Source organism: Taurulus bubalis (assembly GCF_910589615.1).
Source record: "Taurulus bubalis genome assembly, chromosome: 2".
In the NCBI taxonomy this organism is placed as follows: Eukaryota; Metazoa; Chordata; class Actinopteri; order Perciformes; family Cottidae; genus Taurulus; species Taurulus bubalis.
In genome coordinates this window covers 6,635,941-6,780,119 of record NC_136590.1, presented here as the reverse complement: position 1 = coordinate 6,780,119, position 144,179 = coordinate 6,635,941, and the positions used below count along the sequence as shown (strand labels likewise).

Genomic DNA, 144,179 nt, shown 5'->3' with positions numbered 1-144,179 from the left:
TTAAGTTGTCAAAGGGCAATATTAATGGCTTTTGGTTAATCGTGTCCTTTTTGAATGCTGGGAAAAAGAACTGTTGTTGACTCACTCCAGTCAACTGCGAGCCGGGGTTTGTCCTTGTTGCCGGTGTTTTTCTTGGTGGGCGACGTCTTTGGTTCGGCCCCGAGATTTCCAAAGGGCAGCGCCATCAAGGAGGCCTTGCGACCGGCCTTGTGACCGGCCTTGTGACTGGCCTTGTGACCGGCCTTGCGACCGGCCTTGTGACCTCAAGGAGGCCTTGAAACCGCAAGGAGGCCTTGCGACCGGCCTTGTGACCACAAGGAGGCCTTGCGACCGGCCTTGTGACCACAAGGAGGCCTTGCGACCGGCCTTGCAACCTCAAGGAGGCCTTGAAACCACAAGGAGGCCTTGCGACCTCAAGGAGACCAAGCGACCTCAAGGAGGCCTTGAAACCACAAGGAGGCCTTGAAACCACAAGGAGGCCTTGCGACCTCAAGGAGGCCTTGAAACCACAAGGAGGCCTTGCGACCTCAAGGAGACCAAGCGACCTCAAGGAGGCCTTGAAACCACAAGGAGGCCTTGCGACCACAAGGAGGCCTTGCGACCTCAAGTAGGCCTTGCGACCTCAAGTAGGCCGTGCGACCACAAGGAGGCATTGCTACCAGCCTTGCGACCTCAAGTAGGCCTTGCAGGACCGAAGGGGTTAGGGGGACAAGTATAAAGAAGTTGGAGAAGCGACGGGATGAATAGAGAGGAAAGTATGAACAAAGTTTCTGTTGTATTTGTCTCATACAGTAGAGGGGAATGAAATATTTGAAAAATTACATTTTAAAAGCTCAACCATGTGTCTAAACATAAAGCCCTGACTACTCTGGATAATCCACAGACTTCCCCGTGGACAGGAACTGCTTTCTGCTGAAGACCCTTTAGTCCTCATGAGAACTGTTGACAGCTATGTCTGTGGATTATCCGCAGCCCAACCCGTCGTTGTTTCTGGAGAAACACGCTGTTCTTCTTTCTTGTGGATTTCTTCCTTCTGTGTTTTTTTCTCCTTGTGTGATTTGTGCGAACTGACCTTTTTTATAAACCCCGGTAAACATTTGCAGAACCACTTTATCTCCGGTCTCATCAATGCCTGTCAGGCGCTGATGAGTTTTGAATGGTGAGACCTTGGAGAGACCTTGAACAAAACACTCATTTCATAGCAGGCTTCCTCCCTCACTTCATTCCTCTCCCAAACCGCCTTCTCTCCCACTTCATACCCGCGGTCTATAAAAGGGAGCAGAAAGACTGAATCATAGCGCTGCTGGTTTTGGAGCCTGAGGTTCAGATAAACAGTCAAACAATAGCCTGGCCCAGAAAGTTGTCACCAGAGATAAACATAGTGGGAGAGTGAGATATCCTTCCACTCTGTGTGTGTGTGTGTGTGTGTGTGTGTGTGTGTGTGTGTGTGTGCTTATATGTGTGTGTTTGCTTCATGGTTGAAGGGATGGGCCGCTGTGGTTTACAGAGTGTCTCCATCTGGAAGCACTCAAGTTTTGGTCTGCCGTTTTATTTGGGGATGTGTAGGTTGTGTAAAGAGTCTCATAACACAAAGAGGCAGGCGCACACACACACACACAGTTATACACACACAAAAAGCCACGCGTACGCACAGAGACGTACTGTACACGCGGACCGATTTTGTTTCCTTTTGTCGTCTGGAGAACCGACAGGCGGACAGCGTGATCGAACGGAGCAACTCTGCTCTTAAAATAGAACGTCTGAAAAGAGTCGGGAGGGCCGCGGGAGGCGAGACATCTGCAGATAAGAGACAGGAAAAGAGGGAGGGAGTCGGAGCGGCTGTCCCGCTGTTCCGGCTCCCTCCCTCTTTCACCCCTCAGAGCTCAGGGGGAGGCCCGTTATGTTAGCAGAGGGCTCGACTGATGAGAGCTTGGAGATGGATCATTTGCGTGTGTGTGTGTGTGTGTGTGTGTAAGGGACTTTGTGTGACTGTGATTTCTGTCTACTGGTATGTTGGAAGGAAGTAGTCTGGGTCAGGAGGGTTTGGCAGTAATTTTGTAATGTGGTCATCCAAGTCATCATCCGGAAAATGCATTTCAGTCACTTACACACACACACATACACACACGCATGCATTTCCATGTCTTTATCTGCATGTAAACTGCTTTTGTAGCGATTAAAATGTTGAGATAGTCTTTGGATTGCCGCTGAAACACGGCGCCGTGCTGTAATCAGCTGAACCAACAGTGGCAGACTTGAACTGTGGAAACAAAAAAAGAAGGAATGCCAAGAATCCACAAGCGTATGCTCCATGAAATCTTCATGGATTTTGATTTCATCTCCATGAAATCCTTGTGCGCTCTCCATCCAGACTGTCTTCATGAGCTTCCTTATAGCAGAGAGGATCATTTCAGAACAGCCCTTTTTAGGAATTGATGTACTTCATCTGATTACAGTGAACATAATGATGGATTATGAGTTTGTTGCATGCTTACGAACTCAAACGGGCTCACGCTGTATTCTACTACGAGGAAGTATTTTCACATTGATTCTGTGGAGGTTGGTCAAAAGTAATTAATGTAAAAAAAAAATCATCCTGAAGCTGGTTTCATAACTCATGTCTGACTATATTTTTTAAGCATAGACTGAATATAGGAAATAGTTAGTCACCATGACTTCATCCATTGGTTTTTGGGCTATGGTTTTGAAGCCTCGACCATCTTGTTTTTTGGCCCCCTTTGGGACCAGAAGTGACACAAGAGGGTAAAGCAACCAATCACTGAACAATACATTTTTAAATGTTTTTTTTTCGTGAACTAAAAACAAACACACCGTGAAAGCGTTGAAGTTCTAAGACGTAAAAGTGGACAGTTCCCGGGCCGGTTATCCACGTGGTAGCAACCTGTCAATCACAAGGTAGCCCCGCCCTTCAAGCATACCCTGCTTTATGGTCTCTAAAATGGACCATAATTAACAAAACGAACATGCTGTATTGAAGAAAACTTGAAACTAGCAGTCAAGTATTCAATGTTTATAAAACACGTGAGAATCACGGCCATTTTCGATACTTCCAAACGATTGTTCTTATTTTTGAGTCGCCCCCTGGTGGCCAGGTTTAAGGCACTTCCGCATCGGCTTCACTCTTCGCTGTCTGGTTTCAGGACTGAAGGACATCCGCTTCCCCAATCAGACTCATCGCTATTCGTGAATGCTCACATCACTGTAGACACCCGGCGACACGTAACGTACCGTCGCATCCACTCGTACGCTGCCGACTCACCGATGTTCCTCACACACACACACACACACATGCGCTCAGGGAGAGAGTAATCCTACAATGGCCGTGCAGCTGTAATAACTTTACTGACAGTAATAGCTGATCTCGCTCCCCGTGCAGCGGGGTTAAATCTGAGGCTTAAAGTAACACAATGGCTCTCCGCAGAACCCCTTAAACCTTGAGCTGCCGTCTTACACAAAACACACAGACGCCTCACTTTCCCTCACAGCGCACCGCCACAGTCCATTAAATGGGTGTTAATGCTACTTTCCCCTCACCTAGCACATTAGCATTTTTTCCCCCTCGTCGCCGGCTCTCGTGGACTTTGGTTCCGCTCTGTCTCCGTCTGTCCACATGATCAGAGGCCCTGACCTTTCCACGAGGCGCGTAATTTATACATTTAGTTGTCTCTTTCTTGTTTCAGTCATCTGTAGGTGACAGACGAGAGATGTTCCATTTAAGCACCAGGACCTCCACACACCCGCTAATAACATATGCCCCCCTCCCACCCAACATGATTAATTCTGTTAAATGCACAGTGACGATTAGAAGCTTCACATCGGACAGCTTGCAATTTATTGTAATTGTTATGGACATTATTAGTGTGACTGGCCCATTACAATTATTATCATTGTTATTATTTTTGATTAGCCTTGTGAAGGGAGCCCCAGTGGGCGACTATTGATCTACGCTTTGTGTCGGCGACCATGTTTCACAGTGGGAAGACATTTCCCGCGACACGGGGTCTTATTCCATTACTGTTTTGTCCTTGGCAGACATAATTACTCCCTTTTTTTTCTCAGCCTCCCCCTTTTCTCTTTCTTCATTGTGCTCCTGCACCTTACACCTTGGAATACAGGGACTCGGCTAACCGTGTTGTAAAAGCTTTCTCTTTCTTTTGTGTGTGGGAGCCCGGGCGCCCTGTGTAAGCATAATTGGACAGTGAGTTTGGTTTAATTGTGGACTTAAAATCGTAGGAGGATTCGTTTTGCTTTGGAGTCCTGATTTTTTTTCTTTTCATTTAGCTGGATCGATGAGAACTTCCGCATGCTGAGAGTTTAAAACTGTGAAAGTAGCTTTGTAACGTCTCCTTCTAATCCACAAGCATGGACACACGTGGACAAAGCGGTCCTTAAAAGAATGATTCGACATGAGTTGGATGAGAAGACCGTGCTCATGTCTGTCCGCCAAATATGATTTGAATGAGGAAACCCATTTGTGGTTTTACGAGGAGTTGCGTTTGAAAAAAACATCTTCATAGGTTTTGGATATTGTAATATGACATAAGTGTTGTGTTGTCCTGGTTTTAAAACATTCACATTAATGTAAAATAGATATTAGAGATGAATGTGAATTATGAGCTGCCTAACATCGAACACTAGCTCTAAGCAGTTTATAATACATCATGACAAGAATACAAATATTATTATTTTATAAAGAAAATAACCCTCTATAAATCACTTTAACAAAGTAAAAAGATAACATTTATAATTTTGGATGGTTTACAGACTTCAGAGGACTTCAGACGGTGGCAAAAACAAAAAGTCTGGAGCCTTGTTGACCAGCTGCTATAATCTGTGCTGCTCTCTGCCCGGCTCTGGATTCATATTCATCATACAGGCACCAGAGTGGTAAACAAAATAGGTTGATGGGTGAACTGACACTTTAAATCCTTTTAAATGTTAGTCAAACCAGATCCATCATTACCGATTATCAATGTTCTCATGCAACTCTCGGCATGAAAGTGTAACTATCCCTTTATTGCCTCCGCTTACAAAAGGCAGTCTGGCCTCGTCTTTTAAGTTATAGTTAAAAGTAATTTACATGGAGCCTCTGTGCCCCCACTCAATCAAACACCTACCCCTCCCGCCCACTCCGAGGCTCGGAGGCTGAAGGAGGATTTCTGATGTATCTCCAAGAAATAAATTGCCAAACCTAGATTTGGCATTGGCGAGGCTTTTTGATTTAAAAAGGGATGACTTGTGATCTCAGACTTTAGGCATTTCATAAAGATAATACACATGCAGATTGATTTTCAGGGAAATGGTAAACTAGATGTTTTTCAAGTCAAGAAATAAGGACGAGAGGTTTGCAATAACATTAAAGCATCCTTTGAGTTTTACATAATAGCGGATGCTCATTACAAAGAACAGCAAAAAGCCTGCATTTTCTATCCAGCCACCTGCGCAAAACCTCTCACCTCCAAAACCCCGGTACCCTTTTTCTTTCTCTCCGAGGCCTCGCTCCTCGTCTTCACATCTCTGCTACGGATAAAGCGTTGCCGTCTTTGACATGCAAAGCGCGGCGTTAAAAGAGCACACAAGGGGGTGTGGATCGAGAGAAGGTCCGCTCCAAATGAAGAGCCCCCTGCAGCCGTGGGAGTTTCAACTTTCTCAGAGCGTCGGACGAGTTTGACCTTTCCTGCTTCCTGTCGAATTCATCGCGTCTATTGAGGGTTGACCGGCTGAGGCGAGATCAAAATCTCCTCCGCACCTAACTCCGTTGGAACTTAGTTAACATGGCGGAGCTAAGGAAAACAATGATTTTCTGAGGTGAGGAAGTGTGCGAGACCGGAGCGGTGAGCGATGGAGGAGGGAGGCGGTGGAGGCAGTGGACAGTGTGTTTATTTTTGAACAGTGATCCCTTTGATCTGCCAAAACATAAATATTGATCTTCCTCCCAGTCCCAGTCCAGAGGAGATCACGGAGGCCAATAACATCTTTGAACTCCGAGCAGTGCCGGCCCGGCCCTCCAGTGGGCCTCGGGCAAAACCACATTTCTTTTTTTTTTTACATTTGTGTGAAGTGATGCACTCTGCCTTGGACTATTATATAGTAATACATTTCATGTCTGGAATAAGATTATGCATCTGTCTAAGGCATATTTCCATTTTCCCAAAAGCATTAAAGTGCTGATATTTCTCATTTCACAAATTGAAATGGGAGGGCTATATTTTCTCTTTTTTTTCTTTTCATTGTTGCATTGTTCATCTTTTTCAAGCCTCTTATCAACTATAGAGGGGCATTACCATCTGCCATCTGTCCGAGATTCATACTCCATGGACTGTACACTTTATTACCCAAGATGAGTGATTAGTTTGAAATCAACTTCTTTTTTTTGTGGTATACCGGTGTTGTACAACGCCGTGTTTTGCTGGGTTTACTGGGCTGAACCGGTTTGCATGATCCGGTGTCCAGTAAAGAAAACTCTTCACCAGTCGACAGGTGGCTGTGGTCTCCAGTAAGAAAATCCAAGATGGTGGTGCAGTTTATGATGTAGATGCAGAAGCCAGACAAAGGAGATATGTATAAATTGATCCTGGTCTTCACCCACACTTCTTGTCAATGTTTCAAGTTTGCAAGAAAATAAACATCTGCTCTCAAGAGCAGTCGTATCAACATCTGGAGGAAGGCCGGACAAGTACTTGAGCATGGAGATGCTCCACAGAACAGACCCTCGTTGTGTGTAGAGGGTCTTTGCTCTGATAGTGTTGGCCCCTCTCATCTGTTACACCATTCCTACGTGTTTATCAACCCCTCGCATCGCTTCACTTTCTTTCCTCAGCTTCTGCTGCTCCATATTCACGGCTGTCACATCTTTCTTCAAAGTAAAAAAAAAAAAAGAAGCCAAACAGCCTCGTTTTCATTTCAACTTTTCACATGGCCCCGGGCTGCACTTCAGATATGCCAGCAAATACCCAAACACACAAGGAGGCTTTTGGGTCTCTGATTCCCCTTTGGTCCTCGCTTTATCAGACAAATGAGTTTTCTGTGTTTTCCACAACAATTGATTTAGAGGCTCGTCGGTGCTGTGCACTGTTGGACTTGACTTGAATCTACCCGGGTCAGCAGGAGCTGGAAGACCAGCAACATGTCCTCTGGCCTCCTCTCAAAGAGTTCTTTGTATATTAATCAAAGTTAAAAAGCACAATTTTGGTTTGCAGCTACACTGAAATTGTTTTCAAGAACCAGGAAACATAATATCCTCTGTGATAGCATTCAGAGGACTCGTGGATTATAGTACATCACTGGATTAGGGCCATCTCCCTCCACGGCAGCTGTTTTACTATGGAGGCTCACAGAGATTAGAGGAGAAACCGCATGCTCTGTTACAAACACATTGGCACAAGATGTAATCTCATCAAGCGATTACAATCTGCGTTCTTTCTTGATGCGAACTGAAAGAGGAGAACAAAGAGCCGGGAAACCGAGGGAAATTGTTGAAGAGAAAATCCTGAAAAGGCACAATCTGTTTGTTGTGTGCTTTTGGATTTGAGGGCCGGACTGCTGTTTTTCTTGCCTTTTTTAATTAAAATGACAGCGCACAACGGCTCCACTACAAACATGCCCACTGTGTGTGTCTGTTGCTGCCCTGCGCTATCCTGCCACAGCTTCAAGGACAAGGAAAGAGAACACCAGTAAAAGCACCAGTTCACCCACAGATATGCTCTCACTCAACCCTGGTGGCATAGAGACATTCACATAGATGTCTATGGACACATTTTGAAACACCTCTGAAACTTTCCGCTGCCATCGACGTACTGCATGTTTGGGTGTGTTGCAGATTGACCCCTACCTTTCCAAGCGTGTTGGAGAACTACAATAGTTAGGGATATGTATCTTAAAAACTGTATTGCTACTAGGAGCTACTCTTAACAACACTGTGTTGTATCACATGACTAAATCATTTATTTTTAAAACATCTCAATTCAGAACAGGATTATCATTTATATTTAATATGACTGCGGACAGAGCCGATTGAATTAGGTTTCACTTTTGTTTACATGTCTATGCTTGTTGAACAGATGTATTGATAAAATATTGGCTTTTTTTTTTTTTTACACACAAATATTTGATTGCATCTCCAGTAACGAGCGTCAACTGGAATCTCCTTCACTTCACCACAGCCAGTGAACCATTCCTGCCAATTAATCCCTGTGAATGTTACACACCGTCCCGCTAATCTGCAGTCCAGTACAATTTATTTGATAGAAAAAGATAGCACTGTAATTTAAAAAAGTAGTCAATGTAGTCAATCAAATACACACAAAAAAAAACAAATTCAATGATAGCAAAACTTAATTCTCTAAAAGTTTAACTACGTCTATTGCAAACTAAAGGTTTGGAGGTCAAATCAAAATAGATTGAAATCTGAAAAAAAAAAAAAAAAAAAGATTAACAATGTTGCTCTCTGTGCAACTATGTTGCCTTAATGAGCGTCTGGGGGATTGGATAGGAAGACAATTATATGGCCAATTTTCTCATATTATTTTAGTAGAAACATCGGCTTTAAATGTATCTTGTCAGCAGTTATCAGCCCCATCAATTTGGGTAAGAATTGGCCTGCTACACCCACTAGTGTTATCGACTTTCACTCGGAAGACCGCTGTCCGTGTCCAGTGTGCAACCAAAAGTCATAATCATACTTATTCTAACTTTATTTTATTACACCAAAAATAACATACACGCAGCTCGATGCCTCTCTCTCTCTCTCTCTCTCTCTCTCTCTCTCTCTCTCTCTCTCTCTCTCTCTCTCTCTCTCTCTCTCTCTCTCTGTAATTGCGCAGGTCATCCTGCCTTCCTTAATGACAATCATATGTTTACTGAAACACACACACACACACACACCATCTCTTAAACACACAAACATGTGCACAGACAGAGCGTATATATTCCCCACCATCCACTACTAATTAGGAGCTAATTATCTAGGCAAGTGTAAACAATCTCAGCAGATGGCAAAAAGCGCGGCATTAGCACTAATGACCTTGAGCAGTGTGAGGCCGTGGGCTTCCATTCAGGAGCAGCCTCTCTCGTTATGATATGCTGCACTATCATTAAGTGCCACACACTAATACACACACATTGCCAACCAAGGTTACTATTGAACCAATTGTCATTAAGCCAAATGTTCTTTTGTTCTATTATATGTAGAAGGTTTCACTTAACAGTGTTTTCAGTTTGCAAGTCGATGGAGTCATTGATTAAAAAAATGCTGAAATTAGCATCATCTTTCAGCGATGGTCCCCACAAACATATTCACTCTGTGGTTTTTGCTTGTATTTAATGAATTCATATCAGGCTTTTCTGTATTTTCAGGCTGATTAGTACTTTTGAGCGTTGTTGATATTTTTTATATGTATACTACTGTTAACCACTGTGTTTTTTATCCCATTATGCATATACAATGTGCAACTGTTGTGTTAATGTTCCTCCTTTATAATTGAGTTCACCTTTTCTAATACTGCTTATTTTAAAAGATAAAAACAACTCTATTGATCCCGTAGTCGCACATCATCGATGAGTGTTTGCAATACACAACACGCACGGTTTTATACTGCATCTGCATCCACAAGCAAGGTTGGTGACCGGAATAAAAGAATGAAAGTAGTTATTGTTTTATTCCCCTCTGTTTCTAACCCTCCTCCCACAGAATTGTAGCACTTGTGCAAAAGTATTTCTTTGACAATAAAGCGTTTGTCTCCTTAGATCCACCCACTCTTGCCTAGGTTAGTAGAAAAAAAAAGACTAAAACATTTAAGACAGATCAACAGAAAGAACAAAGTGATCGAGTGAAAGAGGCAGAGCACAAAAAAAGCAGAAAGCATTTATAGGACATGAAGGTTAAAGGCAAGCAGCTTTTGGTTTCTTGCTTTTGAAGGACCTCGGCCCTTTATCTCACCACACCTGCCCGCCCAGCTTGGCAAAGGCCATTCTGCCCTTTTACTTACAATGACAACCGCCTCCTTTCCGATGCTCCCTAGCATTGTGTCTGGCTCTGATCTGCATGATAAAAGAAGCCTGATGCAGCAGCTATAAGAATAGGACAGGTCGGGCTAATTGCAGCGAGGACGCTAGCCGGCTTTTCTCGCTGTTAGACAGGTAGAGGGCACGGGGAGAAAGAACGCTGGTCCTGAAGAGAGTTTTAGTTCGGAGCTGAGTGACTTGAATCATAGAAATAATTTGCAATCTGTTACAGACAGAGCCTGAGCACTTACCACAGGAACACGTTGGGAAGAAATCAGGAATTAATGGCGAAGAAGTAGTTCCATAATAAATGAACGTATTAAATCCAGTTTATGGCAACTTTGCACCTGTGTTCATCGTTTTGGCCGTCGTTAGCAACGGTAATGATGTGATGACATGATTCGCCTAATAATTGGCGAAGACTGCATCACTCAAAGACTAGAAGGAGAGAAACATGAAGCAGAATCTAATTAAAATGTTTACCCAAAGTGTTTAATATATGCACAACTTATTGGTTCCTATTTGCTATCACTGCAGTTTTTAATGCAGTCTTTTCAGTTGTGTATATATTTTATATATATATATAACCAAGCTTGAGCAGAGTGATACAATACTTCGACATGAATATAGTATTATCTTCTCAAACAGTAAAAATATATAAGCTCTAATATTATATATGCAGCACAATATATATTTCTTTTACAAAATAGTGCCGATACTTCAGCTTAAGCTCAAGGACTCAGAGATCCATGTTGCTCTTACTCCTCAACGAAACCCTTTTTTCCCCCTGCTGTCCTGCTGTAGCGGCATTGTGCTCCGACCCAGATACCGATAACGGCCGTCATTCACGGCAGCCGGAGAGCGATGTGCCATTGTGATGCCACGGTGAATACATGTTGGGCCACGCCTGAGCTATAGGACGGCATTAGGCGGGAAACGAAATGGAGTGCGCTTTGTCAGTGGCATGCAGCGGAGATTGTGAGAATGAATGCAGTGGCGCTGGATAGGGAGAGTGTGTTGGTGTGTGTATGTGTGTTGGGGAAAGAAAGGGAGTGTTGGAATACTATCTAGAATGTGTGCTTTTGTGCAACATATATATATATATACCTCTCCGTGTGAGAGGAGGTAAGAAGACAGCTCATAAGACGTCAATCACAAGTGCCTCACCTGTCACGCCGCTGCTGAGGGATGGCTTTGACCTTCAGCAGTGACAATGAAGAAAGGCAGCACAATTAGACTAGCTTCTGCATCTCTCGCCGCTCAGAGACGCCAGGCCACACCCACCTCCTTTCAATACCCAGAGTTCAATGTCGCCCGTATCGCGGCGTGTTGTTGAAGATAGGGTGCAACCAGACGGGGACATGTCACCCACCTGCGAACATAGATGTGGGAAGGAAAGGGGACAGGAGGGTTTATGAGGGTGGAGTGCATTGGTTGCAAATAGCCATATATGGTCATTTTCCTCACAAAGTATGTCAACGAGTGCCCTATGAAGGCTTTTAAGTGGCATCTAATTAGCTTTTACACTTGTTAGCGATGCCACTGCATGGATAAGCGTTTACCCGTCTCACTGTGAACATTTTGACTCGTCATAGCGAGGGAAAGCACAGGTTTCATCTTAAGAACGAAAGAGCAAAGCGAGGGGAAAAGGAGAGGATAGCAGTGGAGAGAGACGGTAAAAGAAAAGCAAACAAGCGGAAGGACGCCTTAAGAGCTTGGGCGACGGGTCACTTATGAAAGGTAATGGAGAGCGAGTTTAGGAGGATGGGTAAAGGACAGGTGAAAGCCCGGCGAGGGTGTGATCTCCTCGCAGACAGTGATGAGCGCCAGCCCTCTGATGGATGGGCCCACCCCCGGCCCCTCTTTGCGGTGTCATTAGGCACGGAGGCTTGCAGCGGCCTTCGCCCCATTCATCACCGGGCCGCCGCGCTGGCTGACGCCATCAGGAATAAAGTTCCACCGGTGTGTATTCTGGAGCTGTGCGGAGGGAGGATTTCCATCTATAAGCCATAACCTCCTGCGACGGCCTTGAGTATATTTTCACTCCGGCAATCTGTGCCAACAGGACGGTGATTAATTGAAATCCCAACATAGTTGTGATCTACTCACCTGTGTGTTGGTGTTTCAGTGAAAATAAGCATTCAAACTCAAACTTTCAGTTGGATTTTTTTTAAGGTTTCCACAGATATCTCCACACATCAGGATTCAGCGCTTCCCGCTCTCATATATGGTGTCTCCATATACTCCATGATACCCAAACTGGCCTCCAGCATCGACTTTATCTCAGCTATTTTACTCCAGAATGAATTGGATACCACTACATTGCACAGATACAGAGCAAAAGGGCAAACTCATTTTCTCCGTGCAGTGCAGCTCAACTGGTCCAACGGCAGCTTCATACGGAGCTGTAAATGCACACACATGCCTCGGATGACATTCCATTTTTTTTTTTTACATTTTCCTTCAAGTGATGGGCATTAACCCTCCAAGGACGGCTTGGTAATGCTTTGGCTTTTGCAAGCTTACGGCAGATTAGGATCCTGACAAATCATACATTGTTGTTTTTTTCCCATGACTAAATATAATGCCTGCAGCAATATTCATGAGGAGCATACAAAATGAAAAGCACAGAATTCGTTGTTTCAAGAGAAAGCAATGTGGTTTAAAAAAAAAAAAAAAAGGCTTCATGAGTGCAATGATAGCAATTTAAGCATTCAGGAAATAGCGGCAGGTATGTCCACCCAGCTGTATGCATTTCAGCTCAGGTCAGCACTTTGCCAGATTGGCAGGCCTGGTGTGTATGAATGAGGTCTCCACATGACGGCTGGGACATTATGCAGTGTGATGGGAAATGGGTGCTGAAAACTGGAGTGCATCTTCCATAAATCGAATGGAAAAAAACTGCTTTTTTTTTCTTCATTAAGTGGCGGACGAGAGTGGCGGACGAGAGTGGCGGACGAGAGTGGCCCGCTACGAGCGGCGGAGTGGCTGAGTGTGTGTTTTTAGTGTCCACTTTTAGACAGATGCTCATCAAACAATGGCCGACACGGTTACGGAGGAGGGCGGGCATACCTGTCAATCACAGCGCCGCCAATGCACTTCCATTTGAGGGAGCTGTCATTCACCTGAGAGGTGCGGTTGTCACGAGAGAGAGAGAGAGAGAGAGAGAGAGAGAGAGAGAAAGTGGTAAAGTGGTAAAGTGGAAGGAGAGGAGCTGCCACGTCTCCAAGACGGTTCCTGGAGTCGGTACCTACAGTGCTTGGAGGTAATTATTTCATAGCTGCAGGTGTGTGTTTGTGTTTGTTTGCCACGCGAACAACGTTTCTCTGTCTTTAAAAAGGAATTGTTTGACTTCTTGAGAAAATACTCGTTGGCTTATTCGCTTTCTTCCTGAGAATAATGGAAACCGATACCGCTTATTGTCGAGAGTGGTATAGATCTCCTCATCTTGGCAAGACAGCAAATGAAGGCGTTGCGTAAAGCATGCAACTAATGCGAGACTGATTTTGTGTTTTGTCAATTAAAGGAGGATCTAACCTGCTATCTGCCAAACAACAACACCTTGATGGTGCCATGCCATCAGCAAACATTTCTGTAACTTGTTAACTTCATTAATTCTTTTGGTGTGGGTTTTGCTCACGACTCTTTTTCATTCATTTGAGCTGGTGATCCTCCAAGGTGTCCACCAACAGAAGCTCCAAGGAAGGAAATAGTTGCCCTTCCTCTAATATAGAGCCACTGTTGTGATATGGCACGACAAAGAGACACTAATAGACGCTCAATAGATGTTGTTGTTGTTGTTTTTTATTGTTTCATTTGTCCTCTCAAAAGCATTTCATATTAGAAGAGAGATTACGGCAGCAGAAACTCAGTTGGGGCAAAACGTACATCGTCTCTTTCGATCCAATTTCTGCTCCCTTGTTGACAGAAAGTATGACAAAAAAAAATGAAAAAGCCAAACCACCACTTCTCAATTTAGGTTTTAAAAGATTTATTTTTCTCTCTACCACAAGCAATCCTTACTGCGTCTGTGTTGAGGAAAATAAATGTTCTAGCTCAACCTCTATTAAATTAAAAACAGCAACAACAACAACAACACTCCAGCCCAAATTCTAAACATGTTCACACCTGGCTGAGCTTTGCGAGAGGCTTGTTGTAGATGAACTCCTGGCTGGAATGAAAAAGTTGTGTTGAAGAAAGTGCAGGTCAGTTTTGACAAAGAAACCCCAAAAACCGCGCTCCTCAAAGTGAAAAGTAATGAATGGAAAACTTATTATCAAGCCGGCAACCTCTGGGATCTCAGTGCAGCTTCGGATACAATGCACCATTTTGTCCTTCCAAGCAATACATTTTGTCAAAATACTGCATTTATGATGTCGCACTGTTTGCGGTTGTGCCAGACTTCAACAAGATTAAATTATTACTCACGGCATGTACATGCCTTCATAGTATTCCATCGGGACTCTTAGTCTGATTCTCCATAAGAAGCATCTCTCCTGGCGACGGCTTGTCCCAAATGTTTCCCACCACCATCAGACCTCATTTTACCAATTCCTTTTCAGACACAAATAAACCAGTCATCCGGTATTTTAATGTTTTCTATTCTTTTAAAAAAAAACTTATTCTTGACCCGGCAAACAGCAGCTGACAACACATCCAACCTGAAGGTCCATTTATCAGCTGCAGTGGGCAGAGTTGACGGTTCGAGCCCCGGCTCCTTCGCTCCACATGCCCTTTGGCACTGAATCCCAAATTGCCCCCAAATGGGCCGGCCGGCAGCGTTTTTGACCGTCAACATTGTTTATTATAATAATAATCATCGCCGCTTTGTTCCCCACAGCAGTGCCCTCTCTCTCTTCCACCTCTCGTCTTTTCTCCATCTCTTTAATCTTCATGAGACTGTTATGTTGAAATAAAATTCAAAAAAGTAATGAAGGCTACTTGTTTGCCACAACAGATGACAGAAGGTCTTGCAGAGTATTGGGATTACTTTGACTGGCACAGCAGCCCCGCCACAAACTACCCAGTCCTAATACCCATCCAATAAGGCTCCTGGCTTAAGAGTCTCTGTGTGCAGTGATGTAAATAAAACCCTTGTTTGCTCCCCTAACCTAAACGTCAGACTTTATTATACAGCTTAGAGTGTTTTTGTACCTCCAGCCCTTTTAATCACTCTGCTCCTCCAGCCCACTTTTCATCCTCCTCCTCTTTTATGCTTTATCCACTTTCCTCCTCATTCTTTATTTTTTTACACAGGAACAATAGCTTATACTGCAGCCTGATCCCGAAATAATACCTCAATTGAAAGCTCATTAATGAAAGATTATGGTTCATCTGAATGGCCACAGCCTGCTTTCACTCCCATGTAGAGTACAAAGACCGCAGCACAAAAGGAGCAAACATTGACCCCTGCAGGAGTACAGGGGACTACAGCAGAGCTTTTCTTCCAGTATTTAAATGCATCACCTTGGCCAGAGGTCATGACCCCTCTACTAATAAGTAAGGGATAAACAACTCTTTTTTTTCCGCGAGAATATATAATGAAAGAAAATGATGAAAAGCGAAACATGGTATCACAGGATGTTGTCCACTTAACTGCTGCTGCATTCTGCATCTCCAAACACATGAATAGGTACACAATGGAAGCAATCAGAGAGGGGAAAGGAGAGCAAGGGGTAAACCAGCCATGATGACTGTGAGAGAACACGGCAGGAGGTCAACGGAAAATGTATAGCAGAAGGGAAAGAAGGAGCTAATTGGCTTGCTGAGCGGTGCAAGCCGCCCCATCCATTCCCTCGGCTTTATTAAGACATGCCCTTCATGAGGTGAGCTCAAAGGGGAGGGAGCAATGATCACATTTACCCTGGGGAGGTGGAGGGGGCGTTTACTCTGTGTGTGTGTGTGTGTGTTGCAAAGGGACAGACGTGGTGGGGGTGGGGCGTCTCCTTGTTTATATGTATATTTCTTCGTGCGAGGATGAGTAAAAAGCGGAGAGCAGAGACGAGGGACGAGACGTTCAGCTGTGAGCGCACACCTGCTGCGTGCATCCCAACATGCCTGGCCGAACACACACACTCTATGTGCCTGATGGACTCTTAAGCACACGTGGAAACAGGCCCACGCAGACACATTACGCTCAATTTAGTGCATTCAGCACTGCACACACACGGACATTAACACAACTAGCTTTTCGATCAGGTGCAATAAGTGCACTGTGCATCTCTCCGGTTAAATAAAAGAATAAGATGAATTGATGATGATGATGATGCATTTTTATTTTTTTAAAGAGTGGTGAGATGCCAATTTGTGTGAAGAAGAGACCAAAGCATGTTCTGAGAGGAGCCGAGGTTTAAAACAGGAATTTATCGACGCATCTTGACTACCTTTTGTCCAACAAAGAGCACCTATGTGGCAATAACAGCGACGGACGAAAAAGCCAATTATAGTACTTTAAAAGCCTTCTAACAAGGCCATGAAGAGTAAATTGTTTCCCGCCGCTCTCCAGAGTGAGCAGGTGTTTGAGTCGGGCGAGATGCCGGATAATGGCCTTTCTCCGTCAAACCGCCTCGGCTATCAGACGCTCTGCATGTGGACATGCACTAATCATATATCATATACATATATATAAGTGCCAGTTGTGCCCCCATTTTTTAATTTTTTAAAAGCTAGTACTTTAAAAAAAAAAACTATTGCATATTATCCAGCACAAGAGGTCTAATAGCTTTTTTTCTGGATCTTTTCAACCGCATCTCACGTCCAACCGTCACCACGTGTGGGCCGCTCGCTCCATGGCAACCGAGCAACCTCCCTCCGATGAAGTGAACTAACAATGCAATTTCGTTGGAAGCACTTGGAAAAATACTAGTCGCTGAAAATTGCCCCGCATCACAAGCACGCTGTTGTTCACCTACGCGACGTTGAGGTTCAACGCCGCAGACACACGGCTGTTGTAGCTCTTTAGTTATACAAATATTCTTTGAACGAGACGATAACGAGTTCCTCTATTTTTAGGTGATTGGTAAGTGGTACATTTTCTCTGGAGGGCTGCATTTTAGTGATTACTTGCTGTTTATGTTGTCGTGGCGTGGCCTCCTGATGAAAAAACCCTTGATGTTAATGTTGTTTTCATTCACTGAGCGCTGTGAAAGAAAGACTGGCAGGTTCCTAGAAGGACATTAGCGGCCGTCATGAACACTTTGAGATGTTTCCTGTGTTCCGAGGTTTATTTTCTGCTCCTTCTCTGATTAGAAAGAAATCTGCAGTTTTAGCTTTTTCTGGCACCCCCCAAAAAAATAAAATAAACACTCGCCATCAAACCACTCCAGTCGTTGCTTCACAAATTGCATTATACCTTACTTTCACCATTGGGAATTCCATCCTTCAAACTTTTACATGTATTTCAGGCAGACACTTCAACTTGTCTCTGTTCCATAAATCCAACGCACCCTTTGTTAAACGAGGCAGCGGCCACTAGTCTCCATCCACCTGCTCGGATGAAGCCGTCTTCCAAGGGGGAATTGCTATTTGGCATCTCGCCACATATTTGTGAGTCCTGTATTTGCACGGATAGCACTATGCTCACACAATAATAAACCAGCTCCACGTGATTTGGCGGAGTGAAATGTAATGAATTGTGGCTCGGGGCGAGGGAGGAATGTGTTATTTTGTGGCTGACACACAAGCAACACTCTCTTCCAGTCCATTCTCAGGTTGAGCTATGAACAGCAGCGCACACATGGGCGGCTGTGAAGTTGAACCGCCATGTTTGGTTCACACCTCGTTCGAATGTGCGTAGTATGTGCTCTACAGAGGAAGTCAACTACAGGAGAAGACTCATCCTTTCTCTTCCGCTACGATTCTCCTGCTGGACCCTGCCCATACATTATTGAGCGCCGACGAACAATGTTCCACGCCGTTAATTTTTCAGCAGGCCAGGGGCGGACTGCAGACACACCCATCCCTGTAATCCGCGGGTCGGTCGGGTCGCTGACGCGTGCCGACTGCGGGTTTGCTCACTTATTTCCTCCGACTGCACTTATTTCCTCATGCGGCGCTCGTGGTATCTGAGCAAGAGCCTTTTAGTCTTTCAGCACATCCTATTATATGCTTCCTCCATTTTAAAATTACCCAATTCCTCAATTCCTGATGTAGAAAATCCCCACTGCCATACATTTGTTTAAAATATTACAGCATGGGCTTTTGAATGGAAAAAGTGGGCCTGAATCCCGCATCAGTGTGATGGCCGTATGATCCCGACACACAAGATGCTTCTGGCCTTCATTGTGTCCCACAATAAAGAAATAGATTTTCCTCCATAAACATAACGGCGTAATAAGCACAGCGTACTGTGCACCACGCTCCTGCACTAAGGAGATTTTTTTCTCTCTGGATCTTGTGGGAAATTAAAGCAGCTCGCTTTTTTAACATGCACACACATTGCTAAGCACAACGGGCCATTACACAGAAACAACCGCATTTCAGAGGCACGTATTGGCATACATTAAATCATATTTTCATTCATTTTTATAGGACATAATCTTACCCACACCTGTGTATTTCAACTTTTTTTTTGTCTTTGTGTTGCTCAGTTTCACAGCATTAGCTGCTCAGCATAGCTTTGCAAGTCATTATCGAGGTGGGGAAAGGATTGCTGCGGGGTAAGTGATAAAAGTAAGCATGCAAGCTGAGAGCTTAGCCTGTCGCGGCTAAAGGTTAGCTCGTAGATTTACGACAGTCCCTCTTTGCCCGGGCTGTTTAAAGAGGAAGACACTTTTTTAATGTTGGAGCAGATCTGATTGATTGATCCCCACACTGGAGGAGGAGAGGGAATGGGGGGCACAGACATGGGAGTGATATCAGTTTTCAAACTTCTGAAGATGAGTGATAATTTCATATCTAAGATCAATGGCTCACAAGCCGTTCAGCTTGTCAACTCTTTAAAAGAAAGTACTTTCAACACCTCATTACATCGCAGGTTGCAGCGATTGAGGGGAAAAAGAAATAACAGAATTTTTTATTTAGTGGATAAAAGTGTCATTTTTCTTTTGTTTTTATCTCGTTAATCAGCTTTGTAAACCTCACACTTTTTCTTCGGATCCCTTGGGGCGACCTGTCGAGAAGCCGCATCCTAGAATGAACAGCATAGAAAGCCCTACACCACACAACAAATCAAATGGAGCTGGGTGTGTATTACAAGCTGACCAGGTCCAGTCATGAACCATAATTAAATATAAACAGAAATATGACAAATTAATAAATGATATTCACGAATGCAATTTAGTTTGGTTGGGTCATCTTCTCCTGTGAGTCACTCTGCTAACCAATGCAGGGGCTCTTTAGACCTGCAGCGCTGGAAGACCAGCTCCACATTAATGGCTGCCAGCACGGCCTCATGGGAAATGTAGTGTTACAGGCGAGAAGGAGGAGGAGGAGGAGAAGGCGTCACTGAGCCATGAATTGAATGAAAGGGGCCAACAGTAATACACAGGAGATGTGCCAAAAGCTGTGTGCCAGGGAAAGATGTATGTCCGCTTGTGCACATGTACATGTGTATGCAAGTTGGCTTATGGATATGTGGCAACAGAATGTATAGTCTGCGTGCCGTGTAGATATGCGTGTGTGTGTGTGTGTGTTTGTACAGATGAGGGCTGGTGGACATCAGCAGCTGGCCTTGGTTTGAGTGTCTCTCAGGGAAAAACACACACACGCCTGCCAAAGCTCCCTCACGGATACACACGGAACATGTACAGTAATGTACTGACATACATACACTGCAACACACACACACACACACACACACAAACTCAGCAAGAGGGCCAGACCAGTGCGCTAAATAAAGACAGACAGTGGAACATATTTTCACACCCAGCGGGGCCATTAGCAGCTCAGTTAGACCACCAGGAAACTTCCATCCTCATCTGCATCAGTACACAAGCATCCGGACACCTGCCATCAGAGAGTGACACGTACGCACACGCACAAATTATGTCGAAATGCATAAACCCCATTCAAGACCCAAACGAGCGCTCACACACATTCATCACACAGTCGGCCGTGCCTATCAAAGCCACTTGGTAAGTTTTTTTTTTTTTTGGGAAGCACCTGTGTTTGTACGTACGTGTGCGGCCCCCGAGGCTGCAGCTGAAATATGTATGCTGTGTCCGGGAGCACCGGACTCCTGGGAGGTTTCTACTTCAGCACCGCAGCCTTCTGGGAACTGGAAAGTAGCCTGTCTGTGTGTGTGTGTGTGTGTGTGTCGACTGCCTGATTTATCTGTGAAAATTCAGCAGTGTGGGCTAAAGCTGAGGGAAAACGTGCCAGCTGTAAAGCAGGTGACATATTGAGAAGAACTCAGGCGCGTTTATGGAAAACAAAAATGTTTTTATGAACATCATGCGAGGACAGTGGACAAAAAAAAAAGTGTTTAAACTGCCGAGATTGTTTCAACACATCGAGCCGCTATTCAGCGTGCATCACCTTGTGTTTCTGTTCACCGTGAAGGAAAATCCTGACACAATCCTAAGTGGAAGGTAGTCGTGGGTCGATTATTACTAAAGTGGCATAAATGTGAAAAGATTCACCCCATGTAGAAATGTCAGGATTCAGACGTGCTTGAATTTCAATGGTTACCTGGTGTGTTATTTTAATCAGTTTCTTTCTTCCAAACTTGTTGTGTGTGGCCTTTTTTTTGAAAAGAAATATATCTTTCCCTCTATAATGCTATGTGATTGACAGTGACAATTAAAAAGGGTTATTTTGACCTTTTTAAGAGCATTTTGAAGGAAATGGGAGAAATGTGCCTTGTTATTTTAGAAATGAATTCTCTGAGTTCTTCTCAATTATGAATTCCCACCCCAGGGCAGGCATTTGTACCTGGCACTGTTCTCATTAATGAGAGCGCCGATTTAATTGACTGTGTGCTGCAGACTGGTCGGTGAGCGTCCTTCTGACACGCTAACCTGCGCCACACACACACACACACACACACACACTCGCGTGCCCCAGCCTTGAGACGACCTGGGCCGCGGCCCCAGGGAGCATCCTCTGGATGAGCCGTGCTGTATGCAAATGAGGGGGCCTCTATCACACAGTAATTGCTTTGTGTGGCACAGGAAGCGCACAGAGGAAGCTCCAGTTGGTTTTGTGTTCGCATTCATTGGCATTTCCTGTCATGGCTGAGACATGACACAGGCAATACACTGTGTTACCGCAGCCTCATTTAGCAGTGGTGCTTGTTTGCAGTATACTCGGCACTTAGGGGTGAAGGCCGTTACTCGTTTATACTCTTCTGGTTATGTCACAAAGAATAATTAAGATAATAATACGAATAATTTGCTTTGAGACTAAATTACCTTGGTTTTTTTTAGAAAAGATAATTGCATTCTCCCATTCACTGTTGTTATTGTTACTAAAGACACTATCACGTAACCCCCAGTTTGAGGTAATTAGCAAATGCAAAGCACTAGACTTGTAAGCACATGTTGATCATTTGTCCAACCTCATTTGAATTTGTTTTATTACATTTTTAATTTCAAATAAAATATTTTTAATTTTTATTTTTTCATGTAATTATTATTATCATTATTATTATAGGTTTTTATGTAATATTTTTTATTATTATATATATATATATTATTTTGTATTAGTAGAAGTAGTATTTTATTAAAGTCATTGTTTTAGTATTTTCGGACTGAACTAGAATACACAATTGATTGATTAATGGAAAAATAATTGACATATTTATCGTGTGAAAAAAACAAAAACATTGTCAACACGTCCCCAGGGGTCTCCTCCTCCTCCTCCTCCTCCTCCTCCTCCTCCTGCATGTGCTGATTCCACAGTTGGATAACAGCGATGAGCTCTCATGGACTTCCTAAAGAGAGGAACTACTGGAGATACTCATCAGTGATCAATGTTTCCTTTGGCCTCACACCTTCCTGCGGATGAGCGAGTGTGTACTGTGTGTGTGTGTGTGTGTGTGTGTGTGTGTGTGTGTGTGTGTGTACACGGGTGATCGCGTTCAGCTTGCACGCCCCTCTCTCACTCTCCCTGCACCGCTGTCTGTCCCTCCCCTCACTCTCCCCTGCCTCTCTCACTCTCTTTTTCTTTTTTTTCCTTTTCTGGCCTCCCCCCCCTCCTCATTCTCTTTTATCTCTCTATCGTAGATAAAAGCAAAGCGCACATCGCCGGGGAATAATTAGTCTCAAATCAGTATTGCACATCTCAATCTCCCTCACAGTTCCTCTGTGCCACACAGTAGTAACCCACAGTGTTGGGAGATGCCCAGGCACTCTCGCTCGAAAGGCACCTCCGAGTCTCTTTTGCATGTTATCTCTATTTTGCATCTATTAGGCCCTCTGTCTGCCACGCTGCTCTCTCATTTATCATCTTTTCTTGCATCACTTAAACCTAAGTTTTCCTTTTTTCTCCCGGTTCGTTGTACATTCTTTTCGTTGCACTGACATAGGTTTCGGTGCGCCGTGTGACTTTCTGATTAGCTCTGTGTGTGTGTGTGTGTGTGTGTGTGTGTGTTCATTCTTCTGACGTGAGGAAGCTTTCTCCGCGCAATATCAAACTTGTGTGAAATCCTCCATGGTAACAGATCAACGCCGTGTGGCACTTTATTCTATGTCTTCTGTCTCTTTGTTTTGAATATTAATTAATGACGGCCAGTCTTAGGGTCAGCACTGTGCTCACAAGTCAGAAACACACGGTGCTGTTCATAAATATGTATCAAGACGTTGCTGCGACGTATGAATATTCATTACTGACACACACAGATATGCTGTGCACTTTAGCACTGCGAGCAACTGCCCTGTTTATCCTGATTCCCTTTGATTCTCTTGATCAAGTCATCTGTATCTTTCATAACGTTTCATAACTTAGTCGTATACAACAGTATAATAAAACAAGTTTTTTTTTTGCAGCCTGTAATTTGTAGTGCTGAGAGGTGTTTTTAATATTGTATTGATAAGATACTAAACCTCACGCTATATAGTAGCCATCACACAAAACTCACACTTCCATAAGTCCCAGTAAAATGACTTGTAAATCATCTACTATCTTCTTTACTTTCATTCTGTATTTTCCTCACCGTTCCTCCTCTTATGAGTCTAACTCCGCTGGATTTGAGGAACAAAATATCAGCGCAATAGATCATTTTGACAGTTTAATTCCAATGCCTGATTATCAGTCAATTCGATGATTATATTATGCAACCATCCAATTAATGTGTTCTATATTTACAATGATCATCAGGTAGGCGCTCCGCTGTTGCGTCATTTATCAAGGGTGAGAGATTAGAGCCCCGAGGGACCCTGGCAGTTTGCGTGCGAGGCCCCTTGATTGAGATGTATAAAATCAGTGTGTGCATGTGTGTGTGTGTGTGTGTGTGTGTGTTGCCGTGTTCAGTGCGTGCGTCGCCCTGTGGAGAGGTTCTCGCCGGTCCTCCTCAATCCGTTCCTTCACACTTCAACAGAGCGCGTTGGGGAAACACAGGAGGAGCGAGAAGACGGAGCGAAGCGGGAGTGGAGGCGAACGAAATGATGAAAGGATTTCACGCCTCCTCCTCCTGCTCCTGTCTGCTCTGTCTAGCTCGGAGGAAAGTGGCGAATGAGTAACCGGCGCACAAGTGCACAGCAGAGGAGTGCTGCTCCTCCACTTGAAGTCCAGATCCCCCCCATCAGGGCCCAATGGAGCCTCGCACGAGATTAGGTAGCCTCAAACGGGACACGTTCGGTAAAGGGCGTTTCCATCTGGCGTGCGGCAGCTCGCTGTTTACACGCCCAGAGATAATCAAATAGAGTTTGCTTAGTCTTAAGTGAGATCCAGGCATCTGACTGTTACAATCTGTCACAGTCCGATAGATGTAAGCATCGACGATTCCTCTTTGTTCTTCCTCGTCAAATGTTTTTCCTGCACTTTGACGACTCGATGTTTGCTCCTCATCTACGCCGAACTTATTAAGATGAAAAATAAGTTGTTCTTCTCTACCTGCCTAATCTATAAAGCTCACACTCGTTCTGAAGTCTGTGTTTGTAAGCTCACATTTGTGCCTCCGGGTTCATGTACGACTTTGGGATTCGGATGCTTTTGAGGTATTTTCCCTTCGCGAGACGTCTCGTTATGAAAAAAATACTTCAAATCCCAACTCTGTCCTCTTTCTTCTTCGCAGATGACGTGCCGCCTTACTTCAAGACGGAGCCGGTGCGTAGCCAGCTGCACCTGGAGCGCAACAGGCTGGTGCTGACGTGCATGGCCGAGGGGAGCTGGCCACTGGAGTTCAAATGGATCCACAACAGCACGGAGCTGACGCGCTTCTCGCTGGAGTACAGGTGAGGACGAGCTGAGTAACTGTGAGGAAAGATGATAGAGAACGCAAGAGGAGAGAGGTGGATTACCGTCAAAGTCGGGTTACAAGCCGCAACTACCTTCGGTCAGTGTCCCCGTTTGCTCCCCTCTGTAGCCAGCTAGCGCTCCGCTAGTTCCCTGCTAACTTCCGCGAACTTCCGCTAGTTCTCCGTTAGCTCCCCGACAACCACTGAAGGTAGCGGGACCAGCCCCGGCTCGACACCCGACTTGGGCAGAGGGGACACGGGCAGTAGCAGCAGCGGGGAGCTAGCAGCAGCGGGGAGCTAGCAGCAGCGCTAGCTAGCTTGCTACAGCGGGGACACTGACCGGAGGTAGGAGCGTCTTGTAACCCGACTTTTACGGTACTGACCGACTGATTGATTGGTCCGATTCATGGGATGGGAAGTGTCGTGTGTTTGGAAAGCTGTACACTGTCATACAACTTGCTAAATTCCTAGCATAACCACGGAATAGCAGCGACTGCTTTCTGGCTTCAGTGTGGCCAGAAACGAAATGACAGGAAATGACAGCGACCAATAAGGTGGCATGTTGTAGATTTGATCTTGACTTCTCCTTTGAGGGTCAAACTAACATCCGCCAGAGCACAATGTTCCCACCTTTTTTCCCTAAAGTACCGTAAAAGTCGGGTTATACACCGCTACTACCTGCGGTCAGTGTCCTGCTGTAGCAAGGTAGGAGCAGCGCTAGCTAGCGCTGCTGCTAGCTCCCCGCTGCTGCTGCTGCTACTGGCCGCTGCCGCTGCTACTGTCCGAGTCCCCTCTGCCCAAGTCGGGTGTAGAGTCGGGGCTGGTCCCTACCTTTGGTGGTTGTCAGGAAACTAGCGGAGAGCTAGCGGAAGTTAGCGCGGAACTAGCATGAGCGCCAGCTGACTACAGCGGGGTGCAAATGGGGACAATGACCGAAGGTAGTAGCGGTGTATAACCCGACTTTTACAGTAGCTGTTTCCCGTACTTACATTTCTTTTCTTTTTTTTAAATAATCAAATTATGATTCAGTACCAATCACGAGGTACTACTTGAGGTCGTATTTTAGCTCAATAAAATTCTGATGAAGAAGGAAAGTATGAAACGTTAGCCCTGATGATTAAGTGCCATTAAGTCTTATATTTAAACATATCAAATGATATTGTTCTAGTGTATGAGTTGGACAAGGAAGATGAAATATCTCCTTTCTTTTTTTTAAACACCGACATAAATCTGTTAAGACAGATTTGTCATTATTATTACCTTTCAACTGAAGGTAAAGTTAAGGCTCACATTTCCAATCCCCTCTCATGCACATTTCTTCCAACCCGGCCAGCTATAGTTTCCTCACAGCGGCCCACGAGATAAAGAAATAGCTCCTTTTAGTTTTGCTTTTTGCCTCCGCCCCTCTCCTTTGGTGTCTCCGTGACCTCCATCACTCTCTCCAGAGAGGCAGCCGCGCAAGCGAAAGGCGGGAATGAGAGTTGGGGCGAGAGATAAACCGTCTTTAATGGTAACTCCAAGATCTGAAATGTGGCGAACATTGCTCTTATCTCCGCGAGCGGTTTGTCTCTGAGCGGTGTTTGTGTCTGTGCGTGTGTGTGCGTGTGTGTGTGTGTGTGCAGACAGCAGTGTAAATGAAGCACCAGAGGATTGAAAGAAAGCTTGTCGACACACACTTTGCTGATCTTAGCCCAACTGTTGTGTTGGCGAACACAACAGGGGATGTGAACGTACAGTACAAGCGACACGGGGCCCAGTCGATGCAGCCGGGTCCTTTCTGCTGACAATCTCTGGGGACGAGAGATAAGACCCGAGCGGAACCAGCGGGATGGGAAGAGCAGGAGTGACACACACACACACACACACACACAGACACACACACACACAACAATTGATCAGGACGGACTGTACTTGAGAATCACGGCGTCTGCTGGAGCCTCGGGGGTCCCTTGGCCGTGTTATTGGCTGAGTGATAGAACGGGTGATTAAACAAACGGTCAACCCGAAAGCGGTGCAGGATTCTGCGTGTGCGTGTGCGTGTGTGTGTGTGTGTGTGTGTGTGTGCTCATGACCAGGTGAAATTAAAGCTTGCAGAAAACGTGAACATTTTCTCCAAAACTGTTCCACTTCAACACGAGGGAAATCTCAAACGGCCCTGAAATCAAATCAAACAGTCGGTCCGTGCTGAACCGACGTCCCATTGGCTTACAGTTTGCATTCATACATTTCTGAATTTTGACAGCTTTTTGCACGGGGAAAAGCAGTGTGTCTGTGTCTGTGTGTGTGTGTGTGTGTGTGTGCATATATGTGTGCGGGTATACAGCCTTTCCTCATTCCTCAAGTCGACCTTTCTCTGAGCCAGGAGAGAGCAAAACAGACCCCCATATTTAATGAGGTTATGGTAGAGGTCCCCAGTGCTGAGTGCTGGTTTAAATATTGACACCATGCGACTTGACCTTGTGTCCTCTGGCAACCGATCAATGCTGCAAGGTGTGTGCGGGCATTACTATTCAATGTGAAGGTGTGTGTGTGTGTGTGTGTGCTGGGCATTAAGTTATCTCACATAACAGCACATATCACACATAATATCCGTGTGCCAGCTAGTCGCATACACACACACACACACACACATACACACGCGCAAACACACACGCACACATGCACACACACACACTTGTAGTCACAACGTTTTGGCAAGCATCCTTGCTTCCTTTGTTCCCGTATAATCATTTAAAAGATAACTCTCCAAATTATAATTCAACTTAATTAAGATTGAAGATTATATCCAATACAATTAAGGATTTTTGAACCCATCAGCCCGTGAATTATCCCACTCATGATGCTTTAGCGGATCGATTGGTCTGTAAACAAAACAGCGTAGCGCCGCGACTTCCATCACATGATCGAAAACCCTACGGGGCGTTTTTTTTACCTGGCGTGCCACCGGTCTTTATGCCGCCAATTAACCCCAAAACTTAATTAAGGGAGTTAATTATTAATCGAACCTCAAGAGTCGTTTTTTTTGTTTGTCAATCGGTTCTTGGCTGAGTTGCTGGAGTGTGGCCTTCGATTCCTTGAGGGGAGAGTAAGCCTTTCCCTAATTTTCATATAGTAATTAGACGGCCAGACTGCAAAAAACAAAAAAAACATCTTACAGGATTCAGCAAACAAACAATCTATTCACCAGTCACTCACGGAAGTAAATGAAATGATGGACATGACGAGACATGACAGTTCCAGCAATACAAGTCTGTGCTGATTGGCTTTCCCTCTCTTTGTGCTCATTCTCCTCTTGTTGTAGGACTGAAAATCAGTTTCCCCCACAGTGCCATCGCAACCAAAAGAGTGCTTTCTCAACCGAATCTGCTTTTCACAATCAAGACAGAAAGAGAGTAAAAAAAACAAGATTAACATTTTGACAGCTAGCATAATAGAGCGTCACTTGAATCGCTCCGGTAATGACTGGTCTCTGTGAAAATGTGACAACGTGCTCAGAAATAGTCCAGTAGAACCGTTTTATTCTCGCCTCGAAACAGCTGCTATACATCTACGTACACGTCGATTAAGTCGCACTCGTTTATTTCCTGAAAATCCACTCCATCGTTCTCTCGCCTCTCTTCACAGTCTTGATCTCTCTTTTCATCCTCACTCTTCATCTGCTCATCCCGTCTGCCTCAGATCGTTCCAGTCGTACGTGAACTACCGCCGAGCATCCGACGTTTCTTTTCCTCTTCTTTTTTACAGATATAATTTCATGGTGGCTCTGAACAAATTAACACAAGTTCAATACAATATTATTCCATGACTGTGGAAAGAGATGAGGGGCTCAGCACGCTAACTAGATGGAGATGAAGGAAAAGCAAGGTAGCTGTAGATGATGACAACATGTTTAATGTGTGTGTGTGTGTGTGTGTGTGTGTGTGTGTGTGGAAAATGATATATTCAGACTTTCATACCATTTCATTTAATGAACAAATGTTCCCAACAGGATTGGGTATTGTTCCATTGTTCTGGTTCGTGTTTTCTTTATAATTTAAGCAACATGAATATGACATCAACAAGAGTTTAATCCATCTTTATTTTCATCTGATTTTGTCCGCCGCAATTTGTCATACATAAACAATGCGAGCCTTTAAAACCAGGCAAGTGGATGATGTCTTCCTTTTCATAGCGCTCTTTACGCATTCTCCATAAATAACTTAAACACACGAGTCAAAACTGTTTGCTCGTTAGCAAGTTGTTAGCGCGCGTGTATGTGTGTGTGTGTGTGTGTGTGTGTGTGTGTGTGTGTTCGGATCAGGGAGGAGGGTTAAGGTGCATGTGTGAGAAATGAAGCGGGATGATGAACAAACAAAGCGCCGAATAAGACCTTGAGAATCAAATCTGCTCTTTGACTCATTTTTATTTTCCATCTTGCATCCCCACACACACACACACACACACACACACACACTGTGTGTTGTTTTCTTAAGTTCGGCAGCATCCAGCACGTCTGACAAATCAATGCATTGCTGTATTGTTCTCACTGCTGCTGCTGTTGCTCACCTCCCAAATGCTTTTTGACGGTTTGTGTGCGTAGAGAAGACATTAAACAGTTTGCCGCGGTGAAAGAAAAAGCCGATTGTCGTCAGTTGCTGTGACGACGACGCACGTCAGGGTGCCACACGAGCTAGTTTGAGAACTCTGTTTTAAGGCCTCACATCCATATGAAGCCGTTTCTCTTCAGCAGCGATGCAACGGAGATAGTTTACCACATCTCTGCCGAATAGCACACTTTTTCTACTAAATATTCATGCTTTCCCCCAATCTGCTCATATTTCTGCTCTTCAGTGCCCTCATATGCAGCTTTGAAGAGCCCTTCCATTGCAAATGAATGGAAATAAAATAAATAATACAACGAGCCACTTCACCGGATGAAATGACAGTATCCTTCGAAGAAAAATAATCATCTACATTCTGATCCGGGGGAAAACTTTAACAGAACGTGATTTACTTTGGTTGCGTCGTCCTTGTTCATGGGTCCGATGAGGTCGGGGATGTTCTTGCTTGAGGAGAACGAGTATAGCAGTAGCATAAAATCACAGGCGGAAAAGTTGCCTGCACTCGAAGCACCTCATGTCAGCGACTGGCAGGGCCGGGAGGGAGCGTCTCTCTCTGGATGACCTTAATGGATTCCCCTCTGTAACTAAAAACATCCATTTTCTGTCTCCCTGGCATTCTCCTCCACAGCCCCCAGACACAATAGCTTTTTCTTACCACTCACTCACTCACTCCTTGTTTTCTGTGGCGGAGTGGAAGGGAGTGAGACTGTCTGAAAGACCGAAAGCGAGAGAGAGGAAGAAAAAAAACAAAAAAAAAACAGGTGGCATTCGTTTGATGATGCATGTTTACTGTATTTGTGAGTGTGTGTGTGTCTTAAAGGTTTTTTTCTAATTGGCCGAAAGCTCAGCCGTTCACATTAAAGCACTTCTCCCCGATTCCACGGACACTTGAGGACGTGCCGTTCGCCAGCGTGTCTCACGCGTGTGCATGTTGTGTAGCCGTGTTGCCCCGTGGACTGTTTGGGTAATCGTGATTGCGCCTGCGTTGACACAGTATGGTCTGATTTTGCATAATGTTGCGCACACTCGGTTGGATACGGCGTGAGCGAAACATACTGGTGAGGTTCCCAAACGTTTAGCGCTGACCTACATTCGGAGTCTGCAGGCTATACTCTCTGATTCCAACAGAGCCACTCCAGAGAGTGTGCAGCCGCCGGTGCTGTATCATGCAGTGATTGTGGAACGACGCATGTGTCACAGAATGGTTGGAGAATCATGCGGCGTCAGAAAGGCCTGAAAGGCTGGGACGGGTATCGGCGAGTAGGCGTTGTACACTGGAGTGCGCATTGTGTTTTTGTTTTTTTATTGTTTATGTATATTTTGTATTATTATTATTTTTTTTTATTTAACAAAGCTTCACTCGTCCAGCTACTTCCAACGTCGGCTCCAGAAAATATAACGACTACTGCGTCCAAAATTTGAATGCTGGAAATAACTGTTGAGTGAGCCCCAAAAAGAATTAAGGACTTTATTTAATTTATTTAGTCACATTATTCAAAAGCTTTCTGTTTTAAATCCAGCCTTTATTTTACTCGAAATAAGAGAAGATAATGTATGTATTATTTATAATTACTCCATTTAAATTGGAAATCTGTAATAATAAATATTGTTTAAATGTTAATTAATTGAACTTTATTTAATTTGACAGTCAGTTGTTGACATACAGACATTGTTAATACAACTGTTGGCTAGTTCAATGGCACAACATCATATAGCACACATGTGATATTCTTGTGATGTTCCGGACCTTTGCATGAGGAAACTCTCTCGAACTGGACCTCGCACCACCTTTTTGTTGAATACCCCTGACCTAGTGGTTCAAACATCAAACTACTTTTGCTGCTGTTGACTGTATATTTTCGAAAAATTCTTCATATTGATGCAGCACCTTCAACATTACTTTTTCAGTACCTAAGCTTGTATAAAACAAACAAATATACCAAACTTTGTCAGACCACGGTGTTCAAATGTCTCACAAACTCCACCTCCCACGACCTTCATCCAAGCAGATGCAGCACGGTATTTGTCACCCACTGACTGTCATGTGTGCCCACGCTTCAATCAACTCGTATAATGTCATATGCATCACATGTGACACCACTCAAATGTCAGAGATGCCTCACTGCTTTCAGTACACAACATTGTCGGCGCAGCTTTATAGAGTAATTAGCTCGTATTTGGGGTGGAGGCTTGCGACCTCTACAGTGAACAAAAATGAAAAAGCCGTCATTTGAATATATTAAAAAAAAGTGTCAAAATGCAGTCTCCATCAGACCGCTGTCACATCTGTTTTATCCTTAGAATAGATAGAACATCTGGATGTGCTCCCTCTGGACCGGTAGACCAATTACCCGCTATTGATTTGCCGAAGCTTAAGCCAGAAGCCCCTATTACCTGTCATGTGTCGTGTGTGATGAGAAGAGAGACGACGCTCATCCTATAGAATTTGAGACGATGATCTCAATATATAAAAATCGATACGCTTTCAAAGGACGTCTCCCCAAGAAAGAGTATGGTCCGATCATTGATTTGCTGCCAGCTGCTCTCAGAGGAACCAGTGAGGAACTGGAAACGCGGCAAGTATTTTACTTGATATTTGACTTTGGATATGCCTACGAGCATATAATCATCCTATCAGAATAAAGGCGCACATCCATCCATCGCGCTCCCCGACAATAAATATGTAATTAGCCTGTCAGAGGGATAAATCTGCCTCTTGCTATCGCTCTTGTTAATACGGTGCTGAACGTACAAGCTGTTCGAGGTCTTAACGGGACGCCGCCGTGCCGCAGGTGAACTCATTAACGGAAGTAAAATGACATAAAAGCGTTGAAAGAGGGTGATGGCCTCGTCGTAAAACTTCAAGCGCTACGATGAGAGTAAAAAAGCAAACAAACATCATCGCGAGTTGTAAAACAGTGGCGGCGTGACGTGGCGGCGCATTGAGAGAGGCGGCCCTCGGGGGGTCAGGTTTTAAATGGTTTAGCGGCGAAATGACAGGAAACGCACTGACGCCCGGATTTATGGTGCGTCCTGATTTACCGCCGTGCATTTAGGGTGTGATTACAATGTGCTCCTGTGTTAGAGGGTTTATTATCTCACTGCGTAACTGGCAATTTAAGTAAAATGTTATTGGAGCTAACCTTGGTCACGGGTTTGCTGTTGTTATGGGAACACTCGCTATAAACTCCGCTGTCGTCGCCTTCAATCAAGGATTATAGTTTTGCCAATCATCCCCTGCTCCATCCCGTCACCTTTCCCTCCCTCCTTCTCCATCCTTCCCTCCATCGCCGCCTTCCTTCCTTCTCCAGCCCACTTCGTATACCGGTCCTCCCTCTTCCATCCATCGAATCATTTCCTCCGAGTGGGGCTAATTAAAGGGGATGTGACGGAGTGCGCTGACCACAGGAACATCAATCAATCTCTGTCCAACGCAGTGACCCCCCCCCCCCCCCCCCCCCGACTCCCCCCAACACGCACAGCTCCGCAAAGGTTAATTGTATTCATTATATAAAGGACAGGGCGAGAGAGGGAGACGGAGCGAGGGAGAGCGCCGCCTAAAGTCACCCTGAAGGTTCTGGCTCCGGGGTGAATTCTCCGCAGGCCCCGGCGAGGTTAAACTTGGAGCACCGGCACCACCTGTCAGCTGTCTCTCTCTTAACGTCTGCTTCCTGTCCGCCCAAACTCTTGACGCGACTGACAGGTTGTTTAATTTTTCACACTATTCCATCATCTATTCCCCTCATATTCCTTCCATCTATGCATAACGCATACTCTTAATTGTATTCATTTAGTTGATGGGACATATGAAAGGAGTCACACATCATTAATACAGCCTCCTGATTAGTTGATTAAGCCTAAACAGACTTTGGGCCAAAACTCATTTAGTCCTTCGGGTCCAACTGACGCTGCTGCTAATGAGATTTGATACCACTTTTTTTTATGGATATTAGCAGCCTTCAAACACACCCAACCATTTGTTATTGCAGCGCCACTTCCCTTCGGTGGCAGCCACTTCAAAAGCGCAGAGGCGGGCACTCGAGACATTTTCATCGAGAATAAAACAGGAGAAACTTTGCTTTTGTTCTGACTTTAATAATCTGGCACCAATTGCCAATGTTCCTTCCCCTGTATTCACTGAGCCTGATATCATGTTAATGTCGGGATATTTCCATTCGGGAAACGGGATCGTCTTTTTGTGTTTCCCGAAACAATTAGCAGTGAGTGACACGTCAATTTTCTGTCGACACAGAAGCTGTGTTTGCTGGCAGCCGGTTGTCTTCACATTTTAACACAGCGATATGCAAAATACGCCGATTCAAGAGGTGTTATTTCTGTTCATTTTGTCTGCTATTTTCCATGAATGGAGCCAGGTAGCAAGCCGGATGTATAGAAGGGTTCTTACGGTCATGGAAAACCTGGAAGAGTCTTGGGATTTTAAAATGGTTATTTCCAGGCCTGGAAAAGTCGTTGAAAAAAATAAAATCCCAAAAGTTTTGGAAAAGTCATGTAAATGTGTTATATTCATGTGTTCATGTCGTTCATTTACGCTGAGTTTGAAATAATGAATATGCTTTTAAAAGAAAGACGCTCAAAATATAAGCAGGCATACATACAGGCATATATATATAAATGTTTATTCTTTTAATCAAACTATTGTCTCTCATTCTTTAGTATTAGTTTAAATACTACATTTTATCACTTTTTCATGTTTACACCGAGATTTCACAAAATGTTTGGTCATGGAAATTGAGTTTAACCTTATGGAAAAGTCAAGGAAATCCATTTGTCAAAATGTGTATGAACCCTGTACAGACTGCCGACATCCCCATTCTTGTACAACGTTCTGATTGGTCGACTGTGTCTCCAGCTGTGAGAAATACAGATGTCATTGAACACAACACAAGACCCACTGTGCTACACCAACATGTGGCTGTGCTCTGAACGCGTCAGCGCTTTTTGCACACTGACATGTGGCCAAAAGTAAAGCTTCCCGACACAGAGACACGTCACATGCAGACCGGTGACGGATGAAAGAAAAGCTCAAATTGAGTGGAGAAAGCAAAATAATTGCACATGCCACCCTACGGGGTTTAATGATGAGTGAGCGTTGGCGCTCTCTGCCGCCATCGTCAAAACACTAAATGAGAGAGTATTTTTTTGGGGGGAGGATTGGTTTCCCAGTTCAGAGACGTGAAGAATCTCCTCCGCGGCACATTGAAGTTGTTCTGGCTGCTCCTAATTGGATGCGAGTTTTTCTTTTAATTTGTCACCCATCTCTATTTGTATGTTTGGTATTAAGTAACTTTACTTTGCAACCCTGAAGGCACGAAGACGCCTGGTACGACTTTGAAGCGGGATTTTATTTTCAAATTCACAAGGACTTTCCAAAACAATATATTCTGCTTCTCTGTGTTGCGTTTCATTTCGCACACTTGTGTGTGTGTGTGTTTGGTTTGCTGATTTTAACGCAGCCTCTTGGAAAGTAGCATTTCATTTCGCTTCTTTTCCCTTAAGCCTTTGGCAGTCTGTGAAAATGTGTCTATTCATGTATATTTAGTCTGAGTACTGTTTGTTAAGGCAACATCCTACACACACTGTAGCACTCTATGCGACTCCCTCGTCCTCAACCAAAGCGTTGTTTCTGTGAACGTGTCCCAACTGTCCTGCAGGCAGCGTGTCCGACTTTTGAATCGCTCTCTTTCGCTTCTATATCACTCACTACAGCTCTTCCCAAACATGTATTAATGCAAATAAAGCCACTTTACTTTAAAAAAACACACATTTTAAACTAATTGCATGTATTTGCAACAAAAAAAAGAAACGCATCCCATCACTGCTGTTGCACTCCGACATCCTGCCTGGCAGTGCGCTTAGCACTCTTGAGCACGTAGCGTGCAGGAATGTGACAGCAAAGTGTTTCACCTCCCGCAAGAAGTATTTATTTTGACAAGGCTGCGCTGTGCTAGAATGACTCAAATTAAACGTGCACAGTTCGCTTTCACGGCTAATTCACACAACTTCTGCATGTTGTGCTGCCGTCGGTCGCTCCACGTGTCTCCGCCATTTATTAGTGATTGCAAGCTGCTGTCGCGATGACGCCTGGCCCTTCGGAGCAGTCTGGGTGCCCCGATCTCCGAAATGAATGACTCGAATGCCTCAAAATAGAGCATCCATTCTGTATCCTGGAGCGCCGTGGAGGTTATCGCTCATAGATATACTCTGATATATACCCAGATACCCAAGAAGACACATGCACACAGTCAAACAAGCATTGATCACTGATGAGCATCTGCAGGTGTCTCTTCCTGAAGCCAGTGGACTGGTCGTTTGTTCATAAGTGATGCTTTCCAACAGCTGTTCCACACACACACTCACACACATAGGACCGTTTTGAATGGCCACTTAAGATCACCCCGGCCTCCTCCGGGCTGCGTCACACTCCAAGAGCTCCGTGTCTTACGTCCGTCTTTGTCGTCTCAATGCAATGAATCGTGTAAATTGGGGAAAGAGTTGGAAAGTCCCTCCTCGAAGGCGGTGCTGTTGTGGTGCGAAAAAGTAGCGGAAGCCGCTGTGTGGGGATTTAAGTTGTTCTCACGAGGGTGTTTCCTGTGTGAGTCTCAGTAGTGTGACATGAGATACGTTTTAATTATAGTTATAATGAAAGGTTTGCGGGCATTTTTTTTTATCATCAGCACTTGCCACTTTTTTCCTTTGGCATCAGCTGTATCTCCAGATGTGGCTCAAGACACCACATACATCAAGTGGGTAGTTAGTCTCCACGGTACAGCAGCGTGGTAAAGTACAGGTTACGCTGCCTCCACATGGCAGGGAGGCGGTACTGCAGCCACAGCTGGACACAAGAAGTCAAGGTCAGAGGGAGAGCGTCAACTGCTGGAGACGCACAGCTTCCACCTTCGTCCCGGGGGATTTGGTGCATGTGTGTGTTTGCAATGTGTTTGTCGTCTGTGTGCGCGTGTGTGTGTGTGTGTGTGTGTCTTTGTGGAGAGCTTTGCTGTGGAAGCTGGGTTAGCCTCTCGAGCATCATTATCATTGGAATAAACAATAGCTAAGCTCCGATGTCCTCTGTGCCCTTGTTCATCTATTAGATGGTCTTACGTTTGTGTGTGTGTGTGTGTGTGTGTGTGTGTGTGTGTCTGCACGCGCACGCGCGCTCTCAGACGCTGGTGTGTGTGTGTTCATGCTTGCAAATATGCAAATATCTGTGTTTGTGTCTTTACATAAGTACCCTTTTAAACTTCTACTTTGGTCTTGATTAGTTTACCAGTTTATTGCAATTTAAATAAATCCTCATCCGTTTCTGGTGTCTGTGCTTATTAAAGGTACCTGATCCCCTCGCTGGACCGCTCCCATGCTGGCTTCTACCGCTGCATCGTGAGGAATCGGGTGGGAGCCCTTCTGCAGAGGCGCACAGAAGTACAGGTGGCCTGTAAGTATCCGCACGGGATGGAGGCGAAACACAGATGAATGGGCCTAATGGACGAATAAAAGGACGGATGATGGATGCGGAGGAAGGGAGAGTGTGTGTGTGTGTGTGTGTGTGTGTGTGTTGACTGCCTGCAGAGTACACAGTATGCCGACACTCTGTTTGGTTGCCTTTGTACCAAGGACTGACTATGGAGGGACAGATGCTGGCTGGGTGAAAGATCTACCTGCATATCATTCGGGGTGTTATCAACCCGGACAGCTGTTCCACTCAGCATTCTCATTAGATTGATATTGTTGCCGTGGTCGTTTAAAAAAACGAAAAAAACTGACCGCCGCTCACTCCGTTCTCTCGCTTTTGTCAACAACATCTGTCATTTCTCGCCCCGAAAATCGGAGCTCCGGCGCGGCCCGCGTTTTCCTGTAAATTCGCGGCTAAATTCGCGGCCGCTCGGCTCCCATGTCTTGTTAACGAGCAATTACGCCACAAAACAAACGCACCGCGGAGGCGTCTGTGGAGCGCTGTCACGAACCGACCTCACCCCGCCGTAGGCGCAGCCCTCCTACGCCCGTCATCCCGCCCTCCCGGGGTGTGCCGGGTCCGTTGGCTTGCCCGTGTTCCGGCGACATCCGAGTAGATGTGACACATCGCTGTACCTGACTGAACAATGCGGCCAACCAGGCGTGCGAGGAGAAAGAGATGGGAGGGAGACAGAGCGGGTCCCACCGGTCCCTTTCTATAAGTATTGGGCTAACATGCTGTTTCTCCAGCTAACCGCTGCCTTCAGCATCTTCTTCTCTCCTCCCGCAGTCGGACTCTTTGTTGCCACCATCACTGTTTCTTTTTGTGTCGTCGCTCTTCCTCCCTCTCTTTTGGAATTTGTCAGTTGTCTGGCCACCACTGCTTTCTATTTATTTCTTGGCTTCCACCCCCACTGCTATTCTGGTTTCTTTATTCCCACCTCTTCCCATTTCCATAATTCCTCTTCCTCCACCTCATCAGTTGCTCACGGAGGGGATACGGACGGCGAGTAAAAAGGAGAATTGAGGACACCTGCAAAAGAAAATGGATGAGATGCACAGGGGATGGAAGAAGGGAGAGGGGAAAAAAAGATGGGAGAGAGAGAGAGAGATGCGGAGATCTCTTTTGCAAACTCTTCCATTGAGGCGGCACAATTGGGATTGCGGAGACACACCTCGGAGAAAGGGAAACACGCCGAGGCATTAGAGTTTACGGAAGGGGAGGAGGACGTCACGTTGCCGAAAACCGCAGATCAAAGTCAGGGGATTTGCACACTTCCCAGATTTTCATTTAAGCTAAGCACCACAGCTCCACCGCAAAGCCAGATTACCTTTTTTATTCTCTTTGAAAGAGAGAGAGAGAGAGTGCGCGCGAGAGCGAAAAATAAGATTGCCATCGATGCACAACCACTCCAACATCCCCGGTTCAAAGCACCCATACCTTGATCCACCACTTTTTTTTCAAAGATATTATTATTTCTAAACTGTGAAAAAAAGTTAATTGAGTGTTTGATGTTACGTTCAAATTATTTTTCTTCATTATTGTTTCCCCTTGAATTCAGTAGGCAAATATACGACCCTTCCCTCGGCTCTCATGGCGCTAAAAAATTAATAAAAAAACTCACGGTATGCAGCTGTCACAAAATGAAAGTCTGCACTTTCTCTTCCAGACAGCGGCGGAGGAAGAAAAGACAAACACTGCTCGTTACTGCTGTCCCATAAAGGTTCACAGTCAGCATCAGCCAATAAGATTGCATCAGAGGATTGCACCGCTGAGATCGAAACAACAGTTGAAGTTATGGGCTGATTGAAGGCAAAATCCATCAAAAAATATCTCGCCCATAGATCTCACTTACGAATGGGCAGACGCGGGAATATTAGCGCGGTATTTTTGTCAGCTTTTAAAGATATAATGAGGCGGGGGAGGAATGAAAGCCCTGTAACAAATGAAATATATTAAGAGATAATAGAATATCTGCAGCGCTGGTCATCTACTATGTTGAGTAATGCACACATTTAGGGCCTGATCAAGATTGATTGCCCTTGATGCATCCACAAGGGAGGATACGGAATATGAATATGAGTCAATTTAGCGTCCCCTCCGTGTCCCTCTGTGAGTCATTACATCTCGGGTTCCTTCTGGCTTTTTTTCTTCTTCTTGATGCACCGCGGAAACCATGGCAACAACACAGCGCTGTCCATCAAAGTGGCTCACTGTTAACATTTCACAACAGGAAGCAGATGGCAAAAAAAAAAAGCTCCGCGGAAACCAAAAGTCAGATTCGAGAAAGAAAAGGGAGATTTGGTGTCTGTGGCTTTGTGCGCCCTTTTCTCACTTTGTTGTCTCCGTCTTTTGTGTGTTTTGTTTTTTTTGTTGTCCTGCAGTTATGGGCAGTTTTGAGGAGGGCGAACGCACCCAGTCAGTCTCTCAGGGAGAGGGCGCCGTCGTCGCGGCGCCGCGCATCCGCAGCTTCCCCCAGCCACAGGTCACCTGGTTCAGAGACGGCCGCAAGATTCCACCCAGCAGTCGCATGTAAGTCCTTTTTCCTTTCTGTATTCATGCACTTGTTTTCTTTGTTCCTTGTTCGGGGGGGAGGGCTTTTCCTTCGATGTGCGTTTGATCCTGTAAACACTTCTTTGAGCCCCGTTTGTTCCCTTTGAGTGCTTTAGTTTGAGAGCGTCTGTTCCTACCTGCCCTTCGTCATTCATCTCGCTACATGTTGTGCTAAGGGAGGGTTTGAACTCACCCTGCGAGACGACAAGACCAAAGGCGCTTTGCTCCTCGTTTTCTTATTTGCAGGAGAAAACCTAAACATATCACTTTTATTTATTCCAGTCTTCATTTTAGTCTCACAATTGGAGGCCGTGTGTTTCTGAGGTCACCTATCTGTATCCGCCAGCCGGCAGCACCACGGGCCGATGACAGCTTAAGATGGGATTGTTGGTTTGCCTTCCCCATTCTATTCGCTTCAAAAGGAAAGGTGTAAATGGAGAGAGGCGGATTGGGGAAAGAGGCGTCCTCTCTTTCCGATTCGCTGCTCGGACGACGATTGGAGCGGTGGACAATTGTCGTCCTTCAGTTCTGATCCTGGACGCTCCAATCTTAGACTCGTGAAAAATGAATGAATGCACATTGATGTATCAGGCTTATATGTTGTTAAAAGAGCCCTCCACCGATTAAGCCTCGCACACCTATAACATTGTCGGACTCATAATGAGGCAAGAAGATTCAAATTGATTCAGCAGAACCGGAGATATCGTGTTTTTCTATTACATGCATTACGTTTAGGTGTCAAGTGTGTTATTCTAATAAAGTATCCTTGAGCTGCTACCCTCAAGATGAGGAGAGGGATACAGATTCACTCCACACCCGATGATTCTCATTGTATTTCAAGGATTTTCTTTTTCTTTTCACAAATGCAGTACAACTCACCAAGACCTGCGAACAGATTTTGATCAAATTGGCTGCATTTTTCACAATATTCTTATCGATATTGTAGCTCCCATTCGGCTAGATGCTTTACATCTTCCCTCACGGTGATGGGGCTTCTGTTTCTCTTTCATTGATTGGCTTTTGTTTTTGGGGTGGAGAGTGTGTACACACACCTCTGTGTTGCTGTGTTTGTGCGGAAAAGACTTTTGGGGTGTGTGTGTGTGTGTGTGTGTTAAAAAGGCACTTATCCCAATCGCATCACATCTGCATTTCTTCGCAGTGGGAGGTGACCTTGCCCTTGGTTAAAGTGAATCTTTCTTATCAGCTGCTCATCATCAGTAATCACACCCTGACCTAGAATGACAATGAGCCAGACGGCCATGACTGACTGAGGCGCTGAAGGCTGCCGGCCGGTACGCGGATCGGCCGGCCGCGTCGATTTCGTTCTGTCTTGTTGTGGATATGCGGATTACTTTTTGAGAAGCAGCTAAGAAAGAAGGTCAAACAACAGAGACGCGTGGGGCTCGCTCTCTTTTTTGAAGTTGCTATTCGAAGAGATTATTGAGATGAAAGTTTGTTGGATGATTTTTGGCGAGAAAGGTCCAACAGAGCATCTTCCAACTCTAGTAGTTTACTCCCGTTCAGCTCCTCCTCTCTCTCTCTCTCTCTCTCTCTCTCTCTCTCTCTCTCTCTCTCTCTCTCTCTCTCTCTCTCTCTGCTTTTGTCTCCATCTCCGGCAACCCACTGTGTGTACTTGTGCTTCTCTTCATCCTCGCCACCACCTACCCTCCAGCTCTGAGAATGCTAATGCGGCGCGCACACCATCAAGGTCACTCTGTGCAAATGAGCACCGTTGATAACAGGCGGCCTTTTTTTATTGAAAATCATTTAATTGAATTTGATTCGTGCCACTAGCGTTGACTCTGCAGAGGCATCAAAGTCTGACTCGTGGGGGTGACTGAGAGAGCTCAACGCCGATCTGCAAGTGTTACCTTGACGAAGGCTGTTTTTCCAGCGCCGTGTGGTCTCTTAGAACAGCGCCACACGGGCGTCTATGTATCACAGTAATAGTCATCGTAAGACTGTTCCACCTGCAGCATCCAAGTGTGCCAAGATACCATGTCGAATATCAGTGAAGGGAGCAAGAGGAGAAAAATTGCAATGAACTACAACCATGGAGAGCATTTCTCTTTCATTTAGAAAATCTCTTTTACTTTTCCACTGCTTTTTACTCCTTCCTCTGCACATTGTACCATGCTCCTGCTATCCCTCTTCAGGTGTCATAACTTTAATTTGCAGGCTCTCCGGGGGTTTGTCTTGTTCTTCTCCCTGTGCTCTGCTTAATCACACCTCAGCCTTAGAAGAGAGAGGGGAAAGAAACAGCCAGACCCAGAATAACTGCGGTAATCACCTCCAACCAGCAGCTATTTAAATGGACGCTTCCTCCGCAGGCGTCTGTACTTGTGCTACATTATTTGTCGCATTGTGTTTGCATTCACTGTGATCAATTTGGCCTGAACTGTGTGGAAATGCTGTCAGTTGCTTCTTCAATTGAAGTCCCATAGTGGGAGGCTGTGTTCTTGTCTGGTCTTGCTCTTTTTTTGCAGTAGAAAGGTGGAAAAAGATTGGAAATCAGAATCCCTCCACGCTTGTTGATTTCAAGGCCTTTTGTGAGGTGAACTGTGTGCATATTGAGTAAATACATATCTGTAGACGCCTCAACATATACTGTTGGTATTATTGGAGTTGCAAACCTTAGCAAGATATTGGAATTGATGGAGTTACATTGCGCATGATGCCGCATTCATGGAGCACGGGAAACCTGGTGGTTCCTGTTTACGAGTATTTTGTGCTGGTTTTGGCGGCCCCTGTGGCCAAAAGCGGGAGTGCGCAAGGCCCCCTGCGTGTGTGAAGGAAACCCACAGGAACTTAGTGAATACTGCCTCTGCAGCTGTTGTTCTTGGCGTCGGGCAAAGACTCCCGCGGCGCGCCCATAAACTTACGGATTCACTTATTGTGGCGTTTCTCTCCGATGGCTTTCTTGTCCGCCGTCCAGGCTCAAGGAATGGTGTCCTCGTTTAAGCTCGGCGCTAAAAATACGCACCGGGGTATTGGTCTAACTGCCCGCCGATGGATCGGTTCACCCGGGGTTCCTCGCGTCTTATGTTGAGTTGTGATGTAGAGCAGGATGCAGAGAGGGAAAATAACTTATTTAGCACTAACGGTCATTATTCTTCCCTTATTGAATGGGAATGCATTTGGCAGGGTCTTTTTCTATTCAGCTGCCGTGATTTGTTGTGTTATTCCGGGGACTTAATGTGGTGTATAATCAGAGGCTCCTTCAGTAAACACATTTGCCAGGAAATGCAGGGCTGCTGGCTAGAAGGTGAGTCCGCCGCCGGATAAAGCCGAGCCAGTCCGCTCATTACTTCACCACTGACGACGACTTACTGCCCGCTACCTGGTTTCCTCTCGCGGAAACTTTTCCCATTGACACTTAGGCATGGATTTATCTGCATTACACTGAAAACAACCTTGTAGAGGTGTCCGTTAAGACAGAACACAGAGGAGCCTGATCCGGTGGAGTCAATGGGAGGACATCCCTGACACACACACACACATGGCAATTCCCCTGAGTAATCTGCTGTAGCCACTGATCAATTAATGGCCCCTGCCTGTGATGCTCTGGTCCTGTCAGCCTGATATGGATTCCCCATTAGTCACAAGGGCCAGTGAGTAGCCGGGCCCTTTCTCTGCTTTTCCCTGTGACCAACTGCCCAGCATTAGTCATGAACCCGACAACCTGCAGGTCACAAGGGAGGGAATGTCAGGGAGAACAACCCAACAACATGCGCGTGGATGTAGGGAGGAATGGATGCCTGTAAATAGAGTATTATTTTGTTCTTCTTATTGATTTATTTGTGGATAATTTCCTGATTAATCCATCCCAGACCCAAGGACGCGTCTTCAAACTGATTGTTTTGTCTTGCTGAATAAATCCCTTGAGAATTATTATCCGAATTGTTGATGGATTATCTCTCAATTGTTTCAGGACTACATTCATGTATGAACCTCAATACGTTTTGAGTTCTGACCAAAATGTGTGTGCTGAATGGGGAAAAAAAAGGTTCAGTTATCAATATTGGAATATGCCGAAAGAATAGAAAGAAAGTATTGTTTTGAATTGTGTACCAAAACTAAGCTGCAACTTGCAAATATGTTCTTAATTGATTAATCTGTTGATTCTTGAATGATTAGTCAATTAGCCAGCATTTTTGCAAAAAAAATACAATAACTCAAACAATAAATTGATTATCAAAATAACTCCCAATTTCTGTCCATCGACTAATTATGTAATTAATACATCTTTTTAGCTCTACTGTAGCTCGAAGTGTTACTGGCGGCTGTAGCTCATGGGAATGCGGGTCGTCCTGCAACCACAAGGTCGCCGGTTCGATCCCTGCTCTCCCCATAGTTTGCATGTCAAAGTGTCCTTGAGCAAGACCCTGAACCCCCAGTTGCTCCCTGGGCGCCTCTCTGCAGCCCACTGCTGCCTAATGACTATGGATGGGTTAAATACAGAGAGCACATGTCATGTAATAAAGTTTAAGGTTTGAGTTCACTTGATGGGTGGATTCAGGGACACCCTTTGGGGTTTGGTTTTGTAAATACAAAAAAAAAATGTTTGCTCGCCCGGCAAAGCAAAAATGACCTTGAGTTTATTTAGATGTCACTAGTTGACCTTCCGTTTTTTTTTTTACTTGACCGTTTCCTGAACACTGCAGAAGTTGAGCAGCGAGCCACAAATCTCTACTTCTTGCCCCCGGTGAGAAAACATGGGCTGAACTCTTCACATCTCTCTCTCTCTCCCCAGGAGTTGAGGCTTTATCATCAGAGGTCTATTGAGCAGTAGGACAAGTAGCCTGCTGCTTTTCTTCCACCATTCTATCTCTCTGTTGACTCTTTTTTTTGCCTTCATCTGTCTACTGGCTGTAGTTTGACTCATACTTTAGCCAGCCATGTGAGCTGCTTGATCCGGTCAACCCCCCTCTCTCTCTCTCTCTCTCTCTCTCTCTCTCTCTCTCTCTCTCTCTCTCTCTCTCTATCTCTCTCTCTCTCTCCCTCTCTCTCTCTCTCTCTCTCTCTCTCTCCTGGGGGCAATTCGCTGACCGGGGCCATTTGTCTGCATGTAATGGAGGTCTGAGGCTGTGGAGCGAGGTTAGGCCCGGCGGAGAGGGACAGCCACGACAGATGCCAAAACCCTCCCTCCCTCCCGTGCGTACGTGTGCGTACGTGTGTGTGTGTGTGTGTGTGTGTGTGTGTGTGTGATGAACAGACACAGCTCTGTCACAGAAGTGGATTAACACGATAAGATATGCACACAACGTGCAGCGATTGAACCAGATACAGAGATATCGGTAGTTGTGAAAATGAGTCCAGGGATGATGCGTTCTCAAATAAAGAGAGCACCGCTGAATCAATGCTTATTTAATTTCCTCGTAATGCCGTTTGCCTGATATGTTGAGTCTTATAAGAAATAGTTGCGTATGTTGCCTGCAAATAAATAAGCAGTACTTTCTCATTTCTTCCTTCTAATAGTGAACATGCAAAGAGTTAAATAAATATGTAATGCCCTACGATTAATAGAAGGCTTCAAATAGAGACCCCTGTAGATGATTTACGCTCCCATTTCAATCGAACATGAATCCTCATCATCATTATTGATTGAAGTTCTACGGAATCATTATCAGGCTGGCATTCAATGAAAAGCCGCCCCTGACGCCTCGCATAAATAAATTGATCCAGAGGAAAGTAATTGCGTATGAGGTCAGTACCGCTTCTTGCTGCAGGTAAAAACTGGGACGGCACACATGAAGCATGCAGACTCGGCCGAGATGTTTCCGAGCAGCCGTCCGGCCTGCCAGGACCGCGGGGAAAAAGGAAATTGTGTTGGGGTAAAAAGAGAAAGCATTCAAAGTCGCAGGGATAGACTCAAAAACCAGACAGGTCCAGAGGCGTGTTCCTACATATCTGATTAGTCCAAATTTCTCCGCTCTGTGTCTTGATAAATCCCCCCACCGTGCCGGTTACGTGGTGAGCCATCATTACAAGCAGCTGCTCACACACCACTGACAGACTGGGGATTGTAATAAGGATGACCAAAATGCATTCAGAGAGATAATGAGAATTTTTTTTTTTTTTTTTAAAGCAACATGCTAAAGTGAGGAAATTACTTCAGGAGGCTGGTAAAAAAGAAAAAAAGAACAATTCCATTACCAGTCTACCTCCTCCTGCTCCCTTGATATACATGTAAAGCCATTCTGGATAATTGGCTTACTCTTAATTTTCTCCCTGCATCATGCGGTCTCTGATCCCTGAGGACCGGCGAGCACAGGGAGCCGTTAGACCCGCTGAACACGGCGTGCAACAACGTGTGACCCCCACTGCAGCGGCCTGATTACAAGCTGAGGGGACGGAACGCTCAGCATTAAAATCAACTCGCCCGGGGGGGACAAATTGTCTCCCACTCCCACTATTATTGATGAAATCAAGGGCATGCTCTGGACGATGGTAAAACTTATTTGGCTTGAGCTTGGACGGAGTTATTGAGTAGGGAGTGGACTTTGGAGATGCTGTACATTATCACGCCGAGAATGGGCCGTCTCCTCCAGGCCGTATAAAAAACCCAGCCTCCTATAACTTACCGGCGCTGCCCTGTATATTCATCGTCGAGAGTTTCTTAAGCGACAGGTAAAGAAGCTAAGCCCCGGATTGTGTCCCCGTTTGAGAAAAGGTCCCCTGGGATTCATTCAGCCGCTTTGGACACTTCCGTTCTGCCCACATCCCTGAGGGGGTGGGATCCATAATTCATGGCCGTGCGTCCAGGATGTCACCGCTCCAGCAAGCTAGCATTAAATATTTACCGCAGATCATAAGCTGCAGCCATTGAGGCCTGCCAGTCGCTTTAGGAAGTTTTTCAGTCTCAGCGTGCACAAGGAATCCCAAATGAGCCGAGTGACTGGAGCTGCTTTGAGAGATCAGTCCGAGGATGCGTCTCATAAATTATCGTAGCTTCAATGCTAACAGCACAGGTAGCTTTTGTGCTACGTCCGATGCTTTTCTTTCATGCCACTCTGGAGCTAAAAAGTGGTTCTGTACATTTTCAGTTTCTTCACAATTTCTCGCATGGAATAGCCTTCATTTCTAAGAACAAGAACAGACTGGCGAGTTTCACATGAAAGTTCTCTTTTTCTGGCCATTTTGAGAGTATAATGAACCCACAAATGTGATGCTCCAGATACTCAACTAGCTCAAAGGAAGGCCAGTTGTATAGCTTCTCTCACCAGCATGACTGTTTTAAGCTTTGCTAACATAATTGCACAAGGGTTTTATAATCATCCATTAGTCTTCTATGCGATGAGCAAACACAACGTACCATTACAACACTGAGTGATAGCTGCTGGAAATGGGCCTCTATACGCCTATGTAGATGTTTCATTAAAAACCAGGCGTTTCCACCTAGAATAATCATTTACCACATTAACAATGTATAGTGTATTTCTGATTAAAAGGTAATTTAAGTGTTCTGGAAAAGTTCCACGTACAGCTTCATCCTTGATTTTAACTCATGAAGTCCCAAAGTGACACCTACTGAACATCTTGGTGGGTCATGTGATTTTATGATCCCATAACAACCTTTCCAAAATGGCTGATCCAGGTTGTGACAGATTTGAAGAAAATGCTGAATTTAAAAAGCTTGTTTTTCATTGTTAAAGGTCATATTTACCCATTTTAAGAATTATAATTCTCAATTGACATGTCCTTTAATATATTGAACCTACTGTGAGCACATTGCTTGAAGAAACTGATTTAAAACAAATCAGATAAAAAACGTTGTGACACATACGTCACATCGGGACGTTAACCTAAAAATTTATCCCAGTGTGACATATATGCGAAAAATAATTATGATCTGCTCAGTTAATTTGGCTCATTCAAAAATATTTAGCTCACATATTTTATATTGTTCAATCCAAAGCACATAAAAAAAAATAGAACTGCAAAAATCATGTTGTAATTATGTAGTTATTAATACCATTTTTTTTATTTTGATAATAACTTTGGCTAATCCATTATTAATCAGACAAAAAAAGAAGCTAAATTGTATTATTTTAACACAATCTAAATAAATATTTCAGATAAATGGACATTGGGGATGCAGCCATGCACCGAAAACCATATGTAAATGTGACATTTACTGTATGTATTTGATCGGATACGTGTGTTTCTCCCCCAGTGTAGCCAGGTGTTATCTTCCACAAGCATCTATTACGTCTGTTTTTAAGCCACAACCCATAATCGTGCATTTGGCTCTGCACTAAGACGGTTTCATTTCCTGTTATCAATCAGTTGAGCCTCACCGCCGCGCCTCAGGAGAAGTTTCCACAGGCGCGTGCCGGGCATCAAAACATAGACCCAACTAATCGATGATGTAAATCAATTCAATAGATTAGTTGTTGACCGAGCCGTCTGATTGGTCTGCGACTGAAACTCTCGTCTGGTTCCTGGCGTGAGGGATTTCAGCGTGCATTAGTCCAGTGTCATCGACGTGCTATTTAGGGTTTTATCTGGAATACATTTGACCTGCTGTGTTGATGGGGTTCAGTAGCTGTGTGTCCACCAGGGTAGATGACCAGATAGCGCCGCCTCACATGACTACATCCAGCATCTGGTGGAATGGATGGAGCTGAGGAGAGACGGACCAGTAGATGAACTGATAAGGCCAAGAGGAAAAGCTGTATGCGGAGGGAGGCACCCAGTTGGAACGAGCTATCTACCGGCAGATTGTTGAACAGGCACAGACGATAAGAACATATTGATCGTAAACATAGTCAGGGGGCTGTAACGCCAGCTCGGCACAGGGGAGGGAGGAAGATTTCTCCCTCACCGGTTGCTACAGAGACGAGGGAGAGACGACTAAAGAAACACCTGATGAAAACGGATTAGCGCTCACACAGTCGTCACTTCAGCAGCCGACGAGGAAGACTATTGTTTCCTGCCAAAAAAGTGCTCGGCTGCCAGAGTGCAGAGCACTCGAAGCAGAAGGGTACAAATAGTCAATTAAAAAGCCGTGGGTTATTACGCAGGGCGATCATATTTCAGAGCGGACCGCGAGGAGAAGTATGAACAAGGGAGGATGTCAATATTCCGGGCCCCTGCCCAGTCAGCACCAACGCCGTGTTTACACATTGCAGATCGATATACCTAATGCGGCTTGAACAGGGTAATTAAAATGTTAAAATGTGTAATGCCCTTTCCAGCCGTGGGATCAAGTGTGGACACGCAAGCAGACTCCAAACATATTTAGCTCTCATTAGGTAGTCACTGAACACGCATTGTGTTTTAGTTTTTTTGAAGAAGCTTTCTCTGAACTCCTTGGTTTTGAAAGAGCAAAAGAAGCAACTTTTGATTTTTCCAGCTGGATTCCCAACACCAACTTGACTTCCCCTGCTCTTTATCTTCTGGTTTTCCGTATGTTTTATAATACTGATTTTTAAAAAACCGCTCTCCTTGTCCGGTTCCCTCCTCAGCTCCATCACTCTGGACAACACGCTGGTCATTCTGTCCACGGTGGCGCCGGATGCCGGCCGCTACTACGTCCAAGCGGTGAACGACAAGAACGGAGAGAACAAGACCAGCCAGCCCATCACCTTGTCAGTAGAGAGTGAGTAAGCGCACACTGTAAACACACGGGGTCACGAGCGGGGTCGAGCCGGAGCGCCTTACGCAACAGCAAACGTGGGAAGCAGCTAGAGCACGTTCAGACCTTTGCTCCAGAACCGCCCTTAACGTTTAATTAACATCGCATCATGTGGCTTTTGAATGTGAAATAAAGAAATAATGTAAATGTAGTTGAATGAAAAGTACAGCATGTTAGGTGGAAGTATAAAGGGATATGAATGGAAAATACTCAACGTTAAGGCTTTCTCTTCTTAGATTTCTTTGTTGGATTAGTCTTTTTTTTCCTCAATGACTTATTTCAGAAACTTGAGAGCACATCTCTGGTTAAAACAACATTTAAAGTGTGATTCTTTATGGAGAAACTCAATTTTACAGATCTGTTAAATCGAGTAATTATTTAGTGGACACAATCGTATGAACCCGACTCATATTTATAAAAACTTAAGTAAATGTGCTTAGTTCTATTCCCCCACTGCAAATAATATGCAGATTGAGTGCTTGTCATATTTAACGTAAAAGTACATTTAACTTATTACATTGCATTTTTTAGTTACATTTTGAATGCAGGGCTCATACTTGTGTCGTATTTCTACATTGTTGGATCGCTTCTTTTCCAGTAAAGGATGTGGAGGATGTGTTTGCGATCCGATAGAATCTCATTGCTCTTATTGCTACAGGGACACCGGCCGGCTGTTTGACTGCCAAGCAGCTCTTAATATTCACCAGCACCCTTAGCTGCTGCAACAACAATATGTACACACATATCAAAACCAATTCGGGGGAGCTTTAGCTCGGCAAAGTGAAATGTTAGAGGAAAGCTAACAGACAGCGTCTTATGACACGGTAGACTGGAGTTCATGAAGGAAGTGGATGAGAGGGTGAGGGAAAGATATTACAGCTGACAACACAAGGGAACAGAAATAGCCTATGGGGAACAGTGGAAGAGTTGATTATACTAGAACGTACACACACACACACACACACACACACACACACACACACACACTCTGATGCAGGTTATATCGAGAGTCTAGCAGGAGGTCTTAACGTGGCAGGTCTCAGTGAATCACAGCGTGCATTTACATGAGCATTCCACTCACGCACCACGTATGCACACACACACACACACACACACACACACACACACACACACACACACACAGTGACGGGCATGCTGCCGGTGGAGCCTGCACTGACAGCTGTGTTGCATTTGAGTGAGTGCTTGCGATTGGCTGTGCGCGCACACACACACACACACACACACACACACATGCGCATTTGTCCGTATGCTGCGGCTCCTGCAGCGACGTCCCCGACGATGCATTTCCCATGAGCCCTCGCCTCCAACATGCACATGCCTAAGACTTGGCGAGGGCAAAGGTCAAAGAGAACTCTGGGGAGGCGAGTATTCGGGAGAAAGTTTATAAAAACTCGATTTGAACTTAACACATATGTTGAATTATTTAGTTGAAGTACATTTTGAGAACTTTGGTCCGTTAATGTGTGTGTGTGTGTGTGTGTGTGTGTGTGGAGGGGTGCACACATGCCCTACACACTGCAAACTGATGACCCAAGATTGCTAAGATTGAATCATGACAACCCCCGTAGCTGCATCTGACATGTGCAGCCACGAGCGCACTCCCAGGGCATGATGGGATTGACGGATCAGTGCGACTTTATCACAGACATGACACATCTCAAGCGGCACACGCACACACCGCGCTCCCGGCGCCACGGGCTGTCTGTCTCAGACGCTTACAGCGCACACACACACACACACACACACACACACACAGATATGAACTAGTCTGCGCATGCGGAGTTCTGAACACATTTTTATACCGGCGCCCGTACACACAGCGGCCTGTTCACCCCGTCAGCTTCGTGTTTGTCAGGCAACATTTCTCTGTCCCTGTTTCTGGTTCTCCAGCAGACGTCTCATTATACACAGCCAGTGCACCGCCTCGTCCTATTCGGCTCATCGCTGAGATACACTGTGTTCACCGGTCAGTTTCAATATGTCACGTCGATAAGCACCCCCCCCACCCCCAGAATGCACTGGGTGGAAATGAAATGAGTAGGACGCTGATAAATGCATCATTTCTATTTATCTATCGAGATCAGTGCTCGGTGCTAAACCTCTCCACGTGTGTGTTTGTGTGTGTGTTTTTTGTTGGTTTGTGTTTGTTTAGATGTGGGAGGTCCAGCAGACCCCATCGCCCCGACCATCATCATCCCTCCCAGGAACACTAGCGTGGTGACGGGCACCTCGGAGGTCACGATGGAGTGTGTCGCCAACGCCAGGTAAACACGCTGCAGCTGCAGGGTCACGTGTGTGTGGACGGGTCGGTCGACTTCAATCAGTGAGGAGAATTACAATCAGGAGATGGTTTTTTTTTTCCACTGTAAATGGAGTTTCGGCATTTCCTGTGGAATATCCATAGCAACGAGAACGAAAAGAGGTTGTATGAGAGATTCTGGAAAGAGGTTTTTTTTTCCCACATTTTTTTAGGAACGCATGAAGGGCATTTCTTTAAATTTGGAACAAACATCCACTTGGACTCGAGGATGAACTGATTACATTTCGGTGGTCAAAGGTCACTGTGACCTAGCAAAACACATGTTTGGCCATAACTCAAAAAGCAATATGCAAAATATGACAATTTCATGCAAAATGTCTAATAGTATAAAAATATGAAGTAATGACTAATGGACAGAATAATTATACACCAAAATATATTTTGTATTATTTTGGGGGAAATGACCCTTTAACTCACTGTGCATTTATATAATTTGTCATAATACATGTACTGCACTGCACAAATACCCATCTTAAGTAGTGTTTGGTCAAACTCTATGTTGTTTTGTACAATAAGTTGTATATTCTATTGAATGATAATTGGAGTTAAATTCAATATATTCTCTCTTGTTTTGTGTTCTCGTGTCTTGAATGAATATGCAGTATCAAAGCAGACGGCTCCAATAATGACATCCCTTGATTCATGAAATAATCAGTTTGAATTGAAAACAGTTGGCATCATCTCAGCCCATAAACAGACTTTTTTTTGTGTGTATTTCAATCCACGACGCTCCAGCAGATTAAACAGATTGATGGATATGTGTCCCACCGGACCAGAATCATTTATTATCAACCACACAGAAGAAGAAAAAAGAGACTTTTCTTCTGGCTCTGCAGGCCTCTGATCAAGCTGAGTATCTCGTGGCGTAAGAGCGGCGTGTTGGTGACCAGCGGCTTGAGCGACTTCAACCGCCGGCTGACCGTCCTCAGTCCCGTGGTGAGCGACGCCGGCTTCTACGAGTGCGAGGCCATTCTCCGCAGCAGCAGCGTGCCTTCGGTCAGCGCCGGGGCTTATCTGCACGTACTAGGTGAGAATGATTCACTGAAGTGTGCTCTTGCCTGTTTTTTTCTTTCTTTCATTGCCAATTAGTAATTTAATTAGACTATTTATCCTAGACTATATTCACAGTGGGCCTTGAGGGAAAAAACATAAGGGGGAAAGCACAAATACTAAGGAAACATGAGGCGTAATGGAAAATCGTTTGTGTTTTCATCCTCTGCGTTTTGCCCTTAAAGGTCACCATCATGTTGTACTTGTATTGTGCACGAGGTACAGAGAAAGTGATGTGATTAGTCATAATGTATAATTGCTGAGCGTGCTTTTTTTTATATCAGCATGACACCCGAAATAAAAGGGGAAAAAAAAGTGTCTCCATTTAGCTAGATACGGTACATCAAGCAAATGTGTGGGAGTAAACTTAGCATTTTAAGGTTTGCAAGTTCAAACTACAGAGCTGGTATAAAAATGATATAAATATCCCCGGTCTCACTATATGAATCTTGCAAAGACAGCTGTGAAGTTATGAGGCAGTGAGGGGAAATCGTTATTGATTTAAAAGGGAGAAAGCTAATGGTTGGCCTCAAGAAACGGTTTAATAGCATTGAGTCACTTTCATTCCATCCCACGAAACACTTTGATGTTTTCAAGGTTGTAATGTGATTCAAAGGAGAAGGTGAGGTGAACTTTTCCCTTGACGGAGCTAACCCAGCCTCCCCTCTCCTCCTGACTTTGAATGATACATTCAAACCCACCATGGTATATTAATTACTGATTTCCGCAATTAAACTCCTGTGTCATACCATTATTTTCAGTTTGCCCCCATGAGCTATACATTTTTAAAGCAACAGTACAATATCTTCACCGTCCTCCCAGTATTTTCCATTACAGGCACTGTCCCTTTAAGATCTCCCACAGTATCAAAGGGGTACCTTATGTGCTGTGATGATTACAGCTGCATGCTTTGCAATCTTGCTTCTTATTTTATCAATTTGTCATCCTGTTTTTCCCTTTCACTCCATCATGCAGAACCCCCACAGTTTATTAAGGAACCGGAGAAGCACATCACAGCAGAGATGGAGAAGGTGGTGGACATTCCCTGCCAGGCACGAGGTGAAAAACATTATCATTTTTTCATGTGATTTTACGTTGAAAAAAGGAAGCGTGACCGATTGTGTGTAAACCCTCACTCACCCTCTGCAGGAGTGCCCCAGCCAGACATTGTGTGGTACAAGGATGCTTTGCCCATCAACCCAGTGAAGATGCCCAGGTACCGGGTGCTGGTGGGAGGGAGCCTGCAGGTGAACGGCCTCCTGCCTGATGACACCGGGATGTTCCAGTGCTTTGCCAGAAATTTGGCAGGAGAGGTTCAGACCAACACATACCTGGCTGTTACCAGTGAGTGCTCAGGCAGCTCTTCAAGATTTTTTTTTCCACATATAATTGCTGCTATTAAAGCACTATGTGGCTTTTTAAAAACAGGGAATGAACCTTTAATAAAAAAAAAGAGTAACGTTAAATTATTACACAGCTCTTTCAAGCCCCTTGTCAAGCTCAGACAAAAAAACGGCTTGTAATTGCTTTTACAAAAATGGAAAGCAATTCTAACCTGTATGGAGGGAGAAGAGTAGGAGCAATTTAGTGCTTTAAAGGCAATTCTAACTCCAGCAATTTTTTCTTCAACTGCAACTTACTTACGAGAAGATTACACCAATTGAATTGGTTCAATCAGAATGCAGAAAAATCTGATTTTTTTTCTTGGGGTTTTGCCCCATAGATGTCAAGCAGAATATTAGTTTTCATCCAGCAATGACAGTGTCGTTCAGTTAGCTTACCGCTTTGTTCTACACTGAGATACCTCAACCACTATCAGATAGAATGCCATGAAACGCTGTGCCGTCATTCATGGTCCCAAGAGGTTGTGCAGCCTGCCGACTACCACCTGACACTAAATATATACAACGCTAATGACAGCCGCTATGCTAGTATCCGCCACTTAGCGTTGTCATTGTGAGCGTGTTAGCATGCTGTTGTTAGCATTCAGCTAAGCGGCTAGCATGGCTGGAGACCCTTAGTCGTATTTTTTTAATCCTTTTATTTTTTTAAATGCTGTCCATTAAATAAATAACAATGTAGAATCTTCATTTTTTTTTTATCATAGCATTTACAGCGCATAATATAATTACGCTTAGCAGCATTTCACAGCTGTGAATCGCCCGTGCCAGCAAACTATACATAACAGCAATTATGTGGAGGCGATCAAAAACACAGCAGAAACAAACAACTTAAAAACCGAAGCTGAAGCTGTTGATGTATATAAGCTGAATAACTACAAGCCTATCACTCAGACCTGACTCACTCCTACGTCGAGATCAATGTGAGACTAAACTAACCGATCAATGCAAGAAACACTCAACTGTCAAATCTGGTCGCTCTCTTTTTTTGCCAAACTGTAGAAAAATCATCATGAGCTTTACTCCCAAGAAAGACAAATCATAGAAACAGTGAATAATGATAATTAGTTATAATAATGAATATCCTTGATAGAAACAAATAATGCTATAATAATAGGGATGTATGCGGCAACATTGCAAGATCCAATCGGTCAAGACATCAAGCAGCACTGTTTGGCTGAATATGTGTTAACTTCCCATCAAATGTATTGTTCAGTTTTTCACAAATATAGAAATGTATTTGTATTTCACTGCAGTTAATAATAATCGTGTTTTCCTTCTATGGACTTTATTAGTCTGACAATTAGGTCTACACGGTGAAATTTACATTACTACAAAAAGAAGGAGCTTTATAACCTGTTTGCTGCCTAACACTCTGAATTCCTCTATTTTAATTTTTTTAGCATGCTCCACTGCTTGCATTTGTAAATGAACCCTCATTTTAACCCTCGGTGTGCGTCTGTTTGTCAAGTTTCTGACATCTAATGTTCTTAACTTTGTCTCCGCTCCACGCCGCACCACATTATCAGAATTCATGATATTCTCTCACCGACTCACGCCTTCCATCGCCGTCTCCCTCTCTCTTTCTCGCTCTGACACCGTCTCGTCTTCTCTCTCTCTCTCCCCTTCAGACCTCATCTCATCATCTCGCTTTTCCTTAACACATCCATGTCCCCGCTTCTCCTCCTCTCCTACACTCCCTCTGTCCTTCGAACAAACTCCCTACTCCCTCTTTCCACTCGGGAGCGATACACTTTTCTATCATCCTATAAAGGCTTTGATTTATTACATGTCACAAATAGGGGATTTCAGTTATCTACATTTTGCCTTTCTTTTTCTACGTTTCTACCTCAGTCATTTTCCTTCCTCCTCTTCCTATATCCACTATCTGTGTGCAAAAAAAACAACTAGGCCAGCAGCAGACAGTTGTGGCACCAAGGTGAATGCTGTGTCAATCCGTGAAGAATTATTGGGACAAAGCATCGACTAAACACTGAGATGCAGCCGGCTGGCGCTTACAAGAAATACGTTTGAAGAGGGGTTTTGCCATAGACGTTTATTCTCTCACCTCTATAACCCTCTTACCGTCTCTCTCCGCTGTACTGGGCTCTCTCTTTATTCTGTGTTTTTTTTTTTTTCTCCCCTCAGGCATTGCCCCAAATATCACAGCCGGACCCTCAGACAGCACTGTGATCGACGGCATGTCAGTCATCCTGCACTGCGAGACCTCTGGAGCTCCGAGACCGGCTATCACCTGGCAAAAAGGTCTCCGTTGCCCACATGCAAACGCACACACACACACACACACATGCAAACGCACACACACACACACACCTAGGGATTATGCTGTCTGTTTTCTTTTACACATGGGACCACATGGCTTAACAAATAAAGCCTGATTGGATTCCATGTTTGGATCCCAATAGCCGATCAGGGAAACACTGTCTTTGTTTTTACCCACAATCCTCTCTTCTATTCTGTTCCTGAATGGCTCCTTTCATTCTGTCCACCGTTGTCTCTGCTTGTGTATATGTCCTTTCTCATCTGTTTTGTTCTCCTCTCCCTCTATATGCGTTCCAGGTGAGCGTGTGTTGGCGAGCGGTTCGGTCCAGCTGCCCAGGTTCACCCTGCTGGAGTCGGGCAGCCTGCTCATCTCCCCCTCGCACATCTCCGACGCCGGGACCTACACGTGCATGGCGAGCAACTCCAGGGGCATCGACGAGGCGTCCGCTGACCTCGTGGTCTGGGGTGAGCGTGCAGGGTCCAATTTGAATTTCTTTTAAACACACATCCCTGATATCGTCTGTTGTAATCAAGCAATCCTTCACGACCGGCGGCAGTGGTGGTGGTTTTATTGAGCCTAGCAGAGGCGTTGAGGTAAGGAGGTTGTGCCGCGCGATAACAATTCCTTCGGATACAAAGGCACCCTTCTGGGCAAGTCTGGAGTCATCATCGAGGCGTTTTCTGCAAGAAGCCATCACGAAACAAAACACAAAACAGCAGCATGTCATTTCAACTGAAATGAGTTTTCTGAAATCTGTTTGGCATGTTGTTGTTTTTTTTAAGTATTGTTTTTCTCAGGAAGGACATTTTGTAAGTGTCTTTTTTTTCTCTCTCTCTCTCTCTCTCTCTCTCTCCCCCCAGCTCGCACCAGGATCACCACGCCCCCACAGGACCAGAGTGTCATCAAAGGGACTAAAGCCATTATGACCTGCGGGGTCACACATGACCCCAGCGTAACTGTCAGGTAAGAATACCTTCTTATATGTTTATTTATATGACTTTAAATTGCGCTTAAGAGATGGCATGAAGTGCTCCACAATAGAAGAGAGTAAACATACAGACACAGTGAAAGAGTGTCAAAGGAAACAAAGGGAAGTGAAAATTGGTCGGTTTCGAGGTGATGTTTCACAGAATGATCCTGGCTTATATTTTTCTTCTTATCAACAAAATAAATGAAACCAAAACCAATAATGTGTTGGTCGGTCCCTTGATATTTGAGGGTTTTTTTTTCTACTTAATGTTTTGTTGGAGACTATTTTCAGAGTGTCCTAACACAGATTTGGTCCACTAGTGAGTATTTATTGCAGCAGTAAGGTGTACATGGGATTGACTCACCACTCAGTGTTTCTCATTAATGTATTTATAATCGTTTTTGGACAGCAATGCTACCTCTTGCTTTGGCTACGCTCGCTCACTACCCAGTAGGATGCACTCATTGTTGGTTTTGATCTTTTCATGGAATTATTTGACAGTAAGAAAAATATCCAGAGCAATGTTTGCCACTCTCTCTGAGGTGAATTGTTCTATATTACAAGCTACTGTCAGATATTTAATTGATTTTCATTGGATTTTTGTTCCCTCTGGGAAACAGTTATGCAGTATACATGTATAGAGCTTTTATTGTGAAAGGTCAGAATGAAAGGAGTGGATCTGGTCAAGGTTGAAGGGAGTAATAAAGTGTTGCTGTCTTGGTTCGGACTACGGAACCTCGGTGTTGTTGTAAAATGTATAAAGTACATTTTAAAATTGTCCGTTACGCACAACGTGATTGGTTAACCCTTTTAATCTGTAATGATGACAGTCCGCCTGGTCCTTTTTGTCTTATTTATCAATAAATGTTTCAAAAAATGTCCTTTTGGCAAAATTATTTTGCTCCTTTTTTTCAGGAGAAAAATATTTATTATTATTATTATTATTATTATAAGTATTATTATTATCATAAGTATTTGTCATTATTATATGTTATAAAGGCTTAAAACACAGTGTAAAAAGTAAAAAGTAAAGAAACGTATTTGACTTTTCATCATAATTCTCTATTTCCTTTTTGGACGTGTAATATTCGTGATCTGTGTGAAAGTACGCATGACAAAAAAAAAACGCCCCCCTCCGCCCCACTGTGTAAAGGTCTTTATCATTGAAAGGAGTCCACAATGCCCACAGATCAAAAGTCCAGAAAGAATGAGGTTCAAAGTGAAGAAGCCACAAACCTCAAAGCCACAGTTTTCTTTGGGTTTTGGCGCCCAGAGCGAGGTTCAACCAACCGACCGAGCAGACAAATCTTAAATAGGATTCTGAATTTGATAGGGGTCCACATTTAATAGATCACAGAAAACTCTTCTAAAAGTCCTGATCTGAAGCCTTGCAGCTGCATTCTGGACTATAGTTGCAAGATATTCCGGGAGGTCTCGCTACGGCAGGTGAGAACGGAGGTGCAACAGCGTCTCCATCGAGGCTACGTGTCTCCTCCACTCGTCAACACGAATACCTAATAAAGCGCAGTTGTCGAGCCATGTAGGCCCACAGATCTGTTAGTGAAGATGCTGCATCATTAGTTATTACTTGCTGAACTTCTCTCCACACCGTCGGTTGTTAATTAGTCATTTACTACCCGAAGCACAACGTATCTATTATTTAACTCCCCGAGTCTTATTCCATGCTGCCGCTCCAGTGCCCTCACAGGAGCCTCCGACTGAACGGACGCAAACACAAATAACAGAAACGTCCTGTCGTGCTTTGACGCCGCGTGAGGAAGATGAATTGAAACTTTGAATAAGCGCATGCCTTCGCAAACGCAAATACCGAGCGGAGAACAGAAAGCCGTCTCCGTGACCCGCGCACGCCCACGCGTGTGCAAAGTGTTTGCCGACCACCGACGTGCATGTATGTCATTAGAGGCCCTCTCTCGACGCGTCTCCGGGGCTCAACCATCGCAGACCAATCCCGGTGCAAAACACACACAACCCTCGCCGCAGACGTTCACTGTGTACTCCCAAGCTTTGCGGCCGACATCAATAGAGCATCCTGTCCTCTTTCTGCTGAGAGGAGAAGGCTACATCTGACGAGCGTGTTTGAGCTGTGCGGGTTTTTGATGAGTGGGAATTCAACGTTTGATATGCAGCCGACAGCCGCTATGATATTGCGTGCGGGGCAAAGTTTGAAGAGACAGAGAGGAGAAAGATGAAATGCCTCGCTAATAACACATTCTCCTCGGTTTGTGGCGGAGTAAATAACAAGCAGAACCCCGGTTTTCTCTTCGCTTCACTGTCAGAAAGAGTTAAGGCGCCATCTGAGGCCGACGTCACGTCATAGATCTCAGCAGGTGGCGACGAGTCAGGTTCTGGCAATATGGTAAAAGCAAATGTTTTTCAGGATTCGTTGGTGCATAAGAAGTGTGATTTTGAGAAATGTGCGTCCACATACAGGTTGAGTCACGAAAGCCACCTGTTTGTTCAGTTCCAAAGAGCCCGTACGCAGTCAAGCTTCTTCTCAAATTAATTTCCCAGGGACTACTACGGTGGCGGTGGCGTTAATGGCAACAGGCCAGCTGACTTGACGGCTTTGCATTCCAGGCACATCTGGGAAAAAGAGGGCTCTGTGATCAATGTCCCGTCCATCCCCCGCATGCGACTGGAGGCAGACGGCACCCTCCACATCTCCCAAACCTGGTCGGGCGACATCGGCACGTACACCTGCAGAGTGACCTCCGTCGGCGGCAACGACTCCCGCAGCGCCCACCTCCGTGTCAGGTAACCATGGCGTGCCTGCCTGGCTTTCTATTTCTATCTCTCGCACCTTTTTTCATTTTTTTTTCCTACGGTATTCTCCAGTGCAAAGACACAGGAAGAAACATGTCTATTGAAGACACACATAGCACGGGCCAGACTCACACACACACACACAGACTCACACACTCAAGCACACACTTCTTTGCCAACCTTTCACTACCATCCTGTTCTTATTGACACCTCTGACTCATATTTCCAATTAAATGACACCTTTTTCCCCCGTCACCTCCCTTGTCCTCATTCTCACCCGACACACTCTCAGCCCCACGGGACACCCCTCCCTCCCTCCCCCTTCCCTCCCCCCTCCCTCCCTCCCTCTCTCCGTTGCCTACTTAGCGAGACGCCACACTTGTCCTCACACAAACTCCCGTGAATCGTTTTTGTCTCCTCAAATCTTTTTTCTTTCTCGCAGACTCGGTGCTCGTGTCGTATACAGCGAGGGGCAAACTGAATGCGAATGACGCGTCTAACTTTCCGTTTGCCAAACCGACGCGCCGACTGAGCGCGTCTCTCTCCGCCCCCCCTATCGGCCGCCTCGTTGACTGAGTTACTGCCGGTCATTCGTTCGGCGCTCTACGGTTTATCTATCAATCTGCCTGTGCTTATCTGAATTCACGGCTGAATGAATTAATGATCCCCGGCTCTGGCCTCATTTATTCATGTCTTCATCCGTGCATTTTCTCCGTCTGTCTCTTTATGCCTTTCAATTCATTTCCCCCACACCCCTCAGGTGATATCTATCTCCTTTTGTTTTCCTGCGTGTCCATCTTGACAAGGAACCGCCTCTGCCGTCTTGTCGTGCCACATTTCATCACCCGGCTAGCTGTTGTAGAACATTCAGCCTTTACTTCAGATGTGTGCAAGAAGACGCTCTGCAGCGCTCTGTCCCCGCGGAGGATTTGATAGGTGGGATTCTTTTATTGATGGAAGTTGTGCCCGATGTTCCCCTGCAGGCAGCTGCCCCATGCTCCAGAGAACCCCACGGCCGTGCTGAGCTCATCGGAGAAGAGAGCCATCGACCTGGCCTGGGCCAAGCCTTTCGACGGCAACAGCCCCCTCATACGCTACGTCCTGGAGGTTTCAGAGAACAGTAAGTCACTTATTGTCCAGTCATGCGTCGATGCATCGCATCTCTGCCTTTGTGCCGGATCTATGAATTGTGTATAATGAGGTCTCGGAGAGGGAGAGGGACCTCGGCTCTTTGGATCAGCCTTAACTCTAAAACACTAACGTTGCAAATAGTAATAATCACTAACATCAGGGATATTTTACCCGATATAATGTACCTGATAAAAAATCCTTTTCATCAAAATATATTAAAACACAACAATACAAGCCAAATTGAAGTACTCTTCTTTTATTTTACCCTATAGAACTTCTCATTAAACAAAAAACGTATCACGGGTGGACCCTAAAAAAATCGGGTGAAGAATTAGGGAATCGTCAATGAAACATGATTAAAAATATAAATAGTGGAGTCATGAACTTGTTGTAAGGCCTTGACAGTCTACCTGCAGTGGTAATGTCCACCCGGAAATATTTGACCCTCTATCACTAACGTCGAAAATCACGTGAACACGTGCCTGTTGAAAAAAAACAGGGATCGGAGCAGAGAGACACGCCCACCTTTAATAACGTCTGTGAGCAGCATGAAGCTACACAAAGACCCACACAACTCAGACAAAAGCAACACAATGAAAATGACGTAATCACACAGGTAAAAATCACCCAACGTTAGTTTTCTAGGGTTAAAGACGCTAAAAGTTGCTCGTTCGGATTCCTTTTATTATTTCATTTCCACGCAGCCAGGCCTCTATGCCGTCAGTGTTAAACTGCAAAGACACACACAGACAATAACTTGACAAAGCATTGATCAATAAGACTCGGTAAGAACGTCCATCATTGCTTCTCATCTCAATGTTGGAAGTGTGAGCTTCACTCCAGTCCATCACTTCACTGCTCTGCATGGAACAAACAGCTTGAAGGAAAACTTCACTCACAAACTCATTTGTATATCATTTTCTCACCCGCCGTTACCTTGAATTCGTGAATAGAATTATTCATTATTTTTCCTTGCATACCTCTGCGGCAATGAATGATCCCAAGACCTCTTGATGAATTGAAGTAAAAGGGGGCACAACAGAGACTGTTTCTGCAGGAAGGTTTTAGAGAAAATGCAGGCGATTCAGATCAATGAGACTTGGACCTTCGACTCCATTTTCGGGTTTCTTCGTTCACCGTTGACGCATGTGAGGAAAGCAAAAGTTTCCTCGGAGGATTCAAGGTAACACGGAGGGACCTTTTATATAATAATGTAATTATATAGTGCCTGTCTAGTCTCACTCAAAGCGCTTTACACAGCATTACATTCACCGGTTAACTCGTCTATTGAAATCTGCTTTGATGCCATCTCTCTTGTTTGTTTTGTCATTGATTTTATTGTTTCTGTGTTGACCATTGGGTATCTTTTAAACGTGCTATCCAAATAAAATGTATTATTATTATTACCTATTCACACACATTTAAAGGCTGCCCCAAAAAAGTGTTCCTTTTAAGTTGATACACTGTCAAACAGTTTCAGGCTTCAATCTTCCTTTCTTTTTTCAGCATGACTTGTTACATTTATTTAATGAATTTTAATTTTTTTTTGCTGTGACCTGCCGTGACAAAATGATTGCCGGCATGAGAGTGAAAATCCCTTCTGAATATTAGTGGAAATTGCCAGAGATGTTCGGCTCGTTCCTTACAAAATGTTACATTTGATGGGGTTGTTAAGGTGAGCGGTGAGCAAAGCCCTGAACGAGAGAGGCGTGCGTGTGGAACGCCGCGTTCAACTTGATGTTTCCTTTGTTCCAGACGCTCCCTGGGCCATCCTGCTGGCCAATATCGAGCCGCAGTCCGTGGCGGTGACGGTCAACGGCTTGATCCCGGCGCGCTCCTATCAGTTCCGCCTCTGTGCCGTTAACGATGTGGGGAAGGGGCAGTTCAGCAAGGAGACCGAGCGGTGAGTCAAACACAGATCCTACAGCTCCTCCCACCGCTTCACTTCAACGCCAGAACACGTCTTTGTCCCTTTTATCTGAGAAGTAGAGAAAAATAAAATGGCAATGTACGTTCCCCTTGTTGGGGGGCTTTAAAGCTACACCTTTCCCAACAATTTCATGAGGACATGTCGATGAATCATCTCGTTTTTTTAATTGTAGGTTTGTTTAAAATCCACTAGAACTAGAATGCCTTTCATTTAATTGGCAATAGAAATATTAGAAAAGTCAACCTGCAGAACCGTTTCCTATAGAACCAGTTTGACTGATCCCTTCAGCCAAGAGTCGGCAAAGAGGGATATATACGTGTACTAAACATACACACAATCACATGTACACACACACACACACACACACACACACATACACAATCACATGTACACACACACACACACACACAAACATACAGTCACATGTACACACACACACAAACACACACACACACACACACACAAACATACACAATCACATGTACACACACACACACACACACACACATACACAATCACATGTACACACACACACACACACACACACACACACAAACATACAGTCACATGTACACACACACACAAACACACACACACACACACACACACAAACATACACAATCACATGTACACACACACACAAACATACAGTCACATGTACACACACACACAAACATACACAATCACATGTACACACACACACACGCACACAAACATACAGTCACATGTACACACACACACAAACATACACAATCACATGTACACACACACACACACACACACAAACATACAGTCACATGTACACACACACACAAACATACACAATCACATGTACACACACACACACACACACAAACATACAATCACATGTACACACACACACACACACACACACAAACATACACAATCACATGTACACACACACACACACACACACACAAACATACACAATCACATGTACACAAACACATGTACACACACACACACACACACAAACATACAGTCACATGTACACACACACAAACATACACAATCACATGTACACACACACACACACACAAACATACACAATCACATGTACACACACACACACACACAAACATACACAATCACATGTACACAAACACATGTACACACACACACAAACATACACAATCACATGTACACACACACACACACACAAACATACACAATCACATGTACACACACACACACACAAACATACACAATCACATGTACACACACACACACACAAACATACACAATCACATGTACACAAACACATGTACACACACAAACACACACACAATCACATGGACACACACAAACACACACACAATCACATGTACACACACAAACAAACACACACAAACATACACAATCACATGTACACACATACACACACATTATCACATGTACACACACACACAAACATACACAATCACATGTACACACACAAACAAACACACACAAACATACACAATCACATGTACACACACAAACAAACACACACAAACATACACAATCACATGTACACACAGAAACAAACACATGTAAACACAACACACACAAACAAACATACACAATCACATGTACACACACACACACACAGAAACACACACAATCACATGTAAACACACACACACGCAAACACACACAATCACATGTAAACACACACACACACACACATTGGGGAAAGCCACAGGAGGGATTCGGGTTTCAGGCGACATTTAGGTTCGGCCTCTCTGTGGCCTTGAGCAACTTCAAGCGCTTGCTTCCTACCTCCTAACCCTCTCCCTTAGCTTCCCCTCCCTCGCTCCCTCCCTCCTAACCCTCTCCGCTAGCTTCCCCTCCCTCGCTCCCTCCCTCCTAACCCTCTCCCCTAGCTTCCCCTCCCTCGCTCCCTCCCTCCTAACCCTCTCCCCTAGCTTCCTCGCTCCCTCCCGCCCTCCACCAGTCTGTCACGCTGCGTCTCGCTGCCAGCTCCCTCGCCAGAGGAGGCTCTCCGTCTGTGTGTTGCAGGAGAGGCTGGCACTGGATGCCACGTGACGCCAGTTGGTACTTAGTCACCGCCACTGATCTCCCTCCCAGCTCTCATACGCATCTTCTCCCCCAGACACTCGTGGTGTTCTGTCAGAGTGAATATACGGCGTTTAGGTGGCTGCAAAGCCCCGGCATCCCGTGACTCCGGCGTCTGTGGCGATAAGTGTGGGCTCTGTGCATGTTTTGTGGCGCAAAAGCACACAAAGACAACAAAGTGGCAGGAAACAGTTGAGAGGGTTTGCTGCAAGGGCTTCAGATGAAATTAAGCTAGTATTTAGCTTTAAATTGATATGCTTCATTTAGGCTGTTGCATTATTACAAAGCTTTTAGTTTGAGTTTTAGTTTTAGTTTTAAACCTATTTCCTCTCTCTTCGTGTCTCTGCGCGCGTGCGTGTGTGTGTGTGTGTGTGTGTGTGTGTGTGTGTGTGTGTTCTGCAGTGTCTCCCTCCCAGAGGAGCCCCCCAGTGCTGCTCCTCAAAACGTCATCGCTAGCGGCCGGACCAACCAGTCCATCATGATCCAGTGGCAGCCTCCGCCGGAAAGCCACCAGAACGGCGTCCTCAGGGGCTACACCGTCAGGTGAGACCGCTGCTCCTCCAGCTGTCTCGCTGTTTATTACAAAGGCTGGAACACACACACACACACACGCAGACACACACACACTCAGTTCAGCATGATGTTTTCCCCTTGTGTCCTGTTAGAGTTGATTGATTTCACTTTTAATTTGTGACATTTAGGATTTGCACTTTCAATATGAGCAAATCTAAATGTGTTTAGGATAAGAGTCCACACAAAACAAGTCCATATGAAGAAGAAAAAAAAGTGTCTGAGAGAAAACTCAAATAGTTTGACTTCAATAAAACTTTAGCGACGCTAATCTGCAGAGTCAGCGATATGCCAAACTGACTGTAAATCCTGTAAACATGTAATTAGTTTGGTTTTCTGTTGGGCTTTTTATTCATTACATCCAAATGAAACAGCAGGTGTTTTCCAGACAGCAGTCAGGGCTGTCAGTGGGTTTTTTAATTGCACGTTTGCTGGTGCTTTGTCTCCCCCTAGCAGGACGCCTGGTGAACTGCACCAAGCGGCAAAGCACTGTCACGTCCCCGCTTTGTCAGTGGACCAAACAACACAGTTCGTGTGTGTGTGTGTGTGTGTGTCAGGTACCGTCTGACTGGGCTGCCTGTGGACTACCAGATGAAGAACATCTCCAGTCCCGATGTGACGAACCTGCTGCTGGAGGAGCTCATCATCTGGACTAACTATGAGATTGAGGTGGCGGCCTACAACGGGGCGGGTTTGGGCACTTTCAGCCATAAAGTCACCGAGTGGACTCTGCAGGGAGGTGAGGACTCATTTCATCATCATCATCATCATCATTAGAAAGCATTACATCGTTTAGTCGGAATATTGATTTTGCTTTCCTGCAAACGATGTACACAGATTCAAAACATGAAAATAACAGCATTAAAATCAACAGGGATTTTGCCAATTATTATGATTTACGAACTTATAAAAACATGCAGTTAAAATGCTCCCCTCAACTCGCTAATGGTTAAACAAACATAATTCAAACCCGCCAGAAATAAAACTTAGTTAGCTCCTTCCGCTGTTCCAACAATCATCAACAGTGCTTTAATCATCAAATTTAGTGAGTTAGATATGAAAATATGCTGTTTCTCTTGCGCGGTTAGCAAAGAGAAAGTTTCTCGCCTCAAATTTGTTTATATTTTCCTTGTTTGTGACTCTGAGGGCGCGATACATCACGCGCATAACATTGTGGCTGTTTTGATGCACACATCCTTGAAAATCCCCCGAATAAAGAATTGGAAGAGTCCTCAGGTGGGATTCGATGACGCAGCATCCCTGAAATTCAGCCGTTGAAGAATCCTTTCTTGACTGAAAGAAACATCCACCGATGCTGACCAAAGCTGTTTGTTTAAGTTTTTCCTTGAAGCGTGATGATAACTCATGATAAATAAGATTGGGATGCGACATCCTGCAGGTGCAGGTCCAGTTAATTTCCGTCTCTGATTGAAACCATCTGATGTTTCACTGCATTAACATTGATTCTTCTTGGTGAGGACCACACCAAGGTGTGGCACCGCCCTGAAATCTATAAGCCGCTCACAGCGTCTCAAACAAACCCGCAGAGAGCCCGGTGTTAGGTGTTCGTGTCACCAGAAGGAGAGTGATGGCAGTATCTGCCCTGACCCGCGCTGCAGCGATCAATACTGACATGAAAATAGATGCCGGCAGACATCCAGCAGTTCTCACACCTTCATTTCCCGCCTCCTTCCTCCTCAGTACCCACCATCGCACCCGGCAACGTGCAGGCCGAGTCGGTCAACTCCACGACCATCCGCTTCACGTGGACGGCCCCGAACCCTCAGTTCATCAACGGCATCAACCAGGGATACAAGGTCAGTGGCCTCCGCCGCCGCCGCCGCCGCCGCCGTCCATTGCCAGAACTGTCAGGGCTGAACTTGTCGTGTCACGTATTTCTAGGTGAGGAGAGAGGAGCCAAGGGGCAAAGGGATATATGGTGCCACTGTGAATGATGGACTTTGTTCACCCATCTGTCAGTCGGAGGTCATCCTCTTTATCTCTGCGACCATTTGTCATGTTTTATTGTGACGCTGTGCTGCGCGTAATGATGAATGTCTTCATTATTTGGTCACGGGCTCTTGAGTATAGTCCATCTCTGTCTCTTGCGTGTAATGCATTGAAAGAAAGAAATGTAACCCACCGGGAATCATAAAGCCACAGCCGGAGAGTAGCTCTGTTTTTATCCCATTGACTGTGTCGCGACTTAATTATGTAATTTGGGTTTCTTTTTTTTCTTTGTCTGTTCTGTTCAATAGCGCTCCACAGGCCTCACCCAGCTGGGTGGAAAGGGGTCACTGTACAAATCAAAATTTTAAATACCAAGATGTTCTTCTCCAGAGGGAGCGAGACATAAGCAGCAGTGAGGAAGGGAGAAGGAGAAAAAAAGAATTAAAGAGTGTAAAGCTGATGGGAAGTGAAGCAAAGGAGGACTTTCAGGAAGGGATGGATGAAAGAGAGATAGAGGGGGAGGATGAAAAAAAAGCGAGAGTGGCAGACAGTCAAGTATCTATCCCTCTGATATCCTCTTGCCAGCTCCTTACTTCCCTGGAAGCGCTCTCTCTCTCTCTCTCTCTCTCTCTCTCTTTGGAAGCAAACCCAACAGACCGGCCTTTGGGACTCATTACCTTAGCACCTAATTGGTCGATCCAGGTCCCATTAGCCGACGCTGCTATATGGTGCGCAATCAACATGCATGATGGGATGCTATCATGCCTCTCTTGAGCAATCCTCTCTTACCGCCTGTCTTAATGGAGCTATTCCCTCTTCAGGGTGTCTTTCTAAATATATTTTTTGGAGTGCTACAATGCCAAATAACTCCTCAGACTACCGGGGAGACGCGTCGTTGTTTAGTTTTGTGAGAATACAATGTGTGAGAATTATTACAGTGAAACGATTACGCCGCCGTTCGGGCAATTTTTGTCTTTTCTTTTTTTTTTTTGTCTCCAGGGTTCTTACGGTCATGGAAAACCTGGAAAAGTTATGGAATTTTAAAATGGATATTTCCAGGCTTGGAAAAATCCCCAAAGTTTTGGAAAAGTCATGGAACTGTGTTATATTCATGTGTTCGTGACGTTCATTTACGCTGAGTTTGAAATAATGAATATGCTTTTAAAAGAAAGACGCTCAAAATATAAGCAGGCATACATACAGGCATCTGTATAAATGTTTATTCTGGATTCTCCCTTCCTTTTCTCCGCTCGTCTGTTTTACAGCTGCTGGCCTGGGAGCCCGGCAGGGACGACGACGTCGCCATGGTAACGGTGCGACCGAACTTCCAGGACAGCGTCCACGTGGGGTACGTGACGGGCCTGAAGAAGTTCACAGAGTACTACACCTCGGTGCTGTGTTTCACCACGCCGGGAGACGGCCCCCGCAGCCCGCCCAGGGCGCTAAGGACACACGAGGACAGTAAGTGACTTCTCTCTCTCTCCGGCGGCGGCGAGGGGCCACCGAGCGTCTCGCAGCAACGCATCCTCTGGGCCGAGATCTATTATTCATGTGGAACGAAGTTGTAGAGAAGTGCTAATGACTGAGTTTATTCTGCATCCAGCCAGGATCATTATAATTGGGACTTAGCCCCTCTGGAGATAATTGGTTCAGCTTTGGAAGGATTTCCCCCGACTTGTCATCAGACAAGTTTTCTCTCGGTTTATTACCTTGTTTTTGCTCGATTTGTAAACACATTAAAAATGCAAAATGCTGTCGACAGTGTGCGGCCATCGAGCGGTAGCTGATCAGCATGAATTATTGCTGCATACAGAGTGTCTCATTGGCCCGAGCTCATCGTTGTTATCTCTTTGCCCCTGCCCAGCCCCCGGTGCCGTGGGTCACCTGAGTTTCACCGAGATCCTGGACACCTCGCTCAAAGTCAGCTGGAGCGAGCCCGGCGAGAAGAACGGAGTCCTCACAGGTACGATCGCTCCGAAATCACTCCTGTAGCGAGGCGAGAAAGGCTGGAAGAGAACGCGAAGGTGGAGCCGAGGCGTTTTGCTTTTTAACAACCGCTTGTAGCTCTTTTCCTGAGACCGGCACATGTAGCTCTGTCGGGTGCGTACACTGATCCTTTAATGTTTGTTTTGTTTTATTTGGGCTTAAAAGACACCAAATATGTGTGTTTGCATCAGCGAGACGACACAAAAATTCATTATATAACTTTTTACATAAAACATGACTTTTGCGAACGCAGAGCATTGTCTCCTCCCCCAAGCTGTGTCACAAAAAGAAGGCTCGCTTCCCTAAAAACACGACTCAAGTCTTTAATAATGGAAGAAGTACGCGGGGAGGAAGGGCGGTTTCCGACAAAGGAAACAAGTATATCCCTTTAAGTCAGTCGCAACTGCTACCTGTTTTTGTCTCACTTGTCCAGGGATGTGCGTGCTTTGATTAAATGTCTTTCTAGTGAGCAGCTGTCACTTCTAATCCAGTTTACACAATGCTCCCAAACTTTGAGTCGAGAACAAATGCCCAGCAGGTACATTAATATTGAAGTGTTTACAAAGGTTGATTTTTGGCGGTAATACCGTGAAGTGTTTTTCCAAAAGCGGTCTAATGTGCCGCTCACTCCCAGGAGACAAACACCGCCATGCCATGTGAAATTATTGATTCGGCGAAGAAGTGCTGCCTAACGCCTTATGCAATCACATGAAAAGAGCTGCTGGCCAAGCAGCAAATTGCATTAACTTTGTGAGAGTAAGCGTGTGTGATTTGGATGGGAGTGGGTGGAGGATGTGTGTGTGTGTGTGTGTGTGTGTGCAGGGAGGTATAATCACAGGCTGATTTAATTTGCTATATTCAATTTTTGATGGAGTTAATTTAATGTTTCTGTTAGCCTGCCCCGATCCGAGAGTTGCCATTGTGCTAAAAACCCGCTGTCGAATCTTCCCCCGAGAGGATCCTCTTGTCAACCCGTCTCTGCTGCTGCTTTCAGGTTACCGCATTTCGTGGGAGGAGTTCAACCGGACGAACACCAGAGTCACCCACTACCTGCCGAACGTCACCTTGGAGTACCGGGTCACGGGACTCACCGCTCTCACCACCTACACCATAGAAGTGGCGGGGATGACCTCCAAAGGGCAGGGCCAGCTGTCCTCCTCCACCATCTCCTCCGGCGTCCCACCAGGTCGGTAACCAAACTATACGTTTTTTAAAGAATACTTTACCCACAAAATGATCATTTTGTAAATCAATTACCCGCCCAGAAAAAAATAAAATAAAAAATGTCTCTCAGTGGGAAAAGGTGCTACATTGCTGGTGTTCCCATGTAGCCAGTGGATATGTGGGCCAAGACTTCCTATGTCCTAAACGAAGATATCGTTCCTTTTTAGTTCCGAGTAAGCTCCACAAAAACACTGGATCCTACATTTCCCACAATGCAACTCAATGGCATCTTTCATTCAATAAATGCCCCCACACTTCCAGTTTGTAATGCAGGCTTTCTGCTCACTGGGGAAACCTTTATTAAACCTTCCCTTGCTGCATATTTACTGTTTCACATTAAATCCGGTGAACACGCTCTCTGTTTTTCTGGCACCAGACGCGATGAAATTGAACCCCCGGTCCCCTCAGCTGGGTCACAGCCAAAAAAACAACAACTCACCAATACACATATCTGCGCCACATCTGCGCAATAATTGCTCCCACGAGAGCATTAAGGACAATTACAGTGTTTAATGATTTCATATTTGCCAAAATTGTGTAATAGACGTACAATGCCCACATCAATTACCGGAGAGGCATTCAGAGTCTGTACATCTGGGGAACCCGTGCAATGACTGGCTGTTATATTGCGAGCAGAGCAGCAGTTAAAGTCCCCAGAATGGTAATCACTCCCATGTATAGGTGTAAAGAAAACACCTCCGTGCCTGCGACGGTCACAACCGCTCAGCTGAAAAGCACCTCCATAATCAGTCATGCAAATGATTTTGATGATTTTTACGAGGACACGTATAATCTACATTTCATTTCGGTTGAACGCACCCTGAGTTAAGCAATCTTGAGGGAAAAAATCGCTCAGTGTGCTCATGGGAATGATTATATGTTTTTAATAGCAGGCCGTTGTCCACACTGCAATATGCCACAGTTTGATGTTAATACAGACAACTGGAAACCATATTGTGCTTTGGATTGGGCATATGCTATGCTAGGTTTAATGTTTGAAAAAGATGAAATGGAAACGTAAAAACCTGCACATACTCACACAAACAAATGATATCCAAATACACAAAAAGAGCCGTGCCTCTGTTCTTTGAATTCACCATTTTCAGATTTATTACCCCTCCAGGATTTCCAGGGAATAATCCATTCTTATTGTTTACCCGGCTCAAGTGTAAACAGCGAGACATCAGATTGAATCGTACCTCCAGATAACTGCGGCGTAAATTGACATTCATGGCGTTGCCTCCGCCTGTGTACTGCGTGTAAGCCCCTTTTTTCTTCTTCTAAATCTAATCCACGTTTGCTGTTTTTTTTTAGCTGGAGTTGGGTGAACAAGAAAGAGGTAGAGAAAGAAAGAAGGGAGGTCTCTGAGAAATGCGCCCGTGTGCCGTATCTGTACGGCCACAAGGGGGCGCTGAGGTAGATAGATTTTCCCAAAGCGGCTCAAAAGGACCAAAACCACCCCTTGTGAGAGACGGCCACACCAGATAAACCAACAGCGGTGTCAGTGGTTTGCTCCCTCAGTCACTCTCTCCCTCTCTCTCTCTCTCTCTCTCCTCACAGAGCTTCCCGGCCCCCCTACCAACGTGGCAATTTCCAACATCGGCCCACGCTCCGTCACCCTGCAGTTCAAACCCGGCTACGACGGCAAAACTTCCATTTCCCGTTGGCAGATGGAGGCTCAGGTGAACCACTTGTATTGTAATGTCTTTAACCATGTGCTATTGCTTTTTGGAGCCCCTGTTGTTGGATTGTCGCCGCGGTATCTGCTGCGTGAGTCATGCTCTCCGTTGTCCTGGTCCCAGGTGGGCGTGGTGGGAGAGAACGAGGACTGGGTGATGGTCCACCAGGTGACCAACGAACCCGAGGCGCGCTCCCTGGAGGTGCCAGGCCTCAACCCATACACCTTCTACAGGTAGCCTACTGGGAACATTCATCTTTTTTTTTTATTTACAAATACAACACTAAAAGGGCCCAGGCTTAGCCTCAATGCCGAATTTTTTATCAGCTTTCCTCTGCAATCTTGCGAATTAAATTAAATAAACTTGATGTGTATAAATAAGCCCCAATAACACAGGATTTTGATCTGATGTCAGCAGACTTGTGTACGCAGGACATGCATACGCAGCATTATTATAGTCTTATTAGTACCTGCTCATGATTTTTGGCAGCATAAACTTATGCTAGATAACATGGAAATGAAGCATCTGCAGATTGTGACAAACAACAGATAAGGTGTACGTGCGTTTGGGTATCTCGGCTAATTTCGGCATATCCCAGGAGCCTTATCTCATTATCCATTCCTTTGATTTGAACACAAGCTTGTTATGGATATAGCGTGGTTTAAATATAATTTTTTACAGCATGCATATGATCTTCATCTTGTTGCAGCCGGCTTGTTTTTCCACGATCGCGTTCAATATCACCGATGAGCGTTTTTCAAGGAGCCAATCCCCCGAAGACCCACAGCGGCTATAGTTCTCATCATTCCAACATCAGTGCTGCCAGTTTACATTTCAGTAGATTTAAACGTTCCTCGCGTTGGATCAAAAATGTTGTTGTTTTTTCCGCACATTCAGACTGTAACACAAATAAGCCCTCCGCTCATGTTCCCGACTGCATTCATATTCAGCGCTCTGATCTCGGTTCAAATGCAATAAGCCTCGTGTAAGAGGATGCTCGCTGCCAGTACTGAAATAATGCTGCATGTTTGTTTCAAGTTGCCAGATTCTGAGCTGTGATTTTATTTGCTCAAATGAAACCATCCATTTTTTTTGCAGAAGTTGCATTTTGAACGTTTAACTCCCAAACCACCAGGTTCCGCATGCGTCAGGTGAACATCGTGGGCACCAGTCCCCCCAGCCAGCCCTCCAGGAAGATCCAGACCCTGCCGGCTCCTCCCGACATGGCCCCCGCCAACGTCACCCTCCGCACCGCCAGCGAGACCAGCCTCTGGTTTCGATGGATGGTCAGTAGGGAGTCTGCCTCCTGTGTGCATGGTGTCTCAATCATGATGTTACACTCTTACTACACTTACTAGTCTAATCTAATCTGACCTAAGGAGAGTTTTTTTGGGAGGGAGGAGTTTTAACGCTTTATTTGTAGGTATTTTTTTCCATTTATCAGACTAGACATTGACAGAAGCTATCATCTCAAGGAACCAATATGTACATAAAGTAAAAAAAAATTAAATTAAATAAAAAGATCCATCTGAAACCGACAAAAACCAACAACTTAAAAAGTCACATCGCAGTGTGTTTCAGCACAAATAGGACAGACCTCCTTTAGAGGTATAATTTCGTGGTTCCAGTCAGTTTAATCACAAAGTGTATAAATGGGTCCCAGGTTTTGTAAAATCTCTTAATGGAGCCACTGAGGGTTCATCTGATTTTCTCAATCTTGATGTTCTGCGTCACATCTTTGACCCATTGATTGTTGGAGGGAGCACAGCCTCCATTTAAATAAACTTTAAGCGTCTCGCTAATAGAGCGGAAAAAAGGGCACAACGGCCTTCTGGAAATGAGCAGGGGCATCGGAGGCATGCGGAACTGAGAATACACCGAAAATAGAGCATAATATTACAGCCAAGAGTGACGGATGTTTTTAATCTTTCCAATCCACCCCTCCAGCCTCTGCCTGAATGGGAGTACAACGGGAACGCGGAGCAGGTGGGCTACAGGGTCCAGTACTCCCGCGCGGGCTCGCAGGGCCGCGCGCTCACCCACATCATCGCCGACCGCCTGGAGAGGGAGTTCACCATTGAGGACCTGGAGGAGTGGACGGAGTACGAGGTCAGGGTCCAGGCCGTCAACGGCATCGGGACGGGCCCCTGGAGTCAGCCCATCAGGGGCCGGACGAGGGAGTCTGGTGAGTTAGCGCCTCGTCCGTCATCCTCAGAGAAAAGCACTGGCTGTCAGATGTGTGAAGAGCAGATGAGCGATGATCCCGGAGTAGCAGCGAACCGCGCTGAATCATTTGCATCACAAAAAAACATAGTATTGCATTGCTTAATTATTAAAAAGCGCTTTTGTTTGTGTCAAGTTCTTGCTAACGGTGTCAAGTTCTTGCTAACGGAAACAACAATGAAAAGAGGAGTTATTACGCAGATAAAAACGAAGCTCACAGCAACACACACATCCCTGAAAGCATCCTGAATGGTTGTTTTCTTCTTTTACATTATTAGTGATATTAGTGTAACATTACACAGCACAGTTTTCACTTCGCCATGTGTCAAATCATTTTTTAGCAGCCCACACCTTCGGCCGTCACATTGCCCACCAGACGTTGGGTAGTGGAAGGAGTGAAGGAAGGAGTCTGAGGAAATTGAGAACACATGGACTCGAATGTGGAATTCCTGTGCTCTTTTTTCTTTTTCCACTGACTCCAGCAAATTCTTAGGAATCAGCGCATTATGTCCAGGGACGAGCGCCAAGGAAGAGAAAAGGCCTATTCTTGAGTCTTTTTCATTTTTCAGCAGGGCCTGCAGGGTACACCAGGATATCGGAGGCTTTGTGCAAACACATCGCACGATTTAACCACAGCAGATCACTCAAACTCTGTGCAACACCTACATCCACACACATAGGGAGCAGAGCAAATTCATTTTTTCCCCCCGAATAAATAACAAACAATGGACTGTTAAAGGCAGAATGTTTTTCGCCTTTGTTCTGCAGTCCCCTCCTGTGGACCCACCAACGTGTCGGCCTTCGCCACCACCTCCAGCAGTATTCTGGTGCGCTGGTTTGAAGTTCCTGAGCCGGACCGAAATGGTCTCATTCTGGGCTACAAGGTATATTTTGTGCTTTTTACGTGTTCAATATATATAAACTACGCAGTCAAACACCTCTGATTGGGTGACAGTATGTGAGGCCATTTGCAAATCCCCTTTCCCCCAGCGTCTCTGTATCTCTTGTCTCCTCTCTGGATCAGGTGGTGTACAAAGAGAAGGACTCCGACAGTGCAGTTCACTTCTGGATGGTGGACGGCAACGCCACCCACAGCATCCAGCTGACCGGTCTGGGAAAGTATGTGCTCTATGAGATCCAGGTCCTGGCTTTCACGCGGATCGGAGACGGGCGGCCCAGTTCTCCACCCATCCTGGAGAGGACTTTGGACGATGGTAGGGGCGAAGGATTAGGAACTATGAGTGTTTCAGTTAAACAACATTACTACATTGTGGCAAAACAGGAAGGCAATAATGTTGCGATACTTTTGTCCTATGAAATTAAAACTGCATATATTGCATATGTGGATGTTGTTGAATAGCCGCACAATGTGATCGTGGTTGTGATCTAAAAAGGTCAAACGGGCATTTTTTATTATATTTCGACTTGATTTAATCCAGGCTTTATTGAATGTTTGTTTTATGTTGGTTTGTGGAAATTGAAATGGTAAATTCAGATGGTGAACCATCAAATTGGAATTCTGAGTAACTCCAGAGTTGTGAAGTTATGTTGTTCATTATGTCTGTTTCTTTCCCACAGTTCCAGGACCTCCAGTGGGGATCCTGTTCCCGGAAGTCCGGACCACATCAGTCCGGCTTATTTGGCAGTCGCCCTCGCAGCCCAACGGCATTATACTGGGTTAGTAGCATGTGTTCAATTAAATGTATGTGTGAGCAGACTGTTGCAAATACTAACTCCTCAAAAACATGATGTTTTCACAATTTAAATAAACTCTACAAACAAATCTACATATGGAAGAATCATTTCCTGTTTGGGAAGATATTATTTTATTTCCTTTATCTTGGTCGGCTTTATTTATTGATATTTTACTCAGAAACCTGGAATCTAGTCCGGAAATCCATCTGTAAGTGACCAGGAAATGACCCAAAATTGGCACATATCTGTATTTATATGTATTGTTGCGTCATCCCACAGGTGTAATCCCTGATGACTCTCAACATGCCTGATTGTCAATGTTAATACCAAATCGTGTTATTTCTCCAGCTGTGAAGTGAGTTGGATTATCCCATGAGCTAATTGGGGACTTCCCCGTGAGCGTTTGATTCAAGAAACATCTGTCCCATCCTTTATTTTAAAACTGTACAGCATGTCAGGCCCACGCAGCAGGCCGCGGGAGCAGATGCTCATGGGATTGTTGTTGTTTCGACGCCTTTAATAAGATTGTTTGTCCCCCAACGTGTCTCCAGCCTACCAGACCACATACCACCTCAACTCCTCCAGTAGCAACACGCCCACGGTGGACGTGCTGATCCCCAGCTCTCGGCAGTACACGGTGACCGGCCTCAAGCCGGAGTCCGTCTACGTGTTCCGCATCAAAGCGCAGACGAGGAAGGGCTGGGGCGAGGCCGCGGAGGCCCTGGTGGTCACCACGGAGAAAAGAGGTAAGCACCTGTGCTGTATTTGAAATATATATTTTCCTTTTTATTTATTTATTTTCTTCATGTTATCTGGTAAAAAAATAAAGAAAAAAAGCCAGCGCCACTGAAGCGCATCTCATAATTATTACTATTGATCCCATAATTCCGACCTTCTTATCTCATAATTTCGACTTTCTATCTCATTTCCCCTTGGGGATTAATAAAGTATATATTCATTCATTCATAATTATGACTTTCTGTCTCATAATTTCGACTTTCTATCTCCATAATGACTATTTATCTCATCATTTTGCCTTTCTATCTCATCATTTCCATTAATTTTTTTAATTTTACTGCCAGAAATGGACTTCCATAGTATTAACATAAATGCAAGATTAGAAAACCATCCCCAAATATTTCCCTTTAAATGATACACTGTGTATTTTAACTCTACCACGTTTGAGTGCTTGACATGTCGATGGTTTTATAACAATGATGGAGCACATGCCGAAATAAATAATCATCTCCCCGGGCGTTTTTGCTTAAGTGAAGTGGGATTTTCAATTGTAATGCTAAGAAACAGGGAACACAGCAACAGTTGTAGGCATAATTCAGAGAGCAGAATTGTATGATCTCAGTAATGACACAACTTGTAGAGAGCCGTGCCAAAGCCTTCTTCGGCATCAGTTCACTCCCGGTTAACAGTCCAGTCAGCAGATGTGTTTTCTGAAGGAGTTTTTTGTGCCCTGTGGGTGTTTATCGGAAGCGCTCTGATGCAGTTGTGAGAACGAATCAGTCCATCTGCTTCCCTCAAGGCATTTGGAGGATTGTTTACTCGGCAACTTTCAGTCCTCAGCTACTTTTCATTCATCAGAATCACCCCCTCCCTTCTTTGTGCAACAAATGCAAATTTGAGCAAGCAAAAACAGTTTCTACTCAATTTCCCCCCCATTTCTCCTTCCTTCCTCGTATTCCTCCGACCAACGTCCACTTACGATTCACTCCCTCAACCCTTTGATCCCACTCCATCCTTTGCTCATCCTCTCTGTTAACAATTGCCCCTCGTTCACACCTTTCTGCCTTGCGTGTCCGTCCCTCCAGCCCGTCCCCAGCCCACCAGCCGGCCCATGGTTCCTCAGAAAGACGTTCAGGCCCGCCAGGTTTTGCTGTCGTGGGAGCCCGGCAGCGACGGCCTGTCGCCCGTGCGCTACTACACGGTGCAGCTCAGAGAGCTTCCTGAGAACAACTGGACGGTCCACTCGGCCTCCGTCAACCACGAGGCCAGCTCCTACATAGTGTCAAGGTAGAGTGCACTCTATATTTCTTTATTGGTTTAGAACATTAACAATGGAGCAGTCAAACACATGTCGGGCATTAGGAATTCAGCATGTGCAGCGATCAGCATTGTGCTCTATGATTTTGGTTGAAAGTTTTGTCTCGTAGTTTCTTGAATAAATCGTGTGCGACTGGATTTCTCTTTTCGATAGCTGCGGCTTAAAGGGTTTAAGATCCGGGGGCCGTTAGTTTATCATCAAGATTGATGCGCTTTTCCTGTGCTTTCCATCCCCAAAAGGCTGAAGCCCTTCACATCCTACCAGTTCAGAGTGAAAGCCACCAACGACATCGGGGACAGCGAGTACAGCGAGGAAAGCGAAGCCATCACGACTCTGCAGGACGGTAAGAGCGGAACGAGTAAATTAACCTGGAATGGTTTGGACGCTTGTGGAAGTCACGAGGCTACAGCTAGCCAGTCGGTTAGCGTAGCTTAGCTTAGCATAAAGACTGGATGGAAAGGTGAAACAATCTTCCAAACCAGCACATCTAAAGCTCACGTGTGTTGAAATCTGGCCACGTTTAAAAGCGACACGTGATCCGATGGAGTTTTATGTGCAGGACAATTTATTGTCCGTTGCAGTGATTCTCCATTAGTTGCCTGGCAACTTCCAAGTGTTGACAAAAGACTCCAGTAAGGTCACTGCACCCAAGAAATAGTCCCCCGCACAAAACACTTGTAATAAAGCGCCCAGAATGTCAAACCATTCCTTTTAAAAGATGAAGCATTTGTGATGCGCTGTATGTTTATTAAAGGGAATATTTCACTTAAACAGTACGCTCATGTACTTCATGTAGATATTTATAGGCACTACACACGTCTGTGTCCCTGTGAAAGGAGTTTTATGTCTGGATGAATTCGCCAATTGTTGTGATTCAGACACTACTGGCAAAGGCAGCAGGTGATGTCATGTGCGCACCATCTGCAGTCACCACGAGACAAGAGGCCGCCATTAAAACCTTGGCAAAGTTTGCCCAGTGCTTTAACCGACAAAAGAAATGAGCTCTTTCCAAACCGCTATTTATTTTTGACTCATCCGTCAGCGCTTGTTCTGTTGTAGCTATTGTGTGTTTATGCCCCATGAATGCCACTGCACCTGGATAGATTTAGCACCTTGAATCGTGCACATTTTCAGGTCAATTTAGCCCATTTATCTCCCTTTTATTGCCTCAGCGCCTGACGAAGCACCCGCGATCCTCTCCGTCACGCCGCACACAACCACGTCCGTGCTGATCCGCTGGCAGGTAAGAGGAGACGGCATAAGCACTGTTTTTTTATTTTGTTTTTATGTTTCATTGTTTGAAAAAAGCCATGAAAGTCTAAGAAGGTGGCCTCTAATGAGAGAGCACGGCAGCGCACAGAGTATAGACCTGAACAGAAAACACTCTCCCACACTCGCACCTGCATTAACGGGCCGTAAAGAGCAAACAGGAGGCTCCAAGCCACAATTTCACTTTTATGGAGAACGCTTGTAGAGTTTATAAGGATAGAGAGGTAGTTGTTTGCTTCTCCCCGCTGGCGCCGCTCTCTCATGTTCAACCGTGGGGGATTTCTCCATCTGACTCATCTGTGCATGAGCTCAGACCTTTTTTTCCTTTACTGTAAGGCTTTTGATTGATGGTAAATTGTGCCTAATTTACACGAGATTGTTCGGCTCGACTCGACTACTTTTAGTACCCTCAGCTCATCCGCGTGACACTGCCGTGACTTTTCCATTGTAGTTCTATTATGTAAGAACGGTCAACTCATTTTTGGTTTTCAAAAGGACAATTTATAAAACAATTTTTGAGGGTGTGAATCAAATGTATGTATATGTATATATTTATTTTATTTTATGTTTTCTTTATTTCGAATGAATGATCTGATTTAATTGATAATCATAATTTAGGATGGGAATATTTAAGCATTTTTGCTTCTACCTATACCTTTTCAGTCTTCCTGTTTTGTATATTATATAGAATGTTGTATTGTATTGTATTGATTGACTGAATAAAACAAAACACACAAAAAAACATCATTGGCGACCAAAGAAATCAAAGAAATGCTTCCCTTATTGACGATTGCTTGGCTATTTTAATATATTATATGTGTGCAGCATGTCGGCCGAGGTTCTAGCAAAACAAGTATCAGGTTCTTTCCACAAATTGTGCTAATGGACCAAAAAGAAGAGTGAGTCGAGTTTAAAAGTCTGGGAAAACAAATCATACAAGTTAAATGCCTATTAAGGGGACATTAACTTTATATGACGGCATTAAAACTGAAAAACTGGGTCACACGCGGTATCCCAAGTTATTTCCGGGGCTCAGTTCTGCAGAGATCTGCTACATGAGACCTTAATTCTGCATCTCCCCCCCTCACAGCACCCCTCCGAGGAGAAGATAAATGGAATCTTATTGGGCTTTCGGATTCGATATCGTGAGCTGCTGTACGACCGTCTCCGTGGTTACTCTCTCCACACCATCAACAGCATGTCCACCTGGGGGGAGCTCACTGGTGAGGCATTACACAGACAAATCACAGTATTTTACCACCTGTCGCTGCACAAATGACATTTCGCAGTCCATTTTCATTCAGAGCTGTCGGTGTGTTGCATTTATTGCACGTTCAGGACGCGAATAAAATTGCTGAATTCACAACGAAATACATTGTCGGGGAGAAAAGTGTCATTTCTCTGCTTTACTTCAGAAACCATTTCACACGGTTGATTATTCCCGCAGTGTCGATGCAACACCATTCTATCCCATCAGAGGAAAACTTTCGCTCAGGCCTAGTCTGTCTCCGAGCTCTCCCAGCTGGTCCTGACACTTCACAGCGAACACATTTCATCTTGTGATCAGTAGCTATCAGCTGCAAGTTATCATTAGGTTTACTCGGGCTCTGTTGCTACTGCGGTGTGTAACTTAGCCTATAATTTCACTCTTGAGTCATTCTGGCGTTCACTCAGAGGTATGATCACTCTGATTGAGGCTTTTTTCTCTCTTTTTTTCAACAAGGGAAATTACTTTGGACACTAAAACCTCCCATGTTTCCTTCTTTTCTACCGCAGCCCCCTACAGCATCCAGAATCTGAGTGATTCGACTCTAAACCAGCACGAGTTGGATAGTAAGTGTTGTCTATTGTCTCACAAAAACACTACATTACAATCATTTTTTTTTTTAAAGAAACTATCTGAACACATGTTCTCAAGTGCCCTGCCGAACGAGCAGCGTCGAGCACATGAACACAACGTTTGGCTGCTTGTATTCACTTAGCATCGGGACACTTGAGGCCAATGGAAGCGAAACGTCTACAGACATGCATGGATTACGCGAACGCACACACACAGACACACACACACACACACTAGCGTAGTCCAACACACTCCCTAGTTTGCTTACGTCTGCCTATTTGAATAAGCACTTCAAAAGCAGATGGCCACATATTTCTCCTGCACACTTTAAATTATTTACAGCAGAAATAGAAATCTCTGCTCGGTTTCCCAGTGTCTGTGCTGTGAGGACCAGTAAGCCACCAGCGAGAGATTGTTATCCTCATCACTGCATTTTACTAATTGTTTGAAGCACCTGGAGAGAGGTTGATGGACGTGGGATGGGGCGGATGGAATATCGGGTGTTGAAAACGGAGATTGAGGTTATAAAAGTACAATTTTGAGTCGGTGTGAAACGCAACTCCTAACCGTATGTCCCTGGTTGTTTACGTCTCCTGCAGAGCTAAGTAAGCACAAGCGCTATGAGATACGCATGAGTGTATACAACGCTGTTGGCGAGGGGCCAACCAGTCCGCCTCAGGAGGTGTTTGTGGGAGAAGCAGGTATTTGCGCTTCCTGTCACTTCACAGTCTCACAGGCAACGTTATTTTAACACTGCAAGTAGTAGTTTCATGCGCTGTAATGTTACCTGTCTACATTAATGTTAATCTGTGCGATGGCCTCCAACAGTGCCGACAGCCCCGCCCCAGAATGTGGCCATTCAGTCCGCAACCGCCACCCAGCTGGACGTGACGTGGGACCCGCCTCCTGTGGATGCACAGAACGGAGACATCCAGGGCTACAAGGTCAGTCATTTATTTAGTTTTTTTAGAAAGTTCTTACAACAACAAAATATATTCAATTCGAACCCAAAATGTATAGCCATTTTTATATATTTGTCATACAAGAAATTAAAATAGTGATATATACACATATAATTCAAATACATACAAAATATAAATAATACATTAGTAAAAAAAAAAAATCCTAAATAAATTAAAAACATAAAAAACACGCATTTCCCTCCGCCTGATCCTCAGGTCAAGGCAAGGGACGGAAATCTGAATAGAGCCCAAATATCTATTTACACTGCAACTAATTGAAAGGTAAAAATGATGATCATAATTGGTGCATACACACACGACACATAATCCGTGTTGGAATGATAGATTTTCTAGTTCTGCTAGTTCACACAACTGCATCTCTCACCGAGGTGCTGCCGGCGCAGAGGAGGCGTCACAATCATCTCGCACTTCATGTTTCTTCAGATTGCTCCCAGGAGCAACAACTTTTATGGGCCTAATTCGCAATAAGGCAACAACATTGTCTCCAGTTTTTATTCTTGTATAAATATTGAAACGTGTGCTGTGGTTCACGAGAGACTCCATCAATTTGATGTTAATCACCATTAAATGCACTTTTTTTATATTCACATTTAGCGAACGCCGTTTTTCCAGAGGGGCTTTCGGGCGAACGCTTTAGTCTGTTGCTCAAGAAAACATTTACAGGGAATGAAATGAAACTGCTCTCCCTTCGGGGAGTTTGAAGCGGGAGTGAGTTTTATCGAAGCAGAAGTATCTGTATTCCCTGAACAGCGTCCGTAAGGCTTGCATTAAAAATCATTCGCGACTCTTTTCCCACGCAGGTCTACTTCTGGGAATTCCAACGCAAGAATGAGACGGAGCGTCTGCGTACTCTCTTCATGCCGGAAGGAGGGGTGAAGCTGAAGAACCTGACCGGCTACACCACATACATGATCAGTGTAGCCCCCTTCAATGCAGCGGGGGACGGGCCCCGCAGCCCGCCGACCAGGGGCCGCACTCAGCAAGCGGGTGAGTCGTGAACGAGGGAAAGAAGAAAAGCTCACGGGACGACATGACTAAAGCGGATAAATTAAGAATCACATACGGCCACGCTCAACGTTGGAGAACACTGAGTGTTTCAGTCAAGTACGGGGGAAGAATTTGATGTGCAGATGATGCTAATCGGTGCTGTCAGCGTGCCAAACGATGTTAGCCCAACCACACTGAGCATAAGTTCCTAATCAGCCAACCCGCTCATGACGGCCAGATTGCTGAATCTCCCGTTTTGTCTGAAAAAGTAGACGGGATGGCAATTTATTTGCTGCTATTTGTACACAGCAACACTCATGCTCTTGCCCATCCTTTTCTCTCTCTTTTTTATTTCTTACTTTTTTTACCCTCACACACTAACGTTACAAATAGTAACACCATCACTAAAGTCGGGTATATTTTACCCGATATAACATACCTGATCAAATATGCTTCTCATCAAAACATATTAAAATACAACAATACAAGGCAAATTGAAGTACTCTTATATAATTTTACCCTGTAGAACTTCTCATAAAGCGAAAAACAGATATAACAAATATAAATAATGGAGCTATGAACTTGTTCTTTGTGAGCCTTGTCTCCCTGCAATGGCAATGTCCAGCCGAAATGTTTTTACCCTCTATCACTAACGTCAGGTATATTTTACCCAAACACGTGACTGTTGAATAAACACGCTTACCTTTAATAACGTCAGTGAGCGGCCTGAAGCTACACAAGGACCCACGCAACTCAGACAAAAGCAACACAATGCATGGGTAAAAATCACCCTACCTACCTTAGTGTTCTAGGGTTAAACCCTTGTGTAAAAGAAGCTTTTTTAATATATTTTTGTACAATGTTGGGGCTTTTCGGTGTTCACAGCCTCTTGCTTTCTTTCCCTCTCGGGTCACTGTCATGAGAGGAGGAAGCAGATGACAAGCTGGAAGGGGGAGGAGGGGGAGATAGTTATCCCGTCTTTTTTAGCAGACAAAGGAGCTTTTGTCTCGTGCGAGCGCCTCGACTTCTGCTTGACAAGTTAAAAGACAAACAGGGCAGTCTGTGTTCTCCGGCACAGCGGTGTCACAGGCTGAGTCAGCCGTGATGGAGCCTGGAGGCCGAGAGTTGTCATTGTGATCGCGAATAGAGTTCAGAGAGGTACGCCGGGCCTTTTAACCTGCATGCAGCGTGTCGAAGGCGTGCTGTTGGCCAAATGGAGGCAGTTCAACGAGGACTCAGACTCACTGCAAAGCACTGGAGTCTCAGAACTGCAGCAACAATTTAGGAACTGGATCTGCAGAAAGAAAAGCTAGAGACTCAAAGAACAAAGAAAAAGCTGCGGCTGCAATAAAACAAATCCTGTAACTCTCTAGGTGGCACAGATGTTAATATGTATATATTTATATCTATTTGCCCAGAGAGGAACACGTTTTCTTGTTGGGGTTACCCTGGTTACCGCAGACAAGTGCCTCGAGGTGTTTTACATCCACTTAAAACATAGTTAGCAATAATAATTATCATTCACAGAAGGTTAAGCTCAGTTGACTTCACAAAATCGTTTCTTTCAGTTCTCAAAACTTTCTTATTGTTCTTTTTGTGGAAAACCTTTAAAGCGTAGTTTTCATATTCAAAGTATTCAAAAGGGAAGTGATCCTGATCCTTTGCCAAAGGTTGTATTTTAGTTATCTAAACATGATTATCTGTAATGAGCCTCCTCCCTCACAAACAGCCACATTGCATTGTCTGTCCTCTCACGCGCGTATGAACACATTTTTTCCAAAGATTTTATCGCTGGAAAACCTCTAAAAATACTTAGTTTACTGACTATTTATTGCATCTTTTAACCTTTTGACCTGTGACCCTTTCCAGCTCCCAGCGCTCCCAGCTTCATCCACTTCAGTGAGCTGACCACCACCTCGGTCAATGTGTCCTGGGGCGAGCCCACCTTCCCCAACGGCATCATCGAGGGCTACCGCCTGGTCTACGAGCCGTGCAGCCCGCTAGATGGTGAGCGCTCATCCTTACCGCATCCCGCTGGCTTCTGTTGAAGCAGTATGCGCATAACAAGATATAATAGGATCATCAATAAACTCAATTAACCTCATGGTGGAAATGTTGTGCTGTGCATTTTTCTCGCGCTGTAAGCGAATCATCACCTTGACCTTTAACCGCTTGTATGTCATTGCAACCTTTTTTATATATATATATAAGTATATATTAGTACACACTATTTATCATTAGTAATTAAACACTATATTCATCATTTATAAAGCATTATTCCAACATGAACACGCATTAGTAACTCATTAGTATGCAATTCATAAACACAGTTCTAAATGTTTGATTCTTGATTAATAAGATTGGGTTTTCATTCTTTATAAATGATGGATTCCCCATTTGTAAATGAAGTGTTACGGACTTATAGATGATTAATAAGATCATTTGTAAAGTGATAAAAAATGATAAAAAATGCTGCAATTCATGATTAATTCAGGTAGTTACTACTTAGTTAAGTATGTTCTGTGACCTACTAAAGTGATCCCTATGTATCTTCTATTATCATCGTGAATGATTCGTGGCTCCAGAACCCAAATGTGAACATATTTCCCACTACTAATTCCATGTCTGTGTGTATGTGTGTGTGTGTGTGTGTGTGTGTTGACCTGTGTTGAGTGTGCTCCCACACTGCCTGGCCCGTGTAAGACCTGCTCTAAATGTGGTTTGTTTGTCTAGAGTCCTCAGTGGCCTGTGCCGACTGTCTTCACTCCCCCTCCCCCCCAGGCGTCAGTAAGACAGTGACAGTGGATGTGAAGGGGAGCGGGCCCCTGTGGCTGAAGCTCAGGGACCTGGCCGACGGCATCACCTACAACTTCCGCATCCGGGCCAAGACTTTCATCTACGGGCCCGAAGTGGAGGCCAACATCACCACCGGCCCGGGAGAAGGTAGCGGCCCGCGGAACTTCTAATGTGTTTTTTAATTCTTCATTTGAAATGCTCTAACTTCTAACACTTTGTTATTTTCTTCCTCAGGAGCCCCGGGACCCCCCGGAGAACCTTTTATCACGCGCTATGGTTCGGCCCTGACCATCCACTGGACCAGCGGGGACCCGGGACGTGCGGCCATCACGCGCTACGTGATCGAGGCCAGACCTTCAGGTGGGTGCCTCGGCTGCATCGCGCCCCGGCTCCAGAGATTCAAGATCGCACCTATTTTATTTCATCTTTGCGAGTCCCGACTCACAGCAGAAATAGACAATTGAATATGATCTTTTGACATCATACCAGCAAAACCAAGACAGCCAATATCTGTACATGTCCCACACACGAAAACATGCTTTATTTTTAACTCACAACTTCCGTTTTTGTTTCAAAATAAAAGCCCTCTAGCATCTTTCTGTGGACAGAATGCCAATCTTTACGCAAAGGCTTCATTCTGAAATATTTGCAAGATATGTGCTTCACTTATTTTTTTCCTCTCTGAAATAAAAATCACATTTATAGTGCAATGAAATTAAACATTCTGGCCATTATGAAAGGTAAGCTCTATGTAGACGGAAGGGCTGTCAGCCACGCTGTATGGCCGCAGGCGAGAGGATGCATATGATATGGATGTGTTAACCTTGCCTTATTTTAACCTCATTGATTCTTTGATTAAGGAAAAGTGGTGTAAAGTTTCAACATCTGCTGCCCTGAAGTCTGTCTCACCGGTATTTTAATGGGTTATTGATCGTGGCGCTGAATTTGAGACAATTGGCATCAGCTTTCAGTTTTGATTGACAGGCCCTGGCCGGGTTGAGGGGGAGATGGATGGGAGGCGACTCTTAGGGAGGGATGTGGTTCACTACTTTTTAGTGAAAAATTGAAGGGGGTTGTTAGCCCTAGATTTTAAGGAGGATTAGCAACACTGTTAATGATAATATATAGCGTAGATAGATGTCTTGATCATCTTCTCGTCTCCATGTGCCAAAGGGCCATAACTCTCTGCGGTATCATATAACGTGATGACTTGGTCTTCAAATCTAATAACGTCAGCTTTTCTAAACTTTAGCCAAAGTTTAACAACACAACAGATAAACTCAGGTGCTTGTTTATGTCTGTTTACCCCGATTAAAAGAGTCAAACGTACATTGATGTTTACAAGCAGCAACTTGGAATAAATGCTCTCTGGCAGGATTTCCAAAGCACCTTTGAAATATGGCTGCGCGACTATTTATGATGTGGTTTTTTGGTTGCTGTAAATTTTACGGGAGCACTGGAATTGATGGATTGGGTAATATTTGCCGGAATTATGAATTACCCCGGTTGCTGCCAGCCCGACCGGAGCCTTTTGTCAAACAAAAGCAACCGACCCGTTAACAAAGACATATTGACGTTGTTCAAATGTTTTACGAGTTTCATTTTTGCAAAATGTGCTACTTTACAGATGAGGGATTGTGGGATATCCTAATCAAGGACATCCCCAAGGAAGTGACATCACACACGTTCAACATGGATATCCTGAAGCAGGGGATCAGCTACGACTTCAGGGTGATCGGAGTGAACGACTACGGCTACGGCTCCCCCAGCCTCCCTTCTCCTTCTATCTCTGGTGAGCTTTCATGTGCTTCTTGACAGTAGAAATTGAATTCCAGACTAAATTGAATCCCGTGAGGTTCGTCAGAGATCACACAAATATATGACAAGTTGTTTCTGCTTTTTGTCCAGCCCAAAAAGTGTCGCCCTTCTACGAGGAGTGGTGGTTCCTGGTTGTGGTGGCTTTGGTGGGCCTCATCTTCATCCTGCTGCTGGTCTTCATCCTCATCATCAGGGGCCAGAGCAAGAAGTACGCCAAGAAGTCAGAATCAGGTGAGTGCACACAACTAAATGGAGACTTTCTCACTAGACTCACAGCTATTGTAGAAGTCTCGTGGCATGTAAGGCCGAGAATCCGTTGACTGAATGATTTGTAGTTTTTCCAATGCTGAGCAGCGAACACAAAGTCACTTCTCTGAGAGGGTTTGTATTGTAATTTTGACCGATAAGCTGGAGAATGAGTAGAGGGGTAGGGAAGCAGGAGAAGGGTGCATACTTGTCCATTCAGTGCAGCCCTGACATCAGCGGGTATTTCCCTTAGCTCAGCACTTCTGCCATAGCTGTTGAGCTGCCAGGCAGCGGAGGGAAGGGGGGGAGGGGGGTCCCTGCGGGTCACTGCCCGTCTTTCTGACTGACGGAGGGAAAACAAGAGGTTCCTTCTCACTCTCGCACAAAGACGCTCTCAATGCCTCCATATTCCTCTCCAGGAATCTGGCCCGGGCCACAGGACCTGCCCAGCGGGTTTTTTTCCTTTTTCTTTTTCTGTGTGTTTGCGTAACCACCGAGTTGACCTCGAGTAGCCCCCGCAGCAACCACGGAGGTCCTGGCCTCTCGCTGCGGTCGCTCATGAGTCTGAAGATGACTGAAAGTGTTTTTAACCCGAAGCATGTCAAGCAACAGCGCCTCCAAACATGAATCTAAAGCGTCGAGCTTCGAGTGTCGGCGGCTTGATTAATCGGGAGGGACACTCGGGAGTCGACGCAAAATAGTTGTGTTATTGCCCAACAGAGAGGAAAACTCATGTGTCATACGTATTTTGCACATGCCTTTCCATTAGTTTGGCGTCGTCTGCCCTCATAACTTTGTGATGCGGTATTCAATATGTCATTAGACCTTTCAGTCTTTCTGCATTCTTGTAATATCTCATTGTGAAAGAGGCAAAGCTGTAGAAGAAAGTGTTGAGACTTGAAATAGATTCAGTCTTAAAGGAATAAGTCAACATTTTTGGGAAATAGGCTGAGTTGACATTTGTGCTGAAAATGGCGATGAGTCATATTTCACAAGAAAAGTCATAAAAATGTGTTTTTGAGAGTTGACTTTGACTTAAAACTTGAAATCAAAAATGTTTGACCTGTTAATGTCCCAGAACCTTTATTTATTTTTTAAAGACAGCACATGGCTACACAGCCTGTATATTTAAAGCTGTGCTAGTGACACAATGCACAGAATCAGATTCAGATTCAGAATCCAGATTCCATTTAAGACCTCATAAAGGCTTTTCGATACATCCTCACCATTCACTCATTCATTATTTTGCTTCAGATGGTTCATCTGTCCGTGTTTTTCGTTCACTTCATTCCCCCCGCCCTCCCGCACACTAACCTGCCTGTCCGTCCGGCCTGTGGTAACACAGTGTCTCTGTACGTGTGCCCAGGGAACAACTCCAACTGCAACGCTCTGACCCACGGAGACCTGGTCAGCCTGGACGAAGGTCGCTTCCCCGCTCTGGAACTCAACAACCGAAGGCTGTCCGTGAAAAACTCATTCTGCCGGAAGAACGGCGTCTACACCAGGTCAGTGGTCGGCGCGCGGCTCGTGACCCAGAGAATATTAAAAAGTGCAGATTATATTTAAACCAGGGGTCAAAATGAAATAACCACATGGTAAGATAATTGGGTGATCTGTGGAAACATTTTCAGCTCTGTAAGAGAAGAAAAAAAAACACTCGCCGCATGACAACTTGGACTTAAATCCACTCTTCCTGCTTTCTAAAAGCAGCATATAGAAAGACTCTACAGATTCCATTTTAATGAGCTTCTGTATGTCAGTGAGTTCCCAGCTGGAGGACATGCAGCCTGCTGAGACCATGACCTTGTTAATAATATCACTCTGACTGACACGTGTGCTAGAACACAGCAGGGGCCGAGTCCAATTTTGGATCCGACTGTAGATCATTAATACCGGTTAATCCATGAGGTGGATTCATGCTCTTGAGGACAGGTGAAATGTTTTGTGGCAGTTTGTCAGAAAATGACTGTATTTTATACGGATGTCTTCGCTTTCTGCAGTGGTACCCAATGAAAGATGTGATTCAGGGGGTGGAGACAGGTGCACTCTGATGTTTCACCGAAAATACATGAACCTGCTCCGTGTGTGTGTGTGTGTGCATGTCCAGCGAGTGATAACAAGTGCATTGTTTGGGGTATGAGGACGTGTGAGGAATGCGTAGCGGTGTGTGTGCATCTGTACGTGTGGACGCGAGCGCGGCCTCGCGGACAGATCAAAGCCGCTCCGCGTCTTTGAGGAGCTTCCAGGCTGCTTCCTATTATGTCTGTGGGCTTGAAGTGGGAGGCGGGGGAGTGAAAGAATGCACAGATGTACTTTCAGACTCGGCCCTCTTTGAATTCGGCTCACAGCAGAGGAAGCTAAATCCCAACACCTGAGCCTCACCCGATTATAGATTAATGGAGCATCTTGATCCCCGAGTCTTAGAGTACCAAAGGCAAGATGAAGTCCCCCCCCTGCCTGATACCCGGGATCAGGAATCAAACATTCCTAATCCGACTGCGTTCGTTCTAATTCAGAGCCGTGTCAGACAGCAAATGTCATTTCGTGTTTTGATTTTCGGATGCAGGGATTTTCCCTGCGTGGAGATCATTTGTCCAGAGTTTAACATGACAGTAAACTGAAGCACCATCACGGGGAAGTCAACGCGGTTCACTCCGATCCGTCACTTTTAAATTATTAATGTGCCGTTTTAGCGCTGTAAGGAGGGTTGGAATGAACGCTGAGAATACTCACACATGAATTGTCTGTTTCCTCTTGACATTGCCGACTGGTTAAAAAGAATCAATTTCGGTTTTATGTGGCCCTCCAGTTTATGTACGACATCAGCAGTCCAGATCCACTCCGACAGCACATAAACTCCGACTTGGACTCGCTCACAAGAGTCCAAATGTGTTTTCGGGGGTTGAGGTTTTACTGCCTGTTATGTTAAGAGGAGCGGATTAACGGCGTCGTTCCCGTACGGCTTTGGATCCTTCCTCTTTCAATAGTTTGAAACACACATACTGACGCAGTCAGGTCTCGGTGAAGCAATTCTGTGTAGATTAACGTGGTTTTAAACACCGTTGAGTGACGAAGCTCTTGAACACTTCGGACATGTTAATGAGTCCCTACAGGCGATTGCAGCAAGAGGAGAGAGTCTGATAATGAGTGGAGACCAGAGGCAGATTTGATTTCACCCCTCGGTTCTCTTCCAATGGTTTTAAACAGGCACTTTATCATTATGTCCCCGTGGCCCCCCAACAGCATTTCTTCACACCGAGAAAAAATAAATTGTATCGCTGAGGAAATTGTGTTTGGCCATTATTTAAAAAAAGTGACAAATGGTTTTGTTTATTTGTTTTTAGCTTGCTGCAAAGACACTTTTACTAGATTAGACGATCACTTCAAAGTATTCAGAAATGGAATTATATATTACAGGATCAACTGCTTAGTCTATTTATCAGAAATGTACTCAACAACTATTAAAAAGTTCTTTATTTTCATTAATTTACTTGATTCATTATGCTATTACTGCATTCATATCCCCCAAATGCATCACGTTTTGACAGTTGTAGGTATAATTGTGCAAATTCCAATCATAAAGAGAAAGTAATTGTAATAGAGTAGAGGTAAACAAAAAAAGTAAAGAAAGTATACATCCGTATCACAGTGAGGCTCAGTAAGCATTTACATGAATTTCTATCTGCTTAATACTCAATATTGAGAAAGATTATATAAGTGATTCTTATATATATATATTTATAGTTCTTTATATTTTTAAAGAAGCTTTTTTCATACAGCTTACAAACTAAATATCAACCCTTTTCATCCGTTATTTTTTAACACCAAATAAGATAAGAAGTCAAATACATTCCATGTTATTAATATTGTAAGTTGTCAGCACAGACATGTATAATATCCTGAGATACACAGAGATGTGAAACGAATGAGCCGAGCTGCATTGAGTTGTGCACGCGTCACCCCGCCCAAGTTCAGAGAATTAACGCTAACTCAAATTGAATTAATATTACTTGAATCCTCTCTGGCTTTGTGCTTATTTTCCTCGTGGAGTTTTCCATGTGTCCACACCGCATTCAAGAATACCAATTGTGAAAACTGCTGGAAGTCATTCCCAACATTTCTGAAATGCTTTCAAAATGTATTTACTTGGAAAAATGCTAATGCTGGTTTCCGACGTAGCAAAGCGGCCGTGTGTGTGTGTGTGTGTGTGAGTGAGTGAGTGTGTGTCTCCGCTGGCAGCGGCAGGCGGCCGACACTGTGGCCTGAAAAGTCAACAGGAGTCAGCGTGTCCCAGTAGTCTCTGCCAAACCAGCACCAATCAGCAGAAACAGATGGGTGTTTGTTTAGCAGGACCGGCGACAGTGAAAGTACGGAGGAGCTAATATGCACTGAGAGTTGTTTTTTTCTTCTTTCATATTTATTTAAAAGAACCCCCCCGACTAGAGCACACCATTTTAGGAAATGTTTTTTTAATTCCTGCATTCTTTTAGCTTCACTCAACGCCTCTCCTCCATCTCCACACTCCCTCCTTCGCTTTCCCTCTTTAAACATCCATCTGAATGACATATTTGATCGCCGCGGGGCGCCACCGACAGGCTAATCCGCGCAATCGTTCACGTGGGCATCAGATAGCAAAGCCCAGAGGCCGGCGTTTGTTCGATGACCCCGTTGAGCGCCGCGAGAGTTTATAATTTAGTCACAAGGGCCCAGCGGTTTGATGTTCCACAGCCCACAGCGAGGACTGGATCAGGGGGAATTATTCATTCCGGGAGAGACTGGAGGAAGGGAGCCATCTCATGAGTGTCCCATGATTCCCATCAAGCCGCACTCCTACACACTCAGACCGACAGTGAAGCGCTCACTGTAGTGTCTCAGACATTAAGCAGAAGGAGGGAGGCCTAGAGTCGTTGCATAGCTTTGCTCGTGTAGCTTTGACACGGTTTCTATTGGTAATGATATAGCGTTGTACTTACCAAAGTCATTTCTGATAGCGGTTAGCTGTTTGCGGTTAGCGGGCGTTTAGACCAAATTCACAAGCAGTTTAGGCAGAATGTCTGAACTACTTATTTGGAGGTAAACCTGAAGGTGACCACGCCAGAAATTGCTCAGGAAAACTGTGAACAATAAGTCCGGGAGGTCAAAGCTGAGCAAGGAAGTGAGTCGGCAAACTGTGCTGGATTCACATCGGGAAGTTTTGTAAATAATTCTAACTTTTGCCTTTGTTTTCCCTTCTAAGTAAATCTGGCTAAACTTTCAAATTGGCCTGATCGTTTAACTTTATGGATTTCTGCCCAGGATCAGTGCGTTCCTAGAACTAGGGCTGCAGCTAACCATTATTTTAATAATCGATTAATCGGTTGATTATTTTTTCGATTAATCGATGAATCGGATAAAAAAAACAAAAAAACAAAAAACATTAATTTCCAACCTTTTATTCAAAAACAGAAGTGACAGTGCAAAACATGTTCAGAAAGCACAAACAGGTTGCTCCTTGAACATATCTGAGCTGTTAATTAAAAAAATAAAATAAAAATAGACTAACACTAAAAACATACGCCTTTTTTACTGTAATTGATCTCCTTGGAGCTGAGGCTGCATTTAGCATGCCGTGCTTGATCAATATGTATGAAACACTGGACAGTGGGAAGCTGCACTGCTCCTCTCACGTCTACTTTGACCACTTCATCTCAGCATCAAGCTGCGCTGCATATAGAGCGTCCTCTTCCTTAAACTCTTTAATTCTGGGTCTCTTACGAGCACGACGTCACGTTGTTGGCTAAGCCCAACTACGTGATTTGATTCATTCTACGTTTAACTGTAACGGAACATAAAGTAACTTTAACGCCAACACTACCCAAACACGTTAGCTAGCGTGATAGCAAGCTGACTAGCTAACATTAAAAACAAGTTTGAGGGAAATGAAGACGCTGTAGACATCTTAACGCTGATTGGCCAAGACTCATCAAAGATGTTTTATTTTTGCGAAGATCACAACCTCAGCTTTTCTCGTGTCTCACTCCAATCTCAGACACGCTGGCGGCCAGTTGCTCTGCTCTTTTTTTTTTTTCTCCGAGACTTTTTGACTGCCGTAATAATTGCGCGACACAACGAATCGATAATAAAATTCGTTGCCAACTCTTTTGCTCATCGATTTTCATCGATTTTATCGATTCCTTGTTGCAGCCCTACCTAGAACCCTGCAAATACTTTGATAAGTGAAACGTGATCAGCAAAAACTACAAAAAACAATGTTCGCGTAGACACAATTCTTCGGTCGCAGCTGAATCTCTTCCTCTCTGCCCAGGTCTCCTCCTCGGCCCAGTCCAGGCAGCCTCCACTACTCAGACGAGGACGTCAGCACAAAGTACAACGACCTGATCCCGGCGGAGAGCAGCAGCCTGACGGAAAAGCCCTCCGAAATCTCAGACTCACAGGTGCAGTAGCCACTCTTGTCTCTTTACTCTACATCTTGTCTGGTCTTCTGTGTGCAAAACGTCCACCGTGCGTCTGCATTAAGTGTGTATCCGTGGTCTGTTTGTACCCGTCTGTGTGTGCACACCGTCATCTCCTTGAATTCCTTTCGCGAATTCAGCTTTTTTGCATCGTGGGCTGTCCAGTGTTTCGTGTCCGTTCATTCTGTCCACGTGGTGTCTTTTTTTTTTTCTCTCTGTCATTCACCTGTATGCCATTTAGGCCCGCAGAGGTCATACGATACAGCGGCAGTAATGCACAAGGAGAGATGAGAGATTAATAACTTCTTAGCCCAGGCAGTGGCCTGTGGAGAATGTCACTCTGCAGACATCCACCTGCGATCCAGGCCACTGCACTCAGCCACAGCACTCGTTATGTAAGGCGGCGAGAGCACATGCAAAAGCAGTTACGTATTGGTAGGCGGCCGATCCAACTTTCCTACGGAACTTTTTCAGCAAATCAAGGTCAGAGTCAGTAAAACTCTGAGGAAAACTTAAATACTGTATTGGCTTTTCACTCACTCCTCTTCTCTTTCTTTTTTTTTGGCAGAACCTAGCCTCATTAGCATAGTAGGTAGTCAGATATCTTAGTTTTGAATCTCTTTTGAATTCCAGAGGCTTCTTGGCAGACACTGCCAGGACTGATAAATGAACAAGTACTGCTAGAGTGTCTAACTTGTGGCATTCGCTATGTGCTGAGCCAAACTGCTTTTGCCCGCTAAGTGAGTGCAATCGATAAATTCTGACTTTTTTTCCTGTCTCTTTTCTTTCCATCGATCAGTCTGCGTGCCCCCTTTTGATGTTTCTGATTTCCTGACTATTTCTATTTCATTTTGGGGATTTTCCTTTATTCTTACATTTGGGAAAAAATTCTAAATACAAATCTGAATATTTTTTTCCGCCTATGTCTTATATGCACAAATGTCTCTCTGTGGTTTGGGTGCAGCATCCCGCGGCGTGCAGCCTGGTTTTGATCCTCGTGAGATGAAAGCTTCATGGGAGCGGGTGGCGGTCCTGAATTCCCTTGCTTGCAGGCTTCCTTCAGTGTCCTCTTTTATCTGCAAATTCTTTACTCTGGGCATTTCTCAAATTATCTGGGAACATCTCTCAGCTCTCTACGTCCCGAGTGTGAATTCCGCAGCCAGACATCTCTCCCCACCTGGCCTTATCGGGCCCTAAGTCCCCTTTTCAGATCAAATGAAAATCTCCCAACAATGAATCGTTACGGACAGGACCTTTCGCAGCACGATAACATCCCCTCGAAATGAAATAATTTCGTCATTTCATCGCCTTTCTGACATATCTACCGTTCGCACTTGTGTATTGTCAAACATGGCCTTAATGCCCTCGACCTGCGATGGCGACGCCCGCCCGCTGCCACACTGCACATCCAAGGCGCTGACGTTGGCTTTGATGGGCTGCACCACACAGAGCCCTTGTCTGTTGCCCGTCTGCCGCGCCCCTGACAGGCCGCCATATCAGCACCCAACGGTGCTTCAGGAAGAATCCAGGAATGCTCTTTGAAGTTTTATTGAGCGGATAACTCCGAGCTTTCAGTATGACATTGTGCTGTCCTCTTTAATCCCCCAGGGGGCTCCACCAGCAGGTATCAGTTGACTATTGTGCTCGTCCTCAGGAGGGGATTCGGAGGAAGCTAACATTGACTTGGCAAAGCAACAAGGCCACCATTACTGCTTTGCCCCCCTGAAGGCAGTTCCCTATTGACTGTTTTCCCTTTAGAGTATTGGCTCTCTCATTTGGTAAGGTTCCCTCTGTGGCACTGTCGTTTAAGACCGAAACCAGTCAAAGACAGATGATCTCATCTCGTAGATCGTGCTCTCTCTCTCTGCAGAGTGGCATTCCGTGGGAGAGAAATGATAATGCAACATGCTTTCTCTCCCTTCCTACCTATCTGCCTCGGTTTATCTCACTCTTTCTCCTCCCTCCCACCCCTGTCTCTCCGGCTACTGTAGATTTTTTTTATTTTGGCTGGGGCTCAACTGAGAGTGTCTTCTGTAATGTTTGGGTTGTCTCTAGTGACAACGCAGGCCTTTGTTTTGACTAGCTGAGTCTGAAGCAGGATGTCACAACCCGGACTGAGGGAACATCGTGACCGCAAATGAATTAGAATTGTATTTTTAATAATGTGAAGGCGTGTGTACATGACAGAGGGCAGTGGGTAGAGACAGAACTGGAGGATGCAAAGAGGAATTGTGAGATGGAAAACTAGCCCCAAAAAGTCCCTTAAACTCCAGATGGGTGACAAATTAAAAAAAGGAATACAATTAGTAACAAAACACATGTTTCCATTACTCTCATTAAAGTCCAGCGGTCTGGGTCGGCACTAATGCCCAACAGCATCTCAAATCCCTTGATCATAGTGGTTCTGATAGAAGCAACATTATTGCAGTGAGATGGGATTGGAGCTGCTATATCCCTGCCTTGATGATGACAAAGTACAACTTTCTCTTGATGCGGGGTAATTTCACTATGCCAAAAACACATTCCTGTTCTTCCTCCACTCTAATCGTTTTTTTTTTTTTTCTACACAGAAGTCGCGGAAAGCACACACAAATGTATGTACTCTGAATGTCTCTGGACTTTTTAATCCCCCTCCCTCGAGCCCCACATACACTGTCTTTGTCTGCGGGGACCCCTGCTGTGTTCACTTCATCAATGAGAGTGACACAGACAGCCCCCCCCCCCCCCCCTTTCCTCCCCCTCTTCATTGCAATAATCCATAACTAGAGGACAAAGGACTGACCCACTCTGTGTTATTGGGGTATGCCTGCATTACATTTTGTGGGGGAGGGGTGGGGGCCATGCTCGCCAGAAGATTGTTGTTTCAGCCTTAGGCCGTTATTTATAAACCGTAAGGAAAGTCAAGTTATTGACAAAGCACCTTTTAACTTTTGGTTCATCATAACCTGCTTTGAGGCATGAATATATAGATACAAATATCACAGCGCATGCCCTTTTCAGTTGAACTCTGTCTAGAGTGAGGTCAAAGTTCAGGGGATAGATTGTCTGAACACCTGCTCTATTTTGCCGACAATGACCAATTTATCTACACCAAATAGTAATTGTGTCCAATAGTTAATGCACATCAGTTGTTTTTTCTCCCCCCCTCTCCCACATTGTTCTCCCTTCACGACGTTAGCACTGTAAACAGGAGCACAGGGCAACTTTATGACGCCGATGATAAAGTAAACTACTGTCAAGAGGTTTCGCCAGTTAATTGGATAGATGTCTTAATCGCTTTCTCTGCCTAATTTAACAACATAACGATGTAAACGCGTGTAATAATTGTCACTGGCAGGCTGGTGTGTGTCTGTCTCACACACATCATTGCATACATAAGATGTCGGTTCCCTCGAGGCTGAGGTGCAATGCTGCATTTCATGCCTTAAAGTCTCTTTCTTTCACAGCATTCAGCTCCAGTAATTAGCTCGTAATGAGTTGAAGCAAGGAGCTGTTTCGCAGGCCGCGCTGCCCCGCAGGCAAATTGTCAAGCGTCTCCACTGTCGGTTCCTCAATTGGATCCTTGAGTTATTTCCATTCAAGACTGATTATGAACCAAAAGCAAAAGGAGGACAGATTGCATTGGATCATACTCGTACGCAACAACTGTCGTTGAGCACACTCCAAAGCCAAGCAGCCAGGCAACCAACACACACACACACACACACACACACACACACACACACACACACACACACACACACACACACACACACACACACACTCAACTGGAGTGGTGTTTCATCAATGCAGCGTTCAGTCTTTCAGAGTGAGGTAATACCACTTGAAGGAGCTCGGTATGTCTTGTCGGTCCACTGTGAAGGGATCTTGTTGTCGTGTTGCTAAACGCGCTAGCATCGCTGGATTGCCTTTCAGCACTGGCCGGCCTCAAGTATTTACAACTGGGGAACAATATTACAAAATGGTCAACAAACACAGGAAGGCTCTAACGATTCTCAGAGTTCTGCTCTATAATATGAAAAAGTTAGGGAATAAAAAGAAGACATTTGGATCATCATAACGTCTGCCTTTCATTAGTTTGTGGGGGGAAATAAGAGTTGAAGGAGAGGGGAACCCTTTCTTTTGTTTGGCTCCAAAGAAGATTTTTAAAAAAGGCCTATTTTGACATTTATAAACTCTTCTGAAAGCCAAAGAAGAAATGTGGAGGCTGAGGGGTAATCTGAGCCTCCTGCCAGATGCATCACATATGTGCCGAGGCAATATCCAGCGTGAGCGCCCGCGCTCTGGAGTGCATCCTCCGAGCGAGCGCCAACAGCCGTGTTCCTGCAGATTGAACACGATAATGCGAGGGGGTGAGAGATAAAGAACCCGGAGACAGTCACAGTTATCAGGCGTACTCTCGTGAAAAGAATAAGCCTCTTTGGGGGATTTACGCTGGTGACAATTTTGGCCAGTGTATTAGTTCCCATGTGGCCAGGTGATTAATCACAGGCGAGTGACATCCGAGTGAGCGAACCGAGTGCTCAATGATCACATTGCTTCTTGTTTGATGCGTGGAATGTTTCTTGACGTGAATACAACAGCGCTCCGAGGCGGAGGAATGTGCTCAGGGTTGGTGTCATTTCTTTAGCGATGGCTTGGGGGGGATTCAAACTGACTCAAAGAACAAGGAAGATAAATTATACTTCCTTCCAAATTAAGTCAATTTATGTTTGAGAATGCACTGCTTTTCATATTTTTTTAGCTTTTCACACCATTCACCCAGAACGGCCCAAAGGACCTATACATGTGTATAACATATCTATGATTATCATCGTCATGACTGCGCCATTTGAATCATTCTGTTATGGTGATGTACTGTAAAACCCATTGTTTTGTTCACCCATAGGAGGCGCTGGTGTTTTCATATGGGACAGGTGGCCTACATACACTTCCACTGCATTTGGTGAGGTTCCTGTGGCTTCCTGCTTTGAATGTTTGTAGCCTGATAGGTGACTGGTTCCTATTGCTAGTCCCCATCCAATCCTCTCCCTCAGATTCCCATTCAAGGTTTTATGTGGTGCACAACTACACAGCACCAAAGCCCCGTCTCGCCGGCGTGGTGGGGATGCAGAGATCTGAGATTCTGAACATACTGATTAAGTCCAGAAGATACAATTGACCTTTGCCATTCTTGTGTTGATGGTCCGTTTGCAATGCACGCTCCAGTAACAAGTCATCCCTCCGTCATCATGCTTTGACCATGTTTGGTGTCCATGTGTTCTCGTGCTGTGTTGTAAATGTAAGTGCGTGTGCATGCGTGTGCCGTTCAGACAGGGATGTCTGTGAATCGACGATAATTCAATAACTTCATGTTCATTTACATTTACATTTATAGCCTCAGCATCTCTAACTGCTCCACATGGAAAACACTACAGAGCCCGACCCCCCCGTGCTAACTCCGTATGTTGAAGTCTCCTCTTCATTGTCTTTCTTTCACAGGGCAGCGACAGTGAGTACGAGGTGGACCCCAACCGGCAAAAGACGCACTCCTTCGTCAACCACTACATCAGCGACCCCACTTACTACAACTCCTGGCGGCGCCAACAGAAAGGCATATCCCGGGCCCAGGCCTACAGCTACACCGAGTCCGAGTCGGGCGACCCGGACCACTGCGCCCCGCCGCCGCTGCCTCCTCTACCTCCACTGCCGCCCCAGCTCAGCTCGCCCAGCCCCCAGCTCAGCTCGCCCAGCCCCCAGCCTCAGCAAGCCCAGGGCCAGCCTCAGGGCCCGCCTCTGGGCCCGCCCCAGGGCCAAGGCAGCCTATTTAGGCCCAAAGGTAGCCGGACTCCGACCCCCTCCCAACAGAGCTCCAACCCCCCCAGCCAGCACAGCACCCTCTACAGGCCCCCCAGCAGCCTGGCCCCTGGCTCGCGGGCCCCAATCGCTGGCTTCTCCTCCTTTGTGTGAAAAAATGCTGAAAAGGACATCAAAACTTCTGGAAATATCTACCCACCGTGTGTTGAAAGAGAACACAGAAGCGCGAAGTCAACCCATTCAAGTCATTTACGGCTCTCGTGCTTTTGATTACTTTTATTTCCTTCTTTTTTTTTTACGTGTTGCTGTTCTTTAGTCAGCCTGGAAACACGCGGAACACTATGAGACTTTATGGAACACTTTTTGTATTGTTTAATGTGTGGAAGTGTGCCAGTGTAGATTTCTCCCACCAGTTGATAAAATACTCTCTGCATCATTTTTTTTTTTTGCTTTTTTTCTATTGCTATTTGAACTATTTGCATGCATGACTTTTTCTCCCTTTTTTTGTTGTTACTTTTCCTTGGAAACATTCAAATGGTAATCTCTTTGATTCTGTACAAAGTCACAAGAATCTTTGAAAACACATGCATATAAATATATATATATATATATAAACATATATATAGTAGATGTACCTAAAAGACAAAATCAAGTCAATGCAGAGTCTGCGTTGATAGAGACTGAAAACACAATATGACGGAGCCATATTGTGGAAGTGAAAGGACAAGTGATGGTTTGGACTGGATGAACTGGATGTAAAAACAACAAAAATGAGGACAGACGTGGATGTGGAACTTCATGCCAAATTGAACACATTTCAATGTGTTGGCGGGGGGGATTATTAGCGGACATTGGCGACACAATCCATGCTGTCTCGAGCCTACAGCACACTAATGCATGGAAAAATCTGACATCTGGCCGTGGCGGGGTCAAATGTGAATGACTGTGCCGTGCCCTGAGGGATCCTGCAGATATATGAAATGAGTGTATATCTGTTCAAGTGAAAGTGTTTAAGTCGTTTTTTTGTGAGTGTGTTAAAGTGGATCAGAGATGCCTTGATAGAGAAACAATTATTTATGATATCTGGTACCAATTGTTACTGAAACTGCTGAGGGTGCCCTTGACTGAGGCATTGTAATGGCTGGCCACGCGCTCCGAGAGCCTTCTTTTAATCCTCACGATCCAGATGTGGGCTGTGAATTCATTTGCATTCACGACCCATATTTATTTTCACCCTTTGCTGGCTCACATACACACACACACACATCAGTCTCATTCTACATACGTCTGCCGAAATGCTTTGAAATCTGACCCGAGAGCGTGGGAACTCCCTGAAGTAGACTGGCACGGTCACATGTGGGCACAGCTGCTGGTTCTGCTAAAAATGTTAACAGTGAGATTTTGATAAGAAACAAAGTTGTTGTTGTTTTTTTCTCTTCCCTGCTGGTATAACTCTTCTTTCTGTCTCTGCTCACAATCACGGGGCAGCGCTGAGCCTACGCCAAGAGATGATGTCATTGAATTGCCTCACCTCTTTCCCTTTTGTGTAATCAATCACGCTGTACTATTCAGGTGTGACTGTATCGTCCCAAATGCTAATGCATTTGTGTGTGTGTGCGTGCGTCTGTGTGTGTGTGCGCGTGTACGTGTGCGTGTGATTACACTTCTTGTGCATAAGCTTTACAGATCATTCACTGTGTGTCTGGTTATGAAGAGATTGTCCTGCAGCATCTGTAAAACCTGCCTGGAGTAACGCCACAGAGGGCTGGCACCGTCCGGCCCCCGCCAGGCGCGCTCATAACGCTATAGTGAAGACTCAGTGGTGTGTTCCTAGTTTTCATAGTTAAAAAAAAAACAAAAAAAGAAAGGAAGGAAGAAGAAAAAAAAAGTGTCACTTTTTTTTTAATTTAATTTTATTCCTCTGTGGGGTGATTTCATTGTACGCAGCAAAAGCTTATCATGCAGAATCTGAATGAATATATGATCACAGTACATTTCTGAAATAAATTATTTTTGAATGTTAGCAGTTCTGGTGTTAAATTTGAAAACTGGATACAGGAGATCAACTTTTGCACAGCACGTCGCCCGCCTTGCACTAACGACGACACTGTATTTCAGCAGTGGATGGAAGAATGTTAACTAAGGGCTATTTTTCAGTCTGCGTGCACCTTTTAATTCGTATTTGCAGGTAAACAGTGAGCGTGTGAAATACCGCGGGACATATCGTGTCACGGAAAAGAAGGCGCCTTACCTTTAGTCGAGAAAAACATCAAAGGGGGAAGCGTGCAGAAATGCGAGAGCACAAAATGCTCCGAGTGTAAATGGGTTTTAGCACATAGGTCTGTCTGTGGCTAATTAGTTGATGAAATTTCACCTAACCTTAGTGTTACTCAGGGCAGCAATAAATTGGATCAGTGCAGATGCTGTGAAATCCTGTTATCTGGTTACAAATGTCCCCTCCGGACTTTTTCCATCTTCCTCTGTGCTCCACCACAATTCATTAGCTCATCATTCGTTCCTTGGTCGAATAAACTGGCTCAGATGGCCCTTTTAAACCTATCGGGCTGCACATAAAGTGATCCCTATATATGTATTCAAGGCCAGAGCAATGTGTTCGAAAAAGTACCTGAACTACCAGAGACACACTTGCATGACGGGAAGTACATGCACATTGTCAGATATGGTGTTGGATGCTAATTGGATCACATTCGACTTGATCCAGGGCTAACCTACTAAACACACGGGCCTGAGAAGGAGATTAGACGGGATAGGACAGAACAGGGAACTGGAACGAGCGCGTCCAGAGAGCTAATCCCTTACTTTTGAAAACACAGGAAATGTCCCTTCAGACCGAGGAATCACGGACAGGAGGCATTTCACTTGCTTAAAATAAAAATGAATTTCCTTCTGTCTCTCTTCAGCTCTCCCTCAGGAAATGAATGACAGAAGAAAGCGAGCCGGTGATCCCTGTTTAAAAAAAAAAAAAGGGAGCCCAGTGTACTAAATAGCTCTGATGAGCTTCGAGAACCCACAGTTGGAATAATAAAGGATTCAGACAGAAGGTGTAGTTCAAAGGAGTTTGAAACCCTGAATTTAATTGCCTCATTTGCGAGCTTCACTGAGGGTGGTTTGAGGATATGAAGAGGATATACTTTGAGAAAGGGGGACGTTCCCTGAGTGCCGTTCATGAATGCCTTTTCTATTGCGCTGATTGGTGGATGCTTAAATTGGTTTCTGACTCAATGCACATTACGACCGTAGACATTTCCGTTGGTCCGTTTGCCCCGGACAATCTCTCCCTCTCCTTGCACTTTGGATGGACGCTATAGTTTCCACGGTGTGTGGTTCAAGGGAGATCTACTTAAAGATCCGAGGCGAGTCAAAATTGTGACATAAATTGGTCAAATTGTTGGATGAAGTCATTCGGTCCACAATTATTTTTATCGCCGTTGGTTTGTCCCGTTGACAGGTTTCCAGCTAGAAGAGAAAACCCCCCCGTGTCCCAATTTCTTACTGTCGGCGGCCCAGGCTGTATTCATTATGTAACGGGGAACACAAAGCCACACAAGGAAGCAATGATTGAATACGGGGCCCACTTCAAGGGGTGATGTGCCATCAAAGTTGTTTTTTTTGTGCTGCATACAATCACTGAAGTTCCAAAGGACGCAAAAAAAAAGAGCTTCTCATAAAACTCCACTAATTGGTCCATCATGTATTAATATAAGCCCTGATGATATTTACAGATGGGCCATTGAGGCTTCAGAGGAACGGGAGTTACAGAAGTTCACACCTGAGGACCAGATGACTCTTGTAACCTCGTATGCACAAGTTCCTTTCTACTCAAAGATTGTACATTTGTTTTGGGTGTGTGAAATTAAAGGGCCTTGTGAATATTATCTGGAAGTTGTCAAAAATAATTGGAGTAAAGTGCACCAAATCAACCCTAATGACCTTATTGGCTATCTTAAGTCCGGACTAATATAAATCAATGTGTTTGGACCTTCAATTACAGTAATGGGCTTCCTTGCGGTACATTTGCCATAACGATACAAATCATACGTGGGAAGAACATTAATTCCTGCCGAGTTTTATGGACTCTGCTCCTGCTTGAACACTTCTAATATTAAGTGAGTATTTTGAATCATTAGACTGGAAGCAGAATGTACTATTACATCTAGCCAACATACTATGTACAGTACAAGTTTGTATTTGTGTCTCGTTGCATGCAAGTATGGTTGTGATCACACAACATTATAAGGAAGAAACCCGATGCACAGGCCTTTACGACACGCAAGTTCACTATAGCAGGTTTTACCAATTATTTTTAAAAAGACACAGGTCGACTGGAATAAAGAGAGAAAAGCTCAACCCATTGGGAAATACATGTATTTTGGTTTCTTGTCAGGGGTTTTGAGTGGATTGGAGATTTTATACCACTGTCGTGTCTGTGGCGTAAATATGAAGCGCCCGTTTATTCCCATCAAAGGTTTTTAAACAAATAGTTTGACTTCCGAGTATAGAATTCAGATGAAAATACTTGGATCTCCCGGCGGTCTTCCTCATCCAGGAGGCCCTGAGATGAAGCGCACCCTCGTTTCCTTTAAAGCCCTCGGTCCAGCCTCATTCCCATTCATGTGGACATACAACAGAAAATAAATTCGGCAATTTATGCTTTTTACAACTTCATTCAAGTGATTTACCTCAACAACAAACAAACACAAATATCCACTGGGTTACAAGTGTCTCTTTCCAAATGTAAGTATATGGAATACAAGGTTATTTTTTACAAACAATTGTAATTGCACCGTTTGGTCACAATGTAGAAATTTGCTTCAAGGACCAGCGCTCTTCCAGGGGGCCTTAGAGCCAATCAACTCTTGCGAGAAAGTGTGATCGCCCATTCCACAAGATTCAATATTCAAGATATTTATATTATCATATGCACAGACAACAGACAGTTACTCCATGCAATGAAAAGCTTATTTTGCTAGGTCCTTCTTACACACAGAATTACAATAAACTTAAGGTAAAAACAAATTTGAATTTGAATTAAAAATACAAAAAAACATTGCTATAAATGCTAATAGTATAAGAAAATATATAAAATAAGCTACACATGACAGTGTTGCACGATCAGTTTCACTGAGTGTATAAAGTGCACTATGCATTGTTACAAAATGCCTTCCCCTTCAAATGTCCCACTCTTTGGAAAAAGACAAACATTTGAAGATCTTATTTAATTTCCATTAGTCCTGCACTGAAAGCCTTGGGGAGCCCCACCAAGTTGAAGTTCTGCCTATTGTTGTGTCGAAAAGGGGCTCTGTCCCTTTAAATCGCGGCAGGAGGCGGGGCTATCCGGCGCCGGAGGGGAGGGGCCGAGGAGGGAGGAGGAGGAGTATCAGGAGGGGGCGGGGGGAGGGCCTGCTTTGTGCGACACACACACACACACACACGCGAACTAAACGTCATCAAGGGAACTGTCCCGGCGTGACTCTGCTGCTTCTCCCGTCGAGGAACCTAAAACTGACTTTTTTGTGTGTGTTTTTGACACGGAGGCTTCTTCCTCCTGCTCCGCCGTCCTGCTCGGTCGTTTCCCCGCGGAAAAGTTGAGCGGAATATAAACCTGAAAACTTCGCTCCGGGAAACCCGTAAAGAAAGGTAACATGTCACCGTGTTGTTGTTGTTGTTGTTGTTGTTGTTGTTTCAGAGTTGACTGAGCGGCTGTGTCCGCGAGGGACTCTGTGCTCAGTAATATAGTTTCCAGCTCTGTTGGTCAGAAACCAATGGCGTGAAATCTGCATGTCATTTGAATGTGAACCCTGCTGCTTGTGGTCAATCAGCACATTGCAGCAAGAGGGACAACAATGAGCCCTGAGGCGTCCTCTGTGTCCTGCGCCGGCCAGGTGGAGCTGGAGCTAACATGAGTCAGCACTTCTGGGTTGAGGGGAATATGTTTTTGTAACAAATTATGCGTTACAATTTACTCTTTGTTCACCTCTTTCATTTTTACTTCCGTCACAGAGGAAACTTTGGCCACAAAGTTGTGCAGAGCCCCTGTTTTTGTCTTCTTTTCAAATTTAAATATATTTATATATATCATGGGATCTCCAACTATACACGTGTTTTTAGATTGCTGACCTGAGGCAACCTTTTTTTTTATGGTCTCCAAGAAATCTTGCTTTGTATAATAGTTTTTTTTATGAAATTCCATAAATGCAGGCCTAATGAAGGGAGTCATTTAACCAAGTTAATGACTCCTTTCATTAGCTCATTGCGGTTTAGGCTTTACTGAAAGAAGTTCATTCCACACGTGGGACCCTCCATTTGGAGTCCCACCTCTGCACACCAATCACACCACGAATACAATCTTGAATAGTTTACTTGTTCAGTAGACAGATGCTGGATAGCAGAGCCTGGAGTCGGTGTCCCAAATAACTATTTCCAGCAACGGGACAGGATGCGGTTCGTTGGGACAGAAGTGCAAAATCTCTGCTACTCTCCAAGGTTTTTACCAAGAGCTCCACAAACCGCCCGGCCACTTTCACCGTATCCCTCACTCCCCAATTTGTCCACTTTCCCGCATCATTAGTGAGTCGCCCCTGTTTGTGTTTACACACCTGGCTCTCGCCCCCTCGTGGTCGCCTCGCCCGATAAACTGGGTGATTGACCCTAGAATACCCATCGTGTACCTGCCCACCCTCATTCATCGGGCTCCGGCCCGCGTATAGTGTGTGCGTGCTTGACTTTAACGACACTGACCGTAAAGTCTGCAGGCCCGTTTTTATAACTTCCAGTTTAATTATTCCGCGCTCACTCTGTTGGTAATCAAGCCTCCGGCCTCGTTAAACCGCCGGTCTGGACATTTTTGACGGATGGGCCCGGCCTCGGTGGGTTCTTTGCACGGCCGTTGACCTCTGACCCCTGTCTGGTACGCTCAAGCATGCACAAACCACAGCTCTAAGGTCAGGGAGTATGTCATTTTTTTGGTTGATGAATCATATACTCAACACTGTGCTAGCAGCTCTGCAATAAAGGAGAGAAGTGAGCCATCTGTAGAGGTTCGAGGCCAAGGTCACACTTCTCCTGGTCGCCACCATCACGTCGCGGGCTGCGCTACCCCCCTCCGACCCCCCCCTCCTCCTCCTCCCCGAGCGTCTCCGTGCTTTTTCCGTGTCTTTTCCAGTGACTGAAGTGGAGCGTAATCCCCCACACTCCAGGCCTTTCAGCTCCTTTCATTGTATGACTTCTCCAGAGCTGCCCGGCAGATATCTTACCAACAAGATGTATTGTGTGCACTGCAGAGTCAGAGGGGAGGGTGAGAGGAAGGGTGGGGGTGTATGTGTCATCTCTGACTGACTGTGCTTTTTTCCCCGCAATGGAGGCTATTTCAGTTAGCTCTGGAGGATTCTGCTGCTGCGTAGTGAGGAAGCTGGCTACCTGCCCGACTCTTGGCTGCGCTGAGGTCATTTTATATTTATTTTTTGTACTGGAAAGAGTATGAGTGTGAGTGGGGGTTGGGAGGAGGCAGTTGGGTTCATTTGCACTCGAGAAAACTTCAGGCAGTTTGTTAAAGCGGAGGGCAACTAATATCCTCGTGAAACGACACCCAAGTCAGTATTTTATTTGTGTGTGTGTGTGTGTGTGTGTGCGTCCGGATTCCATAATAAGTAGAGGTTTTATTGTATGGAGTAAAAGCTTTTTCGCTTTCCTTTTATACGAGAGAAGAAATAGTTGGTCAACTGGAGATGACTTGCTGTGCTTTGCATGTTCCTTGTTGCTTCCCATGCCTCAGGAAATGCCGATGTAAATTGTTTGGCGGCCGCTGTAATCCGCCCACCTTTTTATCCCTTTGCTCCGCAGGAGGCCGACGGGGAGCGATGGGAGAAAGTCTTGACATTTTGGTCTTCTGCATGGCGTCGGTGCAATTACGTGACTCCCCCACAAAAGGTCCAACAGATGGGGGAGTGTGTTGTGATTTAGTTGTCACTATAAGTGGATCAGCTTTGAGTCCAATTCAAAATGGCAGCTGCAATGTGTAGAAAACCTCACTTATTGGAACATTATCGGACGTGTTTCGGTAACGGCTGTGGACGCCTCCCAGTTTCTGTGAATTATGAATCCCTTCAAAAGGTGACGGATGTGTAATTTCACTGGAAAGCGCCGAGGCTTACGCTGAACTCCCAGAGGAGAGGTGTTTCGTCTCAGACAATCGCAGGATTCACCCCCGCCTGCAAAGAAAGCAGCAAGGTCTTTGAACTTTGGAGAGAAACCATGCCAAGTTTTTTTTTTCCAACATGCTTCACGTGGAAATGGAATCCAATGTCATGCAAGTGTCTCTTTGGGCGTTTCGCAGAAACCTGTTTGACTTTGAATTTCGATCAGCACAAACAAATTAACCAGATCAGTATCCGTCAAAATGGAGATTCACATAATTGAACTCTGTGGTTTCCAAACTTTAGTAGCTTGCGGTCCTCCTTTAGGAACAGAGCGGGTTCTGCTTGGATCTCTTTGTTTCAAGTTGCCTGTGATGGTTTGCCAAAGAGTGGTTTTGTTTTTCTTTCTTTCATCTCAAAAGATTTTTACAGGTAAAATGATCCAGCATTCACCATAGGAATTAACCTAAATAAAAAAGTAATACATTTTGGTCTAGCAGAAATATGTGTTTGGATGTTAATCCTCTCATGACCCCACAGATTTGTTTTGCCCCTTGACAGGAGGCTGATTTAGTCCACCAAGGCCTTTCCAGTTTATTATTGTTCTCTTTAATTTGTGGAAGAGGAGATGCATGCTTGTCTTATTTGGAGGCCACACACAGCGAGTGTTGAGTAGTTAAAAAGCTCCGAACTGTGTTAAAGTTTTTGAGCCAAAAAAAATCTATCGGCATTCAATATTCAGCACAAGGCTGTAACTCTGTTACTTTGGATGAAATTGAGCTGATTCTGGCTCCGTGAACCACGTTGCCCGTTACCGTCCCGCTAAACAACGATCACGTCACGTCCCATCTCGGGGGTTTGCTCCTGTCACTCGATCTCTCAGGTCCGTGCCTGTTTTGGTTGCTGTCAGTGTAAAGTGACCATTGTGGCAAGAAAAGAACCAGTCCGACAGGAATTCCTCTCTCGTTTGGTTTCCACTCCAGGCTGAAGTAATTTCACTCGCTTGACTCATCGACGCACGCTTTAAAATAACACAATCGGAAAGAATTAGCCTGCACAATGTTTACGGCACCTCGTCATTGTTTGCGTCTCGGCTTGCATTGTTTAAAGTGTAACAAAAAATCTAACCAGTTTGGATAATTCTCACGTCAGAAGGCAGTCCCAGTGACGCTGACTCGTTGAGCCCACATTGCAAACGTTTCTGAACATCCGACAGCATCCATCATCAGCTGGCACACCTGTCTGGCTGCCGTCCTCCGGATTCTTTGTACAAACATATTTCGGGACATGTGTCATAGCTTTGTTTTTCCATTTTGGTTCCGCCGCTGGAAAATATATTAATTTGAATTAAACGGGAATGAACTGGACATTTTAGGGTAATTTAACTGTGTTTACCTTGTCATAAGCAGACATGCATGCAAACATTTATAATACAACTTTTAAAAATGACATTTTTGACATTTTGTAAGTAGAACTTTATTCTTTCATCGAACAACAAAAACATGAACGTTGAATAAAAAAGGTGTATTCCCTATGATCACCACCCCCCCAACCCAAATTTTTTTGTTGAGAGCTATAATTGAAATCTCTATCTGTCTGCAATACCGCTCTTGGCCTCTACGCAACTCGGCGCTCTCACACTTGCCAGGCATAGGGCTGAAACGTTCAGACGCAACACTGCTGACAAAGACGTTCAAAAACAACAGAATGTTTTATGTTTACGTTTATGTTTCTGGCAGACAATGTTCCCAACCAGCTGCATTCAGGGTGCAGCTGAGCTAGGCGTGCATAGTATTGTTCTCAACTACATTTAAGTTCTCTGTTATATGCGTTTGCAAAAAAACGTAGGCACATATTTTTTTTTTTTTTGTGTCTGCCCCTTTGCTTTAGAAGAGGAACTGAAAGCAGCTGCAGGGATTTCCAGGGGACTACTTTCTGTGTTTTACTTTAGTCGTTCTGATAAAAGTATTTGAGAGGATTTCTGTCAAATTTAAGTTATTTTGTATTAATATTTGTGGAAAAGTTGGTAGAAGCCGGAGGCCAGTGTCCTGATTGAGGTTATGACCAGAGTTGTTCCTCCTTAGACAGTCATTCAAGAACCAGTAATGTTTTTTGGACACTCTTTTGTGAGATTTCTTTATTTTTGTACGTTGTTTTTAACGGTTTTTGCCATTTGTTTTGTCTTTATGTGGTCACCCTCTCAACCGCACACTAAACGGCTAAATAAAGGTTAAACAAGATGAAATGCGTGCACGTTTATCCGCCTGATAAGAAGTTCTTTGTGAGTGCCTTTCGTCGTCGTTAAAATCCAACACACTTCTCTGTGATCTGTGAACGATGCCGACATCTATAGAATACGCAGCTACACATTAACCACGAGTGATCGCGTTGCGGTTCCCATCTCTGCCGTTGGTCAATGACGCAATACTGCGTTCAGCAGCAAGTTTGGGGGAAATAAACGTGACGGGGTCGTTTATTGCAAACGCACATGGCCGTGCAGCTGGTCTTTGTGGTCCAGGCTCTGGCCCCCGTTTACAGTCCAGCGAGCCCTCTTTGTTTCACGGCTGACAGGTGGTTTCTCTCTCAAGCGGACGGAAAAGACAAAAGAGGCCTGTTGGCCCGCTCTGCGGCGAATACATGGGAACAGTCGCATGAACCGCAGTGGGCTCTGATCGCGTTTGTCTCGTGATCCTGTGAGAGCTGCTGGTTGTTTGCTCTTCTTCTCCTCGTGAATGAATACATCTCCCGAGCCTCGAGAGGATGTTTTTAGATCAGGTTTTAAACCGCGGTGGAAGGTTATACCTGCAAGGATCAGAGGCCTTTTGTCTCTTTTTGTATTACATGAATGTTAATCACGGTAAATAGTGGGTGTCACTCGTGGGTCACCTTTTGAAGCCCCATAGTGTACAGACACATGATCTGTTTTCCTTTATAGGCCCATACCTGTGGTCTGGGTGTGCCTGAAGGGTTTGGCTCCAGTCTTCTACGGAGCCGCCTTGTTGTTGTTTTTTTGTCCGTACTAATCCATTGTTCTTTGTGTGACATTGTTGTTTCCTCAGATACAGAGAAATGTGTCAACCAAGCGCGTGCTTTTTGTTTTTGACCGGTGTGTCTGTGACTCAACCCTCCTCCTCGATGACCTTTGAACCTATTTACGGCAGTTTGGGCGGGGGGGCGTTGACGGACTTTAAACTTTAGCGTTAGCACATACGCTTAACATTTACACGCACACACATGCACACAAGGAATATGCATGCAAACGCAGCCACAACATCTGTATGCGCCTCACTCATGAAAACTTTAACACTCGCAGACATATGTTTCCAGGAAGTCCTAAATTGCTGCTTGATTGCCAGATCAAAGTAGCAGGCCTGTTTTAAGAAAACCCAAATAAAATAAAAATAAAAAAAAGATGTTGACACCGATGATACCTCAAAGACATTCCTGACATAATCGGGTGGTGATTCGCGAAAAGCTCTTCAGAATTTGGCACTTTTATCATCTGGCCGACAGATATACAGGTTTTAAAAGGAGCCACGTATCATGTGATTAGGATCAATCGGGGGCTTTTATCTTGTGTGATGTAATCTGCGTTCCAATGCCGTTGGCGTTTTACTTTATATGGTAACAACTAATGATTGTTTTCTTGAACTTTAATTAATCTTGCGCATCCAAAACGAGCTGAAAAATACTGAATCCTCATGCTCAAGGTGACATTTTCCAATTGCTCCAACACCCACATGCATTCAAATTACAATTACATGAAATGTGCAATTCCTCAAGCTTGACAAACATATTTAATTCATTAAGTCAGAACGAGACGTGCAGATTATTCGACTCCATTGACGTGAGTTTAGCAGCCGCGTGCATATTTAGTCCATATTAGACTTTAGCAGGCGCACAGATCAACTCTGACTCGGAGAGCTGAGCTACTGAAATGTAATCAGTCCATGTGTGCTTAGCTTCCCCGAAGAGTCACTTTAGCAAGAGCTATTACACACACACACACACACGGCACTAACCAAATCACAATGGATGTAGGTAAATCAAGGGAGGGCTCAATTACGTTAACAATGTGCTTTACGAGGTCAGGCGCTCCGTCTTTTATCTCCGTCCTGTTCTGTGTTTTTTTTTTTCCTCCCATCTTGCCGACAGCTGTTGTGACTAGCTATTATCAGGTCGAAGTGGCCATGTTTGTGGACTGTGCGCTTGTTTTTTTTGCCGTTGGTTGCATTTCAAGGTAACACCCTGGGAGGTTTATTAACTCCTCTTGTCATCAGGGCTTCTTCCCTGAGGCTTTTTATGGCCGTGTTGTGTGTTTGGCTTCAGCGAGGAGGGACCGCTTTTAAAATAAATGGGGGGAAAAAAGCTGTTTTTAGTAGTTGACACAGTACAGAAAATGGTCACTTATCTTTCAGTTACACCGAGAGGCCTCATGCTGGTTTCACCAAAGTGTGTACGTGCACGTGTCCTGTTTTTATAAAAGAGTGTCAAACTGCCATCGGCTTATCTTTTTTTGCTCTTCTGACCCTTTTCCTTTGTGGGAGGGAAGAAAAAAGCAGCCAGTATTGCCAGTAAACTATCTGAACTCATTAACTTTTATGCAAGCCAACTGTGACTTTGGCATCCCCGCCGTAACGGAGCGGTTTGTGCTCCCTCTCTCTTCCCTCTTTTTTTTTTTTTAGCACAACCCCTCAGTAGAAGTTCTGCTTTTTGTTCCGTCGTCCAACAGCGATTGGACGGACGATTCAACCGCTCGGCTGAGATCCGGCGCTCTGGTACCGGCCTTGAAAGCCGTCTATTTGACCGACGGGGCGGATTTCAGCTATTAATTAGACATGTACTCGTGTGTGCACACTCTCACACACACACACACACACACTCAGTGTAGTACAATCCCTCCACTGTAGGCTTAATGAGGGCTTGGGTACATTTCATGCTGGACGCAGAGAAAGAACGTCTGTCACTGTGCTGGCATGACAATGTGGTGACACCATCCACCGCCCCTTTTGAGGGTGTTTCTCCTCAGTGCCTCCATCTGTGCCTTTTTTTTTAAACCCCTGTGGTATTGTTGCTCCACATGAGTGAGGTTATGGCTCACGCTATTATTCATACGTGTTTCTTATCCTCCGAATAGCTTATTACATAATCAAGACACATGCTCGTATCTATCGGCTTTTTAGCGCTGCATGGCGGCACACCTGTATCTGACCCCAATGCTTTGTCCCACTGTGCGGGAGTAACGGCTTTATTAAAAAAAAAAAGACCAGTTTGACGGGAAGAACAGAGCAGTCGTTTGGAGGCCTGTCTTCTGCTTCTGGATATCAGGATGTTGTGGAGAAATATAAAAAAAAAAAAATCCCTTAACCCAGTCACATGGGGATTGTGTTATTGAGTGTGCCGGGGGTCATGACGGGGGCTTGTGCAACACAGCAAGCGTGATAGAAGATGGATTTTAGAGTCCAACAGGAGTAGGGCTGGCTAGAGGGTCAGCGGGAGGTGTGTGTGTGTGTGTGTGTGTGTGTGTGTGTTGTTTCTCCACACTGACAGAGGTGTGGAGTTTGCCGTCCTGAGCTGGTCTCACACATGCAGCAGAGGGTCGGCTCGGGCACGCTGGTTTTATTTGCTCTCTGCGAGCACGCTGCCCTTAATCCTCCTGCGGTTTTGTTTTGAGGGCCCTGAGGCTTTGCACACGCACAGAGGGCGCGTTGTACAACGGGCAACAGTCCTGCTGATGCAAGTTTATTTTCACCCAAACTTCTCTCCCCAAAGCAGTTTTTACATGAACATGATGAGCGCTCACTGTCTTGTCCGGGTGGAGGAAACACCTCCGACCTCCTCTCAGGTCCAACCTGTTCTTTTTAAAGCAGCTACATCGCCGCTGTATTTGTGTCGAATTATTATGTAAACCATTGCCAAGAGTATTTACGCAGTTGCTGACATGTTTGTACATGCACTTTTCCATTGTGACTAGAACCTGCTAAAATGACGTTTTGTTGGTAATGATGTGACACAATGGTGGCAACATGTGCCTTCCAGTTAGAGAATGAATAATGGGCGAAAAATACTGAAAATAATCCAACGTTTTTGAGTGCATAGTTAACTCTGTTTTGTAAGGACAAGTCTGTTGACACTGACTAATTGGCTAATTAAGGTATTAAACGGGCCCTGAGGAGATTTCATTAATTTCAATCAAGTGAAGTTTTACTGAAATTTGAGCAAAGTAAACACGTTCTCATTTCTGCCTCAAAGCGTGCCTCAAGGCTTTTTATTTCTTTCCAAAAAAACAAACTCGACTCAAGAAGTTTTGTCTTGCGCTTTCAGTCACAACTCGGCAGAATATTGTAAATCGATATATATTTATAATTGATTAAAGATGATATACTCCGCTGAGGAGGAGTGTGAGTTGTGGTCGGAGATGCCGGAAAAAAGCCTGTACGTGGATCTAAGATCTCCACGGTGGATAAGGAATTGTTATGCTGAATTTATTGAGAGAGAAAAAACTTCTTTTCTGCTTTATTCTTCTTCTCCTCTTACTCCTCTGCGTTGCAGTAACACACAATACAACATGCTCTAAATGATATCTACTGGTCAAAAACAGCACAATCTATTTTAACGAACCTAAAAGATGAATAACTGGCAAAACAAAGCTGGTCACAGTGGCTATTATGGGACATTAAGCAGCTCCAGAACCACAGGATCTACGGGATCTGTTTACCGCACTTTCCCTCGCACCCGCTCTCTCTCAACAGTCGTGCCCTCTGGTCTGCGTCTGCTCCAGATATTTCTGCCATTTGTCACATGGGGTTTAGCCTCGGGAGCCGTGTGAGCAGATATGGCGTCGGACAGGAAGAACGGGTTCACGTTGTAGCTCGCAGAACTGGAGGAGTTCGGGGGAACAAAAGGTGTCGCCGACCGCTCGTCGCATTGTATCAGTCACACATTCTTTTAGACCTTCGGAGTCACTTTTCAGGTGTGTTGTGTCACACGGCGAGTTAAGGACGACGCTACGTCGATGTTTGACTTGGAATAAACCCAGTGGATTGAGATGGAGGCGTTGCTGAAGAGCTCACACGGAGGCGACAGCAAGAGGACGTGAGGCGGATTCACTCATCGCTGACGAGGTCTCCCAATTCCTTCTTTTTTAGCTCATTTCTAGCATCTCTGCTCATTTGTTTTTAAATTATTTAAATATAAACTACCGTTCAAAAGTTTGGGGGTCACCCAGACACATTTTCAGTTTCTTCGCAATTTCTCTCATGGAATAGTCTTCATTTCTAAGAACAAGAACAGACTGGCGAGTTTCACATGAAAGTTTTCTTTTTCTGGCCATTTTGAGATGTGATGCTCCAGATACTCAACTAGCTCAAAGGAAGGTCAGTTTTATAGCTTCCAGCATAACTGTGTTAAGCTGTGCTAACATAATTGCACAAGGGTTTTCTAATCCTCCATTAGTCTTCTATGCGATGAGCAAACACAACGTACCATTACAACACTGAGTGATAGCTGCTGGAAATGGGCCTCTATACACCTATGTAGATGTTTCATTAAACACCAGACGTTTCCACCTAGAATAGTCATTTACCACATTAACAATGTATAGTGTATTTCTGATTAATTTAATGTTATCTTCATTGAAAAAAACATTGCTTTTCTTTGAAAAATAAGGAAATGTCTAAGTGACCCCAAACTGTAAATGAAACAGTTTATTATTGCATCCTAAATGCAACTTGTCGGTGCTCCTGATAACGTTATTTCCGCCGTCGGCGTCCTCTCCCCCCGTGGGAATCCCGTGTTTTTTTGGGGCCTCACAAAAGTAGCTGCGAATGAAGTTTTTGCCGACCTTCTTTTGTCAGAGTTGAGAACGTGCCATTCTTATGCAGCGCCGTTGATTCATTGATTAGCGATGTCATAGACGGCGTCGGCTGACTCGCACGTTCATTTGCATATCAATGTGGCTGACAATAGGCTTGAACAATGGAGCAGATTCAAGGTTAAACAAAGCAGAGGTTTTCTTTTACTGCGCAGACAGAAGCATCTCTGTGCTGAACATAATATAAAAAATAAATAAAGCCTTGGACAACACAACTGAAAGCTATAAGCAAGATTTAAACTATACTTTTAATAGTATTTCAAATCAAAAAAAGCAATTACTAGAAGTACTACAGTTTTTTTTTTTTTTTTTGTGTATCTACCAAACATTTTCCATGACTACCTTTTCCTTTCTGCATTTGTTTCAGCTTTTATAGAATATAGATGAATGTTAATGTCCAAACATATTTCGGGAATTGGATATGAAAACATCCCTGCATGTTGTGCACAATATGATGACTTCATATGACGTGATTATTTTGCTGTTGATAAACTTTTTAGGTAACCGATGAACTCAGCATTGTCGTCATGTGCTTTCCTAGTAGGAGAAGCATATCTTGCTCATATTCCCGTTTCTATATATTCTATAGATATCATAACCTGGCAGAAGATCTGCCATAGCGGTCGTGTAAGTACACTCAATGTGTCTCCGTGTAGCTCTTGCATGGAGGCTTCCACCTTGTGAATAAATGATAGATTCTGTCTCTGTCTCTATTTTAAGAGAAAAATAATCCCAGAAGCCACCGCAGTCCGTGTGCACGTCTGTTGCTTTAACTCGACGGCGCCCGAGCTGCGATGGGATCAGCGGGCCAAAGCCTCTTTCCTCTGTTCACTGGGTGGAAGGAGAGAGAGAAAGTGGCTCGGGACTCTGTATGGCGCCCGTGATCCACGGGATTACAAGAGTGAGACTGAGCGCTGATGAGCACGGCGGTTGTTATGATGTCATCCCGCGCCCGCCGGAGGCCGGCCAGCGACACACGATGCTCTTAATCATTCATGGCCCTGTCGCCGCTCGTCTCAGTCAGAGCTGGAGTCATGTGGCACTTCCAGTGTTCTCTTACATAAGGGCTTCGTCACGGGCCGGCACGGCGGACGAAGGAGATAATACCCGGCACCTCTTGCTGCTCCAACATGGGGCAGTTTTTTTGTGTTTAAGGATAGCTGTGGAAGAGCGTGGGCCATTCAGGCCAGACTGGAAAGTGGACTTCGGGATGGTGACCGTATGAGCAAACGCAGAGCGAGGCACTCTGTGTTCCTGTCCAGGCTCTGAGGTGAAAGAACTTCTTTTTTCGTACTTTAATTTCATTGTTGAGTGACTCTGACAATATTCTTCCCCACGTTCACAGCATCTAAGAGTTGGCAGCAGCAAATCATTTAGAACGTACTTTGCCCGCCTCCGCCTCTAAAAATAGCTGAAATGGAGGAAAATATAAGGTAAAATAGTTTTTTCTGTAAAAGGTCTAAAATGAGAAGAGATCGGTAATAATACAATGTAGATAGGGGAAATATTGGAACATAAAAATATGATGAACTTCCCTTCTACATTTGAGTAAATCTCATTTCACATTTTCCAAATCTAAAAAACAATGAGCCCCAAAATAGTTGTTTTTCTATTGTCATAACTTATCAATAAGCATTGGAGATTTTCCTTCCAAGATAACTGAATTGATGTATTTGTATACTTTGTAAATATGATTCAGACTATTCTATTATCCAGAAAAAGAGAAGATAAATCCAGGCTTGAGTTTGACTCACATTCTCCGACTCAGGAGAAAGCATGGATAGACTTCCACGCACAACATTTGAAACCCCTACAATTACATTGCAATTATATGATATAGCATTAAAGGACTTTTACAATTCACATAACACTGCCATTCTCCATGATTTATCCTTTTTAAAAAGTACTGAAAGGCTATCACTGAATATGACAGGACTGCCTGCAGGCCGTACTTCATCCTTTGTCATGGCCACAATAATGGGGTCTTGGTGATCCTGGGAGGGGGCGGGGTTAACTATTCCTCAAACACCAAGGGGCCCCAATTGACATTAAATGGGCCATTTCCTGGACTGAATGAAGGTGTGGGGTTTGCACCTTTTTTGATATCTGAGCACCCACTGATATGTTATACAGAGGTGGAGTGACGAGGCACATCAAAGGCATTCCCCTTCAGCTATAGCGCCGCGGGGGATCGTCTTATTGCCCCGCATGTGGCCTCCAGGAAGGGTTAATCCATCCATCCATCTGAAGCCATCTGAATGAGCCGATCTCTCCATGTAGGGGATGAAAAAAAAAAGATCTCTCTCGCCGGCTTAGAGGCAGGAAGCTCGCTCGGTCAGCCATCGCCATAGAGAGACACAACTATGGGAACATATCGGCCCGAGTCGTCTTGAGTGGTCAGTCACACATTCAACAGCCTTCCGGATAATAATTGGCTGCTGCACAGGCCGTGGGGGAACGGAGGGTTTAGGCTAATGAGTCGGCTTTTTGTGGGACTTTGTAGGCATTTGTTTGCTTGACGCCATAATCTTGTAATTTGGCATCCGGTGGTTGCGGTTTGAATATCCTCCCGAAAAGTTAAGCCTATTCCAGTTGTTACGCAAGGGTGTGAACTTGACCTCCGAGGGCTTTGAAATGGAACCCGGACATGAGCTTTTCAAGTACCGCTCGTTGCTCTTAATTCGGCCATCTTTTGTGCCGTCTTTGTTGTAGTTATTGTGGGGACAGTGCATCTCAAAATCTTGAATGAAGTTGCTGAATGTAGAGGATAAAACCGGCGGTGGATAGAGTTCAGCTCTCTTTGGGGATGATCTCTCATCAGCGCAAGCCTTTACCATCTATGAAACCTCCCTCTGTTCCCTCTAGTGCTACAGTTGCCTTTCCAATTGAATGGGTTCTTGTCAGAGATGCAAATGTTTTCATGGGTGACGTTCCTTTTGGAATATCGTGCAGTGAAGCCCCCCATTCATTCACTGCGGGGATACGCGCACAGGCCTGGAGCGTGGGCTTCAGCTCCTGTTTGGAAACCCAGAGAATGACCGCTGTCTGGCTAAAACAATTGAAACCTTTGTTAATGCCATTAACGCAGCGAGCTAGTGGACTGCAGCTGGCACACGAGTGGGTGTTTAAACCTCGTTTTCAATCGGTTCTCTTTTAAGGTCACGTTCCAAGGCTTGAATCTCCGGTGACGCGCGACAGTTCGGTCTGAAACGAGCGCTATCATCTGCTTATTGAGGCGAAGAAAACGAGTTTGAGTACAGGATCAAGGTGAGCTGCATTTTAAATCGAGAGCAACCTGCTGAATGCAACTTTTAATTATTGGACTTGGCCATTGCCAGAGTTGACACAGACAAACGAAGGTCAACTTGTGCCATCGATGTGTGTTTAGTGGGAACAGAATAATAAAAATGAAGCCCTGGCGGGCTGAACAAAATATTCAGCTGGAGGCTCTCAAGCTGCCTTCAAGGCTAAAGAGACCAAAGCCGCGGGAAGGAAGGTTAGGACAGAATGTAGCGGATCTGAACTTTCTGAGCTGCGCTGTAAGTCGATTCACACAAAAGAAGCGCTGCGTCACTTTTTTCCATCATTTTATTCCTGCCAACTTTGAGCTGCTCCGGCTCCTTGTATCCTGTGTCTTGCTGCTTATGTAACAGTCAGGGGCCGAGACGGGAACTAAAGCACAGCAGAGACAGCGGACACTGCAGCCACTCGAAAAACTGAATGTGACGGCAGCCTATTGGAGTTTCTAGGGGCAACAAAAAATGGACGACCCATTTGAATTTAACTTATTTTGCCATGGGAAGCTTCACTCAGAGAGTAAGGCACTGTGAACTTTGCTTTTCTTCACCGTTGCATAACACCCTCAGACATATATATATATATAAAAAAGCTTTTGTTAGTCTAGTCCCGCTCAAGTGAGGCTTCATTTCGAAGCCCTGTAACAAAAGTTTCCGTACTCGATGCCGATCAGGACAGAGTGAGTAATGTGATGGTGGGTGATGCGAAATGAATAGTCTCTTTTTAGAGAAGCATTTAAAGTGGTGCTTTTCATTTGCAGCTGAATAAAATTGTATTAATCGCATGTTTCCACATCCATTCCCCGCCAAGGACACAAGTGCTGATGTGGCTTTAACGCTCTCTATTCTCCTCCACAGGTACGATGAAACCCGAGCTGGGGCACCAGAATGGCTGCTCACATTAAACACCTGGAATTATACTTTCTTTGACGACGTCTCCTACAGTTGAGGGAACTCTCCCGAACTCCGACGGAGCCTAGTTTCATTTCTCTCTGTGGATTGTACGTGACGGACTGCCATCATGCCGATCCTCAAGCAACTGGTGCACCACTCTAACCAGTCGAAGCGGCGGTCTCGGGCCGACCTCACCGCGGAGATGATCAGCGCTCCCTTGGGGGACTTCCGCCACACCATGCACGTTGGCAGGGGAGGCGACGCCTTTGGGGACACGACGTTCCTCAGCACCCGGTCAGGGGAACCTCCCAGGGAGCCGGAAACGAAGCAGAAACCGAGCATCTCCCCGGGCCCCAAACCGGGGCTGCTGTCCCGCACCTTCAGGAGCAGCAAGCGCTCTCAGTCCGTCAACCGGGGGGACAAGTACGACTACAATATGACGGCGCCCTCCGGTGGCTCCTCCGCCTATGTGAAGAACGCCATATCCCTGCCTTACCTAAACGAAGAGGACGCACACCGAGGCGGCCAACTGCCGAAGAGCGTTTCCTCGAGCCCCATGAAGAGGCTGTCGGAGATCGAGAGCAAGCCGGTAAACGGAGCCGCGGCCATGGCGACGTTGGACGCCGAGTTCGAAGAGCGTCACTTCGGCGAACTCACAGATCTGCCCCCGTCCATGCCCAGGGGGGGCGGGATGAAGCACGCGGAGTCCATGATGTCCTTCCACATTGACTTGGGGCCCTCCATGCTCGGGGATATCCTGAGCGTGATGGAGAAGAAGGGCTGCGAGGAGGACGACCTGGGCTACGAAGAGGGCAAAGGCAGCGAGGGCCGCGGGTCGCCCTCCCTCGTTCCCCACATCGACGACGCAGAGGAGGAGCGGGCCCCGGCGAGGCCGCCTCGCAGCATGTACCAGCAGAAGCCCGCGGTGGACCCCTACACCCCGGAGCTGCACCCCAGGAACAACAACAACAACCACCACAACCTGGACAGCTACTCTGTGTCCAGCTCCGGCTCCGTCGCCGAGGAGAAGCCCCAGTACCACCTCCACGACGCCGACACAGACAGTGCAAAGTACAGCTCTCCACGTGGGGAGGAAGACCGGGATTTCACCTACATGGACGACGAAGACGACGACGACGAGATTCGAGTGTAGACCGGAGGACACTAACGGAGAGGACCGAGCTGGAAAATGTGGGATTTGGAGGCAGGGCCCCTTCTGCTTTACGCTGCTCGTAGATCAATCTCTGCACACTTTGTTCAAACTTCATCAATTAAACCAATTACGCCTTATTCACTGTGCTGTAGGAAGGACATATGAGCCGAGTGCATGCAGACTCTATTGTTGCACCTTTTTTCTTTTGCAACGTCAAACTCTGAACTCATCACAATTCTCCGTTTTCAAATGAGACCGACTCTCGCGGTCGAACCTCCTCCTCAAGTTCGTCCGCACTACAAAGCATCCGGCCTAAAAAGCACGTGAGGACTAAAAGGGCGACCGTGTGAGGAGAGGGATGCGCGAAGGTCACAAACCAGATGTTGCCGCCGACCCACGGATTCCCGAACGAGGAAGAGGAAAAGGGACAAGAGGTGAAACTCCGATAGCTTTGAAATCCCGGAATGTGGGAGTGATCCTTTGCCAATGACGATGTCTCGGCATTGACACTAAATAGAGAAAGTAGATATTACTTTTGTCCCCGACAGACTTAAAAGGGGTGATTTCTGTTATTTTTTTACTTTATTTGATGTACATAGAGTATCTGGACGTCGGTCGACAGGAGCCTGTTGTATTTGAGTTTGGTAGTTTATCATTTGGCCGCTGTCTTTATTTTGTAAATTCACAGAGAGCTGTGGTAGTTTTTCATACATTTTCATAAGGGATGGATTATAATGTGCACTGCTACATGTTTAAAAGTTTAGATTTGGGGCGGGGCGGTTTCTGACTTTGCATGAAAGTCTTCATGGTACTACAGAGTGAGCTTCTTTGGCTCTTCATTGATGGACATCACATTTTCTACCACTCCTGTAATCACTGTCATGGTTTCAGATGACGATGGCTTCCGTTTTTTACGAAAATCATCCGCTGCTAGGGAAGGTTTTATAAAAAAGCGATTTGTGAAAAAAAAAAAAAGAAGGCCTTATGTATGTGTTCCTGTGTCCTGTATTCATTTATACAACAGGACAGGAGTGGTAAAGGAAATAACAGTTATATCAATTAATAGCTTGGGCTCTTTCCAGGAGACGTATCCTCTTTCTCTAGACGCGTGTTCAGGCTCGTCTCTAAAGGAGGAGGATGTAAAAAGTGTTGTTGGAGCAGCTGCTTGAAAGACGGGCATCAGGTGTGTCCCGGGGCAGCGAGAGCAGCGGATATTTTCCTGAACTGGCCCCGACAAGTGACGGCGTTCACCTCCCACTACGCAGCCCGACATCACACGAAGGGAACGGATGATTAAATCAAGCCGTCATCTTGGCCTTTCCCTGTCTACTCATTAAATGTGCTGGATTATTGCCCCCCCCACCACCACCACCACCAACCAGCTGGAACCGCTCCAGAAACAGCAGGGTCAGGAACAGACAGGTGGGCCGCTTCTCTTTTTGGCTTTCTTGTGTCTTTTTCTAAAACGCGCTCGCTCAGTCGGCTCCTCCGGGTCACTTTCAGATCTTAATAAGGCACGCGGAGGTGTATCCATGATTAATGTCTGACCTTTTTTTTTTTGGGTGTTGGAAAACTAATTGCCATGTTTGAAAAACGGGAGCTTTGCATTTCCCGGTGTGGCGTTTGAAGCGGGGGGGGGGGGGGGCGTGTCCGGGGACTCGGGATGCCGTGCCATTCGGCCTCGGGTTCTGTTTGTTTTTGGGAAAACCGGTTGCAAGAAATTCTGCAACGTGTAAGCCACCTGGAGGAAATTGCCAAGTATGTTCTAACCATATCGTCGGGTAACGTCGGCAGGAGGTTTAATTTTTACTTATGTATAGATATGCAGTATGATTTGAGTCAGAACTCTGTTGTATTTTAGTGTAAACGGGCCAAGTTTTTACGATGTCTTTTTTACTTCTTTTGATTGATTTTGTTTGGGCAGCTTCAACCCTTCACGTTCAACACCAAGAAAATGGACACCTTAGAAGAAAAAACACTCCTTATCTGCCGCTGTTATGATCATGTAAATATAATTTGTGCCATCGACGATTACAGGAAGCGGTCTTTGTCGTCAGCGTCGACTATGTGGTGAGAACCAAAGGAATGTCAGCGGCCTGAACACTAAGCGGCACATTTGGAAGCGGTGAACGGAGCATCATGGGAAAGTTTACTAAAATGACGCTGAAAATACTTTCCTGTAAATGTCTTAACCTTCTGCCGTTTCCGGTGTTCCAGAATAAACCGGTATAAAGGAATTTATATGCTCATGCTCTCTGCTTCAGACGGCTGTGGTTTGGTGAGTGGCAAAAAGTAAAGTAAGAGTTAAGGACTGTGAAGAAAAGAAGTGGCTCAGAGTTCTGCTGTTGAATGTTTTCTTTATTTTTCCTTCTATTCAGTGGCTGTAGTGTTATGCCAAGTATGTACTGTTTTTCTTTTCCTACTCCTTATTCTGGTTTTACAGTATATTAATATATTTACCTTCCTCACGCTCTCCTTTCTTTGAAATAACAGCTATATTTTTCAATAAAAGAGAAAGCTGGTAATCTTTAACCACGACTCGACTGTTTTTGTTCCCGTCACCGCAGGAGGTCGCCTCGCTGTCAGACTCCCATTCGGCTTCCACAGCGGGCCGAGCAAGCCAGCCTTGAAATCTGACCTTCAAGTCGACCCCAGACGTTATTATTTACTGCGGGAGCCGCTTTAAGAGTTCCAGCCACGTCCAGAGTTTAACTAACACCCACTCGGGTGTTTAATATTCTCCATAAATAATCCTGAAAACGAAAGATTAAACCCCCGTTTCAGAGAACCCACAGTCTGGGCCAGATGAGTCTTGTTGGCTAATTTGAGCCCCGCAGCCCGTCATTGATTTTTCTTTTTAAAAGCTCTGGAGCTCGCTTGATGAAGCTGGAAACACTCGTGCCTTTTGTTCCATGACATGCAGGAATTAAAGGCTTCACGTGAGCCAACTCATTTAGTGTCTGTGAGGAAATGTATAGCTTACATGGAGCATCAGTGACGAGTGAAGAGAGAACAGTACAGGTTGTACAGGTTTTTCAAAGCAAAAATGAAATGTCTCCACCGGATGGCCTTCTGCACATGTGATGAAAGTGTTATCTTCATTATTCCAACATTTAAATGGACATGTCACAGCATCATGAAAAGCATCTACGGTCTAAGAATAGTAGTCTTAAGTGTTAAAATACTCTAAATAAGAGACCAAATTGGATGAATAATGAGTTTTCCCCATTATTAATCTGCTGGAATGTAACCAAGTACATTTACTCAAGTACTACTTGTATATTTTACTACATTTAAGAGGAAACAATTGTCCTCTGTGTTTTATTACACTGCCTGTTTACTGACAGCTGTAGTTACTTTGCATATTAAGACTTTACATACAATAGTCTGAATATAACCATATATAAAATCATGTTTAGTAATATTTATGAGTTACTCTGCCTTAATGACTTATACTAGGACTTTCATCACACTATACTAGGACTTTCCACACCTTTTTCATGAATTTCTACCCAATGACTTTTTGGGTGAGTTACTTTGACATTTTAACAGTGTGACTTTTTTTATTTTTAGAACTGGCTCTCACACGGCAGAGCTGGCTGATATACCAGGATACCATACACCCTGATATTTGCAGCTTGTCTTCCCTGCTCTCTCCCTCCTATCTAATAAAGACAAAAGGCCAACAAAAAGACAGCGGATCTCCAGAAAGCCCGGGTCGTGACCCGACACCACCTCCTCACTCACTCCTCACCAGTCGGAGGAGAAGGGCAGGTCGGGGAGTCCAAAGTTTGTCCGTTGCGGCTTAGCACGGCGGACCAAAACGCAGGACACCGTCACGGGCTCAGGTGATAAGGAAGGTTTAATAACCGGAATCGGCCAGGTGGTTGCAGAGGATAGTCGGGGAGCCGCCGACTGGAGAGACGAGGCAGAGCGAGTGGCCAGACGGCGGGGGTCCCGTGGCTCAGAGCAGCAGTTTCGAGCAGTTAAAGCAGTTTTGTGTAGTTGAAGTACTTATTTTGAGCTCAACCGTGATGTTTTTTATCCTGAACCCTAGGCCGGTGTTAGTGAGGCGTTACTAAAGTTGAGCAAAAACACCCAGACTCCCTCCCTGCTCATTGTTCTTAGCAACTTTAACAGCGCAAAGCTCAGCAAAGAACACATGAAGTGCCCCACCAGGGATAATAACACACTGGACCATCCTACACTTCATTATTAAAGGAGGCTATCGCTCAGCTGTGGGACTCTGATCGCTGTCTGGCTCATTGGTTGGAGTGTTTTGATGCTGCAGCAACAGAGACGTGGATGAACCCACTGTGACGTGGTATACATCAGCTCTGCGTCATCACCGGGAGAGCATCCATCCTCAAACGTCCTTCAAATGTCCCGTTCCACAAGCCCCAAAGGAAAACCTTTGAGGGACTGGTGTTGGCCCACCTGGAGGACAACATGGAGCTGAATGCTCTGTGGAGACAGTGGACTTCAGGACCTCATATCACTGTCAGGTTTCAGGTTTCTGGGATCCATCATCTCCCGGGACTTCCACCATAGTCCCGAGCAGGAAAAGGCCCGGCGGAGGAAGCACTTCAAGAAGCTCAACCTGCCTCTGGAGCTGCTGGTCTAGTTCAATACTGCAATAATGTAGATATTTCTCAGCTCCTCCATCACCGTGTGGTCACCAAACGGGACAGCAACGGCTCAGTCCCTCTATCCAGGATGTATACACCTCCAGAGCCGGGAAGCGGACAGGAAATATCCTGTAGACTTCTCACGCCCGGACTCTCTCTGTCAAATATACATTGTAGTTGTATAAATGTGTATATACTGTACATATCCACACGTCATGTCTAAAGCAGCCTGTTACTTCAGTCATTCAATAGTTATTCCAGCATATTTGCACTCGGCACCATTGCAGTATTATTATAGACATTGTGTGGATATACTGAATGTGTATCTTTTTTCACCTACTTTTATGTACATATTAGTTAAATGTTCAGCTTTATTTGACTTGTATGTATTTATATGTCTGTGCAATGAGAGCAACAGAAAGATAGAGATCTTGGTTTATGTACCTGTACATGAATAAAGTTTATTCTGATTCAAGAAGAATTTGTGGATATACTATTATATGTGCTACTATCGCCCTCTAGTGTCACATTTTATATTAATGCCATTTAAATCCCTGGATTATATTTCTGCAGACCCAGCTAGCCAATAAGGATATATTAATATGTTTACCCTTAACTTTAAAGGCTAAACTCAAACTACAGAGGGCAGTGACATAGCATGTTCAACATATTGTTATAATCATGATCTCACAGACCCTTAAAATGACGTGGTTTGGTTTAATTTAAGGGGTGGGAAAGTTTACCATATACCGTTATTTAATTTTACACAACTCACTCATAAATAAGGGTTAGAATCCAATGTCCCATAATGATCCTGCAATATTACAATAAAGCAACAGGCAGTTCACTTAATTATAAAATAAATATAGTTTCCCTGGTGTCCACACTGTGCCACAATTATGAAGAATTTCAGAATTCCATATTTACATTGCATGGCCCGGTTTGCAGCAGGCTGTTGTGTTGCTGTTGTGTTGCTGTTGTGTTGCAGCTGTGTTGGGAAAAGGGATATTCTGCAGAACACACAAAGCTCAAGCTGATCCCTCCGACACGCCTGCAGGACAAACTATTCATGGCTTTTCAATCCTCATTTTCGCCTCACGTAGAAACAAAAACACAGCTTCCACAATGTGCAGGTGTTTGGGGAAATTTAAAAAGCGAAACGCATCATAATACATAATTCAGCGAATGATTATTACGGAAACATCCTGGGAGTGTGAGAAAATTGTGAGAAAGCCAACCCCTTTTTTTTCTGAACAATTCTTTTTGTTTACATATACTCAGCTTTTTTCCTCCATTATGCAAACCTAAATGCTTCTTAATCGCCAATTACAATGATACCATAGCCGATGGCTTGTCATTTACACAATGCTGCAAAAAAAAAAGCATACAAAATGAAAATTTGCATGGACAGCTAAGCGGATTTCTAAATTGTGCTTTCAGAGATGTTACTGTCTTTGTTCCAGTCTGGAGGAAAACAGCTGGAGCAGCGGTGACTCACGTGGAGCAGCCTGTGTTATTGCTGCCGGGATGAAATATCCGACTGAAATATTGATGTCTGTAAATATTTACGCAGCTTTTCTTCTTGTTTGATGTTCCCCCACCTCAAATAGAGTATAGGTGCCTTATGTATGTACATGTATCAGGATAGAACCGTGTCTGTGCAGCAGGGTTTAATGAATCTGGATTACTTTATTGCAATGCAGTAATAACTATCATTCATATATATAAACTACATACATAGAGGATTCCTTGTATTGATCCTTAACTAATGTATTAATAGAGTTCTGTATTCATTTTTTATTTGATATGTTTAGCAAAGATGACGTTTGTAACGTTTAACGTGTGGTTTTGATTTGGTTCCCTTTGAAGTATCTGAGAAAAATTCAAATTAACAAAATAAAACAATGTAAACGCAATTGAGCATAATTATACTGTTAATAATCATTTATAATAAAACAGTTATATTATTATAAATAATTAATAATTTAATAATGTAACCCCGTTATATGTTTTGATTTCATTAAAATGAGAAAAGGTTTCAATGCACAGACCAAAAATAATAAAATGCTGCTGTAATTTGTTTCAACTGTATTTATGTCTATGGCCAGCAGATGGAGCTAGTGGTTATGTACAGTAAGAGTTTTCTCCATTCCTGACATCCACAGTATCAGGTTGAAGACGTTCAGGCTGACTAGAGATTCTTGGCATCGAAAGCATGACACTCGACATTCTTTTTCTTCATATTACTTATTCCAGCTATCAATCACAGCTCAAATAAAGAATGATAAGAGTATATCTTATAATTTGCTTATTATTGGCATCAAGGACAAGTGTTCAAATTAAATGTTGTATGTGTCAGCTTTTAATTTTGTTGGCATTCCTCAAGTTCTCATGAATCTCTCTTTTTGCTTTTCTTGGAGCAAAATCCAGAGGACAGCAAATTCATGGCTGTCATATTAAATCTCTTGACAAGCCATTTCCTATGAAATAATTGTTTGCAGGTGTTAAGAGACACTTCTATTGTGAAGGTCATCTCAGATGATCAACTCCCTCTGTTGCTGTGCACATGTTCACGTCATCACCCCATCGGCCCCTTTGCAGAAATACATGTTTACACAAACCTGCATACAGATCGGTATGCATCATATAAAGCAATCACATGTGTGAAGCCAAGCAGCGCTGAAGGACTTCACCGAAATGAGGAAAATCCCTGACACTGTTACACATTTGATTTGACTTTGACTTTTTATACCACACGATTTCTCCGCACCAATCTGTGCAGAAGTGATACATACTGTGTGTTTTGCATGTATAATCAACCAATCACACTTTAAATGCCTCTTATTCCAAATTGACAATTATATTGTTACTCTTCTCAAAACTGAGTGGGGCTGATTTTAACCAGAACTTGGCCCCCGGTGGGTTGTAATTTTGGAGGGTTAGGTCTTGGAGGTTTCTAGAGTGATTCCTACGTGGAGTCCTTTAATGTAGCATCACTTAAATGCACCTTTGAACACGCAGGGGAAATCTTTCCCAGACGTATCAACAACCCCTTCTTCCTTTGTTTAGTCTGAGCAGGCGTATAGTCCTTGTAATCCATCACTGCTTGCGATAAAGTAAAGGGGTAATGTCTACATTGTGTAATTCATGTGCACACAAAAAAGCCTAAAACATATATGTTGGTCAGTTATCTTTGGCTCATATTGTGCTTCCTGAGGCGATTGCATGAAATGTGATGCAGTAATGTGCGAGTGATTTAAAACCAAATTAATAAAAAAAAAAGATTCTATACGTGAACATGATGGGGAGTTGACATGCTGAGGTTGTGATTGGCTGAGGAAAAACACACCAGGTTCAACTACAGACCATCACAAGGGGTCTGAAGCCAACCGCACGCACCTCACACACTTAAATATTTAGCTTAGTCTTTTCACATGAGAGAGAGTGGTCAAACAAACCGAGATGGGCGCTATAATAAAGCCCGCCCCCTAAGCTGCACGCACTCTGATGCGTTCTGGTACAAGTGGGACGTGTGCAGACCAAAAAGAGAGAAAGAGGAAGACGGGAGCAACCTAGCAGCGGCCTGGCATGTATGTGCAGTGTGAAAAATACTACATTGTATAAGGGAAAGATATGAAGATCCTAATTTTTAAACTAGACCTGTTATTATAGGATGTTTGACAGAGGTTGCCAGTTGCTCCCTGGGAAACTGTTCTGTTTATAACCTCCATTGACACATTGATTTTAAAAGCTGGTTGAAATTATCCATCAAGTCGAGGTCCAAGGTCTGGGACTCGTAAATTGTAATTAAGGAGTCTGGCGGGTGTTTTTGTTTCCCTCAGGCCTTCTGAGTCATTTTCTGCTGAGCAAAGCACATTCGTGTGAAGGGATAACCGTCACACATTAAAGGCCTTTCAGTGGAAGAATAATAGCAGTTCGGAAACGGCCCCTTTGTGTATGTTTGACTGCTCGGACGAAACCTTTCTTCCAGGCTCTCGTTATGTTTGAGCAGGCCTCTAGCTCTGGGAACCCTCAAACCGACGGGAAACCAGGCGAGAATATGTTCAACCGTGATGGAAGTTTGTTCAAACCCAACCTGTACGTCGACCGCTGGGCGCGAGCGTTCCAACATAGCCCACAGCTTTGAAGGAGAACGGTTCAACAGTAATTTATATGATATTAATAATATTATATGTCGAGGGCTTTTATTGTGAAAGGTACGCACGCTGCGCTGCCTTCATGATTGGTTGACGCTCTTTAATCGCGGTGCGAAAGCTTTGAAAAAACAACAACCTCGCTCTGAAATCAATTTACGTCACTTTTTTTCACCACGAAATATTTGCGATCCGTGTGAAAGTATTCTTGACAAAAACAAATGTATTGACGCGTGATTATAAAGCGCCCACGCTGTGGGCCTTGAGCAGTCCACACTTTTTCTCTCAGTCTCACCCAGAACCGGTGAATGTGAGTGAAAGGTGCAGTTCAGGCTCACTGCATCAACACAAATGCATTTAAAATCAATCATTGAATAATAACATCAATGCATAGTACATATCGTGTCTATAATTCAACAGGTCTTCTGCCATAGCTGTACGTGTAGGTGCAATGCAATGAGCAAAAATGACACATTCAACGACATCATAATAAGCACACCACAGGGGTTGTAAAAACAAAAACTTGCAAATGTATAGATGAGCTGTATTATTAGCAATAACGTCACTATCGCATCACAGTGGTACATTTCTGAAAGATAACACCAATACAAGACAATATTTCAACCTTTTTGCCAAGTTTAGAAATTGTAAATATAAAATATATAGAACAGATAAATACTATATTTTTTTATCCAGATGGTCAAAAGAGTCTTTGCGATTCAAGAAATACCTTCAGAACAGCAGTAAGTGCTTTGAAACGACCTTTTGTTCTTTTAAAACTTCTCGGTAATAAAACACCTAGATTTTTTTTTTTAAAGAGACAGTACCAACGAGGACAGTGTGGGGCGCAGACAAAAAATGTCTGTCAATATTTGTTTGCCGTGAGTAACAATGTCAGTTAAACTGCCACCGCTGTGGACGGTGCAGTAGAGGCTGCCTCTAGCAACGGAAACCAAGAGAACAACAAGAGAACAACAAGAGAACAATAAAAGAACAATAAGAGAACAACAAGAGAACAATAAGAGAACAACAAGAGAACAATAAAAGAACAATAAGAGAACAACAAGAGAACAATAAGAGAACAACAAGAGAACAATAAGAGAACAACAAGAGAACAATAAGAGAACAACAAGAGAACAACAAGAGAACAATAAGAGAACAACAAGAGAACAATAAGAGAACAACAAGAGAACAATAAGAGAACAATAAGAGAACAACAAGAGAACAATAAGAGAACAATAAGAGAACAATAAGAGAACAACAAGAGAACAATAAGAGAACAACAAGAGAACAATAAGAGAACAACAAGAGAACAATAAGAGAACAACAAGAGAACAACAAGAGAACAATAAGAGAACAACAAGAGAACAATAAGAGAACAATAAGAGAACAACAAGAGAACAATAAGAGAACAATAAGAGAACAACAAGAGAACAATAAGAGAACAATAAGAGAACAACAAGAGAACAACAAGAGAACAACAAGAGAACAATAAGAGAACAATAAGAGAACAATAAGAGAACAACAAGAGAACAATAAGAGAACAACAAGAGAACAACAAGAGAACAATAAGAGAACAACAAGAGAACAATAAGAGAACAATAAGAGAACAACAAGAGAACAATAAGAGAACAACAAGAGAACAATAAGAGAACAACAAGAGAACAATAAGAGAACAACAAGAGAACAACAAGAGAACAATAAGAGAACAACAAGAGAACAATAAGAGAACAACAAGAGAACAATAAGAGAACAATAAGAGAACAACAAGAGAACAATAAGAGAACAATAAGAGAACAATAAGAGAACAACAAGAGAACAATAAGAGAACAATAAGAGAACAACAAGAGAACAATAAGAGAACAACAAGAGAACAATAAGAGAACAACAAGAGAACAACAAGAGAACAATAAGAGAACAACAAGAGAACAATAAGAGAACAATAAGAGAACAACAAGAGAACAATAAGAGAACAATAAGAGAACAACAAGAGAACAATAAGAGAACAATAAGAGAACAACAAGAGAACAATAAGAGAACAATAAGAGAACAACAAGAGAACAACAAGAGAACAACAAGAGAACAATAAGAGAACAATAAGAGAACAATAAGAGAACAACAAGAGAACAATAAGAGAACAACAAGAGAACAACAAGAGAACAACAAGAGAACAATAAGAGAACAACAAGAGAACAATAAGAGAACAACAAGAGAACAACAAGAGAACAATAAGGCTTCAGAAGCGTGACACAGAGTTCATGCCAGGTGTTGGAGGCCTGAAGACCCACGGAGGAGACGAGAATGATCGAAAAATAAGACGTGAACATGGAAGTTCATTCTGGACCAAAATATTCATAACTTAAAGATCTATTTTCGCAATGTTATCGTAGAAATAATTTCTAATCGCAGAGACGAAGGAAACAACATGTATTTGAATGTGTATCCCTTTATATTCACCCCATTTCTCCATATAGTTAGTCATTAGCTGATTATCACCTGACAGGATAGACCTCCATTCAAACTCGGTCAAATGTCTCCAGAGGAACTTTGTCTCTCTGCAGAGTCAACACGGCTGCTTGAGGAGACTATTGAATAAAATGTGCAGTCTGACGAAGAGGTGACGGACGTGGTCGATGAAAACTGTTGACAGTATCTTTGCTTGGACTGAATCCAGAGAGCAGCAGGACTCAGAGGGAGTGTGTGGTGGATGTGTGTTGGATATGAAGGCCCTGGTTTCAGTATACGTTGCCACGTGAAGCCGTTTGTATTTGCTCAAGCAACATTTGTGTTTCTGTAAAGTTTGATTCTTGGCCTTTAATTAATAAAAGGACAGTTTTAAGGGGGTATGAATGGGGTAAAGCAAAAAAAAAGTGTAACAAAGAGAATGCTCGTGAAACTTCCCCAGTTACTTACATCAATAAACTTATTGATTTGTATTATAAGTTCACTGAAAAGTTATGTTTAAAAAAAAAATCTACAGGCGCAAATAGACAAAGTTTCGAGAGATGAACACCTAAATGTCTTGTGGATGTTTTCCTACAACAAGTTTAAAAGAAGACACTTTATGGAAGGAGCCTGGAGTGCATGAAAAAGCCAGTTTAGCCACCTAAAGTGATTTTATTTAGTTTTTTGGGGGGGAGGGATTTTGAGTCCAATAATTTGGCCTTTAATGCCAAAAACACTCGTAGTAGAGACATGCAGTGAGGAGACAGAGGCTGTTTTCACAGAATGTGAGGTTGCAGAGCCCTGACATGCCACAGCTTCGCTGCACCGCACTAACATTACACATCCTGTCTGTTGCTGTTGAAAAACGGACACATAATTCCTTTCTGTTTCCTGCGAGTGTTTCCTGCTGTCAGTCGAAGGGGTCCAAGCCGACACCCTTCTCCCCTCCCCCCTCCGGGAGTTAACCTCTTACAGGGTGGAGAGGGTCAGCTTCCTTCCCCATGAGGAGGCTTGGCGGGAGGAAGGGAGGGAAGGGAGCATGGATGTCTCCATCTGCGCCCTGGCAGGAGGTGGCCGAGAGGAGACCCACGATATTTACAGAAAACACAGGCGTGCCCCGCACATTCTCTCCCTCTGAATGAAAAAAGAGCTGGGGCGGGGTGGGGAGAGATTCCACGACGAAACACACATGAGGAAATGGACTGGACGGATACTTCACCGCTCCATCATCTGCACCTCCCTTTTCCCTCCAGTGTTTATCTTTTGCCACATGTGTGTGTGTGTGTGTGTGTGTGTGTGTGTGTGTGTGTGTGTGGCTTGCACATGTCCAGAGGAGGTGTTCCCGTGTTTTTGTTCTCCGTGCAGGCTATACGGTCTTGAAGCCCTGTGTGGACTCATTCCAACTCAGAAGAGCGTTGCATCCTTCGCGATGCCATCCCTCCACCCGCCCCTCATCCTGCGTCCAGCGCCCCCTCCGATTTTTGTTAATGAATGCCGTCTCGCGTCTTCTGAGTAATAGCATAGCTTTAAAACAAAAGAGAAGAGGTTTAGCTAACCACATTATCAAATAAAAAAAGCAGAATTGTTCAAACATGAGTCATTTCCTGCAAAACCATAAATGAGATGTGAAGGTGAAACGGTCTGGTCTGTTTTACAAAGACTGAAAGTGATATGCGAGACAGACCGCCGCCAGAATAAAGATTCAGGTGAAAGGTAAGTACTCTGTACACTTATCACACTGCGGAGATAAAAGCCTAAAAGGCCACTATCTCCACTTCGCCATCATTACCCTGCAGAACGAGACGGCAAGAAAGAGACATATTAAAATTCCTTCGTCCTCATATCGTCTCATAGGGATTTCCTAAAGGGTTGGACCATCATCAGACTGTATCTGGACTTTTTTTTTAATATCCTCCTTTTCAGTACATTGCTGCCTTCACTGTCTCACAGCTTTATATTTAAAATACTGATGCTATGCTACAGTCCTACACAAGCCAATGAGCTAAAACATGCACACTATTTGTTTTTGTGTAATAGTTTGTGACCGTTTATAAGCTTGATTCCTTATCCCGAACATGGACTAACTGAATGACAGCGTTCCCAGCTACTGGCCGATTAACGAGCCATTAATAAGTCGGCCATCACCAAAACCTCCGGCTGGCCTCCTCAGCCGTACATCACCGGCAGACCGCTTACTGGCTCTCCGGATGGCTTTCCCCGAGCGATGGAAAAAGGGCCTCTAAGTGCAAAGTAGCAGCGTAAAAGCTTTGGAAAGTTGGTGCAGAACAGGAAGTCTACAGCGAGGATGTGTGGAGGCCTTTGCTGAGGAACTCGCAACTGCAAGAGAGGATGTCGTTGGTCCTGCCTTTTAAAAAGGGCCACGAATCCACTTCAGGCAACACGTGTGCACGGAAGTATTTGAACGATTAAACGGAATAATCCGGTGGTATGAATACGAGAGACAGAAGCTCGTTAAACCGCGGAGGAATTCCCGACAATCGACCTCATCCATCTCATTTCCAGCAAAGACGTTTGCACGAGGACCACACACAGTGGAATCCTACACCTCTACTTTAGGTAAAGAGTTTATTTACATAGGCACTGCATGCATGCAGCCCTTCAAAAGTAAAAAAAAAACATCTGAAAACAATTTCTCTTATGAGCTTAAAGGAAAAAAAACTGTTGTTTTTGGCTCCTATAAACACTATAAAAATCCCCTTAGGAGGCGTGGCCTTGGTTTGCACGGCTGTTGAGCCGACACCCTCAGCTGCAGTAAGACGCATGGCCGAAATCCACCTCCCGTCTTCTTGTTTCCCCTCTTTTGCTTCTAAAAAAATGTTGCAGAAAACCGCCCGACACTGCACATTCCTCACTCTGCACACAGGTATTGAAGAACCCTGGCTGCAATCTACCTCATGTATGTATAACCCAACAAATCTGACAGAGGTGTCGTTCAGAGGCCTTAAATCTACACCTCTGCACATTCCTAGCCGCCTAGCAGAAGGTCAAAGGGCCACCGAGGCCTCGGCTTGGAAACAGAGCAGCTATTTTGGAGGAGTGCAGTGAAACTTGTTTCTCGGTGGAACTAATAACCCTGCAGTGTTTATTGTAAGCCCTTATTAAACCGTGTGGATTCACACACCGCACATTGATCTTACGCTGCGTATTCTAAATTAAAAATGAATCACCCCTTTAAGATGCTCAGAGGCAGTTTGAAGAGAATGTAAACAACAAGCAAACTTTGGATAATATGATACCCTGGGAGCAGCATCCTTGGGTTTATTACACTTAAGTTGACTGTGTTTTATCAATTGGAAGTGCCTGTAATGAAATCCATTTTCATTTTCCTTGACAAAGAAGCCTCCATTAAAACTCCAAAATGCAAATCCCAAGACATGCACTTTGTGAGGCTGTAACTTCTGTTTCAACGTGGGAGGTTTTAAAAGGCTGCGCTCCTTTAAAGTGATTGAGTTGTCCCAGATAGGCGGAGATGTGACCTGAATGGTGTGCTCGCATGTGAGGCACATTCGCATGAATCCGGGACGGCTTTTCGCCGGCTCTAAATACACAACGAGCGAACGTAAATCACGGCGTCTCTGCACCGCCGGCCTGATATCTTGTTGACTGGCTGCTCTGACACACGCACATACAAGCGCATGATGAATGCGACACACACGCAAAACCTTGTGGCTGTAAAAAAAAAACCCACACAGTGAATTTCGGACCCCGTTTAGAGGGGTGTATTTATAAATGGCGAGCCCCCCCCGGCCTGGCATGCCTCAGATGCTTCGGCCGCTACCAGAACTGGCACCAATAAAGACCAGCAGCATTCCTCACGCGAGCAACATCGGACGCTCAAGAGCCACCATTTATTTATTTACTTCAAACGTAAAATACGTGGAGGTCTATATTGTTCGCAGAAATACGTCATTCCACTCAAATCAACGGTTGAGATATTGAGATTTACACAGGAAACGGTCGCTTGTTGATATTTACAGCGGCTGGGTGTGTCCACCATGTTGACTGACGTTGGTATAGGTCAGGTCACAGGGGCAGCACCTTCCTCTTTAGCATGTCCAACAAATAACTGCCCTCTCCTTTTTCACTCTCCCTCTCTAATTTCTAACGCAAACACACACATCAGGCTCATTTGGCTGAACCCACACCCACGTCCCTCCCCGCTATGCAAAGTTTCCATTCCTCCATCTGCGGTTCCAAACAAAAACATCCACTGTTCTTCTTTTTAGTAAACAGTTCATTATAAGCACTTATTGAAAACAGGGGAAATGCAAAGTATAGAAACTTAGTGAAGAAGGGTAAGTCCCTGTTTCTTTTTTTTCCAAGGCCAAATCTCCATTTAATAGAACATTTTATCTTGATCAGATCCGGCTTCCAGATATCTGACTTCATAAATCATCTACCTCATAAAGATAAAATGCCCTCGACAGCAACCATCAGCAACCTCTGCAGCAAATTATACCACAGAACATAAGAAGAAAGCAAACCTGGCTCATGTTGGTGATCTGACATTGGGCTACTTCCTCTTGCTGTCGCTATACGGTAGCTAGCTAGTTAGGCAGTGTTTAGCTAACATTAGCTAGCTTGAGATGTGACTATATACTGTATATCAGGGGTGCCCACATTTTTTTGGCTCGCGAGCTACTTTTAAAATGACCAAGTCAAAAAGATCTACCTACATTAATAATGATAAATACCTATTTATATATATATATATATATATATATATATATATACCGAGTATACTTTATATCTACAATATTGGCGTACCTTGCATGACGGCATGAACCCTTATGACACAATTCTGTACATTTTTGGTCATTACATTTTACTCTGATGACTTCACTGAATGGAACCAGCAGGGTTGCATAGTCCGGACAGTAGCTGCTGGTAGCCAGCCTCAGGCAGACTTCCAAATGGTCATCAGTCATGGTGGAGCGGTGTTTGGACTTAATATTTTTATACAGTCGGCCTTCTCCAGATCTTTGAAGAGCTCTCGCTCGAACAGAACAGGCGATCTTCGTTGCCACATCCATGATCTCTTTCACGTTTAGCATTGTAGCGCATAATGCTTGTTGGTGTATTATGCAGTGGTAATTAAGGAAGTCGGGGAAAACATCGTCCTCCCTGTGCTTGGCAATAAATCCATTCAAGCAGCCAACCTTTGCCGGCGCACCCTCCGTGGTGATTGACAATAATAGGTTCGTTCGAGATGAGCCAGCTCTGCACAGAATCGATCGGCGCCGATTGGCGCGCAATGCATGCCGGTTCGATTTGTGTCCAACTTGATCCCGACTCTAACGTCATGCACATGTGGTCAACGTTATTCTCACAAGAGCAAGGCAGCCCCCGATTTCAGAGCCTGGCGTAGCAGTAGCTCTCCAACGACTGTGTGGCGCAGTGCATGATGGGAAACGCCTGGCTGTCGCCACATCAGAGAACTGATTGGCTCTTAGATTTGACTGCAAACATGTGTTGTAGAAAATCCTTATTTTATGTGTAGTTGTAATATTTAACGCTCAATTGTCGACTATTTTTTGACTCCGCCCCCTGCTGCTCCCGCTGCTCTCGTCTGGATTCCAGGCAAGGCGCAGCTCTTTCGAACGAGCCAACAACGAACCATTTGCATACCGGGAGCTGCATTTTGTCACTAAAGTTTTTGAAAGAGTGAAAAAAAAAAAAGTCTAATTTTCTTTTAATGGCATGTGATCTACCTGCGATCTACCCGCACTACCTTCGCGATCTACTGGTCAATCGCGATCGACGTATTGGGCACCCCTGCTGTATATAATATATAATGTAATGTGTCCAAGAAGATTATGATGTCAGTGTGATGTGACTTACCAAGTAATGTTGCCTTTGAACAATACATATGTATCTAAGTATAACAGGAAAGGGGAAGGTTGACGAGCACAGAGATACAAGAGGTGGGATTTAGGAAAGGGGCAATTGAGTTTTGGCTCAATCCCTAAAGCTAAACTGTTGCTTCAACTGCAATTCAGGAAACAAAATATTTGTGTGTCGTGGAAAAAGTGTAAGGTCCATATATGCTGTCGAGCATTGTGGGTCTATAGAGTCTATCAGCGTATAGCCCAGGATGCCTGCCGACTTCCTTTCCTTTGTTCCATGTGCACAGTTCAGGGGATTCACAAGACCAGGCTATAGAGTCAGGAAATTAGATTTTAATTACCTTCTTTGCCTAATCCTTTCTATTCTTCTTTTTTTTCTGCCCCTACTTTTGAACATAGCTTGAACAGTAAAAACGAGACCAGAATAAAGAGGCATTCATGCCACGATTGAACCTACAGCAGTGAGTTTGTATTCATAATATAACCATAACTCTCTTGAAAGATTTCACGAGGTCCTTCTCCTTCAAACGGCATCATACACTTAAAAGCAACAATAAACTGCAAAACCCAAACCGTTGACTTTTATCTTAATCCCAGTCGAAAGCCAGATGGAAGCTTCTATGATTTCTTAAGTACACATAAATCACTCCCATGTTATTTATGGGACAGAGATATTTTAATTGCAAACGTCAAAGTTTCTCTCCATCACCTACTTAGGACTCTAAAACAATGTTTGCCTTTGTAGGAAAGTAGCATTCCCTGTTCGGGGCGAGCTGCTGCCCTGTCTGCTCCTAATTACTGCTCTAATGATAGACCAGGTAACTCAAGCTCAGTCTGTGTCTTTACATCGTTCGCCATCTGCCCTCCCTTGTCCTCCCTCCACATCCTCCATTTGACAATTTTTGCCCTTTTCTGTCAATGTATACATACTTCCTGCGTGCCCTCCTTTTACTCCTTACATTCTGTCTGCTGCCAAGAGTTTCATTCTTCACAGCCTACATCACCTCCAGTGTATGTCTCACATAGCCCAAAAGCTACAAGGGGGGCAGCAGACAAAGGGAACAGTGTGACAATCATGCCAATCGTGCCCACACAGGATGTGCCTTTGATGGGATACTGTGCACTGACAGGGACTATAGAGTACTCTCCTCTAAAATTTGCCATTTTCTCGTGTCGACAATCTGCGTCCTCCTATTTCCAGTCTTCTACCTATTGTACCTCGTTCTGGCTCGGTTCATGTTTTTCAGACCTCTTCAACATCCTCTCTTGGTGATTTCACCCCTGCCTTCCACTTCCCTCTTCCCAAATCAGCCCTCCTCACCCGGATGGATGCCCTCTACTTCCCTCCCTCGTCCTCCAGTTCCTCCAGTGAGCATTTTTCAAAAAGCTCTTACAGCCTCGTCCCACCCCCTAATGCACATAGCGGTCACTCCCACAGGATTCTCGTCTGCAGACAAGGGGGTAGTGGTGGTGGTGGGGATGAGGAGTGATCATAAATTACATCATATAACGGCTATTGAACTGCGATAACCACGTGCGTCTATTGAAATGGCCATACAGCACACGTGCACTCCCCACTGATTTGCAGTCAGCGGACGGTGCAGACTGCAAACACAATAACAGCCGCAGTAGGATGGCGGTATGATATCAATTTGCGAGGTGGGAGAGCGTCGGGTGGGCTCATCATTTTCTCTGCTCAGCACTGGCAGATAGGAGCACACTGGGGGTTTGGATTGGTGAGACAGTGAAACTGTGTGTGTGACACATAGCGGCTCTTTGTTTGCCTTTGCAGACAGGGGCCACGGGGCTGCAGCGGTGGACGGGAGCCAGGATAGCAGCGAGTCACGGCTAATAAACTGCACCTAATAAACAGTCCGGCGGCAGCGGTACATGCAAACACTTGTGTGCAAAAGTTCCCTCCGTCTGCAGGCCTTCTAAGGACAACGCGAGACAGTGTGATTTATTTCCTGTGCAGAAGCTGTGATGACGATTACTTTTTTGTTGTACAGCGATCAGGTTCACACAAGGACCGCCGAGCTCTCAGAGCCCTCTGTGTCCATGAGGCCATGGTATGGGAATCGCTACCACTACATTGTTCCTGCTACAAAGAAATGTGCAATATGTGACGTCAGATTCACATTCCTGCACCGAATGGATGCTGTGTGCACATACTATACTGAAGAATGTACACTGTGTGCAGCAGTCAAGAAAACGTTACAGAGCAATTTGTGTTTCCTTGTTGCCTCAGTTGTTATTCTACCTACACACACCTCAGGGGAGTCACTGCTCTGGGTGATCAAGCATTTCCAATTGTTGACCCCAGGCAGTGTCAGGTTATCCACTGACGCTTTCATTTTAAAGATATTTAGCAATTGCTTTTTAATTCCTGCACATATACCTGCTAATTGATTCTTTAAAGTCCTGTTCAGTGGTGGGCTTTTGCTCCTGGTAGCCTCAAGAGGATGCGCCTTCGGTTCTGAGATGCATTGGTTGCTTGAACTCTGACATACCTCATTCTAATTATTTAAAGCTAGGGTTGGTAATCTTCAAAAACATGTTTGTTATACTTTGAAATTCTCAATCATCCAGACATTGTCAGACAAAAATAAATCTGGTGTCCATGGTCCATGGTGCGATCAACGGCGGTGTCCCGTAGGCATCCTGCCCTCTGCTAATGTTGCTGCTCAGCTGTCGCCATGTTGAGAGCCGCGTGGAGACAACCCCACAATCATAGAACTTGAAATGTAGTCTACATTGGCTTGACTTGCTAAATACTGGAAAAGATGTGTGACATTTGTTCATGCCTTATGCCCTCTGTTAACTCATGTGGAGATGTTTCAGTGGCTATACAGACGGATTCGTGGAACTGTCAGAGGTGTGGCTGCTCCCTAAGTGAGGAACACCCCCTCATATTACTTCACCATAATGAGTCTTAAAATGAATGCAGACATCACTGCATGTGTGCCTATGGCCGGTCGGCTGCAGCTGTCCGGGGCAGAGTGTGAAGAGGTTTTCCAACGTGAGGAGGGTGAAATCCAGCCCCGAGTGCAGCTGTGCCCCGCTGTCCTCAGCGGCCAGGATCAGCTATGTGGGCACGTGATGGGTAAATGAGGAGAGAGGGGATTGAGGCGGCAACACACCCAAAAGGTCTTCCTCCACTTCCCGCTCTGGTTGGGAGCGACGTGCAGTGCGGTCGGAGGCCTTGGGTGGTCGCTCCAAGCGCTGCGTGGAATGAAAAAAATACTAACTGTGTTGAACAACTGAGTTCACCACAGCGGTTTGTGTTACACGGCGACCCAGAGCGGCAGAGTTGGCAGCACTCACAGAGAGGATTACAGATGGAAGGAACCGAAATAGAGTTTACTAGAGCTAAATATGTTTGTAAATGGCAAATTCTTGACAGTTCTTTTTTGGTGTACTACAGAGATTCCCTCACAAGCGGTCCTTCCAAAAGTCTCAAAGAGGAAGCCCTTGAGGCCGTGTTGCAAAATCAATCACACTTGAAATAGTTTATATAAAATATGCCATCAGCTACGGGGTTTCAGGAAGAAAAAAGAAGAAGGCGTCGCTGCTTTTCTCCGCCCTTGTTTGGTTTCAGGGTCATGCCCGCTTTACCTCCCGCCACCGACTTATGGGCACAGTGCAACAGGTCTGATCTTTCTTTTGACCTCACTTCTGCTGACCTTGGCTCCTCCCACTGAGGTCAATGTGCATTCCCAGCTGCTGCAGCCTGTCCACACACACACACACACACACACAAGATGAGGGTGTATAGCTGCCGCAGATCCACCAGATCCATGCAACAGCTAACTCACAGCTCGCGTGGCGCATACACCTGACATGGCGGCACAATACGTGCACACGTACTAAAACATCATAACGACAGTAGGAATGGACTTTCATGAGGGCCAATATAATACAGGGGCGGGGATTTAAAAGTTGCCACTTGAAATACCGCTCCGACTTTTTTACAGCTCGGCTCTCTGTGTAGTGCCCAAATTGGGAACCATGTTGCCATAATTGTCACATGCCTACTCTATTTATGATATCCTGGCATCTCTACTGTCTGAATGTCATACCAGTGACCCACAGTTTGATTCTAACACATAACAGAAAGAAAAAGGTGGGAAAGGCAAAAATTGTGAAGCAAAAATGAAGAATTCCCACTGCATTCATCTATGAGAAGGTTAAGCTGCCAGGAAAGAGAAATTAATGTCTCTCAAGCCCGCTGAACAAGTTGACAATAGCCCCATTCTACTTCAGTCCAAATTTGGGAAAAGGGGAACAATTTGAAAGCTTGTGAGGAGCTGTCAACCAGATGCCTTTGGCATTTCAGAAGGAGAGGGAGGGTGCAGGGGTTGGAAAATGCCTCCGAACAAAAAAGCCATGGTTTTAAATGTCTTTCTCCGCCTTGTGGCTGTAAATCTGAATCTTTTGTTTGGCCAGAGTGAGCCATTAGAAAAGAATTCAGACAGGGTGTGTGTGTGTGTGCAAATGACAGAGCATTCAGTTATGTTTTATGCAAAACATAAAAGTTATTTCGTGGTCAAGTGCACACTGTACATTGACAAGAACACACAACTTACGATGACACCACATTGCCCTCAAACTGAGGAAACCACAGTCCAGCCATTCTGACACTTGCTACCGAGGTCACTTTGGGCGTAAAAATCAACTTTTTCCACACATGCTGTTCATGAAGACTAGCATGGGGGAAAAAAACACCAACAAAGAAGAATGTAAATGTTAACTATGTGTCCTCCAAGTCTGATTAGAAGCTGCTAAATGGCAGCAGGGTTGCGTTGCAGCAGGGTGTGCCACTTTGAGGGCCTAACATGAGAACATACCTTTGAATCCATTCGATATCTCACTTGATGCACTGTGACCTTTGGCAGTACGCAAAGAGAATGCCCGACGAGGGAATGCTGTAACCGCAGCCGTGTGTGTTGAACGTATACGTGCACTGCATACCTTGTGTCACTGTACAGTACACAAAATGTGAGTAAAGCTCTCGAGCTCTCTTGTGGCATTCTGCTTCAGCGCTCACACTTTGCTGGGAGCGACTCCAAGAGTCAACGTTGAAACACCATGTAACATAAAAGAATTGTCACATTTAAATGTCCAAACTCCGGGCTTTCGGATAAAGACATCCGCCGAAACTTTAGTAGGGCGTTCATTCCAAAGGAGAGCAGGAGAAGCTGTTCTGCCTTCACTTTTAATTGTGGCAAGCGTCTCCTCCGGGAGACAACGGTGTGTTTGGGAGGCTGTTAATCGTGTGACAGTAATGGCCACAGTCACACAGTCCATCTGGACCCAGCAGCCCCAGTCCCACTTCCAACCCTTGTTCCCATGCTGCCATGGTCCAGCTGTGCACAGTCTCCCATCAACACTGACAGACGTCTCTTTGTGCGAGAGGACATGGACTAGGACGGCTATAAAAAAAAAAGGGCACAGAGAGAACTGTGGCCAGTGGAGCATTTAAAAAGGGGATTAAAGGAAAGGGAGGGGGAGAAGAAATAAAGGGAAGCATAGGAACTAAGACACAGATGATCACTT

General features: G+C 44.7%; 2 protein-coding genes across 2 annotated transcripts; both read left to right on the top strand.

Moving 5' to 3' along the window:
• Nucleotides 1-24,201: 24,201 nt before the first annotated feature.
• sdk2b (sidekick cell adhesion molecule 2b) lies at nt 24,202-100,313 on the top strand (the record flags this gene model as incomplete). The annotated part of the gene is made up of 44 exons (XM_079237365.1): nt 24,202-24,356; nt 36,304-36,410; nt 38,813-38,960; nt 48,452-48,585; nt 50,795-50,906; nt 51,799-51,989; nt 52,988-53,071; nt 53,162-53,356; nt 55,561-55,677; nt 55,993-56,160; nt 56,557-56,659; nt 59,265-59,441; nt 60,434-60,570; nt 62,337-62,484; nt 64,993-65,133; nt 65,718-65,899; nt 66,862-66,977; nt 68,376-68,571; nt 68,975-69,073; nt 70,091-70,282; nt 71,881-72,002; nt 72,123-72,232; nt 73,135-73,285; nt 73,947-74,184; nt 74,991-75,106; nt 75,247-75,436; nt 75,801-75,899; nt 76,469-76,663; nt 77,741-77,942; nt 78,213-78,316; nt 79,146-79,216; nt 80,333-80,465; nt 81,019-81,075; nt 81,682-81,783; nt 81,911-82,026; nt 82,866-83,052; nt 84,922-85,059; nt 85,834-85,995; nt 86,083-86,208; nt 87,476-87,640; nt 87,757-87,897; nt 89,279-89,417; nt 94,217-94,346; nt 99,846-100,313. The coding sequence occupies exons 1-44, from the start codon at nt 24,277-24,279 to the stop codon at nt 100,311-100,313; spliced, it is 6,489 nt and encodes a 2,162-aa protein (XP_079093491.1). The 5' UTR covers nt 24,202-24,276.
• A 20,190-nt stretch (nt 100,314-120,503) lies between these two features.
• Nucleotides 120,504-121,529, top strand: cdc42ep4b (CDC42 effector protein (Rho GTPase binding) 4b; the record flags this gene model as incomplete). Its single annotated transcript, XM_079233874.1, has 1 exon — nt 120,504-121,529. The coding sequence occupies one exon, from the start codon at nt 120,504-120,506 to the stop codon at nt 121,527-121,529; it is 1,026 nt and encodes a 341-aa protein (XP_079090000.1).
• Between the last annotated feature and the right edge of the window lie 22,650 nt (nt 121,530-144,179).